General features: G+C 43.1%; 2 protein-coding genes across 2 annotated transcripts; one reads left to right on the top strand and one right to left on the bottom strand.

Moving 5' to 3' along the window:
• Nucleotides 1-7795: 7795 nt before the first annotated feature.
• Nucleotides 7796-9106, bottom strand: LOC139317661 (uncharacterized protein F54H12.2-like). The gene has a single exon (XM_070944742.1). It carries the CDS (start codon nucleotides 9104-9106, stop codon nucleotides 7796-7798), a length of 1311 nt encoding a protein of 436 aa, XP_070800843.1.
• A 73134-nt stretch (nucleotides 9107-82240) lies between these two features.
• On the top strand, nucleotides 82241-133501 carry SCAF1 (SR-related CTD associated factor 1; the record flags this gene model as incomplete). Its single annotated transcript, XM_070944741.1, is given in 16 exon segments — nucleotides 82241-82282; nucleotides 84723-84774; nucleotides 88865-88992; nucleotides 89541-89715; nucleotides 94582-94695; nucleotides 96076-96300; nucleotides 96303-96564; nucleotides 96825-97809; nucleotides 97811-98122; nucleotides 98124-98162; nucleotides 98164-98419; nucleotides 101328-101942; nucleotides 102676-102758; nucleotides 104736-104984; nucleotides 133078-133206; nucleotides 133325-133501. Coding segments are annotated over 16 exon segments (3843 nt in total), but the record flags the coding sequence as incomplete, so codon positions are not given.
• Nucleotides 133502-144179: the final 10678 nt, after the last annotated feature.

Below are 144179 nucleotides of genomic sequence, written 5' to 3'. Positions count from 1 at the left end.
GGCTCTTTGGAAGGTTCTGAACCGCTAAGTACACCTGAAGCACCGCCCGTGTACCTGGAGAGAGTTCAATCATGGCAGAGGCCCCTGCAACATTACAGAGCAATAGAGTACTATGAACGTTATAGATTTGTAAATATGGAGCATGTTCAATCATTTATGCTTGCTATAGATGTTATTCATAATGAGATACAGAATCTTTTGAACCGTATTTCCAGGGATATAAGACCAAATGATTTTGTACAATTGCGGCTGGATGCTGAGGAATTAAGTAGGCCCCTCTTTAGTGTTAGAAGGCATCTTGAAGAGTTAGATGCTGATGAGTTCCTTAGTTATGTAGAGAGTTTATTACAAAGCAATGTGGAGATCTTATGGACGAACTCTTTGGAATTAACAGTCACGATTGTGAAGAACCATGAGGGGGGCGGTCTTAGGAAATTAGGAACTGTTCTATTCAGTAAGATTTTAGAGAAGAAAAGACAACACCTGATTGATTTCAATGTGGAAGGGATATTTCTGTGTTTTGCAGGCAGCCTGCTATCATTGTTAGATAACGAAATGTCTAGTAAACAAGAAATTATTACCAGAGCCACAGACCTCCACAACACACTTGGGATATCTACATCTCACAGAATTGATTTTTCACAGATACACTTATTTGAAGACCACTTTGGTATAACTATAAAGATTGTGTTTTATCACGAAGGGGGTTGGAGGTTTTTTGTAACTGGAGGGACCCTAGAAGTAAGAGTAGTGTTTATGCTGTTACACGACAGTCATTACTATGGGATAAAAAACATCAAAGGCTTCATGGGGGTACGTTACTTCTGCATATTGTGCCATACAGCGTATCATCACAAATTTAGACATGATTGTCAATATTTTTGTCGAGCTTGTATGGGTTCAGAATGCCGCGAAGTGGCTGGGGGGAGGGGGAGGTGCCGTACATGTAAACTGCTTTGTCGCTCTAATGCCTGTCTTGAAAGACATGAGCAGCTAGCTGTGGAAGGAAAAATTGTTTGTGAGGATAATGTGTTTTGTTCCAGGTGTGGTATCTATGTGCCGGCACCACATGTCGAATGTAAGAAAACAACGTGTGGAGAGTGTGGTACCAAAGTAGACAGCCTGACAGGTCACTTATGTTATCTGAAAAGGCTTTTTAAGCCAGTTGTAGGTTACAGGTACATTGTGTATGATTTTGAATGTTGTTAAGAAACTGGGGCTCACATACCGAACTATGTCTATGCCATGGACATGCTGGATGATGGTGATGTTAGGAAGTGGGAATGGTACGGTGATAAGTGTCTGGAGGAATTTGTGAAAACTTTTGTACAGCCTAAGTTTAAAGGGACCACATTCATAGCTCACAACTCCAAGAGTTATGATGGATACCTAGTCCTCAGGCAGCTCATTCGTGAAAAGGTGAAGGTACAACTCTTAACTCAGGGTGGTAAGCTGCTATGCATAACCCTACCACACTTTCATATACGTTTTATCGATAGCCTTTCTTTTTTACCCATGAAATTGAGTAAATTACCCAAAGCTATGGGCTTTCAAGGTTCCAAAGGTTATTTCCCTCATTTGTTCAATACTGCAGAGAATCAAGATTATGTGGGGACGTTGCCGGATATCAAATATTATAGTTCTGAAACCATGATGCCTGGGGAAAAAGAGGAATTTGAGAAATGGCATGCTGCTAATAAAGATACAACATTTAACCTCAAAAAAGATCTTGCTTACTACTGCAAACAAGATGTTAAGATACTGAGAGATGCTCGTAATAGGTTTAGGGAGCAAGTCATGGAAATGACAAAAAGGGAGTTTTTCACAGGACGTGGTGGTGATATTCTTGAAGAGACCGAAATTCGTTGCATTGATCCTTTTCAATATGTAACATTAGCATCTATTTGTATCGCGCAGTACCGTTTCATGTTTTTGAAGAAGGATACAGTAGCATTAGCACCTCTGGACAATTACCAGAAGAGCAAGAAAAGCTATTCTGCATGCTCTGTACAATGGCTGATGTATATAGAGCATACCGAGGGTATAAACATCCAACATGCTCTGCAAGGTGGAGAAAAGCAAGTAGGTGTTTACTTTTTGGACGGGTTTGCTGTCATAAACGGGTCCCCCACCGCTTTTGAATTTTATGGCTGTTTTTTTCACGGATGCCCTATATGCTACAAGGCCCAAGACTTCAACAATCTGCTTGATTCAACCTACGGCCTGTTGTACTCACGCACTAGGGCGAGAGAAGAATACCTGAAGAGCATGGGGTATGTAGTACGCATCATCTGGGAACACGAGTGGAATGATATGTTGAAGAACAATGAGGGATTGAAACATTTTCTAGTAGATAGTAATTTTCCAACACCCTTGAACCCCAGAGATGCATTTTTTGGGGGCCGAACAAATGCTACATGTCTGTACTATAAACCAAAACAGGGGGAGCAAATCTTATATTATGATTTTACAAGTTTATATCCCTTTGTGAACAAGAAAAAGCTGTACCCGATAGGGCACCCAGAAATAATATACCAAAACTTTGGGGATATAAAACAGTATTTTGGATTTGCTAAAGTTAAAGTGTACACACCAAGGGGTCTCTACTTTCCAGTACTGCCACATAAGTCTGGTGGCAAATTAATGTTTAGTCTGTGTGCAACTTGTACAGAAAAACAACAAGTTACAGAGTATCTCCACAACGATGAAGAAAGATCCCTAACTGGAATGTGGTGTACTGTAGAAGTGAATGTCGCTGTGGAGAAAGGCTACAGAATTGCAGAGATCTATGAAGTTTGGCATTTTGAAAGGAAGTCAAAAACCTTGTTTTCTGGTTATCTTAACATGCATCTCCGTCAAAAACAGGAGGCTAGCGGTTATCCCGTCTGGTGCAAAACAGAGGAAGAAAAAGAGCGTTACGTTTGGGATTATGAAAAGAACGAAGGGGTCCGTTTACGCAAGGAGCACATTGAAGTCAATCCTGCTAAAAGGCAGATTGCTAAACTGTTTTTAAACTCCTTGTGGGGTAAATTTGGCCAGAGTACCAGTCAACTGACTACATCGGTGGTGACAGAACCTGAGGAATTATTTAAGTATCTTTTTGTCCCCCATTACGAAGTGTCCTCTTGTGAATTTGTGGATGATGAAACAGCCATTGTAACATGGAAAACAGCCAAAAAAACATCCTACTAAGTCAACGTGTACAAACTTGTTCATTGCTTGTTTTACAACTGCTTATGCACGGCTAGAATTATACAGGTTATTGGATCATTTGGGGGACAGATGCCTCTATCACGATACTGATTCTGTCATTTTTATTAGCAGAGAGGGGGCGTGGTCACCAGCATTAGGTGATTATTTAGGGCAGCTGACAAACGAGATTCCTCCAAACACTTCCATCACCGAGTTTGTGGTGGTTGGTCCAAAAACCTATGGGTATGCTTTGTCAAATGGCTCTACTGTATTAAAGGTGAAGGGTATAACGTTAAATAGTGCCAACTGTGTTAAGGTTAACTTTGAAAGTCTGAAAGATCTGATTGATGAATATTGCCAATCAGAAGGTGAGGAAAAGAAAGAGATCAGGATCCAGCAGCCGGGAATTGTTAGGATTAAGAAACAGTGGGCTCTGGAAACCCGGGTACTCAGAAAAACTCTAAAAGTTGTCTATAATAAAAGGGTGCTCAAAACAGAGGATTATTGTACGTTACCTTATGGTTATTAAGTATGATGAAAAACAGGGCGTCGTTTGTACATCCTTTCTCATGTATTATAAGCGGACCTTCCAATTCGGGAAAATCTTATTTTATAAAACAAATGTTAGAACACAGTGAGCATGTATTATCTGAAATGCCTCAAAACGTTATATGGTTTTATAGCTGTTGGCAACCTCTGTACAAAGAATTACTTAATAAATTTCCTAATATTAAGTTTATGGAGGGCCTTCCTGACTCTTTTGAAGCTACTGACTTGTTTCCAACGAATCAAACCAATTTAGCGGTTGTAGATGATCTCATGGCAGCCGCCGGTGACAGCGAACAAATAGAGAAAGCTTTTACACAGTATGTTCATCACAAAAACCTTAGCATTATTCTCATACTTCAAAACCTGTTTTTTCAAGGTAAGAAAATGAGAACAATAACTCTAAATGCAAAATATTTGGTGTTATTCCGCAGCCCCCGTGATCAGATGCAAGTAGTCACATTGGCACGTCAAATGTATCCGTCTAACACGCGGTACTTTTTAGAAGTATTCCAAGATGCCACTAGCAAACCTCATGGTTATCTTTTAGTTGATCTGGCTGCCACTACTCCAGAAAACTTTAGGCTGAGAACTGGCATCTACCCCCCTGAATGGCTGGTAGTTTACACTGTAAAAAAGAAGAGTAAAAAGTAACAGCTGTATCTGGAGGGCGCACAGTTCATACAGGATGTCTGAGAGGTTGCGCAGAAATTGGGGGTTATTAAAAATCTTAGTAAAGGCAGGCCCGAAACAGAGAAAAGCCATCTTATGCAATGCTAATAATGACCTGGTGGGGGCCATAGCCAAAATAGCCCTGAACACTTTAAAAGGTAACCTGCCTCTGAAGCCTTCACAATATCGGAATTTAAAGAGAAAGAAAGACTATTAAAAAACTAAGCGATAGTAAGCTCTCTCTGAAAAAGAAGAAACAGGTTATTCTTCAGTCAGGTGGTTTTATAGCACCATTACTAGGGGTCGCTATACCATTGCTGACTAATTTATTAGTGCGGTAAACATGGAGCACGCAGAGAAAATGTATTTGGTGTCGAGGCATCAGATGGAGCAGCTACGCGGTCAGACACCTACAATAGGAACCACTACCGTTAGCCGGTTGGACGATGACATGCGGGCCATTCTTCAGAGAGCGGATCTAAGTGAAGATGACAAGATAAAACTATACAACTCAGTGCTGCAGAGATTTCTAAGGCTGACCAGACAAAATGACTCTGAGAAAGGTATTCTGAATCTCATTCAACCTCCAGAGGCATTTAAACAAACACCTGTTGTACCAGAACAGACACCACCTCTCTCACTGCCGGATCCAACAACGCAGGAGATATTATTTATTTATTTATTTATTTATTAATCAAATTTCTATACCGCCCTACTCCCGAAGGACTCAGGGCGGTGAACAGCCAAGATAAAATACAGATAATACAAATATTAAAAAAATCCCTTAAAATTATTAAATATTTCGGCCGAAACACAGATTAAAACACCCAATTTATAAAATCACAAATTAAAAAATTTAAAAAATTTAAAAGATGGGAGTTAGGCCAGGCCAGCTTGCTGAAATAGAAAAGTTTTGAGAGCACGGCGAAACGTGTGCAGGTCCGGGATCTTCCGTATCTCTGGGGGGAGCTCGTTCCAGATGGTAGGTGCCCCCACAGAGAAGGCTCTCCCCCTGGGGGCCGCCAGTCGACACTGTTTGGCCGACGGCACCCTGAGGAACCCCTCTCTATGGGAGCGTACTGGTCGGTGAGAGGCTATTGGTAGCAGAAGGCGGTCTCGTAGATACCCCGGTCCGATGCCATGGAGCGCTCTAAAGGTGGTAACCAAAACCTTGAAGCGCACCCGGAAGACCACCGGGAGCCAGTGCAGCTCGTGCAGGAGGGGGGTCACATGGGAGCGCCACGTCGCTCCCATAACCACCCGTGCGGCCGCATTCTGGACCAGCTGGAGCCTCCGGCTGCTCCTCAAGGGGAGCCCCATGTAGAGAGCATTGCAGTAGTCCAAGCGGGAAGTAACGAGAGCATGAGTCCCGATCCAGAAAGGGACGCAACTGGCGAATCAGGCGGACCTGATAAAAAGTCCCCCTGGCCACGGCCGTCATGTGCTCTTCTAAAGACAGCCGTGAGTCCAGGAGGACACCCAAGTTGCGAACCCTCTCCGTGGGGGCCAGTGACTCACCCCCAATAGTCAGTGATGGCACCAACTGACTATATTGGGATGTTGGAAACCACAGCCACTCGGTCTTGGGTGGGTTGAGCCTGAGTCTGTTTCTCCCCATCCAGATCCGCACGGCCTCCAGGCACCGGGACATCACTTCAAGGGCATCATTGGGGTGGTCCAGGGTGGAGATGTACAGCTGAGTATCATCAGCGTACTGGTGGTACTTCACCCCAAAACCACGGATGATCTCACCCAGCGGCTTCACATAAATGTTGAACAGAAGGGGCGAGAGGACCGACCCTTGTGGCACCCCACATACAAGGGGCCTCGGGGTCGACCTCTGCCCCCCTGTCAACACAGACTGCAACCGGTCAGAGAGAAAGGAGGAGAACCACCGTAGGACGGTGCCCCCCACCCCTAACTCCTCTAGCCGGTGCAGCATGATACCATGGTCGATGGTATCAAAAGCCGCTGAGAGGTCTAATAGGACCAGGACAGAGGAACAGCCCCTGTCCCGAGCCTTCCAGAGATCATCAACCAACGCGACCAATGCCGTTTCCGTGCTGTACCCAGGCCTGAAGCCCGACTGGAACGGATCCAGATACGATGATTCATCCAGGTACTGGGGGAGCTGTCGCGCTACCACACTCTCAACAACCTTCGCAACGAAGTGAAGGTTGGAGACTGGACGATAATTTGCCAACACTGCCGGGTCCAGGGAAGGTTTCTTGAGGAGAGGCCTCACCACCGCCTCTTTCAAGGCGGCAGGGAAGACACCCTCACTCAAGGAAGCATTTATAATCCCCTGGAGCCAGCCTCATGTAACCTCCCGAGAGGCCAGCACCAACCAGGAGGGACACGGATCCAGTAAACATGTGGCTGCACTCAGTCTGCCCAGTATTAGAGGGCGTGAGCACGCGATACAAGAAAAATGCTTCTCTTTTGTTGAACAAAATGAAACAACATCAAGACATTTTGGGTTGGGATGATTATGGAACCATTTCCTACAAGGGTACAAAGGTGCCGGGGTCTAACATTGTAGATCTGGTCAAAGGGGTTTCTCAACACCGGATGCGTACTGCGAAATATTATCCTAAGGGATGGAACGAGTTTATGTCGGCAATGGCTGAGATGAATGTACCAACAGTATTGCTAGGTTCTAACGTTGTTAAAGAGCAACTCGAAAAGATGAAAGAGGCAGGAAGTATTAAGACTGTAAGTTCTACAAAATCAATCTCTGCTATGTCTGCACCTGCTGCAAGTTCTATGTCAGACCCTAAAAGTGTTCTAAATTTTGGTGACTGGCTCCAATTGTGAACAAATAAAACACTGTGAAACATGCAATATTTTTAACGTTTTGTGTTTATTTTATAATGTACCATACATGTTTGCATACATTGGTAATTGTAGCACGTTCCAGAAGCCCTTCCAGGCATCATATTTACTACAAAATGCTTCACCATTTGATCATTTCTGACATCTTTGTCAGAGTATAGCTTTAAAATATCTTCGTAAGGTAGCCCTTTAAAGCGTTTAACAAGATAAAATAAGCAATGCTGTCCACAGGTTATTGCCAGGGGATGCTGCAGTTGAAGCGGTTGATACGTGTACTTCTTAGCTTGCAGTTCTAAAAACCTCACAATGCCAACGGGGAAGTCAGAGTCGTCTGGAGCTCTTCCGTAAGAGTCAAAAAATTCACCATTGCTGTGTGTTGGAAAGTAGAGTGCGAACCAGTGTTCACAAGGTAGAGTATGGGGGTGGATATTTACAATTAAACCGAAAGGCCTCTTGGAGATTTTTCTCTTGGGTAACAAATCACTGGGGTATACGCCTAGAAAGAATGCATTTCCAGACAACACACGTAGTATCTGCATGGTATCCATCCTCACATATAATCAAACAATACATTCCTTGTGTGGCTTATTTCAATAAGATTTTCAAAGATTGTGTAGAGTATCATGTTGACGGTATTGGGGAGAGGTACAGCAAATCTAATTTCTGCTCTGAGGTTTCCGTTCTTGATCAGGGAATAGTGCTCTGAGCAGCCTTGATCGGGGCTCAAATCAAAACAATATAAAGTATAGCCATTGTTAAATTCCTCACGGTTGATTAGCACAGATCGATCTTTCATTGCTTTGCCAGACGTCTGTAACAATTGCATATATTCTCTCACAAAAAGGTTATGTTCATAATCAGGCTGAAGCGGTTTAGCAGGAATTTGTTCACCGTCACAATACAGGGCACAAAAGTTGACATTATAGTGCTGAAAATTGAAAGGATTTCTTTCATAATCACCGCTAAATGCAGCGTTGTCCACGAAACCAATCACTAATTGTTTAGGTAACTGCCCTAGAAATAGGTTTTCCTGGTTACACACAAGACTGCCTGCAGGAATGCTGTAAACTTTCATACCAACACGATCAATAGGATATTTGGCGTTGGAGTTCAGCAGAGCCTCCGCATGTCCTAACCGTATACCAGGTGATACTTTTACACGCTTTACAAAGAGATACGCTGCCAGGATCTGTACTTTGTAATTCTCATTACCATCCCTCATCAGGCAGAACTCATTTTTACTTCTTGAGAGTTTAATATTCACATCCACACCGTTAATCAATAGTTTGTCTTGAAAAAACAGATCGCTATGCAAGGGCCCTAGCAGATCCCATTTACGACTGCCAGCTGTATGTCTGGCTCGTGCTCTGAAACCAGAGTTACCGGCGGCTGTCAGCAAGGTGTTCTCCATGAGTGTTTCGTCATCCTTGTAAAAGCCACCCGCTGAACACTGGGTCCCCAAAGCATCTCCGCTGTAGTTCAGAATAAGTTCAATAAGGGCTCTGTAAGTGTAGCAGTGGTGACTCTGTGTAATCACACAATCGCCTAATGTAACATCCACCTGGTTGAACAGTGACGCTATGGGGTAGTTGACAAGACTCACTCTTGCCCTGTCATCGATATCCGTGCCGTCAGCCTTCACAACCTTGCAGCTCACATACAGCAGAGTATTGTTTAAATCCGTGTAATGATCGCCATGCCCCGTTATAAAAAATTCCAAAGGGGCATTGGGAGTCAGCGCTGATAAAGGGGGGATCTCGATGTATGTGCAGTTTTCAATGTTAGTTTGCGTAGGCGCCAATTGAAAAAGATCTAGCTCCGATTTGACACATTCCTCTGAAGCCTCGTGGATAAACACCATTTTATCTTAGAAGATGTTCTGTTTGTCACCGCGCTTCCTTCCTTGTGTACGTTTCCTCTTTGTATGACGTGTTTTTTTAACAAGCCGCCTCTTTTTAGGAGGCATGGGCGGGCCAACAGGCAGTTTCTTCCTGATCACTGCCATGCCAGATCCCCCCTGCCCACCCCCAATAACACGTGATACAAGCTGTCCTGACACGTCTCTGGCAATGTTATTAGCCGCCGCTTTTACGTGAGGTTTAATGATTTCTAGGCCTCTCCTCAGTAACGGCATTGCTTTTCGAAAAAGACCCCGGAACAGGCCCCCTATACCGGTACCATACATAACGGGGGATCCACGGAAACCGGGCAGCCCGTTTCCAGCCTGTGCTCTGTAATAGTCTACATATGTTTGAGGACTCCCGCACTTCTTTATCACGACCATCCTTCACTTTTCTGAGGCCTGAAATGAAGCTTAACAACGACCTTACCGTGGTTAAAAGCTATGTTTTCATTCTGATCCGTTTTGATTTCTACAGTAATCGTATCAATATAATGAGAGCTCAGGGCAGGGGCGGGGGGGGTGGCGGTCATTCTAAAAGAAGGTCTTGATCCGAGGGAGACCACTGTACCTCAGATAGCCGGATGTGAGTCCCTTTTTGTGAAGTGGGGTCGTGGGGCGCAGATGGGTCTGTTGATCACGTACCTGGCTCCCTGCCACATGGCAACGACCCTGCCCGAGCTCCTCAATGTTATAGCCGAGGTGGTGGCTGATACCCCCAGACTTGTGGTCATGGGGGATTTCAACCTGCCATCCATTGGTGAAACATCTGAGGTAGCTCGGGAGTTCATGGCTTCCATGACGGCCATGGACCTGACCCAAGTAATTCACGGCCCTACTCATATGGGGGGACACACTCTGGACTTAGTTTTTATCTCTGGTCAGTGGTTGAGTGGCCTTGATATAGGGGATGTAGATATTGAACCCTTGTCATGGTCTGACCACTCGCTCCTTCGACTTGACTTTCTGACCGCCGTACCCTGTCGCAGGGAGGCGGAACCGACCAGGTGGTTCCGCCCCAGGCGCCTGATGGACCCTGATAGGTTCCAGATGGAGCTTGGGCCAATTCCTGAGACTCTAGCTCATGACTCGGCTGATGACCTGGTGGCCGCCTGGGATAGGGCGGCTGCCGGGGCTTTGGACCGGGTCGTGCCTTTGCGGCCTCTGACCCGGCGCCGAACTCACTTAGCCCCTTGGTTTTCCGAGGAGCTGAGGGAGATGAAGCACCGGAAAAGACGCCTAGAGAGCGGTTGGAGGGCCAGTCGTTCCGAGTCTGACTTGACACTGGTAAGGTCTCATATTAAGACCTACCTAGTGGCGATAAAAGCGGCGAAATCTAGCTATTTTGCCGCTCTTATCGCGTCATCAGATAACCGCCCAGCCGCCCTGTTTAGGGTGACCCGCTCCCTCCTCCATCTGGGAGCGCGGGAGGACCCCTTGCAGGGCCGTGCTGAGGATTTTGTACAGTATCTGGATGATAAAATAACTCAGATTCGGGAAGACTTGGCCGCCGACTGGGTTAGTTCAGACGAGATGACTGAGGCAGGCCTTGAGAGTGTTATCTGGGAGGAGTTCGATCCTGTGGCTCCCGAGGACGTGGACAGAATCTTGGGATGACTGAACGCAACCGCATGTTTATTGGACCCGTGTCCCTCCTGGTTGGTGCTGGCTTCCCGGGAGGTTACACGAGGCTGGCTCCAGGGGATTATTAACGCTTCTTTGAGCGAGGGTGTCCTGCCGGCCGCCTTGAAAGAGGCGGTGGTGAGGCCTCTCCTCAAGAAGCCATCCCTGGATCCGGCTATTTTGGCTAACTATCGTCCAGTCTCCAACCTTCGCTTTATTGCGAAGGTTGTTGAGAGTGTGGTGGCGCGACAGCTTCCCCAGTACCTGGATGAAGCTGTCTATCTGGATCCGCTCCAGTCCGGCTTCAGACCTGGGTACAGCACGGAAACGGCATTGGTCGCGTTGGTGGATGATCTCTGGAGGGCCCGGGATAGGGGTTATTCCTCTATCCTGGTCCTATTAGACCTCTCAGCGGCTTTTGATACCATCGACCATGGTATCATGTTGCGCCGGCTGGAGGGACTGGGAGTGGGGGGCACCGTTCTGCGGTGGTTCTCCTCCTATCTCTCCGACCGGTCGCAATCTGTGTTGACAGGGGGGCAGCGGTCGACCCCAAGGCGCCTTGTTTGTGGGGTGCCGCAAGGGTCGGTCCTCTCGCCCCTCCTGTTCAACATTTATGTGAAGCCGCTGGGTGAGATCATCCGTGGTTTTGGGGTGGAGTTCCATCAGTACGCTGATGATACTCAGCTGTACATTTCCACCCCAGACCATCCCAATGATGCCTTGGAAGTGATGTCCCAGTGCCTGGAGGCCGTGCGGGTCTGGATGGGGAGAAACAGGCTTCGACTCAACCCTTCCAAGACCGAGTGGCTGTGGCTGCCGGCGTCCCGGTATAGCCAGCTGACGCCATCGCTGGTTATTGGGGGCGAATCATTTGCCCCCACGGAGAGGGCCCGCAACTTGGGTGTCCTCCTGGATGCGCGGCTGTCTTTAGAAGGGCATATGACAGCCGTGGCCAGGGGGGCTTTTTGTCAGGTTCGCCTGATACGCCAGTTGCGCCCCTTTCTGGACCGGGACTCCCTACGCACGGTCACTCAAGCACTCGTCACTTCTCGTCTGGACTATTGTAACGCTCTCTACATGGGGCTCCCCTTGGGGTACACCCGGAGGCTCCAACTGGTGCAGAATGCAGCTGCGTGGGGGATTATGGGAGCGACGGGGCGCTCCCATGTGACTCCTCTCCTGAGCGAGCTGCATTGGCTTCTGGTGGACTTCCGGGTGCGCTTCAAGGTGTTGGTGATCACCTTTAAAGCGCTCCATGGCTTAGGGCCAGGGTACTTACGGGACCGCCTTCTGCCACCAATAGCCTCCCACCGGCCGGTTCGCTCCCACAGAGAGGGCCTCCTCAGGGTGCCGTCGGCCAGACAATGCCGGCTGACGACCCCCAGGAGGAGAGCCTTCTCTGTGGTGGCACCTACCCTATGGAACAATCTACCCCCAGAGATACGAGTGATCTCCGACCTCCGGATTTTTCGTCGGGCCCTAAAAACTTATTTTTTTCAGCTAGCCGGTCTGTCCTGATTTTAGGGTTAGTTTTAAAAATTTTAATATTTATTTTAATTGACAAGTTTTAAATTATGGGCCAAATTTATAAATTATTTTAACTTTATTTTTTAACTGTGATGTTTGTATAGATGTTTTTTATCTGGCTGTTCACCGCCCTGAGTCCGAAAGGAGAAGGGCGGTATAGAAATTCGAATAAATAAATAAATAAAATAAATAATGTTTGTTGACGGTAACATAATGCGGCTGCTCCTAGGTCGTCGTGATTATTTCGTTGTCCTTACCCTGCACAGGTAAACAACGTAGTAACGGCACATAGAAGTCACCCACTATCTGCGGGCTTACAATATCTGTATAAATATACAGCGTGTTGAATCCTCCTGTAATGTCCGTGACAAAGTTGCTTTTTTTGGTACGTACATGTGGCTGTAATCCTAATATTTTACCAAGGCCTTCAGTGACTAGGATGCTGTAGGGACCCTCGCATTTAAGTCTGATTTTCCGTCCAATTGCATCATACTTCACGATTACTTCTGGGGGATCTTCGGCTTCTGTCATAACCTAGTTCATATTTTCTATTACTTTCTGGATGGTTGCATAGTGACCAGCTTTTAAAGGAAAATGCCATTTTTTTTCTCTCATTAGCGATTTCAAAATATTCCTTTACATTTAATGTATTCCAAGTGTGCGGATATTGTAACTCAACCAGCCCTACTTCCCATGATCCTGGAAGCTCCAACACTTTTGCTAGTCGAATAGTAAAGTTGGAACTTTTGTTGTTTGGAAATGCAGCTGCTGATGAATTGCTGGGCAGTGTAATATAAAAACCAGCCATGTCAAAGGTGGCACACTTCGGACTCCTTAACCCAACTGTTGAACTTCTCCGGCCACCCAGACCATTTAACTACAGGTGAAACTCGAAAAATTAGAATATTGTGCAAAAGTTCATTTATTTCAGTAATGCAACTTAAAAGGTGAAACTAATATATGAGATAGACTCATTACATGCAAAGCGAGATAGTTCAAGCCTTGATTTGTCATAATTTTGATGATTATGGCTTACAGCTCATGAAAACCCCAAATTCACAATCTCAGAAAATTAGAATATTACATGAAATCAATAAAACGAGGATTGTACATAGAACAATATCGGACCTCTGAAAAGTATAAGCATGCATATGTACTCAGTACTTGGTTTGGGCCCTTTTGCATCAATTACTGCCTCAATGCGGCGTGGCATGGATGCTATCAGCCTGTGGCACTGCTGAGGTGTTATGGAAGACCAGGATGCTTCAATAGCGGCCTTCAGCTCTTCTGCGTTGTTCGGTCTCATGTCTCTCATCTTTCTCTTGGCAATGCCCCATAGATTCTCTATGGGGTTCAGGTTAGGCGAGTTTGCTGGCCAATCAAGCACAGTAATCCCATGGTCATTGAACCAGGTTTTGGTACTTTTGGCAGTGTGGGCAGGTGCCAAGTCCTGCTGGAAAATGAAGTCAGCATCCCCATAAAGCCCGACTGCGGAAGGAAGCATGAAGTTCTCCAAAATCTCCTGGTAGACGGCTGCGTTGACCCTGGACTTAATGAAGCACTGTGGACCAACACCAGCAGGTGACATGGCTCCCCAAATCAACACAGACTGTGGAAACTTCACACTGGACTTCAAGCATCTTGCAGTGTGTGCCTCTCCATTCTTCCTCCAGACTCTGGGTCCTTGGTTTCCAAATGAGATGCAAAAGTTGCTCTCATCAGAAAAGAGGGCTTTGGACCACTGAGCAACAGACCAGTTTTTTTTTCTTTAGCCCAGGTAAGACGCTTCTGACGTTTGTTGTTCAGGAGCAGCTTGACAAGAGGAATACGACATTTGAAGCCCATTTCCAGGATCCGTCTGTGCGTGGTGGCTCTTGATGCACTGACTCCAGCCTTAGTCCACTCCTTGTGAAAGTCCCCAACACTTTCGAATGGCCTTTTCCTGACAATCCTCTCCAGGCTGCGGTCATCCCTGCTGCTTGTGCACCTATTTCTTCCACGCTTTTCCCTTCCACATAACTTTCTATTAATGTGCTTTGATACAGCACTTTGAGAACATCCAACTTCTTTTGCAATGACCTTTTGAGGCTTTCCCTCCTTATGGAGGGTGTCAATGATGGTTTTCTGCACAACTGTCAGGTCAGCAGTCTTTCCCATGATTGTGATTCCTACTGAACCAGACTGAGAGACCATTTAAAGGCTCAGGAACCCTTTGCAGGTGTTATGGCTTAATTAGCTGATTACAGTGGGACACTTTGAGCCTAGAATATGGAACCTTTTCACAATATTCTAATTTTCTGAGATTGTGAATTTGGGGTTTTCATGAGCTGTAAGCCATAATCATCAAAAGTATGACAAATCAAGGCTTGAACTATCTCGCTTTGCATGTAATGAGTCTATCTCATATATTAGTTTCACCTTTTAAGTTGCATTACTGAAATAAATGAACTTTTGCACGATATTCTAATTTTTCGAGTTTCACCTGTAGATATTCTCTTTGTTTTCCTCTCCCTCTTTTCCTGACTATTTTCTCGATTCTGTAGACACGTTCTTGTTCGCTAGGAATCTTTTGCAGCTCTTCTGGGTAAAAAGTTCCCTGTACGGGATCCTCTGCATAATCCATTAATCTATATACAACTCTTTCTCCCCTCTGAACCCGTTCTTTGACAATAAATATTTCATCTGTAAAGGTTTGATGATATCCCTTTTCAAACCTACCCTTTAGTCTGGATATTCTAACGTGATCCCCCACCTTAAAGGTTTTTAACTTTCTGACTGCTTTAAAACTTTTTCCATATAGCCGTAGCCACACGTCTTTTTCGTTAGATTGTTTCACCATGTTGGGGGCTGTCCTGATACTGCGATGGTAAGAGCCATTGTACCCCTGCATGAGAGCCGGTAAAACATCCACATACCTATGAGTATTTTTAGCTGTAAAATGTCTCCAGAGTTTATTTTTCAGAGTTCAATTAAACCTCTCTATAACAGCCGCTTTAGTTTCACTATGTGTGACAAAATGGTGTATGCCATAACGCTCCAAAAGTGTCTTCAGAGGCTTATTTAGGAATTCTTTTCCAGCATCTGTCTGTAACTTTCTGGGGGCCCTTCCTGATTGGAAGATGGTCTGGAAGGCTTCGGACACCCCCCTGTCCTGACTTATCAAGTAAACAGACAGCCCAGGCATATTTCGAAAGTACATCAATCACTGTTAAAATAAATTTCAAACCGTTGTTTTCAGAGTCAAATCCTGATAAATCCACAAGATCTGCCTGCCATTGACAGTCTATGCAAGAAACTATTGTTGCGTGCCTAGGAAAATTTATTCTTACTGGCTTATGAAGAGTATATGTATCTTGTCCAGAAAGCCATGTCTTGACACGCTTCAAGGTTAGGTTTTTAATGCGTTTCCATCCTGCCTTAAATAGTGGGTCTACACCTCCATAACTGCCTGTGCATTCGGGTGTATAATACAACTCCTTTAGAATATTTTCATACTTCATTCTGCACCATTCGCTCCTTACAATAAATACACTTTGCTCTTTAGCACAAGCCTTTTATTTGTAATTTACATATCATTTACCATTCTTCGCTAGCAGAATAATAACCTTCATCATTAGTAGAGCTATAGTAATAGTCATCATCATCATCATCTTCAAATTCTGTAGTCACATCACAAATACAACCAACACGACCACATTCACTTACTTTAGCAATGTTAACTACATTTGTAATGTCTTTATTTACATCCTCTGGTAGACAAACGGGGTATTCGGTAAGCTTCAGAACTGCCTCATTAATACCATTATTAACATCCGCCGTAGGCACGTTGGTAATGGTCTTCGTAGGGCACTGACAATCACCTCTCTCCTCTGTAGATTCTTCCTCGCTTGAGATGCTTCTTAAAAAAACCAGACTCTTGTCATGTTTATATCCATGGGACATTTCTGATTAAATATAAAAAATATATCATTACTAAATCTAACAGCAACTTTCTCCATTTATTATATAAAGTTATCATCAATAGCTGTAGTAAAAAGTCAATTTAGTTTCATTTACCTAAGCGCCCCTCTGCAGACTCTTCATCGGTTGATAAGTTTGACATTAAGGGGTCACTGTTGTTGTGACTATAACCCGGGACAGAACCTGGAAAATATATTAATTCATTACCTATCATGATGGTAACAGTGTTATCCTGAATTACACATTTGAATATATAACCGATTTTTTACTTACTCAGGCCTGTTCCTTGGACTGGCGATAAAGAGCATCTCTTAGTCATTTCCCATCGTGACAGGTAAGACCTGGTGAGATCGTTCACGTCTTCACGTTCTATGGCGTCCCGTACATTACAGCATGATAGACGGCATCCAAACAAAATAGGCCTGAACGCCTGTAAGTCTTCATCAAACATTGTACAACATATTTTGTGGCAGTCGTTCAGAATAGGCCTTGCCTCGGGCCATGATGTAGAAGGGTCTACAACCTTTTTATTATTTCCTTCGTCTTGCCCCATATTATTAAACGAGGCCTAGGCTTTAAGCGGCTGAATTGTCGCCCTTCTGCAGAGGCCCTCTTTTATCAGTCTGTGTACCACAGGCCACGCCTGGGACATGTCAGAACACGCCATAAACAAGCTTGTCGCACGTGCCATCACGCTCGTCGCCCTCCCGTTATCTAGCAACCATATACGCAGCGCATGACCGCAGGCCACCCCTCCCTGGGGCATGCCCCAACACGCCCTGGGGCCTCTTGTAATATACAGAGCCTGCGCATAACCTCATGTTTTTATTCTTTATTCTTTCTCTTAATTTTATTTTTCCAGCCTTCTAGCCCTACCCATTACCCAAACGTTTCGGAAATATATAAAAATAAAAACATTTTGCATACAAAAAGGGCTTTCTTTGCAAAAAATAGTAATTTTATTTTTACACCTCTGCAAAAGTAAAAACCTCTGAGAACAAAGAAAAGGATGTGTTCAGCTTCCAAACATTACAACTGCAAACAGGGTCCAAGTTTGCTTTTTGATAATGCTTTTACTTCTTGGTCTGCGTAAACATGTTTTTGTGGGGTTTGAAGCTCAGAAATGCTTCTGCTTTTTGTAATAGAAGGCCCCTGTGCTCGGTCCGTCAATCATTTTGATTCTGCCAATGGGAAGCATTTCAGGGCGGGTCAGCCTCTTCCATGTGCTCGGCCCGTCAATCATTTTGATTCGGCCAATGGGAAACCTTTCAGAGCGGGTTAGCCTCTTTCATGTGCTCGGCCCGTCAATCATTTTCTTTCAGCCAATGGGAAGTACCTCTGAATCAGAGAAATAACTTCATAGGCTGCTACTGTCAACCCCCACCTCTGCAAATATGGACCAATGAGAAGAGCCTCATATGCATAATTAATGTGTCAAGCTGAAAGGGATTCTGGGACAGACGTGTTTGCTGTTACAGCAGTTCCAGGTGAAAGGCCCCCCAGGTCAGAGAGGGGGCGTGTGTGGTATTGTCACCGCACTACCGGTGAGAAGGATTATGGGTCAAGTGGGGGTGGCTCACCATGACATAAAAGTACTTCTGATAAAAAGGGCTTGTGGGTAAAGGGCCAGGGTTATGATGTTATAGTCCTCCAAGGTAAGGAGGGGCTGGGGGTGGGGTGTTGTGACATCACAAAAGGGGTGGGGGTGTTGTGACATCACGAAAGGGGTGGTGCTGAAAACATAAACAAAGACGTCACACAAAGGGGCGGGGCTAAAAAATAAAAACATTACAAAGGGGCGGGGCTAAACAACCCTCCAAAATTTGGTATGTACTCCTTACTACTAACAGCTTTTGTTTCACTGATCCCGAAGGAAGATCAAAATTGTATTAAACCTGAAAATTTTAGGCCAATATCACTTTTGAACACCGATTACAAAGTCTTTGCCAAGATATTAGCGAATAGATTAATGCCAGTTATGCAACAAACAGTTCATAATGATCAATCAGGGTTTATAAAAGGGAGACAAATGAAATACAATGTTAGACAAATTGTAAATTTATTGGAATATCTGGAAAAAAACAACCAAGTCCCGGCAGCGTTCATATTTTTGAATGCGGAGAAGGCATTTGATTGATTGAATTGGCAATTCCTGTTTAAGATAATAGAAAAAATGCATTTTGGAGAGTATTTTATACAATCAATTAGAGCAATATATCAGGAACAAACAGCACAAATAATAGTTAATGGAGGTTTAACAGATGTTTTTAAAATTGAGAAAGGAACAAGGCAGGGTTGCCCCTTGTCTCCACTGCTGTTTATTTTAACCTTAGAAGTTTTGTTGAATAAGATACGTGACTCTGATAAAATAAAGGGAATTGTAATTAGACAGCAAGATTACAGATTAAGAGCGTTTGCAGACAACTTGGTTGTTACTTTATCTCAACCTATAGAATCGGTTCCACATATGTTGGACATAATAGGTCAATATGGTAAGGTATCTGGGTTTAAAGTAAATCAACGTAAGACAAAGATGATAACTAAAAACATGTCTATCTCAAAGAGAAGATTTAGGTAGAATAACAGGGTTTGAAATAGTTAAAAAGGTTAAATATCTAGGAGTAAATATTGCAGCCTCAAATACGAAATTATTTAAAAACAATTATGAAGTTCTTTGGCAAAAAGTGCAGAAAGAGATGGAAAATTGGAAAAAGCTACAACTATCTTTATTGGGAAGAATAGCAGTAATAAAAATGAATGTGCTACCCAGGTTCTTATTTTTGTTTCAAATGATACCAGTGCTTAAGAAAGATGGAAATTTGAGGGAGTGGCAGAAAGGGGTTAACACTTTTATTTGGGCTGGGAAAAAACCAAGAATAAAATTGAAAATTATACAGGATGTACGCAAGAGAGGAGGTCTTAAAATGCCTAATTTAAGATTGTATTATGAAGCAGCTGTTTTATTGTCACTGCGTTATTTTATTTACCAGCTGAGCTCATTATTTCTGGACTATCTGACTTTCCGTACCTTGCCAAGAATTGTTATCAAAAGCTACTACGCATGTCCATCCACCCACATTCCTTCACTTGCTTCACACACTCTTTCCTTTGTTCTCCTGCCAGCAAGGTCCGGCTTGGACCGGCAGGAGACCTCGCTTGCCAAAATGTAACAATTAGTTTTCTTAGTTAGTGAGGTGTTTTATTTTCTTTATAACAAATAAATGAGTTTTATTAGAAACCTTTCTCGCGTTTCTTTTCAGAATATTGCAACTTGGAATAAGCCTCGATTCATCTCCTCTAAACCAGGGTAATTAGTCCCAGAGCCAAACATGGGATTAATAAATGCCCTGACATCTGATAGCACGAGGATGGTTTGATTTATGGCTTTTTTCCTTGTTTTGTTATTTCTGATAAGAGCGCATAGGCAATTAGTTTTTAGCTACTGAGGTACGCTAATTATATTGCTGAGATGCCGAAACAGAAGTAAAACAAATACAAAATGTATTTTGCTGAGAAGGTGGCAGAAAGGAGGTTTCCAGATTTCCAGCCCCTTACTACAGCCACACGCCTGGAACAAGAAGAAGCCGTGGGAACAGAAATGGAGGGAGATAAGACAGAAGCTGTTTTTGAAGATGATGATTTACGACTGAGGTCAGTAACATTTTCTTCTGATCTTCCAAGCTCTGAAAAAGTCTTCCCAGAACCTTCTGAATTTGTAATGCTCGATGCAAGGCTAAAGCACACTGCCGAGCAAAATTCCTCCCACGCAGAGAGAGAAACAATTCATTATTCTCCTCGAAGCTCTAAGCTCACCCTGGATGAGCTGGCTATGAAAGCCTTTCGTGACCGTATAAAACTCTATGAACAGCAGCTATCCCAGGCAAAAATGGCTATATCTATGCTTGAGCAAGATAAGGGAGATAACTTAAATTTTTCAAAAAGCGCCATATTGCCTTCTTCTCCGGAGCCAAAGACACTCCCCCTGGTGGATTTTGTGTCAGGCCAATTAAGGCAAAGAGCACTGCATACGTCACATGAAAGTCTCCCTGATCAAGTTACACATGTCTTACATAACCACTCCTACTCTAAAGCATACAATGCCACGTATGCAAAGCTGCCCAAAGGTGCAGCACCATCTGCTGGCAAAAGTAATTTACTACAGGAAGCTGAAATGCCACAAGTGTTTCCACAGGCCCAAACTCAAACACCCCCTGGCGGTGTTGGTGTCCTTTTAGATGGAACACAGCAAAGGCAAATAACTGCATCTCCAGCAGGTCATGCCAATATTGCAGATCAAGCACAAATGGCAACTGGAATACAGCAGATTCCAGTGCATCAGCCACAGCAGCTACAAATGCCTGCATATGTGCCCCAGCCACAAGTGCAAATAGGGCCACCTCCTGGCCCACCTCCAATGGCACAACCAAGACCATTTTTAGGTCCACAACAGGCACAGCAAATACCACAGGCATTCCTGCCAGCACAGCCAGCATACCAAGTGCAGGCTCCTTACCAGGCATTTTCTGTCTCTCCACTAACTGGTGAGTCAAAACTAAAAATGTCAGGACACAATTACAAAGCCTGGGTCAGTGAGATTACACTATTGCTTCTTAGAGAAGGCACGCACTGTATGGTATTTAACCCACCTGCTCCACCTTGGACTTATGCAATACGAGATCTAGAGATAAGAGCTCGCACAACATTATTGATGTCCATGGATACTGAACTGCAGGTCACTTTTCCACCAAATACAACAGCCCGACAAATTTGGGCTGAATTGGAAAATTGCTACAGGCCTATCTCAATTGAATCTTCATGTTTACTCATGTCTGAACTCCACGGTTCGAGATTGAAACCTGGTGAACAAATTGGAGGACATTTGACCAAACTGAAAGGTCTGAGAACAGAATTGAGAGAAAGAGGCCATAACATTGAAGATATTCAAATGATCAGCATCATCATTAACTCTTTGAATTATGAATGGAAAGATGCTGTTACAAAAATTAACCAAGTCCCAATTGCTCAACGCACAGTGGACAATGTCTGTAGGCTTTTAATTGAAGAAGAAGCATTCATGTTGGCCACACCACACTTGAGAGGACCACCCGCATCAAGAGCTCCAGCTAGGCGCCCCTTCCGAGGAAGGACCTACACTCCAAGGACGCCAAGATGCAACACCTGCAATCGTGTGGGACATGCCACCCGGGATTGTCCCCAACGAGTTCCAGCTCCCGTCACATACCAGCCCAGAGGAACAGATTCCAGAGGCAGAGGCGGAAGACAAGGTCGTTGTGGTCCCCGGCGTGATCCACAAACTCCACTCGCCACACTGGCTTTAACCAATGATCCACAACCTCAACCAGAGTACGACAGACGACTCCTGTGGACTTTGGACAGTGGTGCAGCATTGCATGTTACCTACAGAAAGGAACTTTTCACAGAAATGCACGAGCCTGAACCAGAACTACGTGAACTTTATTCTTTTTCCAATCATCCTTGTCAGGTCAAAGGAAAAGGAACTGTTTATGTTGAAGAGCTCGATGCATTCATTCCTGATGTTTATTACATACCAACAGCAACCAGTAATTTGCTTAGTCAGTGTCACTTGTCTAGAATGTTAAAGTTCCAAGTTCACCACCTTGAAAAAGCAAGTTACATAGTTAAAGATGGAGATATTGTTGCTGAAACCATATTAATTGGTGGTGTTTATTACTTAAAACCAAAGCCTAAACCACAAACACAGGCAAGTATGCAAACTCCAAAAAGGGAGAGCACAGGCCCAGAGAGAGATGCTCCAGAGAGAGATCCTGTTGCTACCCCTAAGGCTCCTAGAGCCAACAAAAATAGAATTGGTAAACAGGTTGCTCAGAGCAAGCCTGAGGTTCCACATAAAAATGTTAATGTTGAGAATTCACTAACTGGTAAACCTTTGCATTCCAGGTGTATCCACAAATGGCATAGAAGATTGGGGCATGCCAGTTTCCGTGTTCTTAGGAAGATGCCGGAGTTCGCAAAAGGTTTGGATCTAAAGGGGTGTAAGGTGTTTTTGGATTGTGCTGTATGCAAAAAGGCCAAATCCAAAGCAGCAGCCATTCCCAAACGCGCTACACGCCTGTCAACACGCATTTTTGATTTGGTTCACATTGACATAGTTGGTCCATTCCCGCCATCATTTGGTGGTAGAAAATATTTTCTAACAATTGTTGATAATTACTCTAGATATGGATATGTATATCCTATGAAAGAAAAATCAGAGACTTTTCAGATCTTTAAAGACTTTGCAACCCTTGTTTCTACCCAACACCAAGTTCGCATCGCCAGAATCCAGAGTGATCGTGGTGCCGAGTTCATGTCTCAGCGTTTCCAGGACTGGATGCGTAAGAATGGAATTATTCATCAGACTTCGGCCCCTGACACACCGGCTCACAACGGAGAGGTACTGCAAACCATGATGCGTTGTCTCCTAGAAGACGCCAACCTTGATATGATATACTGGGGTGAAGCTATCAAGTATGCAAATTACATTGTCAACCGTACTTGGAGCAGTGTAATAAATGAGACTCTTTTCTTCATGTTGTATGGCTACAAGCCCGATCTTAAAAACATTCATATTTTTGGTTCATATGCTATGGTGAACATTCCCTTAGCTCAAAGAAGAAAAGGAAGTCCAGCAGCAAAGAGACTGAGATTTATGGGTATTGATGATAACTCAAAATGGAGCAGATTTATTGACTCTAAACATGCAATTGTGATTTCCCAATCTGCTAATTTTGAAGAAGATATTGACTGGTCCAGGATTCATTCCAATGATCCTGGAGTTTATTTTCCCAGAGATGATACTGCTGATCCTACGCAGATTGATGATCAAGATTCCACTGATTCTTCTCAACCCGATGTTCCGTCTTCGCAAGCCGCGGATGCTGACGCTAGCGACGAAAGTGAGGACGAGGACGAACCAGAAGAAGATTGGGCAGTTGTCCCGAGACGTTCTAAGAGGGCCACAAAAGGAATCCCTCCACAACGATATTCTTGGCAACTGACAAAAGCACCCTTGCCTTTGATTTGCAATGTTACACTTCCACCTGATAATTTCACACAAATCAAGCAGCTCCCTGATTCAGAGCAAGACAAATGGTATGATGCAATGCAGGTTGAAATGGACAGTCTAAAGAAACTTAAAGTATTTACACCTGCAAAACCTCCAGCAAACAAAAAGGTCATTGGCACTCGATGGGTCTACAGAATCAAAAAGAAACCAAATGGTGAGTCATTGTACAAGGCCAGACTTGTAGCTCAGGGTTTCGCTCAACGTTATCCTGAGGACTACACAAATACTTACTCACCGACAGTCAGAACTGAGAGTGTAAAAATTGCTTTAGCAACTGCAACTATCCTTGGTTTAGAGGTTTTCCAGTTTGATGTTGACACGGCTTATCTACATGCAGACCTAGACGAAGAGATCTACGTGAGAAGTCCTCCAGGATTCCGACAGCAAGAAGGGGATACCTGGTTTCTAAACAAAAGTCTTTATGGTCTGAAACAATCTGGTTTAATGTGGTACTTATGTCTTACTGACAAACTAAATTCAATGGGCTTTATTAAGTCCGAAACGGATGAGTGCGTGTTCACAAAAAGATCTAACAATGCATATGAGATAGTTCTTGTTTATGTTGATGATATTGTTTATATTGGTCCAAATAAGCAAATGAGTGAAATTTTTGCCAAAGCTTTGCAGAGATACTTCACATTGAAATCATTAGGTCACATTAGCACTTATTTAGGTGTTCAGATTGAAAAAACACAGAAGGGGTTTAGTCTTTCACAAGAAGATAAAATTGAACAAATTTTGCATCATTGCAACATGAAAGATGCTAACACAACAAAGACACCCATGCAAACAGATTTTCACAACTTGACACAAGAAGCAAGTCCTGAGTTCGAGGATCAAACACTTTATCGTTCAGTCATTGGGTCACTATTGTACATTAGTAGTTGGACCAGACCCGACATTGCACTTAGTGTTAATCTCTTATCTCGACACGTAGGTAAGGCAAAACAGTTTCATTGGACATGTATTAAGAAATTATTGAGATACCTAAAATACGCTAAACATTTGAAGTTATTGTTAGAACCAACACATACTGATTATGCAGAATTATGTTGTTATGCAGATTCTGATTGGGCAAGTGATAAGAAATCACGCAAAAGTACTTCAGGTTATATGATGTTCTTAAATGGATGTCCTGTTTATTGGCAAGTACGTAAACAGAATTTTGTTTCTTGTTCATCTACTGAAGCTGAATATGCTTGTGTTTCAGATGCATGTAATTCTCTAACTTGGTTTGATGCTTTAGTCACAGATATCTGGACACACCCGATCCGACCGATCACCGTGATGGAAGACAATGAATCGGTGGTTTATATTTCTGAATCGCATTTCACAGGTTCTAGGTCCAGACACATTGACATCCGTTATCAAAACATAAAACATTTAGTGAAAAAAGGTTTTGTCAAAATGCAATATGTATCCACACATGATCAAATTGCTGATATGCTCAACAAACCACTTCCAGCAGCTCAACATGAGTATCTGCGTAAGAAGATGTGCCTTATTTGATGATGAACTGATATTCGCTCAACTGGCAAAGAAGGGGAATGTCACTGCGTTATTTTATTTACCAGCTGAGCTCATTATTTCTGGACTATCTGACCCTCCGTACCTTGCCAAGAATTGTTATCAAAAGCTACTACGCATGTCCATCCACCCACATTCCTTCACTTGCTTCACACACTCTTTCCTTTGTTCTCCTGCCAGCAAGGTCCGGCTTGGACCGGCAGGAGACCTCGCTTGCCAAAATGTAACAATTACTTTTCTTACTTAGTGAGGTGTTTTATTTTCTTTATAACAAATAAATGAGTCTTATTAGAAACCTTTCTCGCGTTTCTTTTCAGAATATTGCAACTTGGAATAAGCCTCGATTCATCTCCTCTAAACCAGGGTAATTAGTCCCAGAGCCAAACATGGGATTAATAAATGCCCTGACATTTATCACAAATTAGTGACTGGTTCAATTTAACTGAAGAGAGAATGTTAAATATAGAAGGTTATGATTTGTTATATGGATGGCATGCTTACCTGTTATATGAAAAAAAAGTGGATAAGGTGTTTAAAGGTCACATACTCAGAAATGCTCTGTTGAGGGTCTGGAAAAAGTATCAATATAAGTTAAACTACAAGATACCTATATGGGCAAATCCCAGACATGCAATAGAAAATATAAGTATAGAACAAAAACAGGAGGTGATTACTTACAAAGAACTTCTTTTTATGGAAAGGGGTAAATTGCAATTGAAATCTTTAAATGTATTGAGAGAAGAAGGGATAATCTACACTTGGTTTCAGTATGGTCAGCTTCAAGCTAGATGGAGGGAAGATCAAAAAATTGGTGTTATGCAAAATGAGGAAAACTTGGTAAAACAGATTAGAGATCAAAGTCAAATGCATATTAAAAGGTTATATAATGCATTACTGGAAATAGATTCAGAAACGGAATTGGTTAAGGATTGTATGATAAAATGGGCACAAAACTTTCAGGAACCAGTGATGATGGAAACATGGGAAAAGATTTGGGTTAGAAATGTTAAATTTACACAAGCACAAAACTTAAGAGAAAATTTTTATAAAATGTTTTATAGATGGCATTTAGATCCTAAGAAATTATCATGTATGTATCCAAATTTGCAAGCTAAATGTTGGAGATGTGACTGTGATGATGCAACTTATTATTATATATGGTGGACTTGTAAGAAAATCAAAGCATTTTGGATAAAAATTTGGTGGGTGATCCAAAAACCATACATTTTAGAGTCTTTCTCATATTGAGATTGTATCTGCACTTGTGGCCACCATGCTATGTCAATCCCTTGACTACTCAATTCTTGTTTAGTTTTGAGTTCCCCCTTTTCATTCAAAATGTCTTTGTATCTTGTAATTTTTCCATATTAATAACATTTGGATGTATCAGTGCCTCCATTGTGAAGAGCCAGACTGGTTTTTTCAAAGTGTTCTTCTTTAATTTTTACCCATACTGATAATAATGCATTTCTAATATAATGTCTTTGGAAGTAACTATGTATTTTATTTTTCCCATACCATAAGAAGGCATGCCAACCCAATTGGAGATCATGTCCCTCCAAAGTTAATAATCTTTTATGCCTCAAGCTAATCCATTATTTCAACCCATGTAAGTACCGAGGTCTGATAATACAACTCCCAATCTGGAAGCCCCAAACCCCGTTTTTAGAATTTTGCAGCATTTTCAAACTTATTCTTGCTTTTTTCCCTTGCCAAATATATCTTAATATTGTTTTATTTAATTCTTCAAAGTATTTTTCCCCAGCTTTATCGGGATTGTTTGAAATAAATATAATAATATTCATTTTTATAGTAGCTATTCTTCCTGTCAGCGACAGTTGCAGGTTTTTCCACTTCTCCAGATCTATTTTAATTTGTTGGATCAGCTAATTACCTTCTTTAATGGTTGCACATCTTGCTGTTAGTTGAATTCCCTAAGTATTTAACTTTTTTAACTATCTGAATATCTGTCCTCTTCATTAACTCTTTTTTCTGTGTATCTGTAAGGTTTTTGACTAAAATTTTAGTTTTTTCCTTATTTATTTTCAGTCCTGCAACTTCACCATATTCTTCTATTTTTTAAATTAATTTGGGTCCAGTTTCTTGTGGATCTTCCAGGATAAAAACCAAATAATCTGCAAACACCTGTAGCTTGTATTTTTCTTTTTATATTTCCATAACTTGTCTAATATTTATGACATAATATCTAATATCTAATATGCTGCCGTACTTAGCAGCATGGGGCTCACCCCGTTCAAGGTGGCCACAGGGGTGGAATTTGTCCCCATGCCTGAATACCCTCGGGAACTTCCCTCCTCAGTGAGCTTAACTGAGTGGGTGGGTTCTTTGCGGAGACTCAGAAAGTACAGGCAGACAAAAAGCAGTCACCCCAGAGACTGTTTCACATAGGAGAGAAAGCGTATCTGTCCACAAAGCAGGGTGGATTAAAAAAATAAAAAAATCAGATTTTTTAAAAATTTAAATTGGATTTTTTAAATTTTTATCAAATTTATTTTAATGCTTTTGGAGTAAAAATCTATCTAAAGATAGTTTTCTATTTAAGATACATTAATAATTTAGTTTATTTAGCATGAAATGGAGCTTAGTTATGTAGCATGAGGTAGTAACAGTAGTAACTGTGAGAGGAAACTAGGTGTCCTGGTGGATCACTACTTAAGTATGAGTCAGCAGTGTGCTGCAGCTGCCAAAAAAGTCAACACAGATCTAGTTCAACAGAGGGATAGCGTCAAGGATCCAATCTGGGTCGGTCACTGGGACCAGAGGTTTAGTCTTCCAAGCTTTCAGTCTCATGCTGGAGCCCATCCTAAGGGAATTTCACTCTCACCAGAACGTGTGCTTTGGGCTATTCTATGCGTAGTATTTACAGTATGTGGTGCCTGTGTGTGGCTTTTTAGTTGTTGATTGGGGGTATTCTAGAGAGATTTAATGGATTAGGTACAGCAAGACCAGAATGGGACAATTAACCGTGGGAACATGGCTGCGCCCACTTCACCACAGGCCCCCCACCACAGCCAACCCATTGTGGGCGTTTATCTTCGGCTGGCCCTTTGCCAGCGCTCCTCCCCTGCCAATGGTCTGCTGGTGCTCCTCCAACACACCCTCCTCCCGGGCAATTTGCCAAAGGATACTTGTCCCCAGTAAATCGACAGCGCAAGACAATCCTTGTCTCCGTCCAATCCGCCATGCGTCCTGGCTCTGCCTTCCCATTGAACGCAGTCCCTTTTTCAGCTTGGCTTCCTAAAGTGAAAACTGGAAAGGTTGGGGGGGGGGATGTGTTTTTTCCCCTGGCAAGAAGCAGAATAATTTGTGTTTATCCCAAAATTATTAGGACTCTGAACACATCACTGCCCTAATGTGATCACTGGGGGAGGGAGGGAAGAAGGGATACACCTGATATTGATATTGAAATCCAAGCATGACACTGAAATTCTAATGGATTTCAATATTTAGAAATAGAAATAGAATAACAGAGTTGGAAGGGACCTTGGAGGTCTTCTAGTCCAACCCCCTGCCCAGGCAGGAAACCCTACACCACTTCAGACAAATGGTTATCCAACATCTTCTTAAAAATTTCCAGTGTTGGGGCATTCACAACTTCTGCAGGCAAGTTGTTCCACTTATTAATTGTTCTAACTGTCAGGAAATTTCTCCTTAGTTCTAAATTGCTTCTCTCCTTGATTAGTTTCCACCCATTGCTTCTTGTTCTACCCTCAGGTGCTTTGAAGAATAGTTTGACTCCCTCTTCTTTGTGGCAACCCCTGAGATATTGGAACACTGCTATCATGTCTCCCCTAGTCCTTCTCTTCATCAAACTAGACATACCCAGTTCCTGCAACCGTTCTTCATATGTTTTAACCTCCAGTCCCCTAATCATCTTTGTTGCTCTTCTCTGCACTCTTTCTAGAGTCTCAACATCTTTTTTACATCGTGACGACCAAAACTGAATGCAATATTCCAAGTGTGGCCTTACCAAGGCATTATAAAGTGGTATTAACACTTCACGTGATCTTGATTCTATTCCTCTGTTTATGCAGCCCAGAACTGCATTGGCTTTTTTGGCAGCTGCTGCACACTGCTGGCTCATATCTAAATGGTTGTCCACTAGGACTCCAAGATCCCTCTCACAGTTACTACTATTGAGCAAGGTACCACATATACAGTACCTGTGCATTTTGTTTTTCTTCCCTAAATGTAGAACCTTGCTTTTTTCACTGTTGAATTTCATTTTGTTAGATAGCGCCCAATGTTCAAGTCTGTCAAGATCCTTCTGTATCTTGAGCCTATCTTCTGGAGTGTTGGCTATTCCTGCCAGCTTGGTGTCATCTGCAAATTTGATGAGTTCCCCATCTATCCCCTCGTCCAAGTCATTGATGAAGATGTTGAAGAGCATTGGGCCTAAAACAGAGCCCTGGGGTACTCCACTGCATACTTCCCTCCATGTAGATGCAGTTCCATTGAGGACTACACGTTGAGTGCGGTTGGTCAGCCAGTTACAAATCCATCTGGTGGTGATGCTGTCTAACCCACATTTTTCTATTTTATCAAGTAGTAGGTTGTTGTCTACTTTATCAAATGCCTTACTGAAGTCCAAGTAAATTATATCGACAGCATTCCTCTGGTCCACTAATTTTGTCACTTTGTCAAATAATGCAATAAGATTAGTCTGGCATGATCTGTTTTTGACAAACCCATGTTGGCTTTTGGTTATTACTTGGTTTGCTTCTAGGTGTTCGGTGATTCGTTGTTTGATTATCTTTTCCAGAATCTTCCCTGGTATTGAGGTCAGGCTGATAGGTCTGTAGTTTCCTGGATCTATTTTTTTTCCTTTTTTGAAGATGGGAACTACATCAGATCTTTTCCAATCCTCTGGCAGTTCCCCTGTGCTCCAGGATCTTTGAAAGATATAGTTCAGTGGTTCTGAGATTTCGTCTGCCAGTTCCTTCAGAACCTTGGGGTGTAAGCCATCTGGTTCTGGTGATTTGAACTCGTCTAGGGTAGACAGGTGTTCACTTACCATTTTCTTCCCTATTTTAACTTGTGTTCCTAATCTGTTTTTTGTGGTGCTGTTTTTGTTAGGTTGGACTGTTTTTTCCTTTTGTGTAAAGACAGATGCATAAAATGAGTTAAGTAGTTCTGCTTTCTCCCTGTTGCTTGTCACCTTCTTGCCACTTTCTCCCAGCAATGGGCCAATTGTTTCCTTGACTTTTTTCTGGTTTTTAATATGTTGGACGAAGCTTTTTTTTGTTATTTTTTACTTTAGTAGCAAGCCTTTGTTCATTGTGAGCCTTAGCTTTCCTCACTTCATCTTTACAGGCTCGGGCTATTTGCTGATATTCTGCCTTAGTTATTTGCCCCCCTTTCCACTTTTTATACTTGTCCTTTTTGTCTTTCAATTTGTTAGAGAGTTCTTTATGCAGCCATGCTGGTTTCTTTTGAGATCTATTATTTTTCTTCTTCATTGATATTGTGCTAGACTGGGCTTTTATAATCTCACTTTTCAAAATTTCCCAAGCTTCTTGAGTTGTTTTCCCCTTGAGGATTCTCATCCATGGAATCCTTCTCAAGCTCTAAGTTTATTGAAATTAGCTCTCTTAAAGTCCAAAACTCCAGTTTGACTTTGTTCTATTACTTGTGTTTGCATAATGTTGAATTCCAATATTGCATGATCACTTGCCCCCAAGGTTCCTGTAGCTTCAACACCTTCTATCATTTCGTCTCTGTTAGTGAGAATTAAATCCAATATGGCTGATCCCCTTGTTCCCTTCTCTACTTTTTGGGAAACAAAGTTGTCTGCTAGGTTTGTTAGGAACCTGTTGGATCTTCCACTTGGTGCAGAGTTTGTCTCCCAGTTGATGTCAGGGTAGTTAAAATCCCCCATTACTATTGTGATGTGCTTCCTACATACCTTAGTTAGCTGACTAGCAAAAAGTTCATCTACTTCCTCTGTTTGGTTGGGTGGCCTATAGTATAGACCTATGGCAATGTCATTTCCCCTCCTTTAATATTGACCCAAATGCATTCAAGATAATTTTCATCATTGTTGTGCTCTATTTCTGTAGAGATGTAGTTATTTCTTATATATAGTGCAACTCCACCTCCTCTTTTAGTTGGTCTATTTCTTTTAAATAATTTATATCCCTCTAGCTGTATGTTCCATTTGTGGGTTTCATCCCACCACGTTTCCATAATGGCAACAATATCATATCTGCCCTCATTTACTTGAATTTCTAATTCACCCTGTTTATTCCTCATACTCTGTGCATTGGTGTATAGACATTTGAGTCCATTTTGATTGACCCTATGTTTACTGTCTACATAACCTGTGTTGTGCCTGACTGTCCCTGCTTTCTTGCCACCTGTTTGATTAATGCACATGGTATGGCACTCGCTATTAAATGCTTGGTTTTGGTTGACAGCAGGGGTGATTTATTGAAGATTCGGGTGAAGATGGGGGCCAATTGGTCAGCACAGACTTTTAAGCAAGAAGGAGTTATCTTGTCTGGGCCTGGTGCTTTACCTGGCTTTTGTCTGTGAAATAGATCTTGCACTTCCTTTTCTGTGATCACCAGGGGATGTGAACCCAATGGGATGGGGTCAGTTGTACGAGGTTTGGCTGTTGTTGGTGTGTCTGGGATGGGGGTTGTGGAGATAGGTTGCTGTAGTTTCCTTTCAAACCTGCAGTAAAACACGTTCAGGTCATCTGCCAGTTGTTGATTTCCTTCAGCCTGGGAAGGAGGTTTGCCATAGCCGGTGATATTTTTAAGAGTTTTCCACATGTTTGCTGGTTCATTTGTTCAGAACTGATTTCTTAGCTTTTCAGAGTAGCTTCTTTTTGCTGCTCTGATCTCCCTTGTTAATACATTTCTGGGCTGATTGTACAGCATTTTATCACCTTTTCTGTAGGCTTCCTCTTTGGTACGACGTAGCTGCTTAAGTTTAGCTGTGAACCAAGGTTTTTTTGTTACTGTATATTCGCAAGTTCCTGGTCGGTACACATAGGTCTTCACAGAAGCTGACATATGATGTTACAGTATCTGTGAGTTCATCTAACTCGGCTTTTGGGCACTGGTTACTGCTGTAAGATTGGAGGCGGACCAACAAATCCTCCAAAGTTATGACCATCTGACCATCGCCGTGAGAGGGTGATTGGGACACTGATCCTGCAGAGGTGCTCAAAGGCCTGGGACTCCTCCCACTGTGGTGAGAGAACAGTGGAGGCCAGCTGTTCTTCCACATGGTTTCTACCATCTTTTTACCATCTTCTATTATAGAACTTTATTGGACCCCTACCCGGATACCAGTTCCATTTGGTCTTCTTAGTGGATGTATTTAGCGGCTGAGCTAATTGCACTGCGAGATGCCCCCCTCTCGCAGACGTGGCCCTCCACATTATCGAGGGCCTACCTCAATGATGGGTCTTGGGACCCGGAGAGGTGGCATGTGAAAAAGAGGGGGTTGAGGGGTTTTTAAAAAAGGGTAGCAGGGACGCTTTTAAGGGGACCCGGGAGGGGGGGAGGGGGCTGTAGAGATGGACTGTGGGGGGTCCATATAGCCACTGTGTGGGGTGGTGGGTTAGATGGGCGCAGCGGAGAGGAGAAGGGTAATCTGACCAGGGCGCCAGGGGGCGAAACGAAGGGCAGTTCCATCAAAGTGATAAGTGGGAGGGGCAGGTATGGCGGGCGCAGGGGGCCATATCAGGTTCTGGGGGTGGGCATGCGCTGTCTTTGAGCGATTGCACGCTCCGGCCCCGATAGCGTGGCTCGTGTCCTGGATTGCACAGAGTCTCAGGCCCTGGGTCCTCGACTGATGTTATGTAATGCCAGGTCAGTAATTAATAAAGCCCCCCTCATTTGTGATCTTATTGTGGAGGGGGGTGTAGACCTGGCTGGGATTACGGAGACCTGGTTGGGCCATGAGGGGGGGGTTCCCCTCGTTGAAATGTGCCCTCCATGTTTCCGTGCATTTCATCAGCCGAGGGCTCAGGGGAGAGGTGGGGGAGTAGCGGCAATTATTAGAGAAAGTCTTTGTCCGAGGGAGGCCACTGTTCCTCAGATAGCCGGATGTGAGTCCCTTTTTGTGAAGTGGGGTTGTGGGGTGCAGATGGGTTTGCTGACTACGTACCTGGCTCCCTGCCACATGGCAGCGACCCTGCCTGAGCTACTCGACGTGATTGCCGGGGTGGCGGTTGACACCCCCAGACTTATTGTTATGGGGGACTTCAACCTACCATCCGTCGGTGAGACGTCAGAGGTGGCTCGGGAGTTCATGGCTTCCATGACGGCCATGGACCTGACCCAGTTAGTGCAAGGCCCCACTCACACAGGGGGACACACTCTGGACTTGATTTTCATTTCTGGTCAGTGGCTGAATGATCTTGGTAGAGGGGACCTAGACATTAAACCCTTGTCATGGACAGATCATTCACTCCTTCACTTAGACTTTCAAGCCGCTTCCCCCCGCCGCAGGGAGACGGAACCAACTAGATGGTTCTGTCCCAGGCGCCTGATGGATCCCGAAAGGTTCCAGATGTAGCTTGGGCCATTTCCTGAGACTCTGGCACACGACTCGACTGAAGAGCTGGTGGCCGCCTGGGATAGTGCGGCCGCAGGGGCTTTGGACCGCGTCGTGCCTTTGCGGCCTCTGACCTGATGCCGATCTCAATTGGCGCCTTGGTTCTCCGAGAAGCTGAGAGATGAAGCGTCGGAAAAGACGCCTAGAGAGTGTTTGGAGGACTAGTTAATCCGAATCTGACCGGACATAGGTGAGGTCTTATATCAAGACCTACCTAGTGGCGATAAAAGCGGCAAAATCTAACTATTTTTCTGCTCTTATCGCATCTGCAGAGAACCGCCCAGCCGCTCTGTTTAGGGTGACCCACTCCCTCCTTCGGGTGGGAGTGCGGGAAGATCCCTTGCAGGGTCGGGCTGAGGATTTTGTGCAATTCCTGCATGATAAAGTCGCTCAGATTCAGGAAGGCTTGGACTCCGACTGGGTGAGTCCGGGGAGGGAGACGGGGGTGAGTCTTGAGAATATTATCTGGGAAGAGTTTGACCCCGTGGCTCCCGAGGACGTGGACAGGGTTCTGGGTAGGCTTAGTGCTCCCACATGTTTATTGGACCCGTGTCCCTCCTGGTTGGTACTGGCCTCCCAGGAGGTTACACAAGGCTGGCTCCAGGGAATTATAAATGCTTCTTTGAGTGAGGGTGTCTCCAACCTTCGTTTTGTGGCGAAGGTTGTTGAGAGTGTGGTGGCACGACAGCTACCCCAGTACCTGGAGGAAGCTGTCTATCTGGACCCGTACCAGTCGGGCTTCAGGCAGGGGTACAGCACAGAAACAGCATTGGTCGCATTGGTTGATGAACTCTGGAGGGCTCGGGACAGGGGTTGTTCCTCTGTCCTGGTCCTATTAGATCTCTCAGCGGCTTTTGATACCATTGACCATGGTATCATGCTGCAGCGGCTGAGGGGGTTAGGAATTGGAGGCACCGTGTTACGGTGGTTCTCCTCCTACCTCTCCGACTGCTTGCAGTTTGTGTTGGCAGGGGGGCAGAGGTCGACCTCGAGGTGCCTCGCTTGGAGGGTGCCGCAGGGGTCGGTCTTCTTGCCCCTTCTGTTCAACATTTATGTGAAGCCACTGGGTGAGATCATCTGTGGTTTTGGGGTGAGAGTCCACCAGTACGCTGATGACACTCAGCTGTACATCTCCACCCCAAACCACCCCAATGATGCCCTTGATGTGATGTCCCGTTGCCTGGAGGCTGTGCAGGTCTGGATGGGGAGAAATAGGCTCAAGCTCAACCCTTCCAAGACTGAGTGGCTGTGGCTCCCGGCGTCCCGGTATAGTCAGCTGGTGCCATCGCTGACTATTGGGGGTGAATCTTTGCCCCCCACAGAGAGGGCACGCAATTTGGGTGTCCTCCTGGACTCACGGCTGTCTTTAGAAGAGCATATGATGGCCATAGCCAGGGGGGCTTTTTATCAGGTTCGCCTGATCCGCCAGTTGCATCCCTTTCTGGACCAGGACGCCTTGCACACGGTCACTCACGCCCTCGTCACCGCCCGTCTGGACTATTGTAATGCTCTCTACATGGGGCTCCCCTTGAAGAGCACTTGGAGGCTCCAACTGGTCCAGAATGCGGCCGCGCGGGTGGTTATGGGCGCACCTCATTACACCCATGTAACACCTCTCCTGCGCGAGCTGCACTGGCTCCCAGTGGTCTTCTGAGTGCAATTCAAGGTGTTGGTCACCACCTTTAAAGCGCTCCATGGCATAGGACCAGGATATCTACGGGACCGCCTTCTGCCACCAACAGCCTCCCACCGACCAGTTCGCTCCCACAGAGAGGGACTCCTCAGGGTATCGTCGGCTAAGTTATGTCAGCTGGCGACACCCAGGAGGAGAGCCTTCTCTGTCGGAGCTCCTGTCCTTTGGAATGAATTGCCCCCGATATTCGTAACATCTCTGACCTCCGGGTCTTTCACTGTGCCCTCAAGACCCTACTGTTCCGACAGGCGGGGCTGTCTAACTGAATGATTTTAAATTGGCTTTTAATTATGGGTTTTAAAATTCGGCCAAAACTATTTAATGATTTTAATTAATTTTAACTATGATATTGTATATTTATATTTTAATTCTGGCTGTACACCACCCCAAGGCCTTCGGGAGAAGGGCGGTATATAAATAAAATTAATCATCATCATCATCATCATCATCATCATCATCATCTAAATCTGCAAAGATATTTTCGAAAACATTCCAAACAGTGCAGTCAAGGCAGGCCTGTAGCTTTAACTTTGCCTCCTCAGTCCAAGTCTTCACTGATTTAATTGTTGGTTTTGTGGTTTTAAGTCTTTGTCTGTAAGCAGGTACAAGGTGAATCATGTAATGATCATGCAATTATCCATCATCTCTTACCCTTTTTAAAATTCCATCATTTATTGATTTTTTAGTCAGCCTTTTCTCTCTCTCTCTCTCGGAATCTTGTAGCTCTTTTTGATATTTTTGTGCCCACTGAACATTCCCTTCCGGATATCCTTTGTCTCTTTCTGCTGTATTATTTGAACACCCATCAACAAGACTTCCTTTTTTTTTTGAAGAGTCTTTTCTTTTTTTTCTCTGTTCTATTATAAGCTTTTAAGGAGTTATCAAATTGATTCCTACTTATTAATCCTTTCTCTTCTTTATTTTTAGCTTCTTGCGTCTCATTTTGATTTTTCCCTTCCACTGCTTCTTCTAATTTCTCATCTATTTCTTGAATATCACGTTCCTCTTTTCCCCCAATTGTTGAGTGACTTCTACATTCATTTCTGTATCTTTAAACAATCCCCTTGTCTCCTTATTGTTCTTTATAGATTCACACACACTTTTTAGCATCAAGAATATTTCTTCATATGCCTCTATTATCCCCTGTAAATCCATTTTATAACAATTTAGTAAAAATTACTCAGTATAGTTCTATAGTTCCAACGTCTCAATATTTAAAAACTCCTGCTTAATAAAATTTCATCAATCCCATAATTATACCTCCAAAATCCCTAAATTTATTATCTTTAAACTTCTTTAGTAATTTACAGCCTTATAGTTTCCCAATTATATATCTTCCCAATTGTCCAAATTTGAAAGTCTTAACTTTCCTTCTTTTCTCTTTTCTTCTGTCACCTTTCTTCTTTTGTCTTGTAGAATGTTCTGTTGAACATTAATAGTCCAAAACCAAGTTAATTCACTAGATTCCTCCAATCTTTCAGATCCATAATCCAGTAGCCAATTTTAATAAAGTTTAGTTATTTGCAAGTTAGTTCCTTTTAGAAATCTTCAGAGAGGCGTGGCCAGCATTGCAGCAACACAATGGGTTCTTCGGAGGCTCCTGAAGAACCGTTGACATCTCCATTGTCCGGGGGTCCCAAGTGTCCTAAATTGTCCTGAGACGACGAACAAGAGGAGCACGGACTGACCAACACAGGGAGATCACAAACTCCCTAGTTGATTGGAAGAAACACCTCAAACTGGATGGCGGAGAAAGCAGCCATAGAAGCCGCTAATAAGCTGGGGAGGTCACAGCGGGAAGAGAAAAGCGAAGACAGAGTGTGTCATCTAGGTGAGAATTTTTTTTTTGAAAAAAAGTTTCTCTTCATACCCACTTGAAAGAAAAATAGAGTGGAAAAGTGGCTGAGAGCGAGGAGGGAGAGCGGGTGTGTATCGGCTCTCACTTCCGGCATTTGGGCGGAGAGGAAAGCAAAAGTCCAAAGGGGAAAAAAACTTTTTCTGAATGAGCTAAAGAAAGCGATTGGGAATTGACTTAAAGGAGTGGATTAACCAAGAGGAGATAAGAGAACTGATTGAATATTTTTTTTTTGCAATAAGATGGAATGATTATAAATAAATTTGAAGTGACTACTGAATAGAATTAACTAAAAAGAACGGGAGTTTTGAAACTGTTTTGTTTTATTGAATAAAATGAAATGAAATAGCCTGCAGTGCCATCTAGTGGCAGGAAAAAAAGGCTTTGAATTAACTATAAGCTTCAAAGTTGACCTTGACAGCCCTGGTTGGACAGATAAGAAAGCAGATGTGCAAGAAAGAGAGACATATCAAAGAGAAAAGAAGAGTTTGGAGTGTTGAATTTGTTTTTACTTCTTGAATTTGTACTTTTTTTAATTTACTTTTTTGAGCTCTCAGAAGTATTTTGTTTTGGAACTGTTTTGTTAGATTGCTGTTGGATTTTTTTTTTCCTTCCTCTTTTTTCCACTCACTAGCGGCTAATGGGAACAATGTGTGGATAAGACTATACAACCTGCCTTGTTTTTCCTTTTTTGTTTTTCCGCTTTTTTCTATTTTTTTTCTCTCGCTTGACTGGAAAAAGAGGTGGCTTGTTTAGAATTTGGATTAAGGCAAGAAGAGCCTGAAGAGCTTCTGTTTGTTTCTCTTTTTGTTCTTTTTACTTTTTTTCACAGGATTTGTGTCACATTTTGTTTTGTTTTTTCTTTCTCTGTTTGTCTGATTGGCAATATTTTTTGTACTTTGGGGGGGGTGATTGATTTCTTTTTTTTTTTTCCTTTTCTTTTCCTATTTTTTATTCTTTCTAATCCACCCAACGGGGAGGATTAGATATTTGGATTATAAAGAAACCATAAGTGGATTACAAATTAGATTTATACAGTTTGGAGATGAAGAAATTTACAGCACATTTGCATTCAACAGCGAGCCCCTCCATGATGGATTTAAAAAACCTTATACAGACACTTCATGATGATTTGAAAGAGGACTTAAAAGAAGTGAAGGAGTTGATTGGGAAAAATGAAGAAAGAATTCAAAAAGTAGAGGAAAAGGCAGATTTGACAGAAAAGAAAGTGGAAGAATTAGAGGAAAAATTGACATCAGTTGACAAAAATCAAGAGAGAAAAATTATCTTGCTAGAGATGGAGCGTTCTGATTTTTATCTAAGATTTCAAAATATAGAGGAGGAAAAAGGGCAAAACTTGCCAGATGTGATAGCTGAGATGTTGGCAGAAGTTATGGAAGAACCCAAGGAGAAGATTTTAAATGAGATTGACGAGGTTTTTAGAGTACACACAAGGTACGCAATGAGAAACAAATTACCGAGAGAAGTCCACGTAAGATTTACAAAGAAAGCAATAAAGACAGAGATACTACAAATAACAAGAAATACTGCACTGAAATATAAAGATAAAGAAATAGTAGCATTGTGACAAGTACCCAGAAGAGTCAGAGATTTGAGGAGAGAATACCATTTCTTAACATATTTTTTAATCACAAAAGGAGTGAATTTTAGATGGTTAATACCAGAAGGAATTTTGGTAACATGGCAAGAACAAAGACACAGATTAGACTCCATCAAAAAAGCAAAATTATTTTATCAGCAATTTTGTGGCCCATTAGATGATGAACTGGGAGCAGCAAGAGAGACTGGACACAAAGAGGAACTTGTAAAAGAAAAAGAAGAAAAGACAAAGGAACAGGAAGAAAGAGCAATAAGTGAAGGAGCAAGAGCAAAAGACGTAAAAGAACGAAGAGAGACAAGAGCAGCAAGATCAAAAATTAGTAATAAGTAAAATATGGAAGACGAAATAAAAGCAGTATCAATAAATGTAAATGGACTAAATTCAGCGACAAAAAGGAACAGAATCTTAAACAAATTAAATAGATTAAAGACGGACATTATGTGTTTACAAGAAGTACATATTAGAAAACAACACACAAAATTATTAGAATACTCAAAATTAGGTGTCTTATTTACTTCACTGATACAACAAAGCAAAAGAGGAGTAGCTTTATATATTAAAGAAAAATTAGAACCTAAATCAATATTTGTGGATGAAGAAGGGAGGATCTTGATGGTGGAAGTAAGGATGAACTTTAAACAAATACTCTTGGTAGCGCTGTATGCATCAAATGATAAACAAGAAGAATTCTATAGGAAGTTACACAGGAAAATACTAGAATTGGAATATGAACACATATGTATAATGGGTGATTTTAATGCAGTAATAGATGTGGATTTGGACTACAAGATGACAAAGAGAAAGAAGAAACCCAGAAAAATACTTCCAAAGACTTTCTTCACAATGATAGAACTAAGCATACAAAATGTATGGAGAAAAAGACATTTGAAAGAAAAACAATATACTTTTTATTCAAATAGACACATGTCATGGTCTAGGATAGATATGATATGGATGTCAACTGATTTAATAGATAATATACAAGAAGTAAACATTGAAACAAATATTTGGGCAGACCATAACCCAATTACAATAACATGGAAAGGACAAAAGAAAAAGCCAAGATGGACCTTGAATCAAACAATTCTAAATGAAAAAGAATTTCAACAGTTTATGGACAAAGAGTTAGAGTTCTTTTTTAAAATAAACAAAAAGGAAGATACATCACTTCAGAATGTATGGGATACAATGAAAGCATATATTAGAGGTTTGGCAATAACATATTTGTGAAAAAAAAATAAAAAGAAAAGACAAATACAGAAGAAATTGGAAGAGGAGTATAGGAGGTTAGAGAAAGAACTACAAAAGGACACACAAAATAATAGAGTTAAAAAACAAATGGAATTGAAAGAGCATGAAATAAATTTAAATGAACAAGAATTTTTGGCATGTAAATTAAGATCAGCCAAACAGAACTTTTTTGAAATGCAAATAAGCCAGGTAGATGGTTGGCGTATAAAATGAAAAAAGAAAAGGAGAAGAAACTAATAAGCCACTTACAAGATGAAAAAGGAAATGTATGTTATAGAAGTGAAGAAAAGAAGAAAATAATTCAAAATTATTATGAGACTATACAACCAAGAGAAGATACTTGATGAGGAGATAAAACAATTTTTAGAAAAATCTGACCTACCTAAAATACCTGAACAATATAAGGAAGCGCTAGAAGAAAGAATAACGATGATGGAGCTAACAGAAGCGATTAAAAAGCAGAAAAATGGGAAAACACCAGGACCGGATGGATTACCAGCAGAATTATATAAGACATTACAAGATGTGTTAAGCAATGTAATGGAATTCTTTAATGAACTTTTAGTGAAAGCAAAGATTCCAAACTCGTGGATGGAGGCGTATATTACACTTATACCTAAGGAAGAAACAGATTTGCAACAAGTTATAAACTATAGACCGATTTCGCTCTTGAATGTAGATTATAAGATTTTTGCCTCAATAATGGCGAATAGATTAAAAAGATTACTAAATGAATTTATTCGTATAGACCAAAATGGCTTTTTACCCAAAAGACAAATTAGAGACAATATGAGGATAATTTTGAATACCTTGGAATATTATGAAGTACACTCAGAAAAACAAATGGCGATGATATTTCTAGATACACAGAAAGCATTTGACAATGTGAATTGGCAGTTTATGATAAAACAATTACAGATAATGGACTTTGGGGAGAGATTTACAAACATGATAAAAACAATTTATGATAAACAATCAGCTAAAATAATGACGGAGAGATGACAGAAAAAGTTAAAATAATGAAAGGAACAAGACAAGGATGTCCGTTATCTCCATTGTTATTTGTGTTAGAAGTATTAAATAGAAATATAAGACGAAATGAAGAAATAAAGGGAATGAAAATTAAAAAAGAAGAATATAAGCTATAAGTCTGCAGATGATTTGGTGTTTATGTTGGAGGAACCTCAAATAACAGGTCCCAAATTATTAGAACAAATAGAAGACTATGGAGAGGTGGCAGGTTTAAAAATAAACAAAGAAAAAAAAATATTGGTGAAAAACATTACAGAAAAGCAAAAAAAAGAGACTTAAAGGAGAAATTAGATATAAAAATTGTGAAGAAAGTAAAATATTTAGGAATACAATTAACTTCAAGATGTGTAATGATAAAAGAAGATAATTATTATAATTTAAAAAGACAAATTGAGAAAGATCTGGAGAAGTGGAAAAATTTACAGTTATCATTAATGGGAAAGATTGCAACAATCAAGATGAATATATTACTGAGACTATTGTTTCTATTTCAGACAATACCGATAAAAGTGAAAAAGACTTATTTTGAACACCTTAATAAAATAATAAGGAAATTTATATGGCAAGGAAATAAAGCGAGAATTAACATAAAAATGCTACAGGATGCGAGATTGCGTGGAGGATTTGTACTGCCAAATTGGGAACTATATTATCAGGCAGTGGCATTGACTTGGATGAGAGAATGGATTGAACTAAGAAATACAAAGCTATTAACCTTGGAAAGACATGATTTACAATTGGGATGGCATGCATTCTTATGGTATGGCAGAAGCAAGATGCATATGTACTTTCAGAGACACTATGTAAGAAATGCATTGTTATTGGTGTGGGAGAAGGTTAGAGATAAATATTATTTGAAAAAACCAATATGGTTATCAACAATGGAAGCACTAATACACCCAAATATTATTAATTTTAGAAATATTCTTAGATATAAGGATATATTAACAGATAAGGGGGAATTGAAAGGGAAACAAGAAATAGAAGAACAAGGGATTGAGATGGATTGGTATACACATATGCAAATACAAACAAGATATGAAAAAGATGCGAAATTATATGGTTTTTATTTAGAAATGACAGATCTGGATAGGATACTCACAGGAACAGATGATAAAATAATTTAAAAAATATATAATCACTCAATATTGAACTAGAAGAAGAACAGGTAAAAGAAACAATGATAGCTTGGGTGAAAAATTTTGGATATTCAATTGAGCTAGATAAATGGCAGCAGCTATGGGAAAGGAATTACAAATTAACAATGTCCACAGCATATAAAGAGAACCAATATAAAATGTTTTTTTTAAATCAAGTTTTATTGGGTTTTTTTCCCCTAACACACACCCACATATTTTATGAAATAGAGTATTGACCATATCATATCATATACAACTTGTCATATCCAAATATATTTTACTTAGTTACAATTTCTGCCACAGTATTCTTTTTCTATATTTTTAATCAAATCTTAATATTTCTATTCTTTATATAAACAGTATCTTCTTTCGCCCTCAAATTCTATTTTCTCCATTTTTAATCATATATATTCTCTTTTAATTTTTAATTATTCATTCTTTATCCTAGTATATTTAAACATGTTCGGGGATGCCTTTCTTCCATTTCATCTTTTTTTTTGTTCTACAGCAATCTTTCTTCTCTTTCTCTTTCTCTCCCTCCCTTCTTTTATCCTTCCTACCTTCTTCTTCCCTCCTTTCCTACTCCTCTACTTCCCCTTCCTTTCTTCTCCTCCTCCTTTCTTCCTCCCTATCTAACCTTCTCTTCTATTCTTATTTCCCCTCCCTTTCTTCCTCTCCTCTTCCCTTTCTTCTATTCCTCTCTCTCCTTCTCCCTTCCTTCGATCTCCCTACTCTTTCTTCCATCTCTCTCTATTGCTGTATTCATTTTCAATTCAGTGGTTTTTTCCATGGTGTCCAGGCATCCCCGATTTTCTCTCCATTTATTGAACATATTTCTCAAAATTCCCATCATGTTTTTTAATTCTTAACAATGTATTTCAACTTATTCCATTTTTACCTTAAAACCTTTTAACTTAATTAACCTTCTACCTCTTATTTTCTTTAATTCCTAATTTCTTATTCCCACTTCAATAATTATTTTTCTCTTTTCCTAATATTTCAATTACTTTCAGTTATTTTTACATATAAACCATTCTGTGTCTGCTGGTCTATTCTACATTAAACAATATACTCCTTTTTTTGTTACTTCTTACATATATTTCATTTCATCTTCACTTACATCATTTACTAACATTTCAATTTTATTTCTTAATTTAAATTAATTCCTTTGTTTTTTCAATCTTTAGCACACATTTCTTTACCCTCAGCAGGTGTTTCTCTCCAATCCATAAATCCCCAAACAGCAAAATATAAACCTTTTTATCTTTCACATTGCATCTACTGATCTGTTTTACATTATAAAATATATTCCTTTTTTTAACTCCTTACATGCATTTCATTACATCTTCACTTACATCATTTACTAACATTTCAATTTTATTTCTTAATTTAAATTAATTCCTTTGTTTTTTCAATCTTTAGCACACATTTCTTTACCCTCAGCAGGTGTTTCTCTCCAATCCATAAATCCCCAAACAGCAAAATATAAACCTTTTTATCTTTCACATTGCATCTACTGATCTGTTTTACATTATAAAATATATTCCTTTTTTTAACTCCTTACATGCATTTCATTACATCTTTACTTACATCATTTACTAACATTTCAATTTTTGTCTTAATTTCAATTAATTATTCCCTTTTACAATAATCTATATATTTATTCTAGTTTGTGTTTTACATCCAATTTCTACTACTAATACCATTCCCTTAAATCAACATGTTAATGCTTTAATTCCCTTTCTACTATCCTTTTCTTCCCCTTTTAGCCATTTTCTTTTAAACTCCAGAATTCCACTTCTTAATATTTTCCTCCCTTTCTCCCATTCTCTTATTTCTTTTTCTTTTTGTATTTATTGTATCTTCCTTCCTGCATACTTTCTCTAGTTTTTAAATTTATTACCCTTTTAGTTCTCCCTCTCACTCTTTTCCCATTTCCTTCTCTTTTCTTCTTTTTTGAGAGATATTCCCCCCATCTATTTTTATTTTATCACTGTTAATCTCAGTGTAATCAGCTATATTTTTTCCTTCAATCATTTTCTTTCCAACCTTATATTCTTGCTTCTCACCTATCTTTTCTTTCTTTTTTTTTTGTATTCTATCCAATCTTTCGCTGCATTTCCCTTAAATGCTTCTCGCACCTTTTGCAACATCTCCCTCAACTCAGTGAAGTGTTCAGGAATTCACGCCTGTACTTTGTACCTCCTGGTATCCCTGACAATTGCCCTGATTTGGCAGATGTGTTACTGCCTGACCCCACCACTTTGAGCAATAAGCTACAAGCATCGTACATGCTTCGCCTTCTCAAAGGAGTGGCTCCAGGTGTGCTTCTCCATATTGAGGGAAACTAATTGTGTGGCATGGACAGAAGCATTTGCCATGTCTTCTGGAGCCAGTCTGAGATGCCAGGAGATGGGGTACTGTATGGAGAGCTGCTGAAGGAACAGTTTTTTCCCATCTTTAACCTGCAGCTGTTCGCATCAGGTATGCTGAGGTGGCTCCCACCCACCCTCTAAGAACTATATAACACAATAAGCAGGCATGCAGGCAGAAGTGGGGCTCTCCTGAATAATTTATTTAAAGGGTTAAAAAAAAAAAAACCCTAAACATGCACAGAATTGCACCCAACAGGGAAAAAAGTGAATGGAGGAAAAGACTGGACTTGGAGAAAAGAGAAAACTTAGAAAGCAAACATTTATTTGGATGCAAAGCTTATTCTGGTGAGTTCTGCGGAGTTCTGTCTACAGCTTCCTTTGTTTTTGTTAAACGGTCAGCACAGCATTGTCACTGCGTTATTTTATTTACCAGCTGAGCTCATCATTTCTGGACTATCAGACTTTCCGTACCTTGCCAAGAATTGTTATCAAAAGCTACTACGCATGTCCATCCACCCACATTCCATTCCTTCACACTCTTTCCTTTGTTCTCTTTCCAGCAAGGTCCGGCTGAGATAGCCGGCAAGAATTACTTTCAAAAATGTAGCAATTAACTTTTCTTAGCTAGTGAGGTGTTTTATTTTCTTTATAACAAATAAATGAGTTTTATTAGAAACCTTTCTTCGTGTTTTTTTTCAGAATATTGCAACAAGGAATAAGCCTCGATTCATCTCCTCTAATTAAACCAGGGTAATTAGTCCCAGAGCCAAACATGGGATTAATAAATGCCCTGACATCTGGTAGCTCGGACGGTTTGATTTATGGCTTTTTTTTCCTTGTTTTGTTATTTCTGATAAGAGCGCATAGGCAATTAGTTTTTAGCTACTGAGGTACGCTAATTATATTGCTAAGATGCCGAAACAGAAGAAAAAAGGCAAAGTGAAACCAAGACCACTCTTCGTAAATGATTTGATTGATCTTTCCAATGAAGAGGTGGCAGACAGGAGATTTTCAGATTTCCAGCCCCTTACTACAGCCACACGCCTGGAACGAGAAGAAGCCGTGGGAACAGAAATGGAGGGAGATAAGACAGAAGCTGTTTTTGAAGGAGAAGCACTACGACTGAGGTCAGTAACTCCCCCTTCTAATTATGCCAGCTCTCAACCTGTCTCCCCAGAACCTTCTGAATTTGTAATGCTTGATGCAAGGCCAAAGCACACTGCCGAGCAAAATTCCTCCCACGCAGAGAGAGAAACAATTCATTATTCTCCTCGAAGCTCTAAGCTCACCCTGGATGAGCTGGCTATGAAAGCCTATCGTGACCGTATAAAACTCTATGAACAGCAGCTATCCCAGGCAAAAATGGCTATATCTATGTTTGAGCAAGATAAGGAAGATAACTTAAGATTTTCAAAAAGCGCCATATTGTCTTCTTCCTCGGAGCCAAAGACACTCCCCCTGGTGGATTTTGTGTCAGGCCAATTAAGACAGAGGGCACTGCATACGTCACATGAAAGTCTCCCTGATCAAGTTACACATGTCTTACATAACCACTCCTACTCTAAAGCATACAATGCCACGTATGCAAAGCTGCCCGAAGCTAAAGGTGCAGCACCATCTGCTGGCAAAAGTAATTTACTACAGGAAGCTGAAAGAGAAAGGAGCTTAGATGAACATTTTAAATTACTACAGCAGACCCTGGCAAACCTGTCTCTAACTCACTCAGAGATTCAAGCTGAAATGCCACAAGTGTCTCCACGGGCTCAAACTCCAACACCCCCTGGTGGTGATGGTGCCTTTTTAGATGGAACACAGGCACACTTTATGCAGCAAAGGCAAATGATTGCATCTCCAGCAGGTCATGCCAATATTGCAGATCAAGCACAAATGGCAACTGGAATACAGCAGATTCCAGTGCATCAGCCACAGCAGCTACAAATGCCTGCATATGTGCCCCAGCCACAAGTGCAAATAGGGCCACCTCCTGGCCCACCTCCAATGGCACAACCAAGACCATTTTTAGGTCCACAACAGGCACAGCAAATACCTCTGCCAGCACAGCCAGCATATCAAATGCAGGCTCCTTACCAGGCATTTTCTGTCTCTCCACTAACTGGTGAGTCAAAACTAAAAATGTCAGGACACAATTACAAAGCCTGGGTCAGTGAGATTACACTATTGCTTCTTAGAGAAGGCACTCATTTTATGGTTTTTAATCCTCCTGCTCAACCTTGGACTTATGCAATACGAGATCTAGAGATAAGAGCTCGCACAACATTATTGATGTCCATGGATACTGAACTGCAGGTCACTTTTCCACCAAATACAACAGCCCGACAAATTTGGGCTGAATTGGAAAATTGCTACAGACCTATCTCAATTGAATCTTCATGTCTACTCATGTCTGAACTCCACGGTTCAAGATTGAAACCTGGTGAACAAATTGGAGGACATTTGACCAAACTGAAAGGACTGAGAACAGAATTGAGAGAAAGAGGCCATAACATTGAAGATATTCAAATGATCAGCATCATCATTAACTCTTTGAATTATGAATGGAAAGATGCTGTTACAAAAATTAACCAAGTCCCCATTGCTCAACGCACAGTGGACAATGTCTGTAGGCTTTTAATTGAAGAAGAGGCATTTATGTTGGCCATGCCACACTTGAGAGGACCACCCGCATCAAGAGCTCCAGCTAGGCGCCCCTTCCCAGGAAGGACCTACACTCCAAGGATGCCAAGATGCTACACCTGCAACCGTGTGGTACATGCCACCCGGGATTGTCCCCAATGAGTTCCAGCTCCCGTCACGTACCAGCCCAGAGGAACAGACTCCAGAGGCAGAGGCAGAGGCGGAAGACAAGGTCGTCGTGGTCCCCGGCGTGATCCACAAACTCCACTCGCCACATTGGCTTTAACCAATGATCCACAACCTCAACCAGAGTACGACAGACGATTCCTGTGGACTTTGGACAGTGGTGCAGCATTGCATGTTACCTACAGAAAGGAACTTTTCACAGAAATGCACGAGCCTGAACCAGAACTACGTGAACTTTATTCTTTTTCCAATCATCCTTGTCAGGTCAAAGGAAAAGGAACTGTTTATGTTGAAGAGCTCGATGCATTCATTCCTGATGTTTATTACATACCAACAGCAACCAGTAATTTGCTTAGTCAGTGTCACTTGTCTAGAATGTTAAAGTTCCAAGTTCACCACCTTGAAAAAGCAAGTTACATAGTTAAAGATGGAGATATTGTTGCTGAAACCATATTAATTGGTGGTGTTTATTACTTAAAACCAAAGCCTAAACCACAAACACAGGCAAGTATGCAAACTCCAAAAAGGGAGAGCACAGGCCCAGAGAGAGATGCTCCAGAGAGAGATCCTGTTGCTACCCCTAAGGCTCCTAGAGCCAACAAAAATAGAATTGGTAAACAGGTTGCTCAGAGCAAGCCTGAGGTTCCACATAAAAATGTTAATGTTGAGAATTCACTAACTGGTAAACCTTTGCATTCCAGGTGTATCCACAAATGGCATAGAAGATTGGGGCATGCCAGTTTCCGTGTTCTTAGGAAGATGCCGGAGTTCGCAAAAGGTTTGGATCTAAAGGGGTGTAAGGTGTTTTTGGATTGTGCTGTATGCAAAAAGGCCAAATCCAAAGCAGCAGCCATTCCCAAACGCGCTACACGCCTGTCAACACGCATTTTTGATTTGGTTCACATTGACATAGTTGGTCCATTCCCGCCATCATTTGGTGGTAGAAAATATTTTCTAACAATTGTTGATAATTACTCTAGATATGGATATGTATATCCTATGAAAGAAAAATCAGAGACTTTTCAGATCTTTAAAGACTTTGCAACCCTTGTTTCTACCCAACACCAAGTTTGCATCGCCAGAATCCAGAGTGACCGTGGTGCCGAGTTCATGTCTAGCGTTTCCAGGACTGGATGCGTAAGAATGGAATTATTCATCAGACGTCGGCTCCTTACACACCGGCTCATAATGGAGTTGTAGAACGAAGACAAGGGGTCCTGCAAACCATGATGTGTTGTCTCCTAGAAGACGCCAACCTTGGTAAGATATACTGGGGTGAAGCTATCAAGTATGCAAATTACATTGTAAACCGTACTTGGAGCAGTGTAACAAATCAGACTCCTTTCTTCATGTTGTATGGCTACAAGCCTGATCTTAAAAACATCCATATTTTTGGTTCATATGCTATGGTGAACATTCCCTTAGCTCAAAGAAGAAAAGGAAGTCCAGCAGCAAAGAGACTGAGATTTATGGGTATTGATGATAACTCAAAATGGAGCAGATTTATTGACTCTAAACATGTAATTGTGATTTCCCAATCTGCTAATTTTGAAGAAGATATTGACTGGTCCAGGATTCATTCCAATGATCCTGGAGTTTATTTTCCTAGAGATGATACCGCTGATGCTACGCAGATTGATGATCAAGATTCCACTGGTTCTTCTCAACCCGATGTTCCGTCTTCGCAAGCCGCGAATGCTGATGCTAGCGATGAAAGTGAGGACGAGGACGAACTAGAAGAAGACTGGACAGTTGTCCCGAGACGTTCCAAGAGGGCCACAAAAGGAATCCCTCCACAACGATATTCTTGGCAACTGACAAAAGCACCCTTGCCTTTGATTTGCAATGTCACACTTCCACCTGATAATTTCACACAAATCAAGCAGCTCCCTGATTCAGAACAAGACAAATGGTATGATGCAATGCAGGTTGAAATGGACAGTCTAAAGAAACTTAAGGTGTTTACACCTGCAAAACCTCCAGCAAACAAAAAGGTCATTGGCACTCGATGGGTCTACAGAATCAAAAAGAAACCAAATGGTGAGTCACTGTACAAAGCCAGGCTTGTAGCTCAGGGTTTCGCTCAACGTTATCCTGAGGACTACACAAATACTTACTCACCGACAGTCAGAACTGAGAGTGTAAAAATTGCTTTAGCAACTGCAACTATCCTTGGTTTAGAAGTTTTCCAGTTTGATGTTGACACGGCTTATCTGCATGCAGACCTAGACGAAGAGATCTACGTGAGAAGTCCTCCAGGATTCCGACAGCAAGAAGGGGATACCTGGTTCCTAAACAAAAGTCTTTATGGTCTGAAACAATCTGGTTTAATGTGGTACTTATGTCTTACTGACAAACTAAATTCAATGGACTTTATTAAGTCCGAAACGGATGAGTGCGTGTTCACAAAAAGATCTAACAATGCATATGAGATAGTTCTTGTTTATGTTGATGATATTGTTTATATTGGTCCAAATAAGCAAATGAGTGAAATTTTTGCCAAAGCTTTGCAGAGATACTTCACATTGAAATCATTAGGTCACATTAGCACTTATTTAGGTGTTCAGATTGAAAAAACACAGAAGGGGTTTAGTCTTTCACAAGAGGATAAAATTGAACAAATTTTGCATCATTGCAACATGAAAGATACTAACACAACAAAGACACCCATGCAAACAGATTTTCACAACTTGACACAAGAAGCAAGTCCTGAATTCGAGGATCAAACACTTTATCGTTCAGTCATTGGGTCACTGTTATACATTAGTAGTTGGACCAGACCCGACATTGCACTTAGTGTTAATCTCTTATCTCGACACGTAGGTAAGGCAAAACAGTTTCATTGGACATGCATTAAGAAATTACTGAGATACCTAAAATACACTAAACATTTGAAGTTATTGTTAGAACCAACACATACTGATTATGCAGAATTATGTTGTTATGCAGATTCTGATTGGGCAAGTGATAAGAAATCACGTAAAAGTACTTCAGGTTATATGATGTTCTTAAATGGATGTCCTGTTTATTGGCAAGTACGTAAACAGAATTTTGTTTCTTGTTCATCTACTGAAGCTGAATATGCTTGTGTTTCAGATGCATGTAATTCTCTAACTTGGTTTGATGCTTTAGTCACAGATATCTGGACACACCCGATCCGACCGATCACCGTGATGGAAGACAATGAATCGGTGGTTTATATTTCTGAATCTCATTTCACAGGTTCTAGGTCCAGACACATTGACATCCGTTATCAAAACGTAAAACATTTAGTGAAAAAAGGTTTTGTCAAAATGCAATATGTATCTACACATGATCAAATTGCTGATATGCTCAACAAACCACTTCCAGCAGCTCAACACGAGTATCTGCGTAAGAAGATGTGCCTTATTTGATGATGTACTGATATTCGCTCAACTGGCAAAGAAGGGGAATGTCACTGCGTTATTTTATTTACCAGCTGAGCTCATCATTTCTGGACTATCAGACTTTCCGTACCTTGCCAAGAATTGTTATCAAAAGCTACTACGCATGTCCATCCACCCACATTCCATTCCTTCACACTCTTTCCTTTGTTCTCTTTCCAGCAAGGTCCGGCTGAGATAGCCGGCAAGAATTACTTTCAAAAATGTAGCAATTAACTTTTCTTAGCTAGTGAGGTGTTTTATTTTCTTTATAACAAATAAATGAGTTTTATTAGAAACCTTTCTTCGCGTTTTTTTTTTCAGAATATTGCAACAAGGAATAAGCCTTGATTCATCTCCTCTAATTAAACCAGGGTAATTAGTCCCAGAGCCAAACATGGGATTAATAAATGCCCTGACAAGCATCTTAGCATGGAGAGTTTTCTCTATATACTGTAGACTGTACTGTTTTTCAATATTGACTGCATAGTTCTTTTTACCATTAATAGTGCATACTTACACAGACATAATTGCAAAATGAATTAGAAACATCTGTTTGCATAAGTGTTCTTTCCCCCCTAATGAATTAGGTACAGATCTGTTTCTTTTTCATTTTTCTTTTTTCTCTGCACATTTATAAGGATTTATAAGGATTACAGTCTTTAGTAGCTAAATAATCATGGATAGTATATTACAGTGATGGCTAACCTTTTTTTCCTTGGGTGCCAAAAGCGTGCGCACGCACATGTGCCCACACCCATAATGCAAGCCACTCCTGCATGCCCCACCCCCCTGCACATGTGCATGTCACCCCCGCGCATGCGCGCACAACCCCCCCTTTTGGTCTCACATCCCAAAACAGCACGGGGGGGGGAACCTCGCCTCCCAAAATGGCTGGGAGAGGAAAACAAGCCTTGCCTCCCAAAACGGCTGGGAGGGGGGGGAAAGCCTCCCAAAACGGCTGGGAGGGGGAAAAAGCCTCCCAAAACAGCTGCGTGGTGGGAAAAAAGCCTCCCAAAATAGCTAGGAGGGGAGAAAAAAGCCTTGCCTCCCAAAATGGCTGGGAGGGGGGAAAAAGCCTCCCAAAACAGCTGGGAGCGGGAAAAGACCCTTGCCTCCCAAAACAGCGCTGGGAGGGGAATGTCCGGAGATCTGGGAAGGCACAGGCAGCAGAACGTGAGGAGAAAGGTAGGTCCCCTGTGCATGTGCATGCATCTATCGCTTGCAGGGCAGACCCAAAAATCAGCTGGCCAGCGGGAAGCGTGTGCGCAAGCGCAGTGGAGCTGAGCTGGGTGACGGCTTGCATGCCCGCAGAGAGGGCTCCGTGTGCCACCTGTGCCATCACGGGCATATTATATATATCAGAGGTGTGGGTGCCCTATCACTGGAGGTTTTTGAGAGGTGATTGGACAGCCATTTGTCCAAAATAGTATAGGTCCCTTCAACTCTGTTACTCTATTACTCTAGAAGACTAACATCTAACTCAAGAAGCTACATTGTGCCAAAGAGGAAGCCTACAGGAAAGGAGACAGAATGCTGTACAATCAGGCCAGGAATATATTAACAAGGGAGATTAGAGCAGCAAAAAGAAGCTACTCTGAAAAGCTGAGGAATCGGCTCTCAACAAATGAACCAGCAAAATGTGTGGAAAACCCTTAAAGATAACACTGGCTACAGCAAACCTCCTTCCCATGCTGAAGGGAATCTGTGAGAGAAAAGTTCTCTCACGGTTTGCTGTGCCTATTGATTGGTTTCTGGTTTGAATGTTTGAATGGATCAATCAGCATGCAGCTATTGACTCTGAGTTTCCCAGGCTTTGTAACTGACACTCACTCAGTATATAAGGAACTGATCTCCAGCGGGAAACACACACACTACTCTACTCTTCTCTACTTTACTGCATCTGTTGAAGCCAGTCACTTCCCGGGTCAGAGGCAAGAGCTGAAGTCACTAAAGCCTCCTTCTGAGGAAGGAAGACCCAGGCTCCAATTGCGTGGAGGAACTCCAAAAGAGCTGAATGGACATTGCTGAAAGGGAGATGTGTCAGGTTTCGATGCTATCTCAAAATAAATGAACTTCCAAACTGCCGATCTTTAAGGAAATTTTATCTTTATTCGAGCACAGCAATCTGATCCCGACTCTTTTCGCGGTCAGTACTGACCTTTGCCCCCCAATCCCTCCCTTTCCGATCCCCAATTCTCTGCTTCTCATTGGCTATCTTCCAAGTCACTTTGCTGACTCCTTCTTTGTCAGGTCACAGGAATGTCTCCCCCCTCCCCATCTCCGAGGAGACCGAAGCTACAAAGGGATTTAGCAGGCAAAAGTTCAGGCTTCTCCTCCCTTTTCTATGTCAGTTCTGAGATGCTGACAAGATGACTACTGATACCTTTTTGTAGATTTTGCTTTGTTTATTTTATTAAACTAGTTTGTTTTAAACTCCTCTGGCTTGTTTGTTTGGTGCATTTGTAAGCGGATACGGTTACGGTCTAGAAAACCTCCATGACACTTAGTAGCAGAGGATGGTTTAAGACCCCATTCGCATTACAATGTACTAAACAGGCATGCCCACGATTAAGCCAACGCAGAAGGAAAGAATTGAAACTCGAGCTGCTACCAGGAGCAAGATACTCCAATGCCAACCGATGGAATCCAAGGCCGTGATGACTTCGACTGAAGTATTCCAGGCATCAACTGAGCAGGAGACCAGAGGGGCGACGAATTTCGAAATGAGTCCCCCGGCTCTCAAATTGCTCACCGCTGTGAGTGAATCCCCTCCATCTGCAGAAGCAGAGACCAGAAGGACGCCCCTTCTGGCCTCAAATGCAAATCCGGAAGGAAGGGATGAAATGAGGACAGCGATACTTCGGTTCTTCGGCTTGCCGGTGACAAGCGAGGATCCAGTTGCTGACATCAGTGCCTTATTGCAGTCTACGGCCATGGCAACAGCGGCAAGGGACTGGAAAGAAACCCAGGATAGCGCTGGACTGGTAAGAAGTACCCAATCCTATCCCACAACCCCTTTTACTGACTGTGAGTCAAGGGCGGAGGACTATAGACTGTCTGCTTTAAATTTCCCGCCAAACAATATGGCGCCTGGCCAACCCTCAATTCAAGGTGGCCAAATTAACATGGTGCCACCCGTTGTTCGACCGGCTATTGATGATCCGCGAAGGCGTGTGGATGCTGGGATTGAGGTCACCCACCAGGCAGCGCCTACCACTGCAGTGACCCAGAATGATCTGCCAGCCGGAAGTTTAGCCCCCCCCCCACAGTGACAACGCTGACCTCAGCCATGCCGGGGATGCTGCTGGCATTGGCTGGACAGACCCTTACCCAGACGACCAATCCGGTCATGGCGGCCCAAGTAACAAGCCCAAGAAGTTCGCCTACCGAACTTGAGATTGCAAATGCGATCGGAATATTGACAGCGGCTTTCGAACTACTTTCCAGCTCCCGTTTATCCAACGCGTGACAGCGACCCACCCCGATACCCTCGCGACAGCTGCAGCTCGCCCCTTATCTGTCTCTAGTGCGACAGGCTCTCCTGCAGCGTCTCCAGCCTTCGGGGCCATTTCTGGGACTGTAACAACTGAGGTTGAGGTCCCAGGGGCAGGCCTGAGATCTTCTACAGAGGAGCAGCAGAGGAGGTCTTCACAACTTGGCATTCAGGAAGAAATGAGTTGTGTGCCTGAGCAGTTCGGCATTTCGGCCCCTCCCACTGGGGAGGAGCAATCGCCTAACAGCTGGCCAATGGGTTTTAAGCCGGCTGCTTCAATACCAATGCCATATTGCCCGTTCCGAAGTCTGCAGCATCATAGACAGCAGCAGCTTTCTGTCTCAATGCCTGTGAGCGCCAGCATATTGCCGCCTGGATTCAAAACCCTGAGCGTAAGCGGGAAGAATCTAAAAGAATGGGTTAAAAGCATCCAAGTGATTTTAATGAAGGAAAATGTGTTGTCATTATTGTTAGAGCCTCCCGCTAAACCTTGGACTCTGGAAATTGATTTGTTGCATCATAAGGCTTTTTGTATTTTGTTATTGTCGATTGATCCTGCATTGTACCCAAGTATCCCACACAATCTAAGTATATGTGAAGTTTGGGAAAAATTGTTCAATTTATTTTATTGTAAAATCTCTAATACAACTAGCAGGATTTCCAGAGAATTTCATTCTGCTAAATTGAGGGCAGGGGTGGATATGAATGAACATCTTTGTGAGCTTAATAAGATGAGAGAAGAATTGATCTTAAGGGGGGAGCCTGCGTCTGAACGGAGTCTAATTAGCATTATAATCAATTCTTTAGACCCTAGCTGGAATAATTTTATTTCCCAATTGGACAATACCAGCTATGAGAGTATGTCCCTGGAAGTCCTGTCTGGTAAATTTATCACAGAGGATAATCTAAGGAAGGACAGGGCGGCCTTCCATAGGAAGGAGAGACCATCAAGGAGGTCCAGTAGCCCTGATAAGGTGTACACTGTTGGGGAATGTTTTAGCTGTGGCTCTAGGGACCATTACAAAAGAGACTGCCCACGTAATGCCAATGCCAGAGCACGTCAAAGAGCACCTTCTGGTGATAGATATAGAAGAAGATCACCTACCCCACATAGAAAGCCACAAGGTAACCCTTCCAGCCGGAGAAGGGGTAGATGGCCAAAGAAAGATGACAAAAGGGATAAGTTTAAGTTTTCCACTAATTTTGCTGCTGTGATTGAGACTTTTAAGTCAAGTCTTTCAAGGAAGCAACGTGAGCAACTGTGGCTGTTGGACAGTGGGGCAAGTAAACATATTGTAAGTGACCAAAAGTTGTTTATTGAATTGGAAGAACATAAGTCTATGGTCAAGGTTGCCAATGGTAAAAGGGCAAGAGTTACTGGTATTGGAAAGGTTTTTATTCCCGGGCTTGGGGAAGTTAGTGGTGTTTTATATGTACCTGATATTGATCATAATTTGCTCAGCACTGTGAAACTAAGTGAGAACACTAAGATAGAAGTGTTGTTCACAGATGGAACTGCTATAGTTACCAACGATAAATGTGTGGCTGGAGAAGTGTTGAAGGTTAATGGTTTACCCTATTATTCTCCTATTATAAGGGCTGAGAAATCTGATATTAGTAATCAAGTCACCGCTTTTGATAGTGATGATGAATCCCAACCAGAATCAGGTGATGAGGTTGAAGGTACCCGAGAGAAGAGGAGTTGTGATTTTAATAGTAAAAATGTTTTAAAGTGCAAAAAGTATGTGAGTTTTAATCTGGAGCAAAACAATGAAGGACCTGAGAACGCCAATGCAATTTCTACTGGCAAGCCACTACATGATGAGTGTGCTCACCTTATGCATCGTAGAATGGGTCATATGAGTTTCCCTGTAGTGCAAAAGATGCCTGAATGCTCAAAGGGAATTAGAATTAAAGATTGTAACACCTTTTTGGACTGTTCTGTTTGCAGGAGTGCGAAATCCAGAGTAAGGCCCGCGCCCAGGAAATCTGAGAGGCACTCTGAACACATATTCCAGTTGGTACATATGGACTTGGTGGGTCCTTTGAAACCCTCCATTGGTAAGAATTGTTACTTTTTGACCATTGTTGATGACCATAGCAGGTTTGGATTTGTTTACCTTCTCAAATCCAAGGATCAGGCCTTATCTAAATTTAAGGAATTCTGCAGTCTGATTGAAAATCAGCATAAGGTCAACATCCAGAAGATCTTGACCGACAGAGGAACTGAATTTAATTCAGCTCAGTTCTCTGGTTGGCTGAAGGAGAAGGGCATAGTCCATTTGCGTACTGCCCCTTACTCAGCTTTTCAGAATGGGGTGGTAGAGAGAAGAAATGGTGTACTGCAGTCAATGATGAGGTGCGCCCTTGAGGACGCTGCTTTGTATGCAAACTACACTCTCAACTGGGTATGGTCTAGTGTGGTGCAAAAGACCCCATATGAGGTAGTGTATGGCCATAAGCCAAGATTAATGCATCTTCATGTATTTGGAGTGATGGCCGATGTCCACATCCCCAAGGAACTTAGAAAAAAGGGGGACAGAGTCTCAGCTAAATTTAGGTTTGTTGGCTATGAAATAGGCTCTAAGGCTTTTAGATTTGTGGACTCAAACAAAAGAATAGTAATATCCAGGTCAGCCACTTTCTATGAGAGTACAAATTGGAGCAGGATTCACGCCAATGAGATCCTGACTCAAAGTCCTCCTTGTAATTTGGACGATCAGGTAGAAGATGTGTCAGAAAGTCCATCTAGTGACAGTGGCACATCTGGTTTCGAGGATGAGGGAGAAAGTATGCCCTCTAGACCTTTAAAGGGAATATTAAGACAAAGGAAGGGAGTAGCCTGGAAAGAGGGGCACTCCACTTTAAAGGTCCAAAATAGTAGTAATGAGGAGGATGATCCATCAGACAGTTCTGACATAGATGAAGAACCAATAAATAGGCCAATTCGGTCCACTAGGGGCAATAAGCCAAAGAGGTATGAAGGTTTCATTACCTCTGTTGATCAGGTTTCAACCACACCCCAAAAGTATGAGGATGTATTAACACTATCTGAAAGAGAGCAAGAAAATGTTCTGTCCCCGTCCCACACACGCACCCCCACAGACGGCCCGGAGTTAATAAGCCACACGACAAAGTCTTTGAAGATAAAGCTGGCAGCAACCCAGTGGCTAGCTGCCAATTCAAACTTTACTCACACAAAACAAAGATTAGACTGCAAGCATTCCGATAAAGCAGGCAAAGTTTCAGCAATACAAGGATTAGTCCAAATGCAGTCAGACAAGGCAGGCAGAAATCCAGTAACACAGAGATTATGGATTATTTCTAGTTTTTGCTCATCACAAACTGAACCGGCCTCCACACCCACATTTATACCCTGTGGGGTGTGGTCCAGTGACTCAGCTAATCTCTGGCACGCCTTCCCCTCTGCTGCGCACGCTTCTCCCTGCGCCGCTGTCGAGGATCCAGCCAGCACTTATCTCCTTCGTCGCTGTCCACCTGTGGCTGTGGGGACGTGCTTGGCTCTGGGCCTATCTCTTGGCCTTCAGTGTCCTCCGGAGGCATTGCCAGAGAGGAGGGTCCTGGAGAGGGAGGCCTTGCCAACTCCTCTCCCTCACTCTCAGAGTCTGCATCTGTCGATAGCCCAGGCTCAGGCAACGGAGCCACAACAGAAAATTGGCGTGCTGCAATGGATACCGAATTGGATAGTTTAAAGAAATTAGAGGTATTCACACAAATGAAATTGTCAAAAGACAAGAAGGTAATTGGCACTAGATGGGTCTTTAAGAAGAAACCCATTGATAATAGGAAGTTTATTTATAAGGCGAGGTTGGTTGCACAGGGTTTCTCACAAAGGTTCCCTGATGACTATGTTGATACCTTCTTGCCTACAGTGCGCCCGGAGAGCGTTAAGACTGCGCTCACTATAGCCGCCATACAAGGGGAGAGCGTGTACCAATTTGATATACAAACTGCTTATTTGCATGCCAGATTGGATAAAAAATTATATGTCAGGGCTCCTCAGGGTGTAGACCATCAGGAAGGTGATGTTTGGCTTTTAAATAAAAGTCTCTATGGTCTTAAACAATTGGGCAGAAGGTGGTACGAATGTCTTACTAAAAGTCTAAAGCAGATGGGTTTTTCTGCTTCATCAGCTGATGAATGTGTGTTCATTAGAAACCACCAGGGTACCAAGGAAACAGTTTTGGTTTATATGGACGATATTTTGTATATCTGCAAATCTGAGAACAGATGTAAAATGTTCTCTAATGAATTAAGCAAGAACTTTGCCCTAAAGCCTCTAGGCCGAATTGATAAATTCTTAGGGGTACAATTTGTTAAGACTGAGAAGGGGTTTGAACTTTCTCAGCAGGATAAGATTTTAGAACTAATCGAAAGATGTAATATGGTAGAGTCCAAGCCCTGTGACACCCCTATGCAAACAGACTTTCTCAAAAACATGTATGTTGAAAGTGCAGAATTTGAACAAAAGACACTTTACAAGTCCGTAATAGGATTACTGTTGTATATCGCAAGTTGGACAAGGCCAGATATTAGTCTAGCTGTAAATGTATTGTCCAGGCATTCCGAAAACCCCACTCAATTTCATTGGAATGGGATCAAGAGGGTTCTAAGGTATCTGAAGGGTACTGTTAACCATTCCCTTCTACTAGAACCGAATGTATTAGACAAGCCAATGTTGTACTGTTACTCAGATGCAGATTGGGCAGGGGATATTAAGTCCAGGAAGAGTACTTCAGGATATGTTATATTTTTGAATGGGAGTCCCATTCATTGGTACTCAGGAAAACAGAAGTTGATTGCTACTTCTACTGCTGAGGCAGAATATGTGTCTGTCTAAGGCATCAAACAATCTGATCTGGTTTGATGATCTTTTAATGAATTTGTGGGAAGAACCTGTGTATCCTAAAAATATTCATGAGGATAATATGGCTGCTATCAACATATCGAAGGCTGACACTGTGGGGCAAAGGTCACGTCATATTGACATAAAGTATAAGCATGTGAGACAACTGTCAAAGATGGGTTTTATTAGGACAATTTTCTGTGAGACAAAAGAACAGATAGCAGATATACTTACTAAACCACTACCCAGGGAACAGCACCAATATCTCCTAGGTAAAATATCTCTGGCTATGTGAAAAATGTACCATTTGCTATTATGGTGTATGTACTCAATGTATTCAATGTATTTGTATTTGGAATCAATAGCCACAGAGAAGGGGATTGTGAGAGAAAAGTTCTCTCACGGTTTGCTGTGCCTATTGATTGGTTTCTGGTTTGAATGTTTGAATGGACCAATCAGCGCGCAGCTATTGACTCTGAGTTTCCCGGGCTTTGTAACTGACACTCACTCAATATATAGGGAACTGATCTCCAGCGGGAAACACACACACTACTCTATTCTTCTCTACTCTACTGCATCTGTTGAAGCCAGTCACTTCCCGGGTCAGAGGCAAGAGCTGAAGTCACTAAAGCCTCCTTCTGAGGAAGGAAGACCCGGGCTCCAATTGTGTGGAGCAACTCCAAAAGAGCTGAATGGACATTGCTGAAAGGGAGATGACTACTGATACCTTTTTGTAGATTTTGCTTTGTTTATTTTATTAAACTAGTTTGTTTTAAACTCCTCTGGCTTGTTTGTTTGGTGCATTTGTAAGCGGATAAAGTTATGGTCTACAAAACCTCCACGACAGAATCGGCAACTGGCAGATGACCAGAATGTGTTTTACTGTAGGTTTCAGAGGAAACCACTGTCAACTATCGCCACTCTCTCCATCTCAGATACACCAACAGCAGCCACGTCTCCTACAACTGACTGTATCCTTCTGGGGCCCCCACCTCTGGTGATCACAGAAAAAGATGTGCAAGGTCTATTTCACAGACAAAAGCCTGGAAAAGCATCAGGCCCAGACAAGGTAACTCCTTCTTGCTTGAAAGTTTGTGCTTACCAATTGGCCCCCATCTTCACCAGCATCTTTAATAAATCACTAGAGATGTGTTATGTTCCTTCTTGCTTCAAATGCTCTACTATCATCCCAGTGCCTAAGAAACCCTCCATCAAGGAGCTGAATGACTACAGACTGGTTGCTCTGGCATCTGTAGTTATGAAAACCTTTGAAAGGCTAGTGCTGACCCACCTGAAAACCATCACGGATCCACTGTTAGACCCCTTGTAATTTGCTTACCGAGCGAATAGATCGGCAGATGATGCTGTTAATATGGTGCTGCACTACATCCTACAACAACTTGAATCTCCAAAGACCTACGCAAGGGTCCTCTTTGTAGACTTTAGTTCATCATTCAACACCATCATTCCACACATTCTTCTAACTAAGCTAAACCAGCTAGCTGTGCCTGACCACACTTGAAAGTGGATCATAAGCTTCCTAACAGATAGGAAGCATCAGGTGAAGCTAGGCAAAATCACATCAGATACCTGTACAATTAGCACAGGTGCCCCCCCAGGGCTGTGTGCTCTCTCCATTACTCTTTTCTCTCTATACCAATGGCTGTATTTCAAAGGATCCCTCTGTTAAAGTACTGAAGTTTGCAGATGACACAACAGCGATTGGTCTCATTCGAGATGACAATGAATCTGCATACAGATGGGAAGTTGAACAACTGGTCAACAACTGAAGCGACTGGAACAGTCTTGAACTGAACACACTGTAGAGATGATAGTAGATTTTAGGAGGAGCCCTCCTATTCTACTACCTCTTACAATACTAGACAACACAGTATCAACAATAGAGGCCTTCAAGTTTCTAGGTTCTACAATATATCAGGACTTAAAATGGACACCTAACATCAAAAACGTCATCAGAAAAGCACAACAAAGAATGTTCTTCCTGTGCCAACTCAGAAAGCTCAGACTGCCTAAGGAGCTGCTGATACAGTTCTACAAAGAAATTCTTGAGTTGGTCATTTGCACCTTTATAACTGTCTGGTTTGGCACAGCAACCAAACAAGACAGACACAGACTTCAATGGAAAGTTAGGACTGCAGAAAAAATAATTGCAACCAGCCTGCCTTCCGTTGAGGAAGAGGGAAAGAGGGCTGTGAAGATATCTACAGACCTCTCACATCCTGGATATAAACTTCTTCCCTCAAGACGACACTATAGGGCATTGCACACCAAAACAACCAGACACAAAGACAGTTCCGCCCCCCCCCCCCCCATGCTATCATTCTGCTAAACAACACTGTCTATGCCTGGGATGTCAAACCACCTAGTAGGGCTGTCTTATTTATTATCCTTCTCATCTGTCCTATTACCTATTTTCTTAGCTTCTTATGACTATAACTTTGTTGTTTTTATCTCATAATTTATGTTGATTGCTTTTATTTATTTATTTATTATTGCGATTTATATGCCGCCCTATCTCCAATGGACTCAGGGCGGCTCACAACAGTAAAATACACAATAACATTAATACAATATAAAATTAAAAAGTCCGAATTAAAACAATTTAAAATCAGTTTAAAAACTATTAAGAAACCCCCCCCTCATCAGTCCAGGCTACGAAATAACCAGGTCTTCAAATCACGGCGAAACGAGCAAAGGTCAGGGGCCATCCGGAGCTCCAAAGGAAGTTGGTTCCAAAGGGTGGGTGCGCCCACTTTTATTTAGTATCCTATGACTATCACTGAGTGTTCTATCTTATGGTTTATGATGATGTATTTTATAATTATGATCATGATTTATCACTTGTTGCTTTGTATATACACTGAGCGCTTATGCACTGGAGACAAATTCCTTGCGTGTCCAATCACACTTAGCCAATAAAGAATTCTCTCTTCTCTTCTCTTTTCTAAAGAATAGCAATTTCAGTCTAAATTTTCTTTTTAAAAAATCTTCTACATTTTGGGAATTATGAAAATAACCTTCTAGAATTTTTAAAATTTGGGGGGGAAAGTCCTTTAATGACGTTGCCTGGTGCTCCAACTGAGATGGCACAGCTGAGAAGTGACCTAGCTGTGAGGCGGTCCAGTGTCCCAGCTGAGAGCCTGGCAGCTCAGCTGAGAGACGGAGAGGCAGCCCAGTGACCCAGCCTGGCAGCTGAGCAGAGGCAGTGAGGTGCAAACGGAGGCCACTGAGCAGAGGTGAAACAGAACTAGGTGGCAGCAGACCAGTGGCTGAGAGCCTCATAGCAGACCCTGAGCAGCAGCTATGCAGAGCTAAGTGGCAGAGGAGCGGCGTGCCCAGAGCAGCAACTGAGAGCAGCACGGCAGACCAGCTGAACAGTGGCTAAGCACCCAGATCAGCACATCATACCTGAAAACCCCATCAATGGCCAGGCAACTGAAGGGCAAGAAGCAGGGAGGAAAAGGATAAGTACATAACACTTGTGGGCAGAGAGAAAAGGGATAAACTTTCAAGGCAGGGTATACATGCTTAAGAGCTAAGTATCTCCTAAAAAAAAAGCCTGAGATTTCCAACATAAAGAAGTGCATAACATTTAATAAAGGGCCAAGAACTTTTGTAAATTCTTAAATTTTTGAAATTTCTGGTTTTTTAAAAAAAATCTTTCAAAATTTTAAATTTATTTCTTTTTTCAATTTTTCAATTTTTAATCTTTTTCAACTTTTATATTTCTTTTTTCAATTTTTTTAGAAATTTTTTTCCAATTTTTAAATTTATTTCAACTAAACATTTAAAAAAACAGTTCACTTATTTTAATTCTTTAGAAATTTTTAAATTCTTAAATGATCCAAGAGGAAAAAAATAAAAAAATCACAGAAAAAGAGACAGACACTTAAAACAGGGAAGATAATGATGAATTTTTGAAGACAGAGGACAAAGGGTCGTAAACTTTTGTAAACTGACATTTCACAACAGGGAAAATAATATTTTAGAAATTTTTAATTTTTTAACAAACAAAAAAATCATGGACAGAGAGACTGACAATATAGTGACTTGCAAAATATGTCATATATTTGAGCTTATGCCCACAGAAGACCCAAACTATATATGTATCAAATGTAAATCATATAAATTACTAGAAGAAAAAGTAAAGGGTCTAGGAGCAACTCTAGCCACTCTGAAACTCAGTGAACAAAGAGAGAATCCCCAACCTAAACAAGAAGACTACACCAAAATTAAACACAATAGGGAGCAGACAGCTTCTTAAAAAATGACCCCATATATGAACCTAAAGAGGAAGACCGATGGAAACATGTCACTTATCGAAGAAAACAGCAACCAAGAGCAAAGCCCCTACTATCTACCCTAGCCCACTCCACTGAAGCCCCGCTGGAACTAAACAATTGCTTTCATAGTGTCCCCCTGGAAGAAAATATGCAAACACCTATAAAAGAGCATTCATCAATAGTTTCTAAAAAGGAGACACAACCCAGCAGTCCTGTGACAGGAAGAATAGTATCCCAGACTTTCCTAGGAAAAAAAAGGTGAATATTGGTGATAGGAGATTCAATTCTTTGGGGAACACAAACTATAGTCTGCAGATCGAACATAAAATCTAGGGAGGTATGCTGTCTCCCTGGAACAAAAATCAAAGATGTAACTGAGAACCTTACTAAAATAATCAACCCCATGGATTACTACCGCTTTCTTCTCCTACACATGTGGACCAATGACATAACAATGAATCTAAAAACAATAACAAGAGATTACAAAGAGCTAGGGAAGAAACTTAAAAAATTAGGAGCTCAAATGGTGTTTTCATCTATACTTCCAACAAAACGCCAACATCTAATGAGGGAGCAAAGGATTTTAGAAATGAACTACTGGCTTAAAAACTGGTGTTGTCAAGAGAACTGTGGTTTCCTAGACTATGGTCTGCATTACCTACATGCAGGGCTACTGGCAAGGGATGGGGTGAACCTCACAAGAACTGGAAAGAATATATTCGGAAAATGACTGGCTCATCTTATCAGAAGGGCTTTAAACTAAAATTGAGGGGGGAGGGCAGCCAATCTTCAAGACCTTTAGAACTTAATTCCAAGCAAAAAACCACTAGATAACCAATCATATAAGGAGGTAGGGAGTAAAGACAAAGAAGGAAAAAAGGAAAAACACAATGAAGTAGAGTGATGGAAAGGATGGAAAACCCAGATACAAAGTAGGAGATTTAAGAAACATACCCAAGACCTGTAAAGGACTCAAATGCCTATACACAAATACTCAAAGTTTAGGGAACAAACAGGGTGAACTTGAAGTACTAGTACATGAAGGCAGATATGATATAGTTGCCATTACTGAAACATGATGGGATGAAACTCATGACTGGAATGTACTGGTGGAAGAATACAAATTCAAAAGAAACAGACCTAACAAAAGAGGAGGTGGAGTTGCATTATATATAAAGTATCACTAAATCTCTACAGAAATACAGAAAACCAAGGATAAAAAACCTCCTAGAATCCATATGGGTCAATATAAAAGGAAAAAAGAATGACATTGCTATAGGCCAGGGGTCGGCAACCCGCGGCTCTGGAGCTGCATGCGGCTCTTTCATCCCTCTGCTGTGGCTCCCTGTCACTCCCAGCCAATGGTGGGATTCAGCCAGTTCAGCTGAATCAGTAGTTAACTTTTTCTGCAGTTCAGTGAACCGTCTGATCCCACCACTGGCTGACCCTGCCCCTCACCCATCCCCTCCCAGTCACTCCTCGCCTGGCCTGAGAAGGTAAGGGTGACGGCGGGGAATGGACACTTGCTCATAAATCGAGGTAAGGGCCACGGGGGGAACACGGTGAGGCAATGGCCGGAGCCTTACTGCAGGAGCGAAGCGCCCCTGTACTTGCCTTTTCATGACAACAGCATTCTGCCTTTGTCACGGTACATTTGTGCTCAAGGCAGCCCTCGCCTCCCACCACTTCGGGCTCGGAGCTGTAAGCTGCGTCCGGGAAGCAGGCAGGACTGATTCTCTGGCACCTCATCTCTTGCTGGGTCTCGCAGGTGCTTCTTGCGGCCCTTGTTGGTGCTGGGCATGCCTCGGTCACTCGGGGAGACAGGTGACCTGCTCTCCGCCCCGAGACACTGGCCTGACCCGGCCGTGGACGACGATGCGGCTGTTGCCGCCTCCATGGCCTGCCAGCTGCTCTCGCAGTGCCTTGTGCAGCACAGTGAAATTTAGTGAGCTTCACAATGGGGGAGACGGGGTCCCCTCCTCCTCCTGGAGCCCTATACAACGCAGAGCCATAATGCGACCCTGTCCCACTCGCCCCTGGCAACAGCAGCGGCGGCGGCCGTGGCGCAGGTCAGGCCAGTGTCTCGGGGCACAGAGCAAGTCATGCATCTCCCCGAGCGACCAAGGCGCCGCCAGCACCAACAAGGGCTGGAAGTAGCTGCCTGTTTCCTGCTGCAGTCTGTTGGGCAGCAAGACACAGAGAGAGAGACAGAGACACAGAGAGATACAGAGAGACACAGAGACAGACAGACACACACACACAGAGACAGAGACAGACAGAGAGAGTCACACACAGAGAGACAGAGAGACAGAGACAGAGAGAGATACTGTTGTGGCCTGTCAGAGGCCTGTGCAGCTAGTAGCTGATTCCGACATTGAGGAGGCTGGTGTGGTGTTGCGCCAGCAGCCTGTGCAGCTGGCGCTCGAGTCAGACAATGAGGAGGCTGGAGAAGATGTGGTGCCAGAGGCGGGGATTCAGCCAGGGCCTTCAGAACATCCAGAAGCTCCCATAAGTGAAGAGGAAGAAGAGGAGGAGCCTCTTCTCGATGCACGAGCGTGCAGAGCTGTTAAAAGGCAGGAGTGGCTCCTCAGGAGGAGGTCTCCTCGACAGTAAGGCTTGGGGCTAATTGGCCACTCCCCAGCCTATTTAAGGAAGGACGATGACAGATGCAATTTGCAGGAAACATCTTCGTTCATATTCCTTCGTGTCTTGATTCCAGAAACGTTTGATTCGGCTCTTGTTTATCTCTTGTCAGTTTTCCTGCAAATTGCTTCTGGGCATTCTGCCAACCACAGTAAGATTACGGTTATCTGAAATACTGTGCCTCAGAATTGAGTTATTATTCTTTGGATTCTTGTTGGCTGTTAATGAAGTTAAATTAACAGCCCTTGTTCAGAAAAGACTGATTTAAACTGTACTTGTGTTCGAACAACTACTAAGAAGTAGTCCTTAATTAGTAAACTAAGGTTTGTACAGACTTTGTGTGTGCTGCGTTCTTTGTGGTCCGTAGCTGGGGTGGAACAGATACGGAGAGACAGAGAAACACACGCACACACACACACAGAGAGACAGAGCGATACGGAGAGAGAGAGAGACAGAGAAAGAGAGACAGAGAGAGACATTTTCCAGGCGTGGCAAATAATTTAACAACCTTCTGAACATTAGGGTTCTCTGCCCTAATGACCGGCTCGGTAGGTGCTGGGGGGTGGGATTGAGTGACGTCGAGTTGGCCACGCCCACCCAGTCACACCGGTTGTTAAATTATTTGAATCCCATCACTGGTCACAACCGCCAATGTGCGACACCCGCTGGCACGTGATTTATTGAGCTTTTCGACCACTGGTAGGCCAACCATGGATAAATCCAAAAAAAGAAAAGTTTCAGAAAAAAACAGAACATTTAATGGTGCGTGGGCAGATTCATTTGCTTTCACTGCTGATGAGACTGGTTTACCAGTATGCTTAATATGTGGTGAGAAATTGGCAAACAACAAAAAGTTGAATGTTGCAAGACATTTCCAGAATAAGCACTCAGCCTTTGCTGAAAAATATCTGGATGAAGATGAGAGGAAAAAAGCCATTTTGGAACTTATGTGGAAGGTTGATCTGAGCAAAAATCATTTGAAGAAGTGGATGAAGTCTGTAAATTCAACTACATATGCTAGTTTTGTGGCCGCTCAGGAAATAGTCAGGCACGGAAAGCCATTCACAGATGGAGATTATATAAAAGAATCATTCATTAACATTTCAGAACATCTATTCTCGGAATTCAAAAACAAGAGTGAAATTGTGTAGAAAATCAGAGCTATGCCTCTCTCTATGAAGACTGTCAAAGAAAGAACCATAAAAATGGCAAAAAACATCACCAGACAGCAAAATAAAGACATAAATTCAGCTGTGGCATACTCAATCACCTGTGATGTGTCCAAAGACAAAGGTGATATTGAACAAATAGCGCTGTTCTGCTGATATGTGAACTCTGCTGGGCCACAGGAAGGAATGATTGAGTTGATACCACTAAAATGCCAAACACAGGGGGAGGACATTGGTGAGGCTGTCTTGGGTTATCTAAGTACCAAAGAAATAAAAACTACCCACCTGGTGTCAGTGGCTACTGATGGGGCACCAAGTATGAAAGGAGCGCATAAGGGCTTTGTGGCTTTACTGCAAAAGTTGCTGGGTAGAACGCTGCTGACATTTCACTGCATCCTGCACCAAGAGGCATTGTGTGCTCAAACATTTCCTCCAGAATGCACAGAAGTAATGAATGTTGTCATTCAGATTGTCAATAAAATAATGGCAAAAGGTTTAAATCACCGTCAGTTCCATTTGCTACTGGACAAGGTGGAAAGCACATATTCTGATCTCCTGCTGCACAACAAAGTCCGGTGGCTGTCCAGAGGGGAGGCGCTGAAATGTTTTGCCGCGTGTTTGGAAGAGATGAAAACTTACCTGGGTAGCAAAAGGCTCACTTTTCCTGAGCTGGAATGGCCAGAGTGGCTGGAAAAGCTACACTTTAGTAGATATGACAGCGTACCTGAATATGCTGAACATAACTCTTCAGGGGAAAGGAGGCACAGCCCTGCACATGCTGGAGGAGGTTTTAGCATTCGAGCGTAAGTTGACAGTGTTTGCCAGAGATTTACAGAGAGGTACACTGTCTCACTTCCCCTCTTTGAGACAGTTCAAACAAGCTCACAATATGATAAATTCTGAGTATTTGCAGTCTGCAATCACCGCAATGCAAACATCATTTGGGAAATGATTCTGTGAGTTCAGAGAGGAAAAAACACATTATCCTTCCCTGTCATTCCCCTGACCATCGATCCATCCCTATTGAATATGACTGCATTTGCAGGTGTAAGTCAACCCGACCTTGAGATAGAACTGGCTGACATAGTTGACAAAGATATATGGGTGTCCAAGTTCAAACACTTAACAGCTAATCTTGAAGATGTTGCCCCTCAGGCGGCCATTCTTGCTCAGAATCACAAATGGAGTGATATTGAAAACCTTCCCAAATGGGACAAACTTTTGTTCGAAACATGGAATGCCATCCCCGACACTTATATGAACATGAAAAAATATGCATTTGGAGTCCTGTCGATCTTCGGATCTACATACTGTATTTTTCAGAGTATAAGATGCACCTTTTTCCCCAAAAAAAGAGGCTGAAAATCTGGGTGCGTGTTATACTCCAAATGTAGCCCTGCCCAGCTTCTCAAACGGAGGTTTCAGAGGCTGAAAAAAGCATCAGAAAAGAAGCTTCAGAAAAGAAGCCCCCAGAGTTTCAGAAAAGAAGCCCCTAAACAGAGCTTCAGAAAAAAAGCCCCCAAACAGAGCTTCAGAAAAAAAGCCCCCAAACAGAGCTTCAGAGTCTTTTTTCTGAAGCTGTTTCAGAGGCAGAAAAGAATTTTTTTTCTGAAACAGAGTTTCAGAAGTTTCAGAGGCAGGAAAAAAAGCAAAAAAAAAAAAAGCAAGGCACAGAGCTCACAACCAAGGAACCTGTTGCTAAAATTCACCTCTGGGAACAGCTGATTGGGGGTATTCCAGGAGGCTGATCCACTTGCCAATCAGCTTTTTTCTTATTTTCCTCCCAAAAAACTAAGGTGCGTCATATATTCCAGTGCATGTTATACTCCGAAAAATACGGTACGTATGTGAGCAGGTCTTCTCCAACATGAACTATATTAAAAACAAACATTGCTCACGCCTCACAGACGACAGCTTACAATCCTGTGTGAAAATGAAGGTGACGTATTACAGCCCTGATGTGCAGACACTGTGCGCTGAGGTTCAGGAGCAAAAATCACATTAACCAGGTAAAATAAAAATTTTAATTGGCTATTATTTTGCAAATATATATTTTACATTGTTCAGTGAAATAGTCCTTTTTTTGTTCAGGTTGAGCGCTGACTGCACCCTCCAGTACACACGATAAAAGGATGACAGCACACAGGAGGACTCAAATAGACATTGAGTATTTTATTTGAAAGTAACCTTCAACCCAGTGTCTTTTTTTTGGAGTTCAATATGTTTTTGTTGCATGCAGAAATAAAAATTTGTTTTCTCAAGGAAACAAAAAAAAAGTAGAAAATATATTAAGAAAGAGTTATAAATGATATGAAAATAGTATATGTACGAAGAAAATAATGATATTTGATGTTAATATGGTATTATTACTGAAAGATGTTAAGAAGAAAATGGGGAATTTTACAATATTTAAATGTGTAATGTACTTAACATATTATTAAATTAATGTTAATGTGAAAGTGAAAGATGTGATAAATGAGGAACGATGTAGCACAGAGATGTACGTACCCAGATGACACACTGCATAAGGAAAGATGGAATGCTTTATCTTTGTTTTTTGTTTTTTTTAATAAAAAAAATTATTTTAAAAAAATGTTTTCTCTGTAGCAGTTCATTGATTTCATAAATGCAACACACTATAGTTTTTTTATACATAGCATAAAGGTAAAAAACAATATATGCAGTGTTCTCTTCATTTTAGATGTCAAAAGGGTTTTGTGGCTCCCAGTGTTTTCTTTTCTGTGGGAAACGGGTCCAAATGGCTCTTTGAGTGTTTAAGCTTGCAGACCCCTGCTATAGGTGTATATTATAGGCCACCCAACCAAGCAGAAGAAATAGATGAACTTTTTGTTAAACAATTAACAAATGTATGTAGGAAACATACCCACAGTAGTAACGGGAGACTTTAATTACCCTGATATCAACTGGGAGACAAACCCTGTAGCAAGTGGGAGATCAAACCGATTGCTAACCAACCTAGCTGACAACTTTGTCATCCAAAAGGTAGAGGAGGGAACCAGAGGAAAAGCTATACTGGACCTAATTCTTATTAATAGAGAAGAACTGATAGAGGGAGTTGAAATTGCCGGAACTTTGGGTGAGCGTGACCATGTCATATTGGAATTCAATATAATGCAAAGACAAGCAACAGAACATAATCCAGCCAGTGTCTTAAACTTCAAAAGAGCTGATTTTAACAAACTCAGAGAGGGAGCCTAAGAAAAATTCTTGGATGAAAATCCTAAAGGGGAAAACAACTCAAGAAGCATGGGAAACTCTGAAAAATATGATCATAAAAGCCCAGTCCAGAACAATACCACTGAAAAGGAAAAACAAGAAATCCAAGAAGAAACCAGCATGGTTGCACAAAGATCTCTCTGATAAACTGAAAGACACTGTAAGCCGCCCTGAGTCTCCGGAGAAGGGCGGCATATAAATCAAATTAAAAAAAAAAAAAAAAGGACAAGTACAAAAAATGGAAACAGGGACACATAACTAAGGCAGAGTATCAGCAGATAGCCCGAATTTGCAAAGACCAAGTAAGGAAAGCAAAGGCTCAGAACGAACAATGACTTGCAACATAAGTCAAAGATAATTTTAAAAAGTTTCTTTCAACATATAAATAACAAGAAAAAAGTCAAGGAAACAGATGGTCCACTAAGGAGAGAAGATGGCAAGGAAGTAACAGGCAGCAGAGAGAAAGTAGAACTGCTTAACTCATTCTTTGCATCAGTCTTCACGCAAAAAGAAACTATAGTCCAACCTACCAAAAACCTAACTGTAAAAGACAGACTAGAAATAAGCAAGAAAATGGTAAGAGAACACCTATCTGTTCTTGATGAATATAAATCACTGGGACCTGACGGATTACATCCCAGAGTTCTGAAGGAGGTGGCAGATGTTATCTCAGAACCATTGTACCATATCTTTCAAAAATCCTGAAACATCGGGGAAAGGAGAAAAAAACCAGACCCAGGAAACTACAGACCAATCAGCCTAACATCAATACCTGGGAAGATACTGGAAAAGATAATCAAAAAGCAGATCTGTGAATGTCTAGAAACAAATAAAGTTATAACTAAAAGCCAGCATGGGTTTGTTAAAAACAGATCATGTCAAACCAATTTTATTTCATTATTTGACAAAGTGACTAAATTAGTAGACCAGCGAAATGCTGTGGACATAGTATACTTGGACTTCAGCAAGGCATTCGACAAAGTAGACCACAACCTACTTCTTGGTAAGCTAAAAAATGTGGGATAGACAGCATCACCACCAGATGGATATGTAACTGGCTGACAAACCATACTCAACGAGTCATCTTGAATGGTACTACATCTACATGGAGGGAAATAAGCAGTGGGGTACCACAAGATTCCGTCCTAGGCCCAGTACTCTTCAATATCTTCATAAATGACTTAGATGAGGGAATAGAAGGGGAACTCATCAAATTTGCAGATGACACTAAACTGGCAGGAATAGCCAACACCCCAGAAGACAAGCTCAGGATCCAAAAAGATCTTGACAGACTTGAACACTGGGCCCTATCCAACAAAATGAAATTTAATGTGGAGAAAATCAAGGTTTTACACTTAGGTGGGAAAACCCAAAGGTACAAGTATAGATTAGGTGAAACCTGGCTCAAAAACAGTAAATGTGAGAGGGACCTTGGAGTCCTACTGGACGATCACTTAAATATGAGATAGCAGTGTGTGGCGGCAGCCAAAAAAGCTAATACAATCCTTTGTTGTATAAACAGAGGCATAAAATCAAAATCATGTGAAGTATTAGTACCGCTTTATAAAGCCTTAGTAAGGCCACAACTGGAATACTGCATCCAGTTTTGGTCACATTACAAAAAAGATGTTGAAACTTTGGAAAAAATGCAAAGAAGGGCAACTAAGATGATTGAAGGCCTGGAGACTAAGACATATGAAGAATAGTTGCAGGATTTGGGTTTGGCTAGTCTACAGAAAAGGAGGACTATGGGGGACATGATAGCAGTATTCCAATATTTGAGAGGCTGCCACAAAGAAGAGGGGTTCAACTTATTTTCCAAAGCACCAGAGGGCAGGACAAGAAACAATGGATGGAAACTAATGAAGGAGAGAAGCAACCTGGAATTAAGGAGATACTTCCTAACAGTGAGGACAATTAACCAGTAGAACAGCTTGCCATCAGAAGTTGTAGGCGCTTCATCACTGGAGGTTTTTAAGAAGAGACTGGACAGCCACTTGTCTGAAATGGTATAGGGCAGTGATGGCTAACCTTTTTGCCATTGCGTGCCAAAAGCGGGGGGAGGTACGCACGTGCCCACACCCCTAATTCTATGCCCCCTGCACATGTGCCCGTGACCCCCCCGTGCTCTCCCCACTTTTGGTACACAATGGCACGGTGGGCCTGGTAGGCCTATTTTTTGCTCTCCCCAGGCTCTAGAGCCTTTCTAGGAGCCTGGGGAGGGCAAAAAACGGCCTTCCCCACCCCCCCGGAGGCCCTCTGGAGGCCAGAAACGGCCCGTTTGCCGACTTCCGGTCCCACCGGAGCTGAGCTCGCGTGCCCACCGATATGGCTCTGTGTGCCACGTGTGGCACGCGTGCCATAGGTTCACCATCACAGTTATAGGGTCTCCTGCTTGAGCAGGGTGTTGGACTAGAAGACCTTCAAGGTCCCTTGCAGCTCTATTCTGATTGATAACTCTTGTCCAGATGTCTCTTGTAAATTATTCTTATGCTAAAGTAACCACTAAACATTTACCCCAAGGCTTCATTGACCTTTTGCTATCAAGGGGGCCTAGGGTGCATCCATTAATTAAACCCAAAATACAGGCAGTTTGTCAACACAGACTTGATGGCACATAATCCATGCCACGGGTGTCAAACTTGCTGTGTCACATTGCCGTCACGTGACATTTTGCGACGGTTTTCCCATTCACAGAGCTGGGGTGGGCATGGCCTGCGCGTGACGCATCTGGCCCGTGGGCCGCCAGCTTGACACCCCTGATGCATGCAATGTTATTCAGGTAGCAACCCAAGATTGACATAGCACTGAGGTAACAGGTTAGGGCACTTCTGATCTCCTGCAACCAGACAGGGAAATCAGCTTAGAAGAAAACCATTCTGCCCAAATAATGGGATACAAGGAAGCATATTCTCCATTCAGTAAGCCATTGGTAAAAGGGGTATTTGGGCATTTTGATTCTTGGCCAATAAAAAAAAGAAAGTGTATTATGATAAGAGGGAACTTGTTTTGGGAATGAAGAAGGGTAATTTTGACTCTTATGATCCTCTTTGAAGACTCAGTAGTGATGCTTATAGAGTGAAATTGTGGGTTAGTTTCATTCAGTATTTTCTGCAATACCTTTTTGGTGTTTTTCATCTTTAATTATCCATATTTATCTCGAGCTCCCAGAGATTGAGTCTGGTAGCCAGTGTTTGGTGTACATACCACCCCTAAGCTATGTACCATTATTAGAAGGCCTCGTCTTGCTTCATGCTTCCCCCCTTTCTTGAAAGTCACAAATACTTTCCAGATGCCCCCCATCCCAAAGTTTCAGAAGCTTGGATTTAAAATCACACTACTGGCTCCTTTTAAGCAAAGTTAAGGACTGAAAAGCAAGTGAAATGGATCAACCATGTGTTTCCTTGTCTTTTTCTAAACATAGGACATGATAATCATTATCGGGCTACTTGGCTACTTCCTTTCAAAGCAGAGAATCTCTAATTTCATTTATAGCCAAGATTCTGCATTTACCCAGATGTTGGGACAACAGATCCCAGCAGACCTAAGCATTAGGCATGATAGCAGATCTTGTCGAAATTGAAGGTCTATAGCTTCCACAACCCTGTCCTAATAACACAGCAAAGCCTTTATGAATGTTGGATTGGAAACCCCCATTTTTGACATTGTTATATAGCAGTGATGGTTAACCTTTTTTTCCTCAGGTGCCAAAAGCAAGTGCCCACACGCATAATGCAATGCCCCTCCCGCACGTCCCGCCCCCTGCACATGCGCACACGACCCCCGCGCATGTGCACGCAACCCCCCCCCCCCTTTTTTTGGCCTCACATCCCAAAACAGCTGGGAGAGGAAAAAAAACCTTGCCTCCCCAAGATGGCTGCTGACGGAATGGGACTTTTCAGCTCCTACCTTTGGCCATGCCTGCTTCTCTGCCAGGGTCCCGCCTCCGCGCATTAACCACTAGCTTTTCTCCTGGCACTCCCCTAGCTGTTCGTCCAGGCCAATGGGCCACAGCCCCTCCATCCCACACACTTCGGTGCGGCCCATTCACTGAAGCACGGTTCGTTCCGTGCTTTTCGCCGCCCGGGACAGTTAGCCGCCAACCAATCGGTTAGCTGCCAATGCTGGCAGCCAGAAGCCACGGTGCAATCGATCACAAGGGGTTGGGGGAGGTACTGCAGCCAAATGGTCTCAGGCGCTTGTTAGGAGAAGGAAGGGGAGGGGTGGAAGCTCCCCTGTACCTGATCCTGCCTCCCTGATAACAAACGGGAAGGGAAGAGCGGGGGTGAGGGGGCAGATAGTAAACCGGCTTCATCCAAAGAAGTCTTTGCTACGGGTGGGTATCCTAGCCTTAGAAGGAGAGAGGGAAGGAGGAAGGAAAGGGAGAGAGACAGAGAGAAAGAGAGAGAGAGAGAGAGAAGGGAGACAAGAAAGAAAGAAAAGGGAAAGAAAGAGGGAAGGGAGAAAGAGAAAGAGGGAGAGGAGGGAAGGGAAGGGAGGAAGGAAGGAAGGAAGGAAAAAAAAGGGAGTAAGAGAGGGAGGGAGGGAAGGGAGAAAGAGAGTGAGGGAAGGGAAGGGAAAGTGAATGAGGGAGGGAGGGAGAGAAAAAGGAGAGGAAGGAAGGACCACAAACCCTGGCACTAGATGTAGCTTCAGAGGATGCTTTGAAACAGCACAGCAATCCAGGGCTGGAAGGGTCCTCGGAGGTCATCTAGTCCTGCAGTTGGGCTGCTGCTCCCCCCCCACCCCCCACCATCTTAGGTACGGACATACAACATCGGTGAAGGCTGGCCATGATGGTTGTAAGTCAAGGATTGCCGTCAAATTGGAAGACAGTACTGGCAGTCCTCAATTTATGACCATATCATATAGTGACTGTTCAAAGTTGCAATGCCACTGATGACCATTTTTCACATTTACTGTATGACCATTGCAGTATCCCAATGGTCACGTGATTTACAGTTGGATGCGAAGCAACTGACTCGCATTTATGACTGTCGCAGTGTCTTGGGGTTACGTGATCTCCCTTTTGCGACCGTCTGACAAGCAAAGTCACTGGGGAGCCAGCTTCACTTAACCATCATCTGACTGACTTAAACAACGATCCACTTAACAGCGGTGGTAAGAAAGCTTGTAAAATGGGTTCAAGCTCACTGAACAGCTGTCTCTCTTAGCAACGGAGATTCGGGAAAGCCAGCTTCACTTAGCGACTGTGTGACTGACTTAGCGACCATTCAAGTTACAACAGCACTGGAAAAAGGGTCTTATGACTGTTTTTCATTTAATGACTGTTGCAGCATCCCCATGGTCAGGTGATCCAAATTCGGATGCTTGGCAACTGACTCTTACTTATGACAGTCTCAGTGTCCCAGACTCACACGATCCCCTTTTGCGACCTGACCAAAGAAGTCCACAGGGAAGTCGGATTCACTTAGCGACCATGTGACTTACAAGAGCTGCAACTATTCGCTTAACAACAGTGGCAAGAAAGTTCGTAAAGTGGGTGAAAGCTCACTGCACAGCTGTCTCACTTAGCAACGGAGATTCAAGGCTCAATGGTGGATATACAGTAAGTCGAGGGGTACCCTTCCCCTTCCCTTACGAGTGTGTCAATCACCGGTAATCCTGCAGGCCTTTGCTCTCAAATTCTCAATCTGGTCCACAGTGATTGACATCCACTGTTGGAGGATGGATTGAGTAAAATGCGTCAAAACTCACTTTAACAATGTTCTTGCTTAGCAACTGTTGTCAATTGTTGTCGTTAGTCGAGGACTATCTCTGCCTTCCTCTGCATGGCAGCCTTGTGTCATAAGAAAATTCCAATAGGAAACAAAGACAACACCACAAGCAATAATTCTTACTTTAAGATCAGTGGTTTATTGTTTCTAATAATTTGGAAAATAAATGAATAGATATAAAAGATATAATAGCAGTAATACACTTGCATTAACAAGCCATTGCAATGGGGTCCAATGACAGCAAGTCCTACAAGGACTGCTATAAATCAAAGGGCCCCAAGCTGTTCTCAAACCCTATCCTTTATATTTTTCTTCTAACCACATACACACTTCACAACTTCACTGTCACTTTCCGTAAACACCTGTGTACATTACTTTCAGTTCCTCATTTCTAACAGTTTCATTCTTCCTGTATAAATGTATCCATACAAGTGCATACTTTGCAAAAACCTGCTTCACAGTTAGCAACTTTGGTTCATATCTCTTTCTTCTGGGGCCTGCTATCATCTATAGGACTTATTGAATCTAATAGATCAGCGGTTCTCAACCTGGGGGTCGCAACCCCTTTGGGGGTCGAACGGCCATTTCACAGGGGTCGCCAAAGCCCTCTCTGCCCCCCCCACGCCTTCACTCACCCTCACCCTCTGCCTCTGTTGGATCGCTGGTCGCTGGTCGCTTACCCTGCCCACTCCCAATCTATTGCTGCCTCCTGAGTCCCAGCTGATGGCTAGAGGGAAAAAAACTGTTTAAATTCTTGCCGCGGGGCTTCAAAAGGCCGCCCTACAGCTGATCAGTGTTAAAAGAAAACAAATGAGTAGACCGGTGCCTGCAAAAATAGAAAAAGCAGCCCCTTTCAGCTTCAGCATAGGTTAATTACCATAAGTTGATTTGATCAGCCTCCCGACTCTCAGCTGATTTGTTCTCAGCTGTTTTGCGGAGGGCTCTGTTGCTAGCTAGCTGCAAAGAGGTAAATTGCTGGAGCAGATTTTTTTCCCCTAGCTATGCTGAAAAAGTGAAACTGAAAGTAAAGCAGGGTCTTTGCTGCAACATGACAAAATGAGGCAGAGAGATTTCTTTTTCCTCACCAAAAAAGGTAGGTGCAAAACTGCAAACAATGGGAAATTTAGGGCAAAAGAGGAGGTTCATGATTTTAAAACACAAAAGAAAAAAAGCTCTATTTAACTAGGGAATTGTAATAATTGAGATACTATTAATTGTATATTGTGTTGAAAGCAGAAATGGTTAAGTTGTGGTTTGGAGGAATATATGGGGGAAATTATTTGGTTTATTATTGGTAAATATAATAATAATAATAATAATAATAATAATAATAATAATAATAATAATAATAATAATAATAATTTTATTTCTATACCGCCCTTCTCCCGAAGGACTCAGGGCGGTGTACAGCCTATTTAAAAACACAAAAACAAAACAACGATTAAATATAATTAATTGATTTGTAAGAAATTGGATGGCATGGAAATAATTGGAATATTCATGTTCATATTGATTAATATACAAAAAAGATAGTTATATAACTAATTGATTTATATTAAAATGTTGAATTTGTATTAAACAACTGTATTACATAATTACATAATTAACCAATGTGAGGATGGATATAAAAATAGATGACAATATAGAAATTGTAAATTTAATTGAAATGACTAAACACTGTTTAAATTTGTGAACCGGCCAAATACTCTGTTCAAAGAAAATACATTGTATGTTTGTATGTTTGTTTCTAATTATTGCTATTTATTCATATTTGTTCTCTTTTATTCTTTCAAGTTTAACAATTCATTCTTTATTTTAATATCTTTATATTTGTTTGGGGTTGGTTTTCTTCCCTTTCATCTTTTTTATTGTACAGCAATCTTTCTCCTCAAACCTACCACCTCTCTCTTTTCTTTCCTTCTTACTTTCTCTTCCCCCCCTCTTCTTCTCCTCCCTACTTCCTCTTCCTTTCTCCTTCTCCTCCTCTCTTCTTCCCTCTCTTACCCTCACTCCTACTCTAACTTCCCTTCCCTTCCTTCATCCCTCTCTATTGCTGTATCCTTTTATGCATATGGACTACTCAGAGGGCTGAAAAAGTTATTTCTGACTGGTCCTTGCACTTTTGACCAGTCCTCGAACTTACGACTGTCCTCACATTTTACGTTTTTGCCCTATCTTATCACCATGGTGAAGAGAAGCAGTTGTGAAATGAGTGACATGGTTGTTAAGAATGCTGCACGGGCATAAATGATGACCAGTCATAAGTGTGAGGACCAGTCAAAAGTGCGAGGACCTGTCAGAAATGACTTTTTTTAGCCCTCTGAGTAGTCCCTATACACATAGCCATGGCCACCCGGTCACATGACCAGCTAGCCACGCCCACCCAGTCACATGACCTCCAAGCCACGCCCACAAAGTAAGCCACACCCACAGAAAGTAGTAAAGTAGAAAGTAGTAAAAAATTTTACAGGTAGTAAAAAATTTTAGAACCCACCCCTGGTTGGGGGTCACCACAACATGAGGAACTGTATTAAAGGGTCGCGGCATTAGGAAGGTTGAGAACCACTGTAATAGGCTATATTGTTTGATTCTCACACTTGCCTTCCCTTTTCTGGGAATTTTCCTGTTAGAGGCACCAAAATAACCCAGATGATATAAGGCTGTGATGGCGAACCTATGGCACGCGTGGCACAGATGGCACGTGGAGCCATATCTGTGGGCACACGAGCGTTGCCCTAGCTCAGCTCCAGTGCGCATGTGTGGGCCAGCCAGCTGATTTTCAGGCCTTCCAGGCCCACCGGAAGTTGGGAAATGGGCTGTTTCCAGCCTCCGGAGGGCCTCCGGGGTGGTGGGGAAGGCCGTTTTCTCCCTCCCCAGGCTCCAAGAGAGCCTCTGGAGCCTGAGGAGGGCGAAAAATGGGCCCACCGTGCCATCGCGTGTGAAAAGTGGGGTGAGCGCGGGGGGGGGTCAAGTGCACGTGTGGGGGTGGGGGGTGCATTGAATTATGGGTGTGGGAACATGCATGCGCGACCCCCCTGCTTTTGGCACGTGACGGCAAAAAGATTAGCCATCACTGATATAAGGTCCCCTGCTGGAGCAGGAGGTTGGACTAGATGACCTCCAAGGTGCCTTCCAGCCCTGGATTGCTCTGCTATTTCAAAGCATCCTCTGAAGCTGCATCTAGTGCCAGGGTTTGTGGTACTTCCTTCCTCTCATTTTTCTCTCCCTCCCTCCTTCACTTTCCCTTCCCTCTTTCTCCCTTCCCTCCCTCCCTCCCTCCCGCTTCCCTCCCTTTCTCCCTTCCTTCCTTCCCTCCCTTTCTTTCTTTCTTTCCCTTTTTTCTTTCTTTCTTGTCTCCCTTCTCTCTCTCTCTCTCTCTCTTTCTCTCTGTCTCTCTCCCTTTCCTTCCTCCTTCCCTCTCTCCTTCTAAGGCTAGGATACCCACCCAAAACAAAAACTCCTTTGGATGAAGCCTACTATTCGCCCCCCACCCCCACTCTTCCCGTTCATTATCAGGGAGACACAATCAGGTACAGGGGAGCTTCCACCCCTCCCCTTCCTTCTCCTAACAAACGCCTGAGACCGTTTGGCTGCAGCACCTCCCCCACCCCCGTGACCGATCACACCGTGGCTTCTGGCTGCCAGCATTGGCAGCTAACTGATTGGTTGGCAGCTGTCCTGGGTGGTGAAAATCCCGGGACGAACCGTGCTTCCATGAATGGACCGCACCGAAGCGCGTGGGTTAGGGGCGGAAGGTCTCCAACATCCACCAGCTCTGTGACATCATGGAGGAGTGGAAGAGGACTCCAGTGGCAACCAGTGAAGCTCTGGTGAACTCTATGCCCAAGAGGGTTAAGGCAGTGCTGGAAAATAATGGTGGCCACACAAAATATTGACACTTTGGGCCTCATTTGGACATTATCACTTAGGGGTGTACTCTCTTTTTTTTTTTTGAATTTTTTTTGAATTTATTTTTAAACATAAAACATAAAACACATCTTTTTAGGGCAAGGGTTGGATCCGGTATAAAATAAGTATAAGTTCCAAATTTCATCCATTAACATCTTAAAAAAAAGAAAGAAAAGAAAAGAAAAAAAAAGAACAAATCTAAACCCAATTTTTATCGTTCCTTCTGACATCTTATTCTAGCATTTAACATTCTACTATGTAATCACCCCAAATCTTAAACTCCAAATCTATACAGCTCTTTATAATATTCATTTATCATTTTAACAATCAGTATTTCATATATTTTCCTTACTTCAAAGACCCAAATCAAATCAATGTTTCTTTTAAATCACATCTAATAACCAACATAGAATATTTTTACTCCTCTCTTAAAAACATTTCAAAAGCAATTCACTTTAAAATTTATTCCACATTTCCACCTATAATTTATTATACCCATAATATTTTGTTTTTGCTAATTACAAGCTTCTTCTCCATTACAGCTAATTCTAACGTTTAAATGGTTCATATAGCTATTCCCCAACAATATTTTCCTCCACTTCTATCAATTTGGCTGTAACTGTTTTCAGAAATATCTCCTTCACTCCTCCTAGGTTTATTTTTGGCTGGATTGCAGCTTGGTTAGCTGGTTTCCAGGGATGCTTTCCTCCACTCCTAGCCTTATTTGTTAGCTAGATCACAATTTAGTTTTAACTGCTCTCCAACATTTTGTCCTCCACTCCTAGGTTTATTTTTAGCTGGATAACGGCTTAATCAGCTGTTTTCCAGGGATGCTTCCTTCCACTCCTAACCTATATTTAGCTGGTTCACAGTTTGGCTTTAACTGCTCCCCAGCGTTATCTCCTCCTCTCCTCCTAAATTTATTTTTGGCTGGTTCACAGCATAGTTAGCTGTTTTCCAGGGATGCTTTCCTCCGCTCCTTACCTTATATTTCACTGGTTCACAGTTTAGCTTTAACTGGTCCCCAGCATTGTCTCCTCCACTCCTCCTAGGTTTATTTTTGGCTGGTTCACAGCCTAATCAGCTGTTCTCCAGGGATGCTTTCCTCCACTCCTAACCTTATATTTAACTAATTCACAATTTAGCTTTAATCATCTGATCACCAAAATCATACTTCCTTACCAATTTAAAATAATAATGCATTTTAATATACAGTTGCAAGAAAAAGTATGTGAACCCCTTGGGATTACGTGGAGTTTTGCATGAATTGGTCATAAAATGTGCTCTGAACTTCATCTAAGTCACAGTCTGCTTAAAATAATACTACACAAACATTAGATGTTGCCATGGTTTAATTGAACATAACATGTAAACATTCACAGTGCAGGGAGGAAAAAGTATGTGAGCCCCTAGCCTAATAACTTCTCCAAGAGCTAATTGGAGCCAGGAGTGAGCCAACCTTGACTCCAATCAGTGTGATGATATTGGATGTGTTGCTGACAGCTGTCCTGCCCTTTAAAAACACACACCTGTTTTGGGTTTACTGGTTTCAAGAGGCACTGTCTGATGTGAACCATGCCTCGCAGAAAAGAGCTCTCAGAAGACCTACGATCAAGAATTGTTGACTAGCATGAAGCTGGAAAGGGTTACAAAAGTATCTCCAAAAGCCTTGATGTTCATGTGTCCACGGTAAGACAGACTGTCTACAAATGGAGAAAGTTTAGCACTGTTACTACTCTCCCTAGGCGTGGTCGTCCTGTAAAAATGACTGCAAGAGCACAGCGCAGAATGCTTCATGAGGTAAAGAAGAATCCTAGAGTGTCAGCTAAAGACCTACAGAAATCTCTGGCACATGCTAACATTTTTATTGACACATCTACAATAAGGAAAACATTAAACAAGAATGGAGTACATGGAAGGACACCACGGAGGAAGCCATTGCTGTCCAAAAAAAATATTGCAGCACGTTTGAAGTTTGCAAAAGAGCACCTGGATGTTCCACAGCACTACTGGCAAAATATACTGTGGACAGATGAAACCAAAATTGAGTTGTTTGGGAAGAACACACAACACTATGTGTAGAGAAAAAAAGGCACAGCACACCAACATCAAAACCTCATCCCCACTGTAAAACATGGCGGAGGGAGTATCATGGTTTGGGGCTGCTTTGCTGCCTCAGGGCCTGGACGGATTGTTGTCATTGATGGGAAAATGAATTCCAGAGTTTATCAAGACATTTTGCAGGAAAACGTACAACCATCTGTCCGCCAACTGAAGCTCCGCAGAGGATGGGTGATGCAACAGGACAATGACCCAAAGCATACAAGTAATTCAACAAAAAAATGGCTTCAACAGCACAGAATACGCCTTCTGGAGTGGCCCAGTCAGAGTCCTGATCTCAACCCGATTGAAATGCTGTGGCATGACCTTAAGAGAGCGATTCACACCAGACATCCCAAGAATATTGCTACACTGAAACAGTTTTGTGAAGAGGAGTGGTCCAAAATTACTCCAGATCATTGTGCAGGTCTGATCTGCAACTACAGGAAACGTTTGGTTGAGGTTATTGCTGCCAAAGGAGGGTCAACCAGTTATTAAGTCCAAAGGTTCACATACTTTTTCCTCCCTGCACTGTGCATGTTTAGATGTTATGTTCCATTAAACCATGGCAACATCTAATGTTTGTGTAGTATTATTTTAAGCAGACTGTGTTTTTCTATTGTTGTGACTTAGATGAAGTTCAGAGCACATTTTATGACCAATTCATGCAAAACTCCACGTAATCCCAAGGGGTTCACATACTTTTTCTTGCAACTGTATATCTTATTTATTTATTATTTATTTATTTTATTTCTATACCGCCCTTCTCCTGAAGGACTCAGGGCGGTGTACAGCCTGATTAAAAACACAAAGACAAACAAAATTTAAAAATAATTAAAATTATTAAATAATTGGCTCAATTATAAAACCCCCAAATTTAAAATCCCATATTTAAAACCAATTAAAATCTTTACATTGATAGCCCGGCCTGGCGGAACAACAAGGTTTTGAGGGCACAGCGAAATACACGGAGATCGGAGATCTTACACATTTCTGGGGGCAGTTCATTCCAAAGGGCAGGGGCTCCCACAGAGAAGGCCCTCCCCCTAGGTGTCGCCAGCTGACATAATTTGGCCGATGGCACCCTGAGGAGACCCTCTCTGTGGGAGCGGACTGGCCGGTGGGATCTTCTCTCCTACTCTCTCTTAAACTATTAATTTTATTTAAATTTCTCCCATTTCCTATTTGTTTCTTGTTTTTCTATGTAAAGCAACATTTTAAACCATTTTGAAACGCCAATTTACCATAGTTATAAAATCTAAAAACAAGTCTTATTAATATTCAAAAATTCATTTCCATTCTCTTATTTACTATGAAAAAACAACATTTTAAACCACTTTCAAATCAATTTTCTGTAACCATTAGAACTCTTATTAATATTTAAAAAATTTCTTTCAAAGTCTTCACATTTTTATAGTTTTTCTATAATGACATTTCCCGCTTTAAAAATAATCATAAAATCTATAAACAATTCCTGTTAATATTCAAAGCTTCATTCACATTTTCTTATTTTCTATAAAGGACAACATTTTAAACCATTTTAAAGAAACAATTTTCTATATTTGTTAAATCCATCAGCAATTCTTATTAGTAATCGAAAATTCATTCATAATCTTCATATTTCTTATAGTTTTTCTATTATCACATTTTCCCCACCTTAAAAATCACTTCTCTCAATAATAATAATGAAAAGTCAAAAAAGGAAAGAGAAAGGGAGAAGAAAAAAGGAATAAAAGTATGACAAAAGAAATCAAAAAGAAAGATTCAAAAAAAAAGAGAAAAAAAGAAAGGAAAGAGAAAATAAGAGAGAGAGAAAGAAGAAAGAGGGAGTCTGTTACTTATTTCCGAGGATCTTGCCCAATAACTCCAGCACATGATACATTAGTCGAATCAACAATATTTATTTACAGCATATCTATCTCTTACAGGTGGTCAGCTGGAACTGGGCTCCAGGCCACATGGATGGAGCTTATATACCTTGGGGGCGGAGTTGAGGTAAGGAGGGGTCAAGGGGTGAAGGGGTCTGTGGGTGTTAACCCTTACAGGTCATTGCCTCGTGATGAGAGCATGTGGGTCAGGCGTTTATACATGACAGAGTCTCCTCCTTACATTGTTTAGACCTCAATTACATAGAAAGCATTTACACCCATTTTAGTCAATCTGTAGTACTTTTCTCATCTTGCTATCCAGTATATTCCAGTTCCCTTTCTCCAATCTGTCCATACTTTTTTTTTCTTTTCAGTTCCAATATCAATAAGGTTATAAAGACTAAAGGATTTAGTTCTTTTGTATTCCACATATGGTACCATCATGTCTTCTTCTGTTGCTCTGCCCTTCCCTTTTGTTACAGCGCCATTAATCAGCAGTTTTAATTGTTCCAATTAATTTTTTCTTTCCAACTGTCCATAAGTAGTCCAAAAACAGATTAAGATCTTCCCCTCTGTGCATGCCCAAGATGGCAGACCTTGCCTGAGACGCTCCCGGAGGATGGTGTGATCCTGGCGATTTTCGGAGGTTCCTGGGGCCAATATGTCCACCTTGGCCCCCAGTCCTAACAAAGGGGTCTTCTTCCCGGCCTATTGAGGGGTTTTTCGCCCTCCGGGACATCGGGGCGAGGAAGAAACAGCCGTTTGAAGGTGCCGCGGGGGTGACGGCGGTAGCAACTTGACCGGCGGCGCTTTTCTCTCCCTCCGGCATGGGCCGGCGGCGGCGGCGACTCTGTGGTGACAGTGGCGGCGGCGGCAGCAGTGATACAGCGGCTCCCCTGGATCCCTGGCTTCTCTGTGGCTTTTTAAGGCTCCTGGGGACTCTGGAGTATGGTGGGAGCCCTGGTGGAAGCGGCGTCGGCAATGGCCGTGGGGGGTGTCGGTTGCCGCTGGACGATGGTGGAGTCGAGGGGGCGGCAGCCGGCTGCTACCGAGGATGACGGCATGGTGAGAGGCTGCTGGCTTCTATTCTGGATTAGCCTGGACCTGTTAGGGGGCGGCTCATTTTCTGCTGCCCATTTTCCTGCAGGAATCCGGAGGCCCCGTTTGAGACTGGGGCTGCAGACTGGGGATATGAAATGACCAAATGCTGGAAGACCCGGGGAGTGGGAGAGGTTGGAGGATGGCCGAGGGTTGGCCTTAGGGCTGCCTTGGGCCATTCCCCCCTTCCCCCCCCCTTTTGTTGGCCTGTGTAGGCCTTATCATGGTCACTGATTATCAGAGATATGCTGGTTGACTGTTCTTGTACCATCTTCTCTTGGACAATAAACCACAAAAACAGCTGTCTGAATATGGTACTGTGTATTCACACTAACTCTCAATATCCTGGGCCCATAACCAATGTTGAGGAATTTGCAGAGCAACCCTTGAGTAGCAAGGGTGTGCACATGAAAGCGATTGAGAGTAGTTACGAAATAACACAGCCAACACACAGATACACTGAGTTGTGTTTACTTTCAGGAAATAGTAATAAGGCACAGTCCAATAAACAGTCCAGGTCATACACAGATAAAGCAGTAGATAGTAAAACAATAGTCCAGGGATAATCCAATAACAAAGTCTTCTTACCAGTCATTGTAGTTATACACAATAATCAGTTCTTTGTATTTGCAAACAGTAGCAAAACACAGCAAAAAGCAGTAACGATCAGCAAAGAGAAACAAACCATGTTTTTAGCTCCCTCTTAAGGACATTGGCTACAGAGCTAACCAATCAGGACACAGTATGATGCAATACAGCAATACAGCAGTCTTAAAGCTATCATGATGGTTTATATATTGCCAACCCAACAAGTTAGGTAATTATCATTTCCTAACAACAGGTAATCCTCGAGTTGTGTCAGTTCACTTAGCGGCTCTTCAAAGTAACGACATAACACCCCCCCCAATACTTACAACACAGTCCCAAAGTTATTAATGTTACAGCACCATGGCAGTCGTTCACACTTACGAACGACCACAAAGGCACTGCAACATTCACCCTGCCTATGCCCCCTCCCCCTGGGTCTCCACAGGCACTGGGCCTGTGGAGACTCACCTTGCGACGATCTAGAGAGCCATCGGTTCCTTTGCCTGCTTTGGTGCATTCGCAGAGAACAGAGGCCTAAAGTAGTGTGAGATCACGTGAGATCAGTAGTGAGAGTTCTCGCGCTACTGATCTTGCACTACAGTACTTTAGGGCACTGTTCTCTGTGAACCGAGACCTGTGCGAGATCCGTGGCAAAAGGCTTTGCCAACGGAGAGGCCTTCCCTCAGTTTGCAAAGCCTTTTGCCACGGATCTGGTAGAGCGCTTGCAAGCCGACAAGACTTTGGGGCAGCAAAATCGTGTTACTTCAAGCCTCCCATCATCTTGCAAATGCTTTTTGTACCGTTCCAGTCTCAGTGCAAAAAGTGTTTGCAAGCTGATGGGAGGCTTGAAGCAATGTGATTTCGCTGCCCCAAAGTCTTGGCTAGCAAATGCTTTTCATGCTGAGACTGCAAGAAGGCAAAGAAACCGCAACAGACAGGCTGGAGAGGAGACAGCTCTTCACAAGGTAAGTGACCCAGCGTGGCAGGATGGGGGGGAGCATGACCCGAGGGGAGGGAGCATGAGTTATCTCAGTGAGTTGGGGGAGACCTTGGGTGGTCTGAAGCAGGTGGCTTGTTCCATCGCTAGGCCCCCCATGGCCTTCCCCACCCTGAGATACCTCATGTGCACTTAACGACCTGCGCATTTGATTAGTGAATGTGTGGGCAAAAGGAGGAAGTGATCACGTTCATTTGATGTGATTCACTCTAACGAATCCTCCAGTTACAAATGTACCATATTTTTCGGATTATAAAATGCTCTGGAGTATAAGACACACCTTAGTTTTTGGGGAGGAAAATAAGAAAAAAAAATGCCTCTGCCTACCAGCATCCATCGGTATTCATCTGGCTAGCGTCCTGTCAGTGTGTGAGAGAGTTGAGGGCTGTTTGGAAACTGAAACAGTATTTGCTGTGTGAGCAACAAGGAAGGAGACAGCAAGGAGCCTGGGCATGGCTTAGCTCAACTGTTCTAAAGCTGCATGCTGTGCTGATCACTGAAACTCCTCTCCTCTGCTTGTGTTTTGCTTGTATTTACCAGCACATTGGAAAACCTGCTTTTGGTACTGTATATTTACTTCATGTGTTATGTTATATATAAAGAGAAGTTATTGAATCCTGCTGAATCAGTTACTTGTATGTGCTTTCTGGATGTGATTGCTGCAACAAACTCTGACAGTCCTTGCAGCAAATAGCAAACAGCCAGGTCAGCTTCAGCACATTATTGCAGCCTGATTCAGCACGAGCAGCTGATTGGCAGGTGGATCAGCCTCCCGGAATACCCCCAATCAGCTGTTCCAGGCTGCAGGGATTGCCACAGACCATCGCCTCCTCCATGCCTCACGTTTTTGGCTACATTTGGTGTATAAGATGCACCCAAATATTCACCCTCTTTTGGGGGGGGGGGGGAAGTGCGTCTTATAATCTGAAAAATACAGTAATTGGCAGGCTCCATTACATTCCTAACGTGAGGATTACCTGTATTATGTTAAGGCTTTGAAAAAAACATGCCTGGCTGATTGAGATGGACCCCAGTCATCAGCTCTGTAATCATTTTTTATAACACTTTCACTGCATTCTCAAAGCATTCCAGTGCCACTTTACAGTGTTTACATAAAACATACTACTTTTTTCTATATTGCAGATAGCAAATTGAGAAATAATGCCTTTTTTCAGGCCATTCAAGCAAATTTGTGACTGCATGGATTTGGGGTTTCTGAAAATATTGGGCCATAGCTGTTATGGTGACTTAAAGGTCACTGAAAAATTAGGTATAACTAACTTGTTGTTAAGCAAACTTGGTATACAAGTAGTCCTCGACTTACAACCACAATTCAGCCCAAAATTTATGTTGCTAAGCAAGACAGTTGTTAAGTGAGTTTGCCCCATTTTATGACCTTTCTTGTGACAGTTCTTAAGTGAATAACTGAAGTTAGTTAAGTTAGTAACACAGTTGTTAAATGAATCAGGCTTCCCCATTGACTTTGCTTGTCAGAATGTCACAATAGGGTATCACTTGACCCCGGGACACTGCAACTGTCATAAATATGAGTCAGTTGCCAAGCGTCTGAATTTTGATCATGTGACCATCGGGCTGCTGCAACAGTCGTAAGTGTGAAATATGGTCATAAGTCACTTTTCAGTGCCATTGTAACTTTGAACGGTCACTGAACTATTGTAAGTTGAGGACTACTATTCTTTAAAAAAATACACAAAGCCAAAAGGAAGATGCTTGTGCACATCTGAAGCCAGCTGATTTATAGTCTATGCAACACCAGACTCCCATCAATATTCTTTATATGCAGGCATTATTTGGAATTGCACAGTATATTATTTTAAGTCAGACATATGTCATGATGTAGTAGGTTATAAAACATAAAGAGCCTTGGTACTACAGTGGTTTAAAGCACCCTGTTATTAACACAGCTGCCTGCAATTTACTGCTGGTTCGAATCTCTCCAAGGCTCAAGGTTGACTCAGCCTTCCATCCTTTCTAAGGTAGGTTAAATGAGGACCCAGTTTGTGGGGGCAATAAGCTGACTTTGTATAAAATATACAAAAGTATGAAGGCTATTGCTGAGCACATTGTAAGCCGCCCTGAGTCTCCGGAGAAGGGCGGCATATAAATCAAATTAAAAAATAAATAAATAAATAAATACCTGTTTGTTGTTTTCAGATACAGAATGCAAGTACACAAGTCAAAGTAAATGGTGTTGGAATTCTAAAACTGAAGGTATTGGAGGAAGTTGCCTGAGAACTGTGGACTCTGCCCTGGCCTACAATAGAAATGGCCCAATGGGTGAGGTATGTTGAGATCTCATATGATTGTTCCTATTCTGATGTAGAAAATATTGGTGAGCAAACATGCCTAACTGAAGATCTTTATAAGTGCTAGTCGTTGTACTAAACTACAGGTAGACCTTGACTTATAACCATTTGTTTCATGACTGTTCAAAGTTACGATAGCACTGAAAAAAGTGACTTACGACCACTCCTCACACTTATGACCATTGCAGCATCTCTGCGGTCACGTGATCAGAATTTGATCACTTGACAACCAGCATACATTTATGATGGTTACAGTGTCGCGGGGTCACATGATTGTCATTTGCAAACTTCCTGGGAGTAAAGCCAGAAAGGGCAAGCCAGATTTGCTTAACCTCATGATTCACTTAATGACTATGCTGATTTGGTTAATGACTGGCAAAAACCCCCTAACATTGGGTGTGACTCGCTTAACAGCCACATTGCTTAGTGACAAGTTCCAGTCCCAATTGTAGTTGTAAGTTCAGGACTACCTGTATAGGCACCTCCATACAGGTTTCATTCTCCAGGTTATTTCTTTTGAATAGTACACTTCTTTTTCTGTATGGGATCATTTCTTTTGGAGGGCTGGATTTGCCCCTAAGAAGCTCCATTTCAGCCGGCAACCTGCCAGGCAAGGCCTGCAGAAGCCCGAAGGGAGCAGCAGAGGGGTGCATGTGGCTGAGAGACTGGAGAGGAGACTGCTTGCTAGATCTTCACAAGGTAAGTGACCCAGCACAGTGGGGGGTGGGGGGGGGAAGCAATTGTGGGTAGCATGAGGTATTTCAGTGGGTCGGGGAGGCTTTGGGTGGTCTTAGGCAGGTGGCCTGTTCTGTCAGTAGGACCCCCATGGCCTTCCACACCCTGAAATACCTCATGTGCACTTAACAAGCCTCGCATTTGATTAGTGAATGCATGGGTGAAAGTAGGGAGTGATCCCGTTCAAGGTATGAGATTCACTCCCACAAATCCTCGGGTTATGAATGGAATGGGCAGACTCCATTACATTCGTAACTTGAGGACTACCTGTACTGTGATCTTAGGGAATTCAACCAAGGTTGGAAAAACACTGAAACACCTCTTAGAGGTGGGGGTCCTCCTCGTAGAAATGTGCCCACCGGGTTTCCGCGCATTTCATCAGCCGAGGGCCCAGGGTAGGGGTGGGGGGGGTGGCGGTTATTGTAAAGGAAGGTCTTGATCCTAGGGAGGCCACTGTACCTCAGATAGCCGGTTGTGAGTCTCTCCTTGTGAAGTGGGGCCATGGGAGGCAGATGGGCCTGCTGGTTACGTACCTGGCTCCTTGCTACATGGCAGCGACCCTGCCCGAGCTCCTCAATGTTATAGCCGGGGTGGTGGTTGATACCCCCAGGCTTTTAGTCATGGGGGATTTCAACCTGCCGTCCATCGGTGAAGCATCTGAGGTGGCTCGGGAGTTCATGGCTTCCATGACGGCCATGGACCTGACCCAGTTAATTCAGGGCCCCACTCACATAGGAGGAAACACGCTGGACTTGGTTTTCGTCTCTGGTCAGTGGTTGAATGGCTTAGATACAGGGGATATAGTTATTGAACCCTTGTCATGGTCAGACCATTCTCTCCTCAGACTTGACTTCCTGACCGCTATGCCCCACCGCAGGGAGGCGGAACCGATCAGGTGGTTCCGCCCCAGGCGCCTGATGGATCCTGATAGGTTCCGAATGGAGCTTGGGCCATTTTCTGAGACTCTGGCGCGCGACTCGACGGAAGACCTGGTGGCCGCCTGGGATAGGGCGGCCGCTGGTGCTTTAGATCGGGTCGTGCCTTTGCGGCCTCTGACCCGGCGCCGAATCTGCCCAGCTCCTTGGTTCTCCGAGGAGCTGAGGGGGATGAAACGCCGGAAAAGACGCCTAGAGAGTAGTTGGAGGGCCAGTCGCTCCGAATCTGACCGTACACTAGTGAGGTCTTATATCAAGGCCTACTTAGTGGCGATAAAGGTGGCGAAGTGTAATTACTTTTCCGCTCTTATCGCGTCGGCAGAAAATCGCCCAGCTGCCTTGTTTAGGGTGACTCGCTCCCTTCTCCATCTGGGAGCGCGGGAAGACCCCTTGCAAGGTCGTGCTGAGGATTTTGCACATTATCTGCACGATAAAGTCGCTCAGATTTGGGAAGGCTTGGACTCTGACTGGGTAGGTACAGGCGGGTTGTCCGAGGTCTGTCTTGAGACGGTTACCTGGGATGAGTTCGACCCTGTGACTCCCGAGGACGTGGACAGGATGCTGGAGAGGTTGAACGCAACCACATGTTTATTGGACCCGTGTCCCTCAAGGTTGGTGCTGGCTACCCGGGAGGTCACACGAGGCTGGCTCCAGAGGATTATAAATGCTTCTTTGAGTGAGGGGTTCTTGCCTCCCGCCTTGAAAGAGGCGGTGGTGAGGCCCCTCCTCAAGAAGCCCTCTCTGGACCCAGCTGTTTCAGCAAACTATCGTCCAGTTTCCAACCTTCGCTTCTTGGCGAAGGTTGTTGAGAGTGTGGTTGCGCGACAGCTCCCGCAGTACCTGGATGAAACCGTCTATCTAGATCCGTTCCAGTCCGGCTTCAGGCCCGGGTACAGCACGGAAACGGCATTGGTCGCGTTGGTTGATGATCTCTGGAGGGCTCGGGACAGAGGTTGCTCCTCTGTTCTGGTCCTATTAGACCTCTCAGTGGCTTTTGATACCATCGACCATGGTATCATGCTGCGCCGGTTGGAGGGGTTGAGAGTGGGAGGCACTGTCTTACGGTGGTTCTCCCCCTATCTCTCCGACCGGTCGCAGTCTGTGTTGGCTGGAGGGCAGAGGTCGACCTCAAGGCACTTGGTTTGTGGGGTGCCACAAGGGTCGGTCCTCTCGCCTCTCCTGTTCAACATTTATGTGAAGCCGCTGGGCGAGATCATCCGTGGTTTTGGGGTGCAGTGCCATCTGTACGCTGATGACACCCAGCTGTACATCTCCACCCCAGACCACCCCAACGATGCCCTTGAAGTGATGTCCCGGTGCCTGGAGGCCGTGCGGGTCTGGATGGGGAGGAACAGGCTCCGACTCAATCCCTCCAAGACTGAGTGGCTGTGGCTGCCGGCGTCCCGATATAGTCAGCTGGTGCCATCGCTGACTATTGGGGGCGAGACATTGGCCCCCACGGAGAGGGCGCGTAACTTGGGTGTCCTCCTGGACGCACGGCTGTCTTTAGAAGAGCATATGACGGCCGTGGCCAGGGGGGCTTTCTATCAGGTTCGCCTGATACGCCAGTTGTGCCCCTTTCTGGATCGGGACTCTCTATGCACGGTCACTCATGCCCTCGTCACTTCCCGCCTCGACTACTGCAACGCTCTCTACATGGGGCTCCCCTTGAGGAACACTCGGAGGCTCCAACTGGTGCAGAATGCGGCCGCGCGGGTACTTATGGGGGCGACATGGCGCTCCCACGTGACACCTCTCCTGCGCGAGCTGCATTGGCTTCCGGTGGTCTTCCGAGTGCGCTTCAAGGTGTTGGTTCTCATCTTCAAAGCGCTCCATGGCTTAGGACCCAGTTATTTACGAGACCACCTTCTGCCTCCGATAACCTCCCACCGGCCAACACGCTCCCACAGAGAGGGTCTCCTTAGGGTGCCGTCTGTCAGGCAATGTCGGCTGGCGACCCCCCGGGGAAGAGCCTTCTCTGTGGGGGCACCCGCCCTCTGGAATGAGCTACCCCCAGGGATACGACTAATCCCGGACCTCCGGACCTTCCGCCGGGCCCTGAAGACTTTTTTATTTCAGCAAGCTGGGCTGGGTTAAAATTTTTAATTGGGTGAATTTTATGGGTAAGGGGTTTTAAAATTGGAGAAGCCAAAGATAATTTAATTTTGTTTTAATGTATTTTAATATTTGTATTATGTGTTTTTAATTCTGGCTGTTCACCGCCCCGAGTCCTTCGGGAGAGGGGGCGGTATAAAAATTTAATTAATAAATAAATAAATAAATAAATAAATAAATATGTCCTGAGATGCATAACCAATATTGCTCTTCAGATGTATTATACTATTTAAAAGTCCTTTAGGAAAGATGCTCACAATTGAATATGTGAATTGAATCCATATGTTTTGGATTGCAGATTTCAGAGTTTCTAACTGTTGGCTAGACTAATATTTGCTTATGGGAATTACAGCTTGAAACATCTGGGTCATTTCTCTTCCCTTTAAGGTGTTGATCCTGATTAGGTTAAGAATATGGGTATTTCATCTGCTTCTGATGAGCCATCTATTGAGGAAGATTTGATAGCTTTTTAGAATTGGGAAGAGGGGCATTCTAGTCAACTGCTTCTGAAGAAGATATAGCTGGAGATGTTGATTTGCTGGAATGACTCTCCCATGTTATGATGGAACTTAATTTAGGGTTTCTTACAATTGGTTTTTATGACCACAGTCTTCATAAATCACTCTTAAGTAATTAGTGTAGCTGATCTAACACCAGTTTGAGGAAAAGCCAAGAGAAACTGGTTAAGAAAATCTGAGATCAGGACCCTCTTACAGTTGAGTACACTGTTCTTTGTAACCAGTTCTTGTCCTTTGTTTGGTGGCGGCAGCAGCATGCTCTAAAGCAGTGTTTTTCAAAGTAGGCATCTTTCCGTTGTGTGGACTTCAACTCCCATGCTTGCTGGGAAATTCTGGGAGTTGAAGTCCACACATTTTAAAGATGCCAACTTTGAAAAACACTGATCTGATGGGAGAGTAAACAAGAGGAAATCACAAGTCCTGATATGGAGTTGAATTTCACAAGTTGCTCAGTTGCCTGTTGCCTGTTGCAAACAACCCAAGGAAACTGAAAGGTTGACATAAATCTGCAAACCAGGTATTGCCTTATTACTCTGCTGGTGAAATTCTGATTCTGCCAGCTGTTAACTTCAGGTGCTCATTGCATCCTCACTCTAGCAGCCTCCATTGCCTCCTGCTTTCTTGGATCTGAAGGAGTGGCACAGATTCCAGCCAGTTGTTATCTCTAGCTGTGTTCTATTTAGGATAAATGTTCCAGGATGCTATTGGCTGCAAATCCTGATCGTGAAGAGGAACCAAATTCTTATCAGAGGCAGATATGATGGTGGAAGCAGACATTTCTGAAGTACACAAGGTCAAAATATCTGAATTGTGCTTATGCATCTGTAGAAGTCAGTGGAGATACCAGGTTGCTGAAGTGATAAATAGTTGTCTTAGTCTATGTGCATTGTTAAAGGCAGCTCTACACTACCACATCAGTGAGATAACAAAGATATGGATGATGTCTATGAAGTCTGCACAAGAAAAAGAAAAGTTGCATCTTTTAAAGTCAGCAGCTGTAAATTGATTCAGCTCTCTGGTAAAACTTATAAAAGGCTGTCCTTGCTAACTTTGTCCAGAGTAATGTACATACGTTCCTGTATGCAGTCTTGGCACTACAGAACTAAGGATTGTGTGTGTGGATCCTGTGTTACATAGGCTTTCTACCTTTGAAGCTTCAAGGATTAAACATGGAGTCTAAGAGGACAAATGAAATGAATATCCTAATTGTCTGTCTGTTTCTCAACAGTGGGGATGAAAATCCCCACTATAAATCAAATAAAATGAAAATGAAAATATAGAAGAAGTGGAGCTGGTAGCTGAAGTGCAGCTGGGGGATGTTGGTGCTCTTTCAGGCATCTCCAGAAGAAACCTGTCCTGGAGGATGCAGAAGGCTGGTGTGTGAGTGTGCCTGTATGCATATGCAAATAAGGAGGAAGAGGGTAGAAATATAGTTAGTCCTTGACTTATGACCAGTCGCTTAGTAACCATTTGAAGTTACAATGGACCTCCCTGGGGCTACTTACGACCCAGTTCTGAAGTTCCAGTGGCCACACAAACACCTAGTCATATTACATTTTGGGTGCTTAGCAATTGGCTCACATTTATGGCTGTTTGCAGCATCCCGCAGTCATGTGCCCATGTTTTATGACATTTTTTGCCGAAACCTGGCATTTCTGGGTTTTGGCAAAACTGGCCCATAGCGAACCACTGGTTTGCTTTTTGACCTTAGTGTTCACTTTATGACCATGGCAGTCACTTTACGACTACAGCAGTTGCTTAAGGACTGCCTTATCAGTGGCCGCCTAGAACAGCTGATCAGTGGTATTCCGGGAGGCTGATCCAACCACCAATCAGCTGCCCAGCAGTGAAGGCTCCAGCATTCCGCAGTGGTGAGTGGTGGCGGTGAGAGGAGGTAGTGGCAAACGCCGCTGCTGCACCAACCCCCCTCCCCCCGCCACAATATTTGCTCCATAAGACGCAAAGACATTTCTACCCACTTTTAGGCAGGGGGGAGAGTGCGTCTTATAGACCGAAAAATACGGTAAACGGGGTGGTTACATGGGTGACCTGCTTTACCACCATCATGACTTATGACTGATGGGTAGACTCCATTACAGTCGTAAGTCAAGGACTACTTGTATGAACCAAAAATCCTCTTCTAGTGGACCCCAGAGAGGGATTCTGGCAGAGATCCTTCAAGCCTTGTGTTCCTACTCCCCATTTTGTTGATCTGGAGCCAACAGTTTTATATTATGGCCAAGGAAATTGGGCTGGCAAGCCTAGCAACGAGATACAATATGTGTTACTTTTTAGTGGGGTAAATGTGTATATTTTTCCTTTCCCCAATTCATTATTGTGTATGTTTTGATGTAAGAAGCTGAATTTTCATCAGCCCATTTTTTTTTCTTTTACATGGGAAATCCTCCAAAATACTCAAAAAGATGTCCTGCCTCTGGTCCCTCTACTTTCCCTGCCTGCCAGCCTAGAATTTGAAGCTTCTTCCACTGATGAGAGCCTCTGCAGTAACACCAAGTCCTGTAGCTAGTAAATCCAAGAACTAGTTTATCAGAAATGAGATTTGGGCTGTCATGTTCAGGAGCAGCTCATTTAGTGGACTGTTAGACCACAATAACGTTCACCAATGTGGTGCCCTTCAGCTATGTTAGACTTAACAGAGTAGTGTTTGAGAAACATGAGAATTTCTTTCTTTCAGAATGCAGATTTTTTTCAAATAATTTTGGTGCATTTCTGATAACTTCATTTGATTTTTACAGCTTGCTTTGGATCATCTTCCCCTTGCTGGAGAGGAAGCAGAGCCTGCCAAATTGGTCGCCCTTCTGTTTCAGAGCAATCCTATGCTCTAGACCCACATAGAACTCTGCCTTTAACACACAGGGCTACTTGGACTTCTGTTTTAGAAAGAAGCGAGATTTTGCAGTCCCCTAAAGCAGACAGGACTTCTTCACCTTGTTTGGCCATGACTTTGGGAATTGGCATGGGGTCTCCACTGGGGCGTAACAACATCCACAGAGTGCTGCTGGTCAAGAGTCTGAATTTCAGCAATGGTCACCACCTGGTAACTCCCTGGATAAGGCCAATTCCAGCACCTCTTCTTCATCCTCTTGCTCTTCATCCTCTTCTTCCACATCCCACCATCAGGCCCTGCCTGGTGAAGGTGGTGGCTCTTCAAATCCCTGCCCCTCCATGCAGTCCCAAGACTTAGATATTTATTATCCTTTCCACCCTACTGATGAAGATAACCTCAATGGTGGTTTAAGGCACCCTGTTATTAAGCTGGTTATTAAGACCAGCTGCCTGCAATTACTGCAGGTTCGAATCTCGCCAAGGCTCAAGGTTGACTCAGCCTTCCATCCTTTCTAAGGTAGGTAAATTGAGGACCCAGTTGTGGGGGCAATAAGCTGACTTTGTATAAAATATACAAAAGGATGAAGGCTATTGCTGAGCACATTGTAAGCCGCCCTGAGTCTCCGGAGAAGGGCAGCATATAAATCAAATTAAAAAAAAATGGTGATTTTGGCTTTGGGGATTCCCCTAACAAAGAAGCAGAGGGTGGGTGGCATGACCAGAAATATGACCCCTTTGACCCCACAGGCTCCAACCCCAGCTCCTCTGTTAGTACCCCTTCACCGGAGGATGACGATGAGGATGAAGACAATGACCGTGACCAGCATCCTCCTGATATGTCACATAGCATCAGCTGCATTTCAGAAACACTGGCTGGAATCTACAATGAAAATAGCTTGAGCCAAGATTTCCCTAGCTCAGATACAGGACAGGAAGATTCAGAACCAGAAGTAGAACCTAGCAGGGATTATGAGACTGAAGCAACATGGTTTGCTGACACCCCTGAGAGCAAAGGGCTTCCTGGTGCTGATTCCACCCTGCCTGAGGAGCTTCCCTCAGATCAGGCAGAATCTAAAGCTTCAGAACCATGCCGCCGGGTATTCATGGTGGACTTTGCTCTCAAAGGGCACTTGGATGCTAAAACCAAGACCCCACTGGAAGGAAAGGTGTCCTTAGAGGTAGTGACCATTGCTAAACTGAGGGGTGGAGAAAAAATGTCAAAAAGAGGTAGACATCCTTGGGTTGGGCTCCAGTCATCAGTGGAATGGGATGGAAGTGGTGGTGGTGGTGAATCAGAAATTGAAGAAGGTGAGATTGTCCAACCAGAGGATAAGCGGTATAGTCCCATTCGATTGTTCCAAAGTAGATGCCGACCAGTTCAGCAACAAACTCTCCGGGTGGTGGAAGGAGATGGCTTCCTATCATTGCATGCAAACTCGGATGAGGAAGGATCCTTACAGATTGACTTTAGTGAAAGCCAGCTAGATCCACGTTGGAAAGGTGTGGACTTGAGACGGAAGATCCTGACCCAGCGACAAGAACGCTACCAACATGCCATATCACCTCTGCCTCCACCACCACCTCCACCTGCTCCCAAGTGCCCTGCCTCCAAAGCTCACTCTGGTTCTAGCTCTGCTTCATGTAAAGAAGTCAAAAAGAGAATGTAAACGATCACAAGAACACAAGACATCAAAACCCAAGGAGACACATGGCTCTTCCTGGAACCCAAAGAAGAAATCAAAATCACGCTCAAAATGCAAAGATCATCAACATTCACACCAGAGGACCTCGATGCCCCACTCACTTCACCGAACCTCTCGCTCCTGGTCCCCTTCAATTAGCACCAGATTGTCTGCAGTTGGATCCTCACATACCTCAACTGAGCAACACAAAAGCAGGCAATCTAAGTCAAAGGAGAAATGCCATGGCCATCATTCTTGGTCACGCAGCAGCTCAGAGGGCCTATCTGGAGGACTGCCCTGGAGCCCAGGAGAAGTGCAAAAAAAAAGCTGAAGGAGGGATCTCCTAGTTCTGAGCAGCAAGAATTACCCAAGATAGAAAAAAAGGCCCAGCCTGACAGGGACAAAACAGGAAAAAAGATCAAAGCTGGAAGTCACAAAGAGAATAGTACGCTGGACTCAGGTCGGAAAGTAAAACTCCAGTCCAAGGTTGCTATATTGATCCGGGAAAGGGTGAGCAGTACCACATCAGTCAAGGAAATGGGTTCTATTGGTGTAAAGTTCAGCCGAGATTGTTGTGTATAAATGCCCACCGTTGTCCATCCCCAGGCATGATAAGGGTTAACACCTCATCCACCTAGATCCTCCCCTGACCCCTCCTTACCTCAGCTCTGCCTCCCAGGTACTTAAGACATGGTCCAGGCATCCAGAGGTCACTTCCAGCCCAATACCTGTAATAGAAACATTGATCAATAAAGAGAATTGATTCACTGCATCCTGTGTTTGGAGTTATTGGGTAAGATCCTAGAAACAAGTCACAGAGATAAGGAGACATAACATAAAAATAAAACAAATTATGACAGATAGGGGCTCAGAGTTCCTATCAAGGGACTTCTCCAATTGGACAAAGAAACACAGGATACTACACTTCTCCTCTTTGCCTTTTCGCCATTCCAGAATGGAGTATCAGAACGCAGGAATGGTATGTTACAAACAATGGTGAGGTCCGTGCTAGAAGACGCAGGGCTGGGGCAACGCTTCTGGGCAGAGGCACTCACATATTCAAATTACACACTGAACAGAATATGGTCAAGCGTAGTGAACAAAACTCCATATGAGGTCATGTATAACAGGAAGCCCCAAATAGCTCACCTACACATATTTGGGGTAACTGCAGATGTACATATACCCAGACAGTTAAGGAGAAAGGGGGACAAAGTGTCGAGGAGACTAAGATTCATGGGGTACGAATCCGGAACCAAGGGGTACAGATTCATTGACAAGGACAACAGATTTGTCGTGTCCAGATCAGCTGTATTCCACGAGAACACAAACTGGTCAAGAATACACCTCAACGAGGTACTGCCCGGACAAGGAGCTAATGACAATGCTAGAACTAACAACAAACCAGACACAACCGAAAGCGAGACACACGAGAAACAAAAACACAAACACAAAGGGGTAACCACCAAAGAATGGAAGGAGAACCACCCCATCATAAAGGTAAAAGTAGATGCGCTCACAGAGAGGGAAGCCCAACACATGCACGACTCAGAAACAATGCCCAGCAGACCCATAAGACAAAACAGAAACAAAATGCCAAAAAGTTTCGACGATTACATACTTTCAATACACACAGGCACCACAACACCCAACTCCTACGAGGACATTCTTAGGTTACCACGAGAGGAAAGGGCCAGATGGGAGGAGGCCATAGATAAGGAAATGAACAGCCTGAGAGAGTTAAACGTGTATACCCTATCCAGAGTACCAGAGAACAAAGTAGCCATCGGGACTAAATGGGTTTTTAAAATCAAAGAACTAGAGGACAATAAGAAACTGTACAAAGCTAGGCTAGTAGCACAAGGGTTCGCACAAAGGTACCCGGAGGACTACACAGATACGTACTCACCCACGGTCAGGGCAGAGAGTGTAAAAAGCGCCCTAGTAGTAGCCACAATCCTAGGACTAGAAGTCTACCAGTTCAACGTGCAGACAGCCTACCTCCACGCGAAGCTAGATAAAGAGATCTTTGTCAGGGCACCCCCGGGGAGAAACACACAAGGGGAGGACATGTGGTTATTGAACAAAAGTCTGTATGGTCTGAAACAGTCCGGTAAGAGGTGGTACGAGTGCCTAGCAAAGATCCTCAAGGACATGGGGTTCACAGCCACCTCTGCCGACCTATGCTTTTTCACCAAGAGGGAGGGCACATCCATAGAGTACGTACTCATCTACGTGGATGACATTTTGTACTGTGGTCAGCATAAACAAAATTGTGACAAGTTTGCCAATCAGTTGGGGAAACATTTTGCCCTAAAGACTCTGGGAAAGGTGAACAAATACCTGGGTGTCCAGATTGACAGAACCCAGAAGGGATTCAAGATCTCCCAAAGGGAGAAAATATTGGACCTGTTAATTAAATGCAACATGAAGGAAGCCAAGCCATGTGATATGCCCATACACATTGACTTCCTGAAACACATGAACGAGGAAAGTGAGACTTTCAAGGACAATACCCTCTATAGGTCTGTTGTTGGGTCACTACTGTATATAGCTAATTGGACTAGGCCAGACATCCTCCTGGCAGTCAACCTGCTATCCAGACATGTCAGCGATCCAAGGATGTACCACTGGGAGGGTGTGAAACGTGTGCTCAGGTATCTAAAACACAGCATGGACGCATACCTGAACCTAGAGCCAGAGATGTCCAAAGAACCCATCCTAACCTCCTATGCCGACGCTGACTGGGCAGGCGACACAAAAAGTAGGAAGAGCACATCTGGCTACGTGTTTCTCATCAACGGCTGCCCAGTACATTGGTACACCGGGAAACAAAACCTGGTAGCCACCTCCACAGCCGAGGCAGAATACATCTGTCTCTCCAAAGCAGCTAACAACCTGACATGGTTTGTCGACCTGCTTACCAGCATCTGGACCGAACCGGCCTACCCGATAGTAATACACGAGGACAATAAGGCAGCCATAGACATATCCATGGCAGAAGCTGTAGGCCAAAGGTCCAGACACATAGACATTAAGCACAAGCATGTCAGAGAATTAACGAACATTGGTTTCATTAAGGCTGTACATTGTGAGACCGCCGAGCAAGCCGCTGACATCCTGACCAAACCTCTACCAAGTAAACAGCATGCTTACCTTACATCTAAATTAGGGGTACAGGTGCGAAACACACAAGCAGGCCCAACTGTTGGGCATTTAGAGGGGGATTTGTTGTGTATAAATGCCCACCGTTGTCCATCCCCAGGCATGATAAGGGTTAACACCTCATCCACCTAGATCCTCCCCTGACCCCTCCTTACCTCAGCTCCGCCTCCCAGGTACTTAAGACATGGCCCAGGCATCCAGAGGTCACTTCCAGCCCAATACCTGTAATAGAAACATTGATCAATAAAGAGAATTGATTCACTGCATCCTGTGTTTGGAGTTATTGGGTAAGATCCTAGAAACAAGTCACAGAGATAAGGAGAGCCGTTCACCCTTCCTCAAGTCTGAAGAGAAGGTGTTGATGGTTGGGGCACCAGCAGCAGGCCAAGATGAAATGACTGATGTTAAAAAACCAGGCTTCAAGCCCAAGAAAGTCAAAGGACTGAAAGCCAGAATGGGTGTGAAGAAACTGAAGGGCATCAAGCTAAAGAGTGCCTCAACGCCCAAGAAAAAGAAGAAACTCAAAGTGAAGACTGGGTTAAAGAAATCCAAAGCTGATAGCTGCAGTCAGGGTACAGTCGGCCCTTTGAGGGTTAAGGAGGAGCCCTCATGGTCTGGTTCAGAGAAATCAGGCACAGCCAAGCCACCAAGTCCTCAGCCTTTTGGCCCAGGCCAGAAACTCACCCCTGATTCCCAGACAGTGGACAGCAGCTGCAAGACACCTGATGTCTCCTTCCTTTCTGAGGAACTCCCTATTGAGCAACCCAGGGTACCAACTGATGAGCCAGAAGTGGACAGTTTGTCTGAGCCCAAAGAGGACCAGCCACTGCAGCAGTCACCCCATCCTCCCCATAGTTTGCTCCAACCCCCTGCTCCCATGTCATGGAATCTGCAGTGGGGATTAGAGTGCACTAGTGGTGTATTGGCATGTAGGTATCATAGTGGTGGCCAGTGTGTGTTGGGGGGAGAGTCTGTCATGAGTGGAGGTTTGGCGGGAGGACCCAGTTTATTGGTAGATATAGTTACAGTGTGGCTCTGCAAATCTTAGACCAAATAAGATGTTCTAAAAATCAACATTCCTTCTTTTTTAAAAGGAGTTTTATATTGTGGGTTTGTTCAGATTTCTACTTGGAGATTGAGCAGGCTGATTGATCAAGTTCAGTTGAGGCTTGGGTAGCTCAAATATTTGTTGCTCCATCATCATCTCCTGATTCTGGCCAAGTGTTTTTTGTTCTCTGGAAAATTCCTGAAATAAAAGCTTAGGAATCTGCACTGGGAACCCAGTCAACAACATGAGTTGCCAAAACAAGTAGTAGGAGGAGAAAGTTGCTAAGTGCTTCTTATTTCCTCTTACCAGAAGTGTGTGGTGTGATGTGCATGCTCTGCCTGCTTCAGAGTATCTTTTTGGCTTTGAATCCAAAGCACTGTACATCCTTAGTTTTTAATCTTTTCCAGTTACAAATCTTTCAGTGTTGCTTTCCAAGCTGAAGATAGGGCAAGTCTAAGCATAGAGTCTGAGATGATGTGGTTGTGGCAATGTCATGGGTGTGACTTGTATTGCAAAATATAGTCTGAGATGGGACATTAGGCACTTCATTATCTACCTGTTTCCCACTTCCATGCTTTGGAACTTTTGTCTAAGACTCTTGTTTTTTTACTTAGTGACTGCTCTCCTCTCCAAGATGGAAGAGGCCAGTCTTGCAAGCCGGGCAAAAGCCCAAGAACTCATTCAAGCAACCAGTCAGGTAATAAATTCTGAGAACTTGGATGATTATGAATTTTGAGTAGCTTGGTTGCAAAACATGTTCACAGCAGCTAGCATTTTTTGGCTGTCTTGGATTCATCAAAAGATTAGGCTCCAGTGGGTCTCCTTGAAATTTTGATGATGGTTCTAGAATATAGGCACAATTTTGTTGTTAGGTGTTTTGTGCCAGCCATGGCAGTCTCTTCAAAGGCCACCAGATGGGGTCAAAGAGGCACCTTTGATCCACTGGTGGGTCAAGGGGCTCCAGTCCCTGCAGCCCCATTGGGGAAAGTTAATGGCCCTCCGGCCCCCTCACACACCTTGTAAGGGAGGGGCCAGGGGCCCCTATAAGAACCCCTGCACAGGGGCTGCTCCCTGCCTTTTGCTTTTCCCTTTTTTCCCTGCTCTTGTTCTACTCTCCTATGGGACTGAGCCATGGGCTCAATCCAGGCATGGATGCCTCCATGCCTGGGAACTTATTTTACTCTACTTTTACTTCTAAACAAAGACTTAATTTGATTGCATCCTTGTGTGCTGACCTTTTCTTGGAAGCGCCCTCAACGAACCATCGTTCTTCGTGAGATCCCTCACATTTGTTCTAATATTAATATGGTTGCTGATGGTGGGAGGTTTCATCAGAAATTGCTGTGCTGATAACCTTGACAAAACATGGGTGCAAGATTCCCAAGGATGTGTGAGTTTATCTTGACATAGACAAGGCTAGCACATATGGGGGGGGGGGCAGCTTCAAAGCCCAGAACACTGTGTACTCCATTTCCATGCGCAAGCAAGACCTACTGTTTGACACCAAAGTTGGCATCTTGAGAATTGTGGCACATCTGGTTACTTTATTTTACATTTAATGCTTTTTTTTCTGGTTCTCATGGTTGCAGTTTAGTTGCAAGTTTAGAAACCTGTGGGTGTTTTTTTCTCTTAAAGCTCACACAAAGTAGGCCTTGGCATTGATCCACCACTGAGACATCAGAGCTGTTTTTATCCTGGAGTAACAGTTTCCCCCACCTAAACTGACCACATAATAGACCTCCATAATTTCATGTGTTTTCTGAAACCTAAAAAAGCTTTTATGTGATTTGAAAAATCTTCTTTTTGAAACCAACATGCATGCAAACAATTAGATCAATAAGCTGTTTTAAAACCTAAAAAACACTATTGAAGTAGCCTTTCACAGCTTGGTGGCTTGTAGATGTGTTGAATCCCAACTTCCATCATTAGAGTTGTAGTCGAGTCTGTTTGCAGGATACCAGCTGGACAAGGTTATTGCCAGATACTTTTTTACTTTGAAATAAAAGAGAGCACTTCCTTTCCAGATAAACATGTGAGGTGCTGTGGTAAATTGTGTCCAGTTGCAGAATTCCTTGCAGTTATGTGGCATTCTGGAGCCATCTCACAGTTAAATCCTCCTTAACAGAAGTGACAAAATAACCATTTCTTTCTCTCTCTTCTGAAATAAGAATTACGATTTTAACAGATATAGTTTGATGGGCACAGGGAGAGTTTCCAAAACAAAGGGCTCCATGTAAAGAGAGTTACATTTATTAAGCAATCCTAAAAGAAGACACAGCCTCCAGCATCCTTTCACCATTGGCCATACTAGCATGAGCTGCTGGGAATTGCACTCCAGCAATATTTGGAGGACTGCTGGTTCTCCCCAGCTATAACATTAAAACGAATGTCAACCTTGCTTAGTAATTCTACACTATCCAGTGGGATCTTCTTGGGCTCCCAGAGAAGGGAATTCACAGTTCGTCATGACTTTTATGTATACAGGCAAGTAGACCTTATTTATCTGCTATTTACAATTTTGAAGTAATGAACATTGTAGTATTCTGCTCTGGAGTATGAAAAATGGAAATTATGGAATATGTCACAGTAGCCTAGTAGCAGGCCAAGGATTTTGTCTTCTTTGCAAGCCAAGCCAAGCCATCTTAACCATGTTTTCTTTACTCTCTTATTCCAGATCTTGACTAACACCAAGCCCTCAGCTTCCTTACCTGTCTCACATCTGGCTGTCCCATCTGTCTCCTACCTTTTGCAAGGATCAATGCCTCTAGGAAGCAGCGGTTCAACTCCTACCACCCCTACAGGGGTGTTGCCAGGGTCATTGAACCAGGCCTCAACAGGCCCTCCCTCTGCTGGCATTTTTGTTTCTTCCTCTGGCACTGATTTGGGCAGTACCAGTTCTGAAGGGCATGGAGACAGTGATAAGGTAAAAGTCTTTGGAGTGCCACACAGATCTTTTCACGCTTATTGTGCAAATCAGTTAAGTACTCTGATCCCTCTCCTTGGCTAGGCTGGGAAAAAATGGGCAGCTGGGCAGTGACTGCTCTGTTGCTATAATTTGCTCCAGCAGAGGTTTACAATGTGAGGCTTCAGAGCAACAAGTCACTCCCCTTCCCTCATAGGCCTTGTTTGCAGCTTCCAGAATCCTTCTGAAAAGGATTTTCAAGGTGATAAAAGGGGGAAAGGATTAAATACATGGATATTCATTATATCTTCTCCCTCACTGGCCAGTGAGTGGGACCAGCTGAAGTGGGAGGACATCGCATATGTGGTGGGGGGAGTGCAGAGGTGGAAGCCCAGCTAGTGCTGAGAGCTTCAGCTATAGCACTTTGTGAGCTCCCTCCCTCACCTACCCACACCAGGATGTCTGAGGAAGTGCACGAGAGTGACTGGAAGGGAATGGCAGAGTCCTTGGCTCTAGAAAGAGGGAGGTTGGGGTGGCGTAATTGCCTTGGGGGACATGTGGCAGGACAATGCATTAGAGTGGTGATGGGCATGGAATGCTATGGGAACCAGAGGGCAGGCCGTTACAAGGGAAGATGCCCCCAATGTGTAGTATCAGTGATGTGTTCTGGCCCCCTGAGCTCATTCCCAGTTCCTGGACAGCATTCCCTCAGAGGCCCTGAGGTAATGCTGCTGGTGAATGCCATGTTGGTCAATAATAAGGCTCCCCTTATTCATGGTCTTATTGAGGATGAGCAAGCAGACCTGGCCTGAATCACTGAGACCTGGCTGCCTCTGGAAGGGGGGGTTCCCCTCTCAGAGATGTGCCCAGCTGAGTTTAGGGTTTGGCACCAGCTGAGACCCCAAGGTAGGAGAGGTGGGGTGGCAGTGGGTCATCAGAATGTCTCTTGGCCTTCAGGGGGCTTGCTCTCCAAGTCTCTGGTTGTGAGACCCTGTTTCTGAAGCTGGGCTCACAGGATCAGTTGGGATTGTTGCTAGTATACTAGCCTCCCTACTGTGTGGCAGCCTCCCTGCCTGAGCTACTGGAGGCCATTTCATCTGGCCATAGAGTTCCCCACACTTATGGTTCTGGGGGACTTCAACCTGCCATCCAAGGGTCTGGTCTTGGAAGCAGCCCAGGAATTCATGACTACCATCGTGGCCTATCCCAGATCATCTTGGGCTCAACTTGGGACAGTGGTCACACACCAGATATGATTTTCTTCTTGGAGCAATGTCAACATGATCTGGTGAGGGATCTAACATTCCCCTGTCATGGTCAGATCATGCCCTGGTGTCCGTGAGATTCTCTTATGCTGCCCCCCTCCACAGGACAGCTGGGCCCATTAGAATGGTCTGCCCCAGTGGTGGGTTGCTCCCAGTTCGCAAGAACCGGTAGTAAAAATTTGTAGTAGTTTGGAGAACTGGTAATAACATTGGCTGGCCACGCCCCCGAACCGGTCCCCAGCCCAGTCGCCGCTCGCTTACCCTGCCCACCTCATCAGATGCTTTTTTTTTTTACTTTTAAAAACATTTTTTCTACAACCTCTTCGGCCGAAAAAATCCTTTTAAAAGTAAAAAAAAAAAGCCTCTGATGATCGCGCAGCTCAGCTGGGATCGTCAGAGGCTTTTAAAAGCATTTTTTTCTGCAACCTCTTAAGGTTGTAGAAAAAATGCTTTTAAATGTAAAAAAAAAAGTTGGCCATGCTCACCCAGTCACATTACCCCACCCACCAACCCACGCCCACAAAATAAGCCACACCCACAGAACAGGTAGTAAAAATTTTTAGAACCCACCCCGGTCTGCCCCCAGCAACTGATGGACCTGATTGGGTTCCAGAGGGAACTGGGGGACATCCCAGAAATTTTGTTGCACAGCCCTGCTGAAGCCTTGGTAACGTCCTGGAGTCAAAGGGTAGCCAGGGCTCTGGACAGGATTGCACCTATGTGGCCTCTCTTGACCCATCACTTCTGAGTCTCCCCATGGTTCATGGACGAGTTATGGGTCCTGAAAAGGGTTAAGAGACTCCTAGAGTGCCACTGGAGGAAAATGAAGGATGACTCTTACCGGACACAACTTAGAGCCACTATTAAGGCCTATCTCATGGTGGTAAGAGTGGCAAAACAGCATTATTTCTTTGCTCTTATTGTGTCTGCAGAGTGTCTTACATCCTTGTCACTCCTGGTTGGTGAAAACCTCCAGGACAGTGACTTCACTGGTGGGTTCAAGCAACGATAAATGCCTTACTGCAGGAGGGGACGTTCCTGGGGCCTTTTAAAGAGGCCTTGGTTTGCCTCCTAATTTAAAAAACCATCACTTTTTTAAGTGATATGGTTATGGGACAGATACAGCATTGGTCACACTTGTTGATGATCTCTGGCAAGAGCGAGATAGGGGTAGTGCAACCATCCTTGTTCTCCTTGAGCTCTCAACAGCCTTTGATACCATCAACCATGGTATACTTTTGGGCCAGCTACAGTGTTTGGGTCTGGGCAGCACAATTTTGTGCTGGTTTGTCTCCTTTCTTCAAGGCCCATCTCAATTGGTGTTGACAGGGGGTGAGGTACAGCCCATGGCTGCTGCTTTCTGGTGTGCTGCAGGGCTTGGTATTCTCTCTGCTCCTTTTTAAAATCTACATGAAGCTGGTGGGTGAGATCATTCACCAGGGGTTGGTGATCCAAATGATGTTGCTGCCCTCTCATGGTGCCTGGAGTCTGTGGGGGCCTGGATGGGGAACAACAGGCTTCAGCTGAACCCTGGCAAGGCCGAGTGGTTTTGAGTGCATGCGGCTTCAACATCCAGGACTTTTAACTAACTTAGTTCTGGATGGGGTTGCACTACCCCATACGGACCCGGTCACCAACTTGGGGGTTCTCCTGGACTCGCAACTCTTGCTAAAAGAGCAGGTGGCATTCAGGGCACAAAGTAGCAGCCATGGGCTGGACCTTTGCACAACTTTGTGTTGTGCACCAGTTGTGGCCTTTCCTGAATCGAGAGTCCCTGTGCTCAGTCATTCAAGCCCTATTCATCTCACATCTGGACTATTGCAATGTGCTCTACATGGGGCTACCCTTGAAGAGCATTTGGAAGCTTCAACTGGTGCAGAGTGCAGTGGCGCAGGCAGCTCTTGGGGGCCCCTAGGGTGGCCCATGTCATACCACTGCTCCACAAGCTGCATTGGCTGCCAGTTTGCTTCCAGGTGCAATTCAAGTTGCTGGTTATTACCTTTAAAGCAGTGGTGAAATCCAAATTTTTTTACTACTGGTTCTGTGGGTGTGGCTTGGTGGGCGTGGCAGGGGAAGGATACTACAAAATCTCCATTCCCACCCCACTCCAGGGGAAGGATACTGCAAAATCCCCATTCCCTCCCCACTCCTGGGGGAAGGATATTGCAAAATCTCCATTCCCACCCCACTGGCCTGTTATGGAATGATGAGACCAAACAACATTCCTGGGTCAGCCAGAGACAGTTTTTATTGCGCAAGGTTCAGAGCCAGATTTGTACCTGAAACTTTGAACAAGGAAAGAGCTCTGATACCTCTGTTTTTATACATTTCTAAGACAAAGGATTCGGTGAGATCATGCATTTTCCATATATGGTTAACATGAGATCATGCATTTTCCATATATGGTTAACATACACTTGTTATATGATAATTGACACATTTCCTAATTACTAAACCATTAGTAAACCATTATTTTTAGTTTATAAGATTATCTTAGCTACACAACTTTTCCTTAAGTGCTTGTAGTTGCTAATGGGAGATTTACTGCTGTCCTTAGGTAAATTTATTGGATTAAGTAACTTTTTGTAACATATATGTCCTTGTCTTTGACAGTGGGGCCCCTCAAATGTTTTCCATATGGCTGTCCTTCCGTGACATCTAGGTCTCATCAGAAGATATATTACCACTTAATGGGGTTTAGCTGATTTTTAATATAATCTCCAAGCAAGCACTTTTCTATCTTATAATAATGTGAATAGAGAGGGTCTCTTAGAGTTCATGTAGCTAAGCAGTTTTTCTCTTATAATAATGTGAATAGAGAGGGTCTCCTAGAGTTCATGTAGCTGACTCTATATGATTCCTTCTTTTATTCACATTATTCCCCCCTTTGAAAGTTTTTCCATGCAGAAACTTTCACCATTCCTTACATGTTCAACTTTTTAGTAAATATCATTCCATTCCTTTAGATAAACAAAGCTAACATATAATATCTAACAAAACATGACTAATCTAGGCGAGAGATAGGTATTTCTTGATCTTCACTCTCTTAATCTTTGGAGGTACTCCCTCCATTCTTTCCCAGACTCCATTTTTACATGTGTCTGTTTCAGAGTCTTTATCTTCAAGAAAGCGCTCTGTCAAAACTAACTCCTTCGCAGTCTGTATCGCTTTCACTGCTCTGATAGATAGCTGTTTTAGCACAGGGAATAAAAGTTAGGCCTGCCACAGCCCATATCAACAAGAATAACATTTGTTTAATCCAGCCGGATCCAGGCAACCAAGAAAACCACATGTCCGTTGTTTGTAACCACTGACCTATCTTGGATGCCCTATCCTGCAATTCCTTGGCAACTTCTCTGACCACACCTGATTTATATAGAAACAACAGTCTTCTCCCAGAAATACACACATACCTCCTCTCTCTGTGGTTAGGAGGTCTAAGGCACGTCAATTTTGTAGGACCACTGCTGCCAATGAATCTATCTGGTCTTGGACTTCTACCAGGGTTCCAGCAATTTGGTTCAGGCTTTCTTGGAGCTCCTCTGATAATTGCTGAAACTGTATTACTGAGTGTGTCACTCCACCTATACCTGTTCCAACTGGAGTTCCTATCCCCATGATTACTAATAGTGGGACTAGGGTTGGTACCCGTTTCTGAACATGCCCCATGAGAGGAACAGGGATGGTATGTTCTCCACTGACAACACCTATTTTAGGAAAAAGGTGTACTAGTGTGCATGTTCCGGTCCAATTTGTTGGCAAACATAAATACGCATCCTTCCCGCATAAGAAGAAAACTCCTTTTTCCCTTACACATACGCCTATGTTCATGGAGAAAGCATGGGTCCGATGGTTCTTTTCATTAGTCCAGACCCCCAAAGTCCCCGCCACAAACATTCCAGCCAGCGGCTGTAATGGGACTTCTAGTGAAGGGTCCTTTTGCTTATCTCTGAGGATTGGACCTTCAAAAAGATACTGGGAGGTAGTATTCCCAGGGGGAAAGAAGACACATAAACCTGTGCTGGACCTAATGGAGAGCCAGATAGGGAAGTGAGGGGGCTGGAATAGACTGGGGCACCTTTCCTTGGATACATTCCAGGACCCCTTCCATCCTCCCCATCTTGTGATGATGGCAGTTGGTGGTAATGAGAAAGTGAATGAGTGGTGTGCAGAAGGAAAAAGATCTTTGGTTAGTTTTACATCCCTAATGTTCATTCTAGGACCAAGGTACACTTCTGATGGACATTGTTCTTTTGTCAGGGATCCTACAGGCCTACCAGGTTTCTGATGTCTCTTTATACACAGAGAGGGTGACCCTTTGATTTCCACACCTGTGGCTATTGCGCTGGCAATAGGGAGGCGGCTTTTTCCCAGCCGTTGGAATGCCTTATAAAAATCTCCTTGCAACTTTGATGTTGCTGCTTTGTGTCTAATATCCTTTTTAAGGACTAGGGTAGCTTTTGTCCTTTCCCAGAGATCTTGCTCAACTGGGACAGCATGATAAGATGAAGGACTAGCAGATAAACACAACCAGCAGTTTTGACCTAGGGTAGGGTCATACTGATTAACAAGGTTTTGACCCAATTCCAGTATCCTTGATATGTAATCTCCTCTTTTCAATTGTTGTAGGGGTCCGTTCTCTCCTTGTTCTTGTATTCCCCCCTTTACCGGGATTGTCAAACTCTTAACCTTAGGTCTAGGGGTTGGTTTAGGACTAAGGTACCCACTCCACCTTCTGATGCCACGTTGTTGGCGGGAGTAGACTTGACCCAAAGTGTCCCCATTCAGTGTCCTGATGCTGCTAGGTCCCCTGGGATTCTTGACATCTTCAAATCCTTCCGCAGGGACAAGGGGGATTTCTTGGACACTGACGCAACATTGGGAACTACTGTTCAAGATAGTATCACTCACTAGACTTTTTAGCTAATAGTACCCAAAGCCATAAATAAATCATAATGACCTAATTCCTACACCCACAAGGCCTTAAGAGTGCAAGACCCGTAGTTTACAAATTCACCATGTCAGGAAGAGGGTTAGGGGTATGCATAACTTGGGGTAGGGCAATATCAATCGTAGTCCTAGGTTTCCCACAGAACCGGTCCTTATATATATAAAACAATACCAACAGTAGGGCTAAAATAGCTATTGCCCAGAGTCCCCACACCCAATCTTCCTCAAGCATGAGTGTCTTTAAGTAGTGCTCACTGGAATCTATCACAGTTAATGGATTTTACATTACAAATTACAGTCATGGAATGTTGTCTTCCTCCGTTCCAAGCTTTGGCCATGCGCGGGGAACCAGCTTCCGGGGTGGTTCAGCAAGGCTGATCATCACCACCGTGCGTTGAGAGTCCGTTGCCGGTAGGACTCAGCAGGGTGTATTCTTCTTGAACTTCAGCACCAATGGCCTGTCACTTTTTGTTACCTGGTATGTGACCGGATCACTCTGGTCTGCGGGCTTCAGTCTCCTCCAGTGGATCCAGGATCTTCCTTCTAAGGCAGTGGTTCTCAACCTTCCTAATGCCGTGACCCTTTAATACAGTTCCTCATGTTGTGGTGACCCCCAACCAGGGGTGGGTTCTAATTTTTTTTACTACCAGTTCTGTGGGCATGGCTTACTTTGTGGGCATGGCTTGGAGGTCATGTGACTGGGTGGGCGTGGCTAGCTGGTCATGTGACCGGGTGGCCATGGCTATGTGTATAGGGACTACTCAGAGGGCTGAAAAAAGTCATTTCTGACAGGTCCTCGCACTTTTGACTGGTCCTCACACTTATGACCATCCTCACATTTATGCCCGTGCAGCATTCTTTTTTTTTTATTGAAAAAGTTTTTCAAATACAGATTTTTCCCCCTTTTTTCTCCCCCCCTCCTCCCTAACCCCCCCTCACCACCCGTCCCCCTGTGACTTCTACAAAGTAAGATCCAAATTCATAACAGATTATATAATATTTTACCATCCCCTTACTCCATCCCCCAAATACTGACCCTTTCTTTCTAATAATATTATTACATCCCCCTTTTACCATACATTTCAAAATAACATTCTACTATAACATTGTATAATAACTTCTGATTTAGCATGGTAATATTATTATAACTCCCAATTTAGCAATAATCTGCCCTTTTTCTCCTCCCCCATACATATATCTATATATTAATATAACATTTCAAAACAACCTTCCACTTTAAGACTATATAATAAATCCTAATTTAACATTTAATCTTTTGTGTATATTAATATAACATTTCGAAGCAGCCTTCCCCTATAAAACTATATAATAAATCCTAATTTGACATTTATTCAACTCTATCCATTTCCTCCACTCCAATATATCTCTTAGACATCCCTTTTCTTAAACTAAACAATCAATAAACTAGCCTGTCTCCACCCACTTTCCTACAAAATTACCATACATAACAATTCTTAATATCTTTATTCTTCTGCCCACCCTACTAAAAAAAAATTCCCTTATATAAATAAAATCAATGACTTTAAACTTATGGTTCATATAATGTCTTCTTTGATGTCTTTCCACTGGATTGTTAACTCCATCACCCATATTAGGGTAACATAACATCCTGATTGCAACAAAATGTTCAAAATCCTCAGTTATCATCTGCCCCCATCAGTAATGAATATCTTCATATATATAAAAAAAGAAAACTAACACCCGAGTGACATTGTAATTGTATTCCATATAATATCTGTAGTAGTGGCTTTCTTCAGGATTATTAATTCCCACCGTCATAATGGGGTAACAACCAGATCTTCTGCATGCCCCAGCATAGCTCTCTTGCCATATAGCTCAGCATAAACATAATACATTTATCAAAAAAAAAATCCAAAATAGATAATTCCAATCCAACAATTTAAGGCCCTTTTCACATCCCAAAATTATGGCATTGCAGAGGTCTGTCACTCTCCTCAGGATAGTATTAACCAATACTTTGCCTCAACTATCTTTTCATGTATTCAGTCATCTTTTAAATAACTGGCTTCACTGTTGCCTAATTTAGAAATTTTTATTTTTGTGAGATCTATTTCTTTTTTTCTTGAATTTTTGTGGGTTTGATCTCCATCCTAATTTCCTTTCTACGAGTTGTATATCAACTGGTCGATTTTCATTCTGATTTATGACTTGGTCTTGTTGGTTTTGCTTTTGTGGCTCATATTTCTTTTCTATAAGTTGTGTATCAACTAATTGATTTCCATGCTTGTCTGTGACTTGATGAGTCATCACGTTAGAGTCCGATGCCACGTCTCTCTTATTTATAGATGATCCAACTGAGGCATCTAAAGAATCCAAAGGCGATTCATCTACAGAGGCCTCTGTAGCTCGATATTTTTCCTTTATTTCCAACTCCTTCTGCTTATCTTGTGTTGTGCATAAAAATGTTGAGCTCATTTTCAAAAAATTTTGGTGAAATTCTTCCGCTTTTTCAACAGTATTTAATTGGTATCTTTCTCCTTGATATCTCAATATTATACCAACTGGAACATCCCATCTAAATAAAATATTTTGTTTTTTAAGCTCAGTCACCAGAAAACCAAATTTATTTCTTTCCAATAACATCTTAGGCGGTAATTCTTTATATATCCAAATCTTTCTTCCAAACAATTGCAAAGTAGAATTAAAAGATTTTTGCACAATATTATTTCTTATTTCTTTATCTGTAAAATAAATCACCACATCTCTAGGCAGTTGCCTTTGCTTTGCAATCCAGGAATTTATTCTATAGACTCTGTCAATCCTACAAAATACTTCCTCAGGATGAACCTTTAAGATCCCAGCCAGAATTTCAGAAGATATTTTCCTTAAGTCATCTCTATTGTTTTCCTGTATTCCTCTCAGTCTAATTGCATATTCTGTGAGATTATATTGCATCATTAAAACTTCTTTTTCAATCCGTTGTTTTATATTTTCAGCATTACAAGTCTCATGATCAGCTTCCATTTTAGGTTTTTCTTCTAAGCTATTGTCTTGAGTGTTTATCAAATCATTTTCAATTCTTTGTATTTTATTGTCCAAATTATCCTCAATTTCCTCCATTTTAGACTCTAATAAATTAATATTTGCATCCAACTTCATAGCAATTTCTGAAAAACCATTAGTCACTTTTACAATCTTTCGTTGCAAAGTATCAAACTTTAATTGCACCATTTCTTTAATTTCCTGCTTAAATTTTTCAAAGTTCTGGTTCATAATCTCATCCCTTCTTACAATCTCCTCCAAGAGAAATTCAATTATATTAAAATCAGTTTTCTGAGTCTGTAGGTTTAGAACTTGTTCATATAGTTTGTAAATGGGGGAATTCCCCCCCCGCTTGTTTGTCTGGCTTTGTTAGTCTAAACGCCATATTTCCACACAAACTTTAGAAAAGAAAAGAAAAACAAAGAGAAAAAAAAGAGCTTCTTTCCAAACAAGATCAATATCAAATCTCCAGGAAAGAGAAAACACAAAAGTGGAGCTTTTTCTTCAATTGTAGCCAGGAGTATTTATTCCGCTACTTTGTGGCTTAATAAGAAACGGAAGGACTTTCCCTTTTCAGCTTTTCAGCTTTCCCTGCTCAAGCTTCGGCAGTCGCCATTTTAAAAATTCTTTTTTGCTTTCTTCAATATCTTTTACAAAGTAAATAAAAATACTTGCGATTTAGGGTCACAGGTCCAGATCTCATCCTCTTTACTTAGTCTGTTAATTTTCTTTAAAAGGCTTGTTCTCGTCGCCTGGCTCTGCAAAAAGGCAGAGGTCTCCCAAAGCCCGGAGCAGCGGCGTGGGAAATAGGGAGCCTCATCTGCTTCGCCCCCAAGAGTAAAAAAAAACTCTCGGGGCTTCGCAGAGAGCTCTACCTGCCCTCACCTGCTCTGTCTCACATTTCCTTATGGAAATTGAGTTTTTCGAGCCGCCTTTCAGATGTAAAGGCGGCTCTTTACAGGCGATGGGGCTGGCAGTCCCGAGGGACCGTCTGGCAGCGACAGAGAGCAAACAGGAAGTCCCCGTGCAGCATTCTTAACAACCATGTCACTCATTTCACAACTGCTTCTTTTCACCATGGTGATAAGATAGGGCAAAAAACGTAAAATGTGAGGATAGTCGTAAATTCGAGATCTGGTCAAAAGTGCGAGGACCAGTCAAAAATAACTTTTTCAGCCCTCTGAGTAGTCCATATGCATAAAAGGACTACCCAGAGGGCTGAAAAAAGGGATTTCTGACAGGTTCTCGCACTTTTGACTGGTCTTCGCACTTATGACTGGTCATCATTTATGCCCATTGTAGCATTCTTAACAACTGTGTCACTCATTTCACAACTGCTTCTCTTCACCATGGTGACAAGATAGGGCAAAAACGTAAAATGTGAGGACAGTTGTAAGTTCGAGGACTGGTCAAAAGTGCGAGGACCAGTCAGAAATAACTTTTTCAGCCGTCTGAGTAGTCCATATGCATAAAAGGATACAGCAATAGAGAGGGATGAAGGAAGGGAAATTAGAGTAGGAGTGAGGGTAAGAGAGGGAGGAAGAGAGGAGGAGAAGGAGAAAGGAAGAGGAAGTAGGGAAGAGAAGAAGAGAAGAAGAGGGGGAGGAAGAGAAAGTAAGAAGGAAAGAAAAGAGAGAGGTGGTAGATTTGAGGAGAAAGATTGCTGTACAATAAAAAAGATGAAAGGGAAGAAAGCCAACCCCAAACAAATATAAAGATATTAAGATAAAGAATGAATTGTTAAACTTTAAAGAATAAAAGAGAACAAATATGAATAAATAACAATAATTAGAAACACGCATACAAACATACAATGTATTTTCTTTGAACAGAGTATTTGGCTGGTTCACAAATTTAAACAGTGTTTAGTCATTTCAATTAAATTTACAATTTCTATATTTCCTTTTTGCCATATTTATTCCTTATCTATTTTTTTAAAAAAACCAATATTACCCTTCATCCTCATCTCTAATCTTAATCAAATTCAATTTTTCCCTTCTGTTCTATATTATACCCCTTCCCATTGTCATCTATTTTTATATCCATCCTCACATTGGTTAATTATGTAATATTACAGTTGTTTAATATAAATTCAACATTTTAATATAAATCAATTAGTTATATAACTCTTTTTTGTATATTAATCAATATGAACATGAATATTCCAATTATTTCCATGCAATCCAATTTCTTACAAATCAATTAATTATATTTACCAATAATAATAAACCAAATAATTTCCCCCATATATTCCTCCAAACCACAACTTAACCATTTCTGCTTTCAACACAATATACAATTAATAGTATCTCAATTATTACAATTCCCTAGTTAAATAGAGCTTTTTTTCTTTTGTGTTTTAAAATCTTGAACTCTCCTCTTTTTCCCTAAATTTCCCATTGTTTGCACCTACCTTTTTTGGTGAGGAAAAAGAAAAGAAATCTGCCTGCCTAATTTTCCAATGTTGCAGCAACAGCAAAGCCAACAGCCTGCTTTACTTTCAGTTTTGTTTTTCAGCATAGCTAGGGGAAAAAAAATCTACTCCAGGACTCTTTGCAAGGAAGCAGCAGAGCCCTGAGCAAAACAGCTGAGAGCAAATCAGCTGAGAGTCGGGAGCCGATCTAATCAAGGGCTAATTAGCCTATGCTGAAGCTCCGCGGCCAATAAAATTACAAAAAAGCACCGAACCATTTGTTAAATTGCTGGCTCGCCCGCCCCTCGCCCACCACTATTTATTGGCAATAAATAGTGGTGCAGAGGGGCGGGGCAAGGGACGGGGCGGAACCGGCAGAATCCCACCACTGGCTATAGGGCGGCCCTTTGAAGCCCCGCGGCAAGAATTTAAACAGTTTTTTTCCCTCTAGCCATCAGCTGGGACTCAGGAGGCAGCAATAGATTGGGAGTGGGCGGGGTAAGCAAACGGCCGGTGATCCAACAGAGCAGAGAGTGAGGGTGAGTGAAGGCGTGGGGGGGGGGGGCAAGAGAGGGCTTTGGCGACCCCTGTGAAATGGCCGTTCGACCCCCAAAGGGGTCGCGACCCCCAGGTTGAGAACCGCTGTTCTAAGGTCTTAAAAGCACAATTACAAAACCAATACATCTGGGAGAGCGCGCAAAGGAATCTGATCAGTTGTAGTCCTCTTCAGTTGGGAAACAGCATAGGCAACCACTCAGTCCTAAGAAAGAAAAATACAAAAATAGTCCAGATGATGAAGAACGCTATTCCCACTGGTTACTGCCCACCAGTCCATTGGGTTCTTTGGATCGTCAACTTCAATGGATCTCCTTGGTGAGATTCCACCTTCCACTCCTGTGGGGCTGGCACGGGCCCTTTCACTTGGGGTTTAACTTCCTTCCAGCTCCAGATCAACATCCAATCATTGTGGTGGAATTTATGGACTGGAAACTCCAAAGGTGGTGTTTGGGCTAATAGTCCTTGTTTCCTAAGAACTTCAAAATATCTGGACAGTTTATACACATATTGTTTCAACACTTTTTCTTTGGTTTCCAGGGAATCAATCATATGCTTCCTGTAGTGAAAACTACTCCAAACAACAGTTCATATGATGATAATCTTTCTAGGTTGGGTCTAATAAAACTCTTGACACCACTGTTGCTGTAGCATTACTGCAGGGAAAAGCTTCAACCCACCCTGTGAGGTGGTCCACTATGACCAATAAATATTTTACTCTCCCCACTTTTGGTAATTCTGTAAAATCCACTTGAATACATTGAAATGGTCTTAAAGCTGGTGGTCTCCCATCCATATTTTGCCAAATGTATGCACTATCCCAAATGCATACTTGGAATCTGCCTATTTTTCCTTCCAAGATACATAGAGCCCCCCCCCCTTTTTTTTTTAAATTTGATTTATATGCCGCCCTTCTCCGGAGACTCAGGGTTACAATGCGTTAAGCAATAGCCTTCATACTTTTGTATATTGTACAAAGTCAGCTTATTGCCCCCACAAACTGGGTCCTCAATTTACCTACCTTAGAAAGGATGGAAGGCTGAGTCAACCTTGAGCCTGGTGAGATTCGAACTTACTAATTACAGACAGCTGGAGTTAAATTACAATGCATTAGTCTGCGGAGCTATCCAGGCTCCCTATCCATAGAGCTTAATTTAGTGCATACAGTTCAAAGGTTTGAGCAGACCAATTTCGAGGCAAACCCCCTGCTTCCAGGATCTCTTTAGTGTGTCCTTTTATAATAGCATATCTGTTTTTCCGTACTCCCTCCTCCACCCTAGAGGAACCATTTATAAAAATTGCTTCTCCTTTCTCCAGGGGGTATTCCTCCAGATCAGGTCTTATTTTCGTTTGTAAATCAATTCATTCAGCACAATAATGTTCTAATCCAAACTGATCCATTGATCTGGTGTTGGCTAAGAACTGTGCTTGATTCAAATTGTGATCTGTAGTTAAAATCAAGTCTGTCTGCTGCATTAAAATTGTTTCATATTTTAGAATTCTGGAATCAGTTAACCACCGCCTCGCTTTCTGCTGAAGGATAGTTCTGACTTGATGTGGGGTGCTTACAATAAGGGCTTCCCCAAAGGTCAATTTCCTACTTTCTTGGACTAATTAAGTGTATTCTAATGCTTTGTCCACTTAATCTGATCTCTGTCAATTAAAAACACCACTTCCTCTTCTTTGGATCCCACTACTATCCATCTATAAACAAATTAGCTCCTTCTTCCAAAGGAACAACAACTTATGCTGCTAACAAACAAACAAACAAGCAAACAAACAAATAAATAAATAAACAAAAGCACCTTGTCTGCTAAGTATGCAAAATGCACGCAGACATAAAGACATAAAAGAGTAAGAAAAACAGCTTCAAAACTGTGGGAATCAGGTGGCCATAGTATATGTGTAGATCGGCCTAGCTGGTTGGACACGTATACGGAGCTTGGCACCGAAATAATCTGAATAGGAAAAGCGGGTTCAGCTGGATGACCACTGGAGGGGCTCTATTTAGAATGGAGACTGTGTTTGCAAGGCATAGACATCTCCTTGTAGAACATTCCTGAGGACTGAGGTAACCTCTGATAACGGGGAGATGGGCCTCTCAGCTAGCAGAAGAAGATACTGGGAACGAAGCCAAATATGATAACATAGCAAGAGTTAAGTTTTGTTTCTGCGTTAGGTATCGCTTTCCTAGAATTCATGTGATTTACTGTAATATGGTAGGATGTGAAAGTTATGTCCAGATATGGAGAAAATCCTTTGTATCACGGATGTAATATGAGAATGTATCATGCCTTCTGATACGCCCTCTACCCTTGTTTAATAAAAGAGAGGTCTGGAGTCAGCTCGAGGCTCTCTCATCCCAAGAAACACTTGTCCTGTGTCTTCTCTAATCTGGACTACTCATGAGGAGCCCACCAGGATGATCGCAACATCTGGTGACCCCGACGTGATAACCCTCGTGGCTATATGTCTCTTGGAACTCCCGTTCTCACCGCCTGGAAGAGGCTGTGCACCCCGATTTCGCCTGAAACATGACGATAATCGTTCGTGAGTATGGGAAGAGGTCTTTCCAAGCAGCAGGCAGCGTACCTGCGAGAGCTTGGCGAGATATCCAAGACCAATTTTACTATTTAAAAAAATTTGATTTACCTTCTAAAATACATCTGGTGCCCGAAGCAGGGACACCCTCCGTGGGGAGCAGCATCCTTAACTTCCTTATCATCGTCTGGAATAGACCCCTGGCATGCCTTTCATCCTTCGGGATCCCTAGTGATAAGTGATGGGCTGCAATCTGTCTCAATGTCAGTAAAAGGAAACTGATAGTTGAGACAGGGAAACATTATCCCTTTTATCCGGAACAGGGGACGCCTTGTTTGAGAGAGATAATAAAGATAGGGAAAGCTTTACATCTTGAACCTAAGGTTTCAGTGTAAATATTACATCAATGGTATTAATGTCATCAAGGAATAGAAAATATAGCTCTGATGCTTTGGAAGGGCAACAATTAACTACAAGCCCTCCACCTGATTATAAAGTTAAAATTGTCACCTCAAAACCATCTTTAATTGAACCATCAGCTCCTTCTGAAGGAGCTAGTTACACCCCCATTAGGCAGAATTTAAAGAAACAGTTAGACAAAAAGAGGGGGGTGGAATATAGAAGAAATTCCTGAAATGCTTTCTGTCTGTCTACCAGCTACAACTTTGCAAGCTTCTTCTGAATGTGCTTATCAAGCCTTCAGAAAAGTGCCTGTTTCTGGCAAGCGTCAACAAGCCTTCTCTAACATCAGGAAAAAAGCTAAAGAGAACGCCGCTTCTGAATGCCGAAAAGCAATTGTTGGGCTGGGAAAAGATCTTGATTTGGCAGATATGATTGAAGTGTGTCAGGTTATAGGAACATCGTATAAAACCAATTTGTTAGCACTGCTTTATCACCAGGCAGCAAACCTCAAAGAAAGTGTTACGATTGTGGAAAACCTGGTTATTTTAAAAGAAAGTGTAAAAATCCAAAAAGGGGGGGGGCATGTCTGTAACATCTCGCCCTCTCTTTCATCAGGGATCAAAAACCCTGGTTATCATCGTATGAATGACATTTTAATTGGAGCGCAAAAAATACAACCTAATTGGCTTTTTGAAATACAAAATGATTTATGTGTAAATGGATTGCACATTGCCCCAGAAAAAATACAGCTGTACGCTTCTTATCTGTATTTAGGGCATAAACTGTTGCAATCTTTTCCTGCTCCGGCTTTTGCTCATTTAAAGTTACCCAAAGTTATTTCCTTAGTAAATTTGCAACAATTATTTGAGTTATTGACTAAAGGAAAAAAGCCAGGAGATTTAATTATAGTTCCATCTGTAGTGTTTGCTACAGTTGAGAAAATTAATAACATCTTGAGTATTCAGTTTGTGGATTGTATACTAGTAAACTACCCACAGGAATATTGGGAGTTTTACAACAGCAAAAAAAGTATATTGTATTGAATGGCTTTATTTGTCTCATTACCATCTAAAAATGTTTTACCCTTTATTCAAGCCATTGCTGAAATTATAACCTTGGGGCGTACTCGAGCCTGTCGAAGAAATGGAACTGATTTAATAAATATTGTTCTTTCTATCTCAAAATCTGACTTTCACTTTTATCTTCAGAATAATTCATCTCTTCAGTGTGCTCTAACTGACTATGTAGGCTGTATTTCATATCATCTGCCTAAAGATCCTAGGTTTGCTTGTTTAATGACTTCCTCCTTTCCTATTTAGCTCATTACTTTCCTTTTCTCCACTACCGTAAGCTCTTAAGAATCTTACACTAATTGTCTGCGGCTATCTTAGCTTTCCACACTTTTTCTCAACAACCTTTTAATCTGATCTCTGACTCTCAGTATATTTGTCAGGCTGAAAGAAGAAATTGTTTATTGTCTTCCCACCTGGGGTTAGCAGATAATAAAATATAAAGCCTGTCTAAATGGGAAGGCTCAGATGATTTGAACTGATCAACTTGACGTGATTTCTGTTAAAAATATTTTGTTGATGTGCATCTATAATGATAGTGTGTAGAATTGAATGTGGTTGAATTAATTATGATATGTTTGGCTGGCCAGCAAAAATGGATGGGCTTCGGCTTGAAGCTGTGGAAACGGGCAATGGTTATGGGCCCAATATCACCTTTTGTGATTAAAACTGCTGCCTGAATTTTTCCACCGCTTTGGGAATAAGCTAGTTCATTGAAATAATTTTAATGACTGATTTGCATGGAGGACGCATTATACAAAAGGTCTGATTGCAGTACAGATGTAAATGGGTGTGTATGTAGTCATTTATTGGATTGCATGAAATGTAATTGTGTGCAAGGCTTTGTTGGATGACTTCTATGTAGTTTAAGCATTTTTTTTTCTCTTCCTCTTCCTGTCTTCCCAGGAAAAGGGAGGCTTAACAAAAAAATTTTCCTTTCTCTCACCGTGAGAGGCAGGAAGAGGGGGGCTACGGGTTTTTGTTCTTTTCACCATTTTTTTTCTCTCTGCTGAACCAGCCTGAGAAAGGCGGGGTAAAGGGTGATATCTGATACCTGCCTTTGCACAGCACTGTTTTGGCTCAGAATACAATTTTGATTTTCTTTTTCCTTCTGGAAATTTTTGACGTTTCAAATACTTTCATACCCAATTATATTTCAGAGTATTGACTCAAAATACCTCATTTAGATTGTTTGTTTTATTTTTGAAGCTGTTTTTCTTACTCCTTTATGTTTTTATGTCTGCGTGCATTTCGCATATGGCACGTTTGTTTGTTTGTCTGTTTGTCTGTCAGCAGCATAAGCTGCTACCCTTTTAGGAATTGTCACAGAGATGAGTTAGAAATTACAATATGTAGACAGAGAGATAAAATACTTAGGACATTTAATTAATGAAAGAAGTAACAAAAATAACACCTGAAGGAGTTGAAGAAATTTCTAGGATTGACTGGATATTGTAAGCTGTGAATAGACAATTGTGCTATTTTGAATAAAGACTGGTATGCAAAGAACCCAGTGTTACAGGGAATGTAAGGGAATGGCTTTGAGGGTTTTGACCCAGAAGTGGGGAGGGAAGAGAGAGTCAGTAACATTTTTGTCTAAAATGTTAGATCCTGATGTTAAGGATTTCCAGATTGTGTTCAATCAGTGGCAGCTATGGCAGTGTTAGTGAAGGAAAGCAGAAAGTTGACTTTTGGAAGTATCAGATATTGGTGCTGAGAAGGGGTTGAATTGTTTATAGATGGGAAGAGAAAGTGGTAGCACGTAAGACATTTAGGTAAGTTGGTTTGCACAGACTTGGGCTGGCTTGGAGGTCAGAATGGCAATGGGAGAAGGACTTGAATCTTTAGTCTCATAAGGAGATTTGTTTATTGGAAGGTTATAGATGTTGTAGGTTGTGGAGACAGAGATTGGAAGAGGGAAATGACAAAGCCGATGCTGCTGCAACTGCAATCATGGTTATGTCTCCCATCACACCATGGGACAGTCATGCTTATTTTCATCAAAATAAAAAAGCATTGGCAAAACAATTTGGTCTCACGGCAGCCGAAGCGACTGCCATCATACAACAATGTCCTACCTGTAGTCAACAAGCTCATTCTATCCCTATGGGTGTAAACCCTAGAGGTCTCAAAGCTTGTGAAATTTGGCAAATGGATGTAACTCAGTATCCATCCTTTGCCCCATGGAAATATTTGCATGTTTCCGTGGATACTTATTCAGGATTCATTATGGCATCCCCACAAAGGGGAGAAGCAACCAAACATGTAATAAATCATTGTATTCGGACTTCTGCATCGATGGGACGCCCAATTGAACTTCAAACTGACAATGGACCTGCGTACACCAGTACTGCCTTTGCAGACTTTTGTAACAAGTGGTCCATCACACACAAATTTGGCTTATAAATTGAAAGAGGAAAAATGCCTCGGCCTCCCAGCCATGCAAAACAAATTCAATCTTTGCTTATATACTTTGAACTTTCTTAACCTGACTGGACAGCCTCCCACATCGGCTGCGACCCGTCATTTTTCTGCTTCTCCATCAGCTACCCCAAACCATAGGTCTATTTCCGCCAACCACCCGATCCTGCATGGAGAGGGCCCGCTGACCTTATTACCTGGGGCCGTGGATACGCTGCTGTCCAGTACAACGATCGCATCATTTGGATCCCCGAAAGACACGTAAGACCATTTCATTTACAACAAAAAGAAGGAGAAACCCCTCGTGCTGAGATTTAAGAAGAAAACACCTTGCTGAGTCCTACCGGCAACGGACTCTCAATGCACGGTGGTGATCATCAGCTTTGTAGGACCACACCGGAAGCTGGTCCCCTGCGCACAGCGGAAGATTCATCAGGAGGAAACTACCTTCACATTGTACATATACATTTTATTAGCTTTAATATAACACTTTCTTACACATACTAATTGTCAGGTTTCGGTTCTATCTTAAAATAAGTTTCATTTTCAAGCGCAGTCTCTAATGAATCATTTTTTATTAAGAACAGAAATAAGCCGACATTCCTGATTCTAATTGCAGCCAAACTGGCCCCTCCTTCCAACCCCCTCCTCTTCCGCTCTCCAACCCCAATGTCCCATTGGCCAACATGCATATCCATCTCTACATCCCGGCACGTTCTTTTCACAGGAATGTAGCCCCCCCTCCTCGTCTCCCAGGAAACCCTATCTGTACACACACAAAACTAGGTAAAAGTTCATCTCAGCAATAAATCAAGCTCCTGCTTCATCTTGTTATGTCAGCGCTGGAAGAGAGCCTAATTTGGAACACTGACATCCGGCCCCTCTCCCTTCACTTCTGCGACATCACCTATCCCATAGGGAAAACACATTAAGATTAGTCTCATCAGTCCCTCCCTGACTGTGCACCCCCCCCTCCCGGCTTTCCCGGGTGGTCTGCATGGAATCTTGCTATAAGGCGATCAGCTTGGATGTTTGCGCTCTTCACCCAGGAAGCCTCTGACAATGGGTAACCCTTCCATTTAATTAAGTACTGAAGGCGCCCCCTGTGCCATCTTGAATCAAGAATCCGCTGCACTTCGTAGTGCGTTTGGCCCCCAACAACCAGGGGCCCAGGGGGTTCACGTGGTGTTGGCCTTAAAGTAGACCCCACTACAGGTTTTAGAAGGCTACTGTGAAAAACGGGGTGAATTTTCCCCAAAAGCCGTGGCAACTGCAATTGCACTGTAACGGGGTTGATTATTTTTATTATAGGAAATGGTCCTATAAATTTTGGGCCCAATTTCCTGCTCGGGAGTCTAAGTCTCAAGTACTTGGTGGAGAGGTAAACTTTCTCTCCCAGCTGAAATGGTCTTTGGGGAGTTCGGTGCTTGTCTGCTTGGTCCTTATAAGATTGAGCCGCCTTTGCCAGCGCCCTCTTAACATTTTCCCAAGTTTGTCTCAACATTGCCATCCAGTCGGTCAAACTGACTGAGGAAGGGGGCTCCCTCGGGTATTCTGGCATGGGAACAAAATCCATGCCACTCACTATTTTGAACGGGGTTAGCCCCGTGCTGCTGTGGACAGCATTATTATATGCAACCTCCGCAAAAGATAGGAGGTCTGCCCAATTGGACTGCTGGTAGTCGACGTAGCATCTTAAATACTGTTCTATCATAGCGTTCAGTCTTTCTGCCCCCCCATTGGTACTCGGGTGAAATGCTGAGCTGAGCCCTTGGGATGAACCTATGGATCGTAGAAACTCCCTCCAGAACTTTGCTGTGAACTGGACCCCTCTGTCGGAAATGATTCTCCTGGGGACTCCATGTAGGCGGTAAATGTGTTTCAGGAACAGTTTGGACAACTGACGGGCTGAAGGCAGTCCACTACAAGGAATGAAGTGTGCCTGTTTGGAGAATAAGTCTATTACAGTCCAGATCACTGTATTTCCACTACTCCTCGGTAGGTCTACTATAAAGTCCATTGCAATCTCCTCCCATGGTCTTGTTGGCTCAGCTACTGGTTGCAACAATCCAGGCGGGCACCCTGGCCTTGTCTTCATCGTGGCACAAATGGTGCAGCTTTTTACATAACTGTCTACGTCCTTTCTCATATGTGGCCACCAGAACTGCCTCCGTACTAGGTGCAGAGTCTTTAGGAACCCGTGTTCTGCTGGTTTAACATCGTGGCTCCTCTTGAGAATCAGGATGCGTAAACTCTGTGGGACATAGAGCTTTGTCCCCCTCCATGCTAGTTCATCTCTTTTTGTCAAGAGATGTTGATTGTCCCGATACCAGGGGTCTGTCAGCGTTTCATTTTTTAATTTTGCAGTTAAGTCACTTGCAAGTTGGCCTTGCTGGTCACGTCGTTGCCGTCTGGTGATCACTTGGGCCGCAGCTTGGGTGGAGGGGATGATGGCATTCACTACCTGCTCCCACTCACTGTTGTATTGGGGCATCCGGGAGAGGGCATCAGCCAGGAAATTTCTCCCACCTGGGATGTGCTTAAGCTCGAAATTGAAACGATTGAAGTATTGTGCCCACCGCACTTGCCTGGGCGACAGTTTTCGTGGGGTTTTTAGGGCCTCTAGGTTTTTATGATCAGACCAGACTTCAAATGGTTTCTGGCCTCCCTCTAGAAGGTGCCGCCAGGTCAACAAGGCCCACCTTACTGCAAACGCTTCCTTCTCCCACGCCGCCCATCGCCTCTCCGTATCGGTGAGTTTGCGGGAGGTGTAGGCGCAGGGTTGTAGATCCCCTTGGTTGTTCTTTTGGAGTAACACGGCTCCTACTGCCACATCACTTGCGTCTGCTTGGATGACAAAAGGCTGTTCTGGATCCGGGTGTTTTAAGACAGGTTCTTTCGCGAACAGTCCTTTTAGCGTCTCAAATGCCTGTTGGCAGGTCAGGTCCCACTGTAGGGGTTGTCCCGGGCGAGGTTTCATCGCTGGGCTTCCTGTCTTTAGGAGGTCTGTCAAAGGTTTGGCAATCTTCGCAAACGAGGGGATGAATTGTCTGTAGAAATTCGCAAAACCTAGAAAACTTTGCAGTTGTCTGCGGGTGCGAGGGGGCTGCCATTGTAGAACTGATTGGACCTTGGCTGGGTCCATCTCTATCCCCTCATTTGATACTCGGTAGCCCAGGTAGTCTAGCCGTGATTGGTGGAAATCGCATTTTGGCAGTTTGACATATAGGTTTGCCCGTAGCAGTTTTTCCAGTACTTGGCGGACGAGGGGTATATGTTCGTCTATGGTCTCCGTGTAGATAAGAATATTGTCCAGGTAGACGAGGACCCCTTTGTAAAGGTGTTCATGTAAGACTTTGTTTATTAACTGCATGAACACTGCCGGGGCTCCTTGCAATCCAAAAGGCATTACTTTAAACTGGAAACTACCCAGGGGGCAGTTGAATGCTGTTTTCCATTCATCTCCTGCCCTTATGCGTACTCGGTAATAAGCTTCTCGAAGGTCTAGTTTGGTGAAAACCTTCCCTTTAGCTAGGTGGGCTAACATGTCTTTCATGAGGGGGAGGGGGTACAAGTTGTGTACGCAAACAGTGTTGATACTTCGAAAGTCGACCACCAGTCTCATGGAGCCGTCCTTTTTCTCTTTAAACATGACCGGCGCTGCTACCCTTGGTTTCACTGGCTCAATAAATCCCCTTTGTAAGTTTTTGTCTATGTAGTCCCGCATTTCCTGCATTTCTCGGGGCGTCATAGCATACATTTTAGGTTTGGGTAGTTTCGCTCCTGGGATAATCTCGATGGCACAATCGGTCTCGCGGTGGGGGGGGCAGAATGTCACACTCGGCCTCGCTGAATACCCCTGCAAGGTCTTGGTACTCCCTTGGGATCTGGTTTGCGTTACAAGCGGTGGTGGGTGCGGCTGCCAATTGTTTTGCTGCACCTTCTGGGAGGGGCCCTTGTGTTGGTGGTGTTTTCTTCTGTAGTGGAGGGCTGCTTTGGGGTTTCAGCGTGGGAGGGAATTCTTCTGGTCGGGGCGGCAGGGGTTGGGGCCCCTTTGCTATTCTCAGCCTGCGGGTTCCCTCTTGCCACCAAATGATTGGGCCCCATTTGTCGAGCCATGAGAGTCCCAATATGACTGGTTCTGTCATCTTGGGGGCTATTATGAAGCGGATCGTCTCCCAGTGATCTGCGAGTTCTAGTCTCACGGGTTCAGTCAAATGTGTGGCATATGTTCCTCCCACTAGGGACCCATCAACTTGCTCGAAGCGAATTGGTTGTTTGAGCTGTTTAGCTCGGATTCCCAATTTTAGAACTGTGGGTAGGTTGATTAGGCACCGTGTGCTACCCGAGTCTATTAGGGCTTGGAAAGTCTCTTGGGCCCCTGTTTTGGGGGCTGTTAGGCGTATGGGGAAAAGAAAAGGGTGGACGGGTCCACTCACCATCGGGTCATCCTCGCCTTCGTCTTCCGTGTCATAGGGTTCGGGGAACTGATCTCTCTCATCTGGGATTCCTCTGGTTTCGGTCAGATGAGCGAAGAACTCAGGGATTTGGGGAGCTTCCTGCGGTACGTGGGTGACGCGCTTGGGCCCTCGTTCCGGCCGTGCTTTGGGTGGTGGATCGGGTCCCGGTCTAGGCGTTCCACATCTTGCTGCTATGTGGCCGCTTCCCCCACATCTGTAGCATTTCAGTGGGCTCCGTGGGGCAGTTGGTCTGTAGGAGGGCTGTGATGTTGGGGTTTCTCGTCTATTGAGTGGCCCCTGGTCTGGTCGGCCTCTCTCCTTTCCCTCTGGTGGTTTTGACGTGTCACTCGCCCGCAGCCCTCTGTCGACTTTTATCGCTACCCGGAACCATTCAGCGAGTCGGTTTGGGATGTCACGATAGGCAGTCACTTGGGAAATTCTTTTATCTAGGCTTGTTCTAAAAAAATACACCAGCAATCGCTCTGGTAGGGGAGGCAGTGTCCCAATGACTCTCCTGAATTCACGGATATGCTCTCTGATAGGCTTCCCCCTCTGCATTAGGTTTCTGAGCTCGTCTTCCACATAGGGGTCCTCCTCCTCCTCCTCATAATGGGCTCTCAATAGTTGCAAGAACCCATCCGCATCTTGTAGCTGGGGGGCCCTGTATTTGTAGAGTGATGCTGACCACCTCTTTGCTTCTCCCTCCAGCCCTTCCGAGATAGCATTCACTAGGGCTCTGGGGAAAGGGTAGAGGTGTCCGAACCGCTCTATGTATATCTCAGCTGAATCGAGGAATTGGGCGAGGTTGTCTGGGTCACCATCGAACTTCCCTCTGAACTGGGGTGGTTCCTCCCTCTCTGCCCTCTCCTCTCTGTGCTGAGCTCTGGAGGGCCAGCCTTGGAGTTGGTAGTCCTTTGCCTCGTCTCTCATCCTGGGGTGGGGAGGTGCTGCCTTGTCTGGGCTTCGCTGCCATTCCCATCCCCAGCTCGCCCTTCCCAATTCACTTAGGGGTTTTTCTTTATCTTTTACCTTTGTATTTTCCAAGTTGGCTGGAATCACGACCGCTTCTGCTCCTCCCGTTTCTTGAAGCAGGCTTTCCTCCGAGGGCTTGGCTTCAGCCATAGTCCGTCCGACCAGATGTCTGGGAGGGAACGGGATGATTTAAACTCAGCCAGCCTGGATTTGGAGGAGAGTTTGGCTGTCTGTCAGGTTTCGGTTCTATCTTAAAATAAGTTTCATTTTCAAGCGCAGTCTCTAATGAATCATTTTTTATTAAGAACAGAAATAAGCCGACATTCCTGATTCTAATTGCAGCCAAACTGGCCCCTCCTTCCAACCCCCTCCTCTTCCGCTCTCCAACCCCAATGTCCCATTGGCCAACATGCATATCCATCTCTACATCCCGGCACGTTCTTTTCACAGGAATGTAGCCCCCCCTCCTCGTCTCCCAGGAAACCCTATCTGTACACACACAAAACTAGGTAAAAGTTCATCTCAGCAATAAATCAAGCTCCTGCTTCATCTTGTTATGTCAGCGCTGGAAGAGAGCCTAATTTGGAACGCTGACACTAATGTTAGTAGAAGTTTGGGAGTGGGTTTTGTGGGTACTTGTTTTTCTAATCTTGCTAGTAATTTTGTTTTACACATATAAGGAGCGTTTTTGTGGTAGACCTAGGATTTTTCTTGCTATTGCTATATCCCAAACCACACCCACCACTGACACTGGGTGGCTCATTAAAAACTCAGATATCCAGAGGCATCTTGCCCAATCTCGGGTGGCAATGAACTATCGGGATCTTCATTTATTAAATAACTGGACAGTACATATGTTCAACGAGACTATCAAGGTGCTGAAGCTGATGAACAAAGAACTGGCTGAAATCAGGGAGGTGGTCTTACAAAACCGATATGCCTTAGATATTATGCTAGTAGCTAAAGGAGGCGTTTGTGCCCTCATACACTCACATTGTTGTACCTATGTATCTGATTATCAGTATAACATCACTCACACCATAGAACATATAGAAAACATGATCAAAAACAATCCCTTATCATCCGATGGATCTGGCGCCATTGACATCTGGGCTGCCCTTTGGTCATGGCTCCCGGATGGTCCTTGGTTGAAATCAATTATGCCAACTATTGTATCTATAATCGTACTGCTTGTTTTGCTTTGTTGCTGTATCCAATGTCTCCCCTCCCTTCTGCAAATGTGCAAAGGTTTTATTCCCTCCAATAGGAAGGACGTCCTGATAAGTGAAACCAAAGCCCTTCTGGAACTGGAGGAACAAATCAGGTGTGGTCAGAGAAGGTGCTCAGGACTTGCAAGATAGGGCTTCCAGAATAACTCAGAGGTTACAAACTCCTGACATGTGGTTTTCTTGGGTGCCTGGATCCGGATGGATTTACAATTTGTGCGAGCGATTTGTGGAAATGTATAACTGGAATACAACTCAGAAACTTGATGGCCTACCTCGCTTGACATCTCCTGGCCACTTTTCCACTAACTTTGTTCACCGTAATAAAAGGATGGGTGAGCTACAAACATTTGCAGAAACCGGATGGCTGAAGAACATATTGTCTACTGTACTCATGATCATTGCTTTGCTTATTTCTGTATGTTGTAGTATCCAATGTATTCCTGCTTTGTTTGCTATGATGACAGGCATGTTTCCCAGGCGTAAAGAGAACATCACAATAACAACACAGCTGAATCCTGTTGCAAAAAACAAAAACAGAGGAGATGTGGGAATCAGGTGGCCATAGTATATGTGTAGATCGGCCTAGCTGGTTGGACACGTATACGGAGCTTGGCACCGAAATAATCTGAATAGGAAAAGCGGGTTCAGCTGGATGACCACTGGAGGGGCTCTATTTAGAATGGAGACTGTGTTTGCAAGGCATAGACATCTCTTTGTAGAACATTCCTGAGGACTGAGGTAAGGTGATCAGGCCCCCTTGTCCACCACTAAATTGGTGGGTACTTCTTAACAGAGAGACTCGAACTCCCTGATTTATACTTACCTGCAGGCGTCCTTCCCTCTTGGACTTTTGTTGAGGTCTCTGGATCTGGCTGACCTTGTGGATCCTTGACTAGTCTGCTCCACCAGTGGGTTCACGGCATCTCCTCACCGAAAGATTCCATAGACTTCAATGGAGTCTTTGTGGCCGGCCAGTGAACTTTCCCTGGGAAGGTGTCGGTCCCCGCTGGGGCAGCTGTCAGGCAGAACAATGGTCTTTGTTCTTCAGTCCCATCTGCCAGGGTGCCATAAATGTTATGGAATGATGAGACCAAACAACATTCCTGGGTCAGCCAGAGACAGTTTTTATTGCGCAAGGTTCAGAGCCAGATTTGTACCTGAAACTTTGAACAAGGAAAGGGCTCTGATACCTCTGTTTTTATACATTTCTAAGACAAAGGATTCGGTGAGATCATGCATTTTCCATATATGGTTAACATGAGATCATGCATTTTCCATATATGGTTAACATGAGATCATGCATTTTCCATATATGGTTAACATACACTTGTTATATGATAATTGACACATTTCCTAATTACTAAACCATTAGTAAACCATTATTTTTAGTTTATAAGATTATCTTAGCTACACAACTTTTCCTTAAGTGCTTGTAGTTGCTAATGGGAGATTTACTGCTGTCTTTAGGTAAATTTATTGGATTAAGTAACTCTTTGTAACATATATGTCCTTGTCTTTGACAGTGGGGCCCCTCAAATGTTTTCCATATGGCTGTCCTTCCGTGACATCTAGGTCTCATCAGAAGATATATTACCACTTAATGGGGTTTAGCTGATTTTTAATATAATCTCCAAGCAAGCACTTTTCTATCTTATAATAATGTGAATAGAGAGGGTCTCTTAGAGTTCATGTAGCTAAGCAGTTTTTCTCTTATAATAATGTGAATAGAGAGGGTCTCCTAGAGTTCATGTAGCTGACTCTGTATGATTCCTTCTTTTATTCACATTAGGCCAGCCAGAGGTGGCATTTGCTGGTTCTCCAAACTGCTCAAAATTTCCGCTACCGGTTCTCCAGAACCTGTCAGAACCTGCTGGATTTCACCCCTGCTTTAAAGCCCTGCATGGCATGGTCCAGGTTACTTGAGGAACCATCTCACACCAATGGGACTGGCCTGCCCTACCTGCGCTGGCAGAGGAGGCATGGTACGGGCCCCATCAGTCAAGGAAATCCAGTTGGTGGGGTCCAGAAGGGCCTTCTCTGCCGTGGCACCTGCCCTTTGGAATATCTTACCCCCTGAGGTGAAATTGGCTCCCACCCTTCTGACCTTCCACAAGAGCCTGAAGACCTGGCTTTGCCAGATGGCTTGGGGCCCCAACGGGGGAGCATCACACTGGAGGTGGTTGATGGATTAAGAGGCAATCCCAGCTCCGCACCCCACCTCATGCATCCTCCCTCCCTCCCCATCTTTTAACTATAATTCTATTTTTCATTGTAATTTCCATTTTTATTGTTTTAGAAATATTTCTCTTTTATGATTTTAATGCTTTTAATGCTGTAAGCCACCCAGAGTCGCTTTGAAACGAGAGGGGCAGCAAATAGTAAAATAAAATAATGAACACTATTTAATTTTCAATTAAATGCAAATCAAATTTAGTTTTTGTTCAAGCCTCACCCATTTCCTTGTCTGGACTCTACCTACACTAGGCCTGAAAAAGGCGATGCACCCCTGTTTTAAAGAGTAATCCCCTGCATTTGATACAGGAACCTCTGCCTCTACTGCAAGAGTTTTCTTTGGGGACCATAATCACATTGTAAAACTATATCTGAAAAGAGGTCAGATGGTTGCCAAAATTTGGGCTTTGGGCAAAGAAAGCCATGGCCCTGTTTTCCAACCAATCAGCTTCTGGAACCTCACTACCAGGGACTGGCAAGCTTGAGCATCCTGGAACTACTTTCTGCTTTGCTGCCACTTTACCTTGCCTGCTTCTCCTATACTGACTTCCTCTGACTGCCTTGCCTATGTTCTCTGCAGTATTTGAAAAAGCTTCACACCCAAGAGCGTGCAGTGGAGGAAGTCAAACTAGCCATCAAGCCCTATTACCAGAAAAAGGAGATCACCAAGGAAGAATACAAGGACATTCTACGCAAAGCTGTCCACAAGGTAAAGCAGTGGCACTATACAGAGGGGAAGGAGGAACAAAAATGTGAGAGCAGAAAGGAGCAAAGTGTTATGGAAATAACTTTCTTTTCTTCTTCCTCCCCCTCACCCCCATCTTTAGATCTGCCACAGCAAGAATGGTGAAATCAACCCCGTCAAGGTGAATAACTTCGTGAAGGCCTATGTCCAGAGGTACATGTACTTTAGAAAACACAGATGAAAGATGGATGAAGAGTCAGGGCCTTCCAAGGAAGTAGGGGAACTGGACAAATCTGGCTTGCCCATGCCCCGGCTCTAATCTCTGTGGAAAGAGAGGAAAAAAATAACAGCAGCCCTTCTTTATGTAAATTGGCTTGGCTGAACCCCCCAGCCCTTTTTCCATCACTGTGTGGGGCAAATGGAAAAGGGGTTGGGGTGGTACATTTTGTTTTGGAGGGGTGGCATTTGTAGAGTACAGTTCTTGTGCATCTGCTACCTGCCCTGGAAACCTATCCCTTTCCTAAATACTTTCAGTTTTAGCCACAAAATCGACTTGTGTTTTACTCTGTAAATACAGATGGCAGAAGACGGGGCTAATTTTTAGTTTCATCACTCTCAAGCACCCACAATATGATGAGTGGATGCGAGTCCTCTGAAACACCTAGTTCCTACACATTTAGCATGTTGTTGACGGTTTTATCCTTACCCTCTCTTGTCAATGGATATGAAATTGCAGTAGTATGATTGGCATATAGATGACAGATGCCTGTCTTCCCTGGATAGGCAAACACCCTTCATTTCCTGCCTCCAGTTGTAAATTTTATCTGTCATACTGTCCCATCCTGTTTCTCTTCATAAAACTTCATTTAGCCATCTAAACTGGACATTGTCTTCATGATCTTTTAGTAATGTGGTTTCTATGGCTTTCTTGGAGTAGGAATCTTGATCTCGTGCTTTTGTGGCAGGCAGATGGATTGCATTTGCAACTATAATGAGAGAGTGATTTCCCTCCCCCCAAAGGATACCTTTTTGATGGCTAATGAGTAGACATCAACTTCTCTGCAGACTGCAACTTCTCCCTTGTGTTAGAGAAGAGGTTGGCATGCTTTTCAGGTGGCAAGCACCATCATGCTATTTCATTTGAAATTGGAGGTACCAATTTTTCTTAAGTTCAAAAGTGCCAAAAATCTCATGAGGTGTCATGTGAGAATACAGCAAGTTTGTGAGGCATTTTAATTTAAACAAACTGGCACAGACACACAATGAAATCTCAACGGACCCCCATTTCACAAGCCGCAGACTGCAGATACAACAGACTGCAGATACAACAGATCAGATTTGTGTCGAGACATCAACCAAAAATAACAGACCAGTGCACCCGAAGTTGTCTGGATGAGACAGGTAAATTTACATTAATCTGATGCTTATTTTATAACATCTGCAGGAATTCACATCATTTGCCTAATGTTACACTGTTCATGTTGATTTATATCAGTTTGAGTAAAATCATGCAAATTGTCTAATGTAGAATGCAAATGATGTACAGGTGAAACTCGAAAAATTAGAATATCGTGCAAAAGTTCATTTATTTCAGTAATGCAACTTAAAAGGTGAAACTAATATATGAGATAGACTCATTACATGCAAAGCGAGATAGTTCAAGCCTTGATTTGTCATACTTTTGATGATTATGGCTTACAGCTCATGAAAACCCCAAATTCACAATCTCAGAAAATTAGAATATTGTGAAAAGGTTCCATATTCTAGGCTCAAAGTGTCCCACTGTAATCAGCTAATTAAGCCATAACACCTGCAAAGGGTTCCTGAGCCTTTAAATGGTCTCTCAGTCTGGTTCAGTAGGAATCACAATCATGGGAAAGACTGCTGACCTGACAGTTGTGCAGAAAACCATCATTGACACCCTCCATAAGGAGGGAAAGCCTCAAAAGGTCATTGCAAAAGAAGTTGGATGTTCTCAAAGTGCTGTATCAAAGCACATTAATAGAAAGTTATGTGGAAGGGAAAAGCGTGGAAGAAAAAGGTGCACAAGCAGCAGGGATGACCGCAGCCTGGAGAGGATTGTCAGGAAAAGGCCATTCAAAAGTGTTGGGGACTTTCACAAGGAGTGGACTAAGGCTGGAGTCAGTGCATCAAGAGCCACCACGCACAGACGGATCCTGGAAATGGGCTTCAAATGTCGTATTCCTCTTGTCAAGCTGCTCCTGAACAACAAACGTCAGAAGCGTCTTACCTGGGCTAAAGAAAAAAAAACTGGTCTGTTGCTCAGTGGTCCAAAGCCCTCTTTTCTGATGAGAGCAACTTTTGCATCTCATTTGGAAACCAAGGACCCAGAGTCTGGAGGAAGAATGGAGAGGCACACACTGCAAGATGCTTGAAGTCCAGTGTGAAGTTTCCACAGTCTGTGTTGATTTGGGGAGCCATGTCACCTGCTGGTGTTGGTCCACAGTGCTTCATTAAGTCCAGGGTCAACGCAGCCGTCTACCAGGAGATTTTGGAGAACTTCATGCTTCCTTCCGCAGTCGGGCTTTATGGGGATGCTGACTTCATTTTCCAGCAGGACTTGGCACCTGCCCACACTGCCAAAAGTACCAAAACCTGGTTCAATGACCATGGGATTACTGTGCTTGATTGGTCAGCAAACTCGCCTAACCTGAACCCCATAGAGAATCTATGGGGCATTGCCAAGAGAAAGATGAGAGACATGAGACCGAACAACGCAGAAGAGCTGAAGGCCGCTATTGAAGCATCCTGGTCTTCCATAACACCTCAGCAGTGCCACAGGCTGATAGCATCCATGCCACGCCGCATTGAGGCAGTAATTGATGCAAAAGGGCCCAAACCAAGTACTGAGTACATATGCATGCTTATACTTTTCAGAGGTCCGATATTGTTCTATGTACAATCCTTGTTTTATTGATTTCATGTAATATTCTAATTTTCTGAGATTGTGAATTTGGGGTTTTCATGAGCTGTAAGCCATAATCATCAAAATTATGACAAATCAAGGCTTGAACTATCTCGCTTTGCATGTAATGAGTCTATCTCATATATTAGTTTCACCTTTTAAGTTGCATTACTGAAATAAATGAACTTTTGCACAATATTCTAATTTTTCGAGTTTCACCTGTAACTGCAATGATGTACTGTCATATTTAACAGAACTTTGGGAATGACGCTCCTTTCCCAATTGTTCTGTTAAAATGTTTTTATATATTTGCACAGGGTAAATAAGTACCATCTTGTTGGTGAAATGGGTAATGCATAATCCAGGTCTTTAGTTTTAACCAGCACTCAATGTCAGGGTTCCAAGGAACACCCCCAACAAAATAAAGCTCCAAGGCCTGAGGTTCCTCAAAGTTCCAATTTATTAGAGATGTCATGTTGGCACATCTGGGATAACCCAAATCTGAAAGCTTCCAGGTTGCTTCTAAACTGCCACTCAGATTTGGACTCTTAACTGTTCATGGGAATGTCCTGCTAGAGCCACCTATGTTCTCCATATCAGAGCAATCTGGAGCCCAACATGCCTTTTGTGGCTTTCTTGGACTATGTGTTCTTGATCTCATATCCATGATTAGCAAAATCCTATTTTTGTCTTGGTCTGTAGTCCAAACCCTGTGCTTGTCTGAAAATAGGAGTTCAGAAGAATGAAACACAGATTGTAAACCAAAAGGAAGACAAGACCAATAAGGAAAAGTGAAAGGTAACTTAAGGAATGAGAAGGGTCATGACTGCAGTTCACAACTAGGCCTGTGAGATGAGAATAGGCAAACAGCACAAAATACTCAAAGGTAAAGGCAGTTCAACAATGGAATTGATGAGTTTACCATGGTATCTGGTTCTACTTACTGGATAAATCAGCTTCTGAACAGTCACTTTGGAGTTGCTCTATTTCTGATGTACCTGTTTTGAATAGGATTCAACCTCAAAACCCTATGAAGCCCCTTCTACCTGTAGTATAAGCATTAATGTACCAAAGGAATATGTCTGTAGGAATTAGGGTAAATGGGCATCTGTTGAAAAGATTAGAGTTCTGGAGGACTTGTAAGAGTGGGTTAAAAGTTTGGGGGAAACGTGGCAAACTGCAAGGTGGCTTGCTTTAATTTACAGATTTGAAGCCAAGTGGATAAGAAAGTAATCTCAGGCAAGATTACAATAAAGGTTTTCTGAAAGGGAGAGGCAGATCTTGAGATGGAGAATTTGGTAACTTCCTATATCCATTTTTGTCACGAGTGTTTCCAGGATTGCTGTGGCTATCTGCCTACTCACAAACAGTATGGTTTCAATCAAGCCATCTACTGTTGCCAATTACCTGCAAGCCTTCCCCGCCCTAGTTAATTGCAGGTTAACTCCCTATATAAGCAAGGACCTTTTGCTTGCTACTTGGGCCTAGTCTTCTAGGCCTAAATGCACAGCTCCTGCAGGAAGCTTGGTGCAACACCGCAGATGGGAGAAGAATGCAGATAAGGACTCCAGATGTCGTTACAGAGAGACTCCCACGGATGCTTGCCTTTTGCTGTTTTGTAGCACGCAAGCTATCATCGGGACTGCTGTTGCTGGACCTTCTTCCTCCCACAAGCTTCAAGCAATGTTTGCTGTTTGAACTGTTTTTACTTCAGGTGACTTTCAGCTGTGAAGCTTGTGCTACTCCCATTATGATGGCCTTGATGATGTATTGACGCCGAAGCTGCTTACCTTCATGCTAGCTTTATTCTTTTGTGAACTGTTTCGGTATTGTGGAGAGGGATCTAGGGAGATAGCCTTGCTTCACATACCCAGATAAGACTTTGTTTTTAATGTGTTTTCTTAAAGACATAGTGCTTTTTAAATGTTTTAAAGTAAATTATATTTTTACACAAGACGCCTCTGTCAGAATCATTTCAGTCTCAGTGTGTTTACTCATGAGCTGGTTCACGGTCCGGGGTACCCCTCAACCCCATTTCGTCACAATATTTAAGGGTGATAAGCTTGTGTACCTCTATATTTGCATCTCATGGAAAAAAAATAGCAGTTTCTGAATAATGAATTCTGTTCTTTTCTGCTCAAAGATCATTCTTGCTTGGATGTTTTTATCTGTTGAGGAGGGCAGGGAAACTAACTGGAATGGCATAAGGGCTGACGTGGCAGAGGACTACTGGAAGAAGTGCTGTGTGAAGGAGCTGAGAAAAGGGATGCTTTGAAGGGTAATGTGGACATTTTTTGAACATATACAACTTAAATCATGTTGCACTGCCAACTTGGATCATGCATTTTCAGCGCTTACAAGGAATGGCAAGAAACACACACTACTAGAGAGAAATTCCCTTAAGATGGGCTCCAGTACGAGTCCAAAAGCTCAGAAGACAAAACTGCTGGTCCTGGTGACCAGCCCACAGTGGATCCTGCAACATTATCCTGGGACACGTACGTATATTCAACTTCATTTGTAATGGGAAGAATGTTTAGGATGTTTTAGAACAGAAAAACTTGGGAAGTGGACATAGAAGAAAATGTCACTGCGTTATTTTATTTACCAGCTGAGCTCATTATTTCTGGACTATCTGACCCTCCGTAGCTTGCCAAGAATTGTTATCAGTAAGCTACGTGTTTCCGCATCCACCCACATTCCTTCACTTGCTCTCCACTTCTTCTTTCCTTTGTTCTCCTGCCAGCAAGGTCCGTCTTGGACCGGCAGGAGAATTACTTTCAAAAATGTAACAATTAACTTTTCTTAGTTAGTGAGGTGTTTTATTTTCTTTATAACAAATAAATGAGTTTTATTAGAAACCTTCCTCGTGTTTCTTTTCAGATTATTGACAACTTGGATTAAGCCACGACCCATCTCCTCTAAACCAGGGTAATTAGTCCCAGAGCCAAACATGGGATTAATAAATGCCCTGACAACTGGTAGCAGAGGATGGTTTGATTTATGGCTTTTTCCTTGTTTTTGTTACTTCTGATAAGAGCGCATAGGCAATTAGTTTTTAGCTACTGAGGTACGCTAATTATTTTGCTAAGATGCCGAAACAGAAGAAGAAAAAAGGAAAAATGAAGCACAGAGCTTTATCCTCTTTGGAAGAAGAACAGGAGATAGTAACGCCCTCAAGATTCCAGCCTCTTGCTACGGCTACGCAATTGGAACAAGAAGGTGCCATGGGTGAAGAAGATCTGAAAATGCCTTCGGAAACACATCAAAGGACAGATATCAGAACAGCTGCTTTTGAAAATAATGAACTGCGACTGAGGTCGGTAGCTTCTTCTTCTCAATTTGCATGCTATGAATCTATTCTACCAGAGCCCACAGATTACGATGTGCATGGTGCCAGGCCAAGAAAGTTTCCACAAACGGCAAAGCTTTTTCACCCCCACGCAGAGAGAGAAGTAATTCATTACTCTTCTCAAAGCCCTGAGCTCACCCAGCGTGAGATGGCCATCAAAGCCTATCGTGACCGTATAAAACTCTATGAACAGCAGCTATCCCAGACAAAAATGGCTATATTTATGCTTGAGCATGATAAGGAAGAATCCCGTGACTTAAATTTTTTAAAAAGCGCCATATTGCCTTCTTCTCCAGAGCCAAAGACACTCCCCCTGGTGGATCCTGTGTCAGGCCAATTAAGGCAAAGAGCACTGCACACGTCACATGAAAGTCTCCCTGATCAAGTTACATATAAACATGCCACGTCTGCAAAGCTGCCCAAAGGTGCAGCACCAACTGCTGGCGAAAGTAATTTACTACAGGAAGCTGAAATGCCACAAGTGTTTCCACAGGCCCAAACTCAAACACCCCCTGGTGGTGTTGGTGTCCTTTTAGATGGAACACAGCAAAGGCAAATGATTGCATCTCCAGCAGGTCATGCCAATATTGCAGCTCAAGCACAAATGGCAACTGGAATACAGCAGATTCCAGTGCATCAGCCACAGCAGCTACAAATGCCTGCATATGTGCCCCAGCCACAAGTGCAAATAGGGCCACCTCCTGGCCCACCTCCAATGGCACAACCAAGACCATTTTTAGGTCCACAACAGGCACAGCAAATACCACAGGCATTTCTGCCAGCACAGCCAGCATACCAAGTGCAGGCTCCTCACCAGGCATTTTCTGTCTCTCCACTAACTGGTGAGTCAAAACTAAAAATGTCTGAACTCCACAGTTCGAGATTGAAACCTGGTGAACAAATTGGAGGACATTTGACCAAACTGAAAGGTCTGAGAACAGAATTGAGAGAAAGAGGCCATAACATTGAAGATATTCAAATGATCAGCATCATTATTAACTCTTTGAATTATGAATGGAAAGATGCTGTTACAAAAATTAACCAAGTCCCTATTGCTCAACGCACAGTGGACAATGTCTGTAGACTTTTAATTGAAGAAGAGGCATTCATGTTGGCCACGCCACACTTGAGAGGACCACCCGCATCAAGAGCTCCAGCTAGGCGCCCCTTCCAAGGAAGGACCTACGCTCCAAGGACGCCAAGATGCTACACCTGCAATCGTGTGGGACATGCCACCCGGGATTGTCCCCAATGAGTTCCAGCTCCCGTCACGTACCAGCCCAGAGGAACAGATTCCAGAAGCAGAGGCAGAGGCGGTAGACAAGGTCGTCGTGGTCCCCGGCGTGATCCACAAACTCCACTCGCCACATTGGCTTTAACCAATGATCCACAACCTCAACCAGAGTACGACAGACGACTCCTGTGGACTTTGGACAGTGGTGCAGCATTGCATGTTACCTACAGAAAGGAACTTTTCACAGAAATGCACGAGCCTGAACCAGAACTACGTGAACTTTATTCTTTTTCAAATCATTCTTGCCAGGTCAAAGGAAAAGGAACTGTTTATGTTGAAGAGCTCGATGCATTCATTCCTGATGTTTATTACATACCAACAGCAACCAGTAATTTGCTTAGTCAGTATCACTTGTCTAGAATGTTAAAGTTCCAAGTTCACCACCTTGAAAAAGCAAGTTACATAGTTAAAGATGGAGATATTGTTGCTGAAACCATATTAATTGGTGGTGTTTATTACTTAAAGCCAAAGCCTAAAAAACAAACACAGGCAAGTATGCAAACTCCAAAAGGGGAGAGCACAGGCCCAGAGAGAGATGCTCCAGTGAGAGATCCTGTTGCTATTCCTAAGGCTCCTAAAGCCAACAAAAATAGAATTGGTAAACAGGTTGCTCAGAGCAAGCCTGAGGTTCCTCATAAAAATGTTAATGTTGAGAATTCACTAACAGGTAAACCTTTGCATTCCAGGTGTATCCATAAATGGCATAGAAGATTGGGGCATGCCAGTTTCCGTGTTCTTAGGAAGATGCCGGAGTTCGCAAAAGGTTTGGATCTAAAGGGGTGTAAGGTGTTTTTGGATTGTGCTGTATGCAAGAAGGCCAAATCCAAAGCAGCAGCCATTCCCAAACGCGCTACACGCCTGTCAACACGCATTTTTGATTTGGTTCACATTGACATAGTTGGTCCTTTCCCGCCATCATTTGGTGGTAGAAAATATTTTCTAACAATTGTTGATAATTACTCTAGATATGGATATGTATATCCTATGAAAGAAAAATCAGAGACCTTTCAGATCTTTAAAGACTTTGCAACCCTTGTTTCTACCCAACACCAAGTTCGCATCGCCAGAATCCAGAGTGATCGTGGTGCCGAGTTCATGTCTCAGCGTTTCCAGGACTGGATGCGTAAGAATGGAATTATTCATCAGACTTCACCCCCTGACACATCGGCTCACAACGGAGAGGTACTGCAAACCATGATGCGTTGTCTCCTAGAAGACGCCAACCTTGATATGATATACTGGGGTGAAGCTATCAAGTACGCAAATTACATTGTCAACCGTACTTGGAGCAGTGTAACAAATCAGACTCCTTTCTTCATGTTGTATGGCTACAAGCCTGATCTTAAAAACATCCATATTTTTGGTTCATACGCTATGGTGAACATTCCCTTAGCTCAAAGAAGAAAAGGAGGTCCAGCAGCAAAGAGACTGAGATTTATGGGTATTGATGATAACTCAAAGTGGAGCAAATTTATTGACTCTAAACATGTAATTGGGATTTCCCAATCTGCTAATTTTGAAGAAGATATTGACTGGTCCAGGATTCATTCCAATGATCCTGGAGTTTATTTTTCCAGAGATGATACTGCTGATGCTACGCAGATTGATGATCAAGATTCCACTGATTCTTCTCAACCTGATGTTCCGTCTTTGCAAGCCGCGGATGCTGACGCTAGCGACGAAAGTGAGGACGAGGATGAAGCAGAAGAAGACTGGACAGTTGTTCCGAGACGTTCCAAGAGGGCCACAAAAGGAATCCCTCCACAACGATATTCTTGGCAACTGACAAAAGCACCGTTGCCTTTGATTTGCAATGTCACACTTCCACCTGATAATTTCACACAAATCAAGCAGCTCCCTGATTCAGAGCAAGACAAATGGTATGATGCAATGCAGGTTGAAATGGACAGTCTAAAGAAACTTAAGGTATTTACACCTGCAAAACCTCCAGCAAACAAAAAGGTCATTGGCACTCGATGGGTCTACAGAATCAAAAGGAAACCAAATGGTGAGTCACTGTACAAGGCCAGACTCGTAGCTCAGGGTTTCGCTCAACGTTATCCTGAGGACTACACAAATACCTACTCACCGACAGTCAGAACTGAGAGTGTAAAAATTGCTTTAGCAACTGCAACTATCCTTGGTTTAGAAGTTTTCCAGTTTGATGTTGACACGGCTTATCTACATGCAGACCTAGACGAAGAGATCTATGTGAGAAGTCCTCCAGGATTCCGACAGCAAGAAGGGGATACCTGGTTCCTAAACAAAAGTCTCTATGGTCTGAAACAATCTGGTTTAATGTGGTATTTATGTCTTACTGACAAACTAAATTCAATGGGCTTTATTAAGTCCGAAACTGATGAGTGCGTGTTCACAAAAAGATCTAACAATGCATATGAGATAGTTCTTGTTTATGTTGATGATATTGTTTATATTGGTCCAAATAAGCAAATGAGTGAAATTTTTGCCAAAGCTTTGCAGAGATACTTCACATTGAAATCATTAGGTCACATTAGCACTTATTTAGGTGTTCAGATTGAAAAGACACAGAAGGGGTTTAGTCTTTCACAAGAAGATAAAATTGAACAAATTTTGCATCATTGCAACATGAAAGATGCTAACACAACAAAGACACCCATGCAAACAGATTTTCACAACTTGACACAAGAAGAAAGTCCTGAGTTCGAGGATCAAACACTTTATCGTTCAGTCATTGGGTCACTGTTATACATTAGTAGTTGGACCAGACCCGACATTGCACTTAGTGTTAATCTCTTATCACGACACGTAGGTAAGGCAAAACAGTTTCATTGGACATGTATTAAGAAATTATTGAGATACCTAAAATACACCAAACATTTGAAGTTATTGTTAGAACCAACACATACTGATTATGCAGAATTATGTTGTTATGCAGATTCTGATTGGGCAAGTGATAAGAAATCACGCAAAAGTACTTCAGGTTATATGATGTTCTTAAATGGATGTCCTGTTTATTGGCAAGTACGTAAACAGAATTTTGTTTCTTGTTCATCTACTGAAGCTGAATATGCTTGTGTTTCAGATGCATGTAATTCCCTAACTTGGTTTGATGCTTTAGTCACAGATATCTGGACACACCCGATCCGACCGATCACCGTGATGGAAGACAATGAATCGGTGGTTTATATTTCTGAATCTCATTTCACAGGTTCTAGGTCCAGACACATTGACATTCGTTACCAAAACATAAAACATTTAGTGAAAAAAGGTTTTGTCAAAATGCAATATGTATCTACACATGATCAAATTGCTCAACAAACCACTTCCAGCAGCTCAACACGAGTATCTGCGTGAGAAGATGTGCCTTATTTGATGATGAACTGATATTCGCTCAACTGGCAAAAGAAGGGGAATGTCACTGCGTTATTTTATTTACCAGCTGA

Source organism: Pituophis catenifer, unplaced genomic scaffold (genome assembly GCF_029215685.1).
Source record: "Pituophis catenifer annectens isolate HBS135680 unplaced genomic scaffold, rPitCat1.0.hap2 SCAF_5, whole genome shotgun sequence".
Taxonomy (NCBI): Eukaryota; Metazoa; Chordata; class Lepidosauria; order Squamata; family Colubridae; genus Pituophis; species Pituophis catenifer.
Note: the sequence above shows the minus strand (reverse complement) of the source record. Positions and strands in the feature narration are given on the sequence as shown.

Excerpts from the sequence above, each read along its gene's own strand:
- LOC139317661 (XM_070944742.1), bottom strand. The coding sequence starts at position 9,106 with ATGGTGTTTATCCACGAGGCTTCAGAGGAATGTGTCAAATCGGAGCTA.